Below are 121,896 nucleotides of genomic sequence, written 5' to 3'. Positions count from 1 at the left end.
TTAAAAAAACCACATTCTCAAGCCCTCGGGGTGGCATAATTAAAAATCAGAAGCTGAGCCGTTTGACACTCGGAGACCTTGAATGGTGAATATTTTTAGAGTTTATAGACTTTCCGACTGCTTGAGTTAAAAGATCACAAAAAACACTCGCTTAGGAATGAAAATGACTTTTTATTTCTTTCAAAAAAAAAAAAAATAGAGGGAGAGAGAGAAAACAAGTCCCTAGAATAAACAAATATACTGCTGTAAAATAAAAGCCTGTGATTTTTTTGTGTTTTTGTCAACTGTAACATCTGTTTGCCTTTCCATGCTTGATACAATCCATATATTTCTGCTTTAAATAAATAGAAAACATGTACAAAGAAAGAGATGGGGGGAGACAGAAGAGGAATCAGAGATTAAAAGGTGTACTCTGCTCCGAAAAACATTTGGCATCATTGTGAAACTCATGGCTGATCCTGATGTACGGGGAAGGTCTGCAGCCCTCGAAAGATTTCTGCATCGTCTGTCTGTTCAGCCTGCCCCCACCGAGTAGCAATCATACCTATATACTGCTGTAAGAACGCTAATATCTTTCAAGTTCAGAAAAATAAAGAGTAAATGAAAATAATGCAGATTATGAGTATGTCTTTAAGCTGTGAGTGTGAACGTGTGCATTTCTCTATATACAGTATAGTGAGGCAGCAATCCGAGGGTTCTTACCAAAAAACAGATGTAGAAAAACAGAACGTGCACAAGAGATCATCGACTCGACACACCGACTCACCGACACAAAATGGGGGGATTTACCATCGAACAGCCTCGCTCTCTTTGCTCGTCTTCCTTTTCTTGGGGGGATGGCGGCGGGGGTTGACTCTGCTGCGACCCACAGGGACGCCGCAAACCTGCCGCCAAGCAACTAATGTGAGATCGTTGGGACAAGTTCAACCGGGTGGTTACAGCGGCCAAACATCTGTCAGTCCAGACAAAGCGATGAACCTGCCCTTGCGCTCAGATAATCCATCCGCCCCTTCGCGCTGTCGAGGCCGTTTAAAGCAGCAACAACAACAACAGGAGGGAATTTATCATCAGCACCACCGCCGCGACTGTCATATCATGCTTTCTTAAAAAATTCTTTGCAAGGGTAAGGGGGGGACAAGAAACACCAACAACACAACCATGCACTCCCCGAGAAAAAGAGAGAGATGGCTCGCCAGAGAAGAGTCTGCTCGCTGAACGCCTCAGCAGACGTTTTAATATGACATCAAGGTTTATCCATGTATCCTCCTCCACTTAGATTCATGCTACAACAATGCAGACAGGCGGCAGCAGCTTTTTTTTTTTCTTTTCCATTTTCCTTTTTTTAAAGTTGAAAGAAACTTTGCAACGTGGCCACGAGGTTCCCCGGGACTGATCCCAGCAGGCTAACAGCAGAAAACAGCGGTCGAGCTGGGAAAGCCTCAGCTGTAAATGTGAGAAAGTCTCAATTTGAAGGAAGGTGAAGCACTGAAAAAGAGCCCGCATGCTTGGCCACACCTTATGTGATAAAGCCGTAAAGACTACTGGCAAGTTGCACTGACGCTAAAGGTGGCGAGCCAACAACGGAAAAACCACCGCGGTCATTTTTTCTGAACCCACTCAATCTTTCGACATCTGAACATTTTAAAACCAGCTGAATAACCTGATCGCAACTGGCAGCAGTAGGTTCCACTCAGAAAGTTTCACAAAAGTAACAAAAGAAATGCAAAGACTGCAAAGATTACATTAAAGCAAACAGTTAACCTGATTTCACCTCCACGTCCTGGCTCTCATTTTACCCTTCTTCATTTCAAAGCCTAATGAGACTATTACAAACTTGTTATCAATCATCAGATCTGCAGTTAGACCTCATGTGATTTATTACTTTATCATCCAGGGCTATGATGACCTGATCCTGGATCAGTGCCAAGCAAATAGAGCAGCTTTTATTTGTGAAGTGTCAATTTATCACACAAGATTAGAGACAGTAAGGCAGCTGTCCTAGAATATAAAAACTCATATTGGTGCCAAAAAAGGACACATCCATTAAGAAAATAGTTTTCTTTTTAAAGCCAGGACTCAAAAACACGGGTGGCCCAGAGGAGGGGGAGGTTTTGAAGGTGGAGAAGATCCAAAGAGTCCATATTTAGGACACCGGGAGCATCGGGAACATCCAATCACAGAATTTATCGACTATTTAAGAACTCCAGGTCCGGCTGCTACTGTTCTTGGGCTTAGAGTGCAGCCAAGATATCTGGATGAATCCTGCTGTTGCTCTCTACAGACCTGAGAGGTCTAAGATATGTTCCGCGTAAAACCCCCCAAAACAAAACAGATTAAGTTTCCTGTGTTCTGCTCGAAGATCACTTGTGGCAGTTACTACGTCGTTGCGATCTGAGAGGTGTGCTCGACCACTGGGTACGAATGACATCCTTCTCTGCGTAGGTTGGCAAAGACATTTCGGTGCCTCTCCGCAGAGCTATAATAAGAATCTAACAGGGAAGAGAGCTAACATCTTGATCAACTGTCCCAGTGATCAGTGGACTCACTACTTTCCATAATTTTCCTAAGTGCCCCTGAACAACAGCTGGTTGACTGACAAACCTCCCAGTCACAGCTGAAATCTAAGTTCCAGCACTTCTTGGACTACATACTTCACTAGTTCTAGAAAAGCACCATTTAAGCTCGCCCACTTGTAACAAAACACCTGGATATTCAAGCATCATGTGATTCGCCGTCGAGGTCCAACCGGAGACACTTTGTAGGCTGCTGACATCATGACTGGCAAATATGATTGGAGATGGAGGGGAAAAAAAAGACGAGGACCTCACCTACCAAACACTGCAGAGATGTTAAGGAAAAGCTTGAGAACTACAAAGCCTGAGAGCCGCTGAGAGGTTTAATCTACTGCTAAAAGACTGAGACATCAAGAGAGATAATAGAGCTACAGTTACTGGCGGAGAAGAGGACGGGGTGGGAAAACCTGCTGTGGGAGGTCTTCCACAGGTTTCAGGGCATACTATGAAGAAAGGCTAAGCTAACACAAGACTGCAACAAGAAGCTTCTAGGAGCAGCATCTATCCAACAGCGACAGGGATGAGTGGACAATCTAGACAGAAACTGGTTATTATAGCTATTTTTTTTACTTACACATATCTACACATACCAACAGTGACAAACAGGCTAAAGAAGCATCCTAGAGAAAGACCAACTGGACCAGACAGGCTGAAGCGAGATTGTAGAGACTTCACAGCAGAGTGGGCGATGAGTTTGATACTGGACAACCACTGATGGCTGGGATGGAGATGCTGGACTGAGTTCGGGAATGGTACTAAAAAAGCTTCAAGTTCATTGTTAGAATGGCAGGAGAGTAACCTCGAGTTTCCCGCCAAAGTGGCTGGTAGATTTGACAAACCTATTATGTTGCAAAACCCTAAACTACTTCTACACACTTCAAAGCTTTCTCAACTTTTTCATACCAGAAAACAAACAAAACCCCCCAAAACAACAGCTCTGCTACGGCAGGATAGCCACTTGAGTGCAACATTTTTGCATGTGCATTTTTGCAACAAAATTTGACTTTATAAAAACAAATCAAGCCCATTTTGTGTTAAACTTATCGGATCAAGTCTGGCTTAAAATTTGACCCTCAGAAATAGCCCTCGATGAAGAAAAGAAAATACGTACACATAAATGTGTAAGGATACACGTGGACACACGAGAAGTCGTTATGCATAAATACACCCACAGTCAAACTCACGGGGATGGATGCTTTGGCTGAGCTAAAAAGAGTCGAATTTGATCCCCACAGATTCTTGGAACCACTGAGCGAGGGTGACGCCACAGGTTCAGTGTCGCACTTACAGCCACTCACTTTGATTCAGTGCAATTTAAAGTGAATTCAACTTGATTCAGTAACATTTAACTCACTCGCTCTGTGCCGCCGTCATCAATCACTGGCACATACTGTGGATCTGCCAAGAGGTTGTACCTAATGAAACAAAGCTCAAATCCTTAAAGACTGGTTGATGAGCTGATGAAGGAGACAGGAAAAACAGATACACACAGATAGATCCAACTGAGGCAGAAAGTCAACAAACCACAGGCTAACAATGCTAATTAACACTGAGAGACAGAACAAAAATACACTTTTTACCTATTCCTAAACTGACCACCAAGTTGAACACAATGTACAGGTGGAGGTCTCGTCACACCAACATTTGACACAGCAAATGTCTGGAAAGATATCTGCAAACTTTTTTAAATCAAGTTGAACTCTTGTGATCTTTGATAGAAAACTGTTGCCACCAGGATGTGTTTGGGAGACAACAGTGGTTCTTCTGAAGCCTGTTAGAGCATTTATTCCTGTACTGCTGTCTAACATTTATGGAATAACTGTGAACTTAGCGCTAACCCTTTCAAAAAACTGAAGGAAGTCCGGCCTCCTTTGTTCCTGTGCTCTTAAACTTCTACATTTTGGACTACCCTGTTTTATTGAGCTCAACAACAAGTTTCAGAGTCGACAAATAACTTTGATTCGTTTTTTTGCAGCATCTTTGACTTCAGGGTCTAACTTGAGAAAGACAGTCAAACTCAGGTGTATGCTGCTCCTCTCCATTGGCCCATCACAGCAGCTGCACCTTTATTCCAAAGTCAACAAACAATGGATATAATTTCTTCAAAGTTGTCCTTCAAAATTCAAGGATGTTGCAAACATTGACCATGATTAAAATTTGTCTTAATAACTCAACATTTTGAGTTATGCATCTCGAAACTTCAATATATGCAATTCAAAATTTTGAGATAACCGAGAATTTCGTCTCTTTTGGGCAGTTTTTAAATTTTTTCTGTAGTAGAAACAAGCGTCCAGTCTCCTGATGCCCTGGATGTAGATCTTTTATTTTTGTATTTAGTAATGGGTGTTTTCATTTGAAAGCAGCACTGCTTAGTGACTTAAGGACAATTTGTAATGGTGCAGCTCTGGATAAGTTTAACGTAGGCTGACCTCATGCTGTTGTAGCTTATTAGCTATGTGCACAATTCTTTTTCTTTGCGTTTCTCAGAGTGAAAACTTCAAAATACTACAGCTGTATTTTCAGTAAACCTTTAGTTTACCGTCTAACAGATCTCTTTAATCAATGTATTTAATTTATTAAACTAAATTTCAACAATAATATTTAGAACAAATAAACTACCCACTAGACAAAACAAAGGATAATAACCAAAAAAAACCCCAAACTACCAAATTACTGTCTAACTAGCTAACTGCTGTTAGCTTAGTTTTGCTGTGTCACTTTCTGGTGTGACTAGGCCTTAAAACATAATTTCATACAGTGCTAGCATGTTGTGCCTGCTAGCTCCCATCTTTCTGTGTGTATCTGTAGCATCACATGGAGAAAAACAATGCTGTATGAGTAACAAAGACTTTAGCTCAAAACCCTTAACAACAAACGCTCAATTACTATTAACAAATGCTTCAACAAATCGCTGTACAAGCCCCGATAACATTCAGGAGAAGTTGGCGAAGAAAAACTGACAGGAAAATACAAATATATCCCAACAGAGCGGAAAATTACAGGAAACACACCGGAGAGGATTTGCCACCAAATCTCTTGCTAAGTGGACGGTCGTGGACGCAGACAGCGAGCGAGGGTGGGGATGGAGAGGAGGTCCGTGGCAAAGGTATTGTCTGAAACAACTGCTGAGCACACACACGCGCACGCACACACACACACACACACACACACACACACACAATAAAACAAACACTTGTCCTCTCGTAAGTGCTCCAAAGTTGCCGTTGCAGGCGAACAGTGACCCAGAGAGGACAAAATAGCACCAGTATGAAATAAAGCTAATTCTGCAGCAGAGACTCTCACAGCAGTCAGATACATTTAGCCTGACTGAAAACCAGAGGTAGGATTTCCTCAATCCCCTCTTCCCTCCTCCCCGTCTCTCTCTCTCGTCCTTATTCCCTCTCCTGAAACATCACTCCATCGATAGGAACACAAATCAGACAATAAACAGAGAGAAGCTACACACTCACAGACACACACACACACACAGGTGCAAAGAGTTGTTTCAGACAACGACCAGCCAGGATAACATCTTCCCCATCGAACCCCTGCCATCGCTCAGTCCCTCCTTTTCGTCATCTTCTCTTCCTCTTTCCAACTTGACTTTTGGTGTCAGCCCAGTTATCTTGTGTCAGTCTGTCGTTTCAGCTTGAGCAAATCATCCTTCCGTCCATCTCATCATCGTCCTCTTGTGTTTGTTTGTTTGTTTGTTTGTTTGTATGTCGCTTTTGGCACTCTGCTTCCCCTCCTGACTGGATTACATAAACTGCATCTAAACAAAGAAGAGAGAATACGATAGGAGAAACTGTTTGTTTTGATCACAGAGAAGCCCTCTGACACTCTGCTCTGACAGCAGTAAAGAATTTCTCAATGGGAAATTACACTAAAAAGGGAGGGTGAGAAAAATGGCAAGATAAAACGAGATTAAAAAAATAATACAAACAACCTTCTTCTACGAAAAATATCTGCATTTTTAAAAATTGCTGAATAATTGAACTTCCCCGGCCCTCTTACAAGCTATCAGATGAAAACACAGTTGACCTGGTGATCATTCTTTACCCTGTCCTCTACGCATTTGTTGCTTTTGAGATGACTTTCTACGTGCCAAATGTTATTTATGACTGTACTGCTGGTTTTGTTTTCAACCAGTCTGCCAGTCTCAGGTTTTCTGTGGGTGACTCAAGACAACATCTGTCACAGGTTGGGAGAATTTTCTTTAAGGAATCAGGGGGAAAACAAACCTTTTGGCATTTTTCACAAACTGCCTGTGTTTGTCTTTCTATTTCAGTGTTTCCCTTTTACAGTCGTGTTGCAAATTTCTAGCCATCCAGCATCGGAATCGCCTCTTTAATGTTGACCTTAAATCTGGTGTTCTGCCACGAGGTGCCCATTTTCACAGAAAATATAATGCCTCTCTTCTACTAGTACCTTCTCAGCTCGACTCGACTTTTAGGGTTTTCAATTACGTGGTAGTAGCTGTTACTTTTTAGTACCTGATGGGCCGAGGTTCCAGTCGATCTGAAAATGTGAGGTCAACAGACTGCATGTCATCGATTGGTCACTCAGCGGTGTCACTCGAATAGTGAGAGCGAAAACAAAAACTGTCATTTTTGAAACTCTGAAATGAGTCAAACGGCTACACAGAAACCAGAATCATGGTGCCGAGTCTGACGAAAAGCCATAGACCGAACAGCAGAACAACATCACCTCGACGTCCTCCACTGTTCTGTTATGACTGCGACGCATATAAATGACGTGGAAGCGTTGCTATAACGACTCAACGCACATTGAGCTGGTACTCAATTTTAATGGAAAACAACTGAAACACAGTTGATTCAAGTAAAATAGGTACCAGTGAAAAAGAGGCATAAAATGGATGGAGCCCCTGGTCGTGTAAATTGAGGCCAACGAGGAAGTGCCTTAAATTTTCATTTTAATGTCTTTTTAATGGACACCAGGGGGCGATAACTGGTCCTCGAAAAAAAACAAAAAAACAAAATACAACCAACTCATAAAACCTGTCAACTGATAAAATGTCACTGATCAAAACACAAATCTTGGTAAGAGCATGTTGTTGCATGAACTTCCTGTTTTGCCACCCACAAAGAACGTGATAATTTAAACTGATGTTGTAATCATAATAAGAGCAGCCCTGTTATTAGCAGTTAATCTTCTCTAAGTTGGTTCAAGCTTCAAGTTTGGAAAAATTTGCATGCAAATTCATTCAAAACTTTCTGAGTAATCCTGCTAACACACTGCCAAACAAACACACCGAGACAATCGCATAGCCAGCCTGACCAATTTAATTAATTAATTAAATTATGTCGGGGTGTCTGAGTCCAACATTTAATTTCCTAAAAATAATCAGCTGCAAAGACATTAAAAATGTATAAGAGTTACCTGGGCTCCGGGCATGGGTGCGAAGGGGTTAGTGGGTCTGAGAACAGGCTGGTTGTACATCATTGGCTGAGGAGCCATCACAGGTACCCCACCCATCTGACCCATCTGGGGAGGAACCTGGACAAAGGTAAGACGCAGAGAGATGTTTGCAAAGTAAAAATTAAAGACAGGAAGACATAAGGGTTTAAAGAAAATAGATTTACACGCAGTAATGGAAACCAGACAACCAGCCGCTCAGCGGCAGCTAAGCACAGAGCAATCATTTTCAAAATGATTTCATCACCCAACAAAGTCAGTTTCAAGCTCATTGTGTTTAATCTGAAGGTGAAATGGCTTTTGTTTTACAAGTGGTGTCAGGTGAATTGTGCCACATATTAAACTCTAGGTAGTGGGAGAGTCTTCACCAGCTGAACATACTGGCTGTTCTGAGCGGGCCTTGTAAGGAGATGTAACGGAGGGGAGAGCTAAGTGGATGAAACATTAACCACGACTCCAGCTATCATCATCATCACTCTGGCTGCTGCGGCACAACAATTTCCCAACTTCTGGGATAAATAAAGAGCATCTTAATTTTAAAATCTAAGGAGCTTAAAAAAAAAAAAAAAAAAAAAAAAAGGTGACTGGACTTCTTTAAATTTCGTGTAGATGTTTCACGTCTCATCCAATAAGCTTCTTCGGTTCTAAAACCATAAGGTGGCGAGTCCCAGGCATTTAAACCCTCCTGGGAGTTGACCCACTATTAAACATGCGTCTCATCACATGTGCCAAGGTGTGAAAGAGGGCATGGGTCATTATCAGCAGAGGTTTCAGGTGAAACCACTGTGAGACCTTGCATCATCCTATCATGTGACCCACTGAGGTCACATGACCCAAGGTGTGAGTGGGAAGGGACCTCAAAACTACATGGTAGGTGGCAGACTGTCACAGGCCACCCCCTCGGTTCAATGGTGGTCGTTCACAGCGCACATAGATGGACTCATTCACTCCTCTTTCAAACCATCTGTCTTCTCTGTCCAAAACGTGAACATTAGGTCCCCTTGTTCTCAAACTTGGGTGTTCACGCTAGTTATGCTACATTTGAAAACATACAGTTTAATTGATAGTACAAATACAGACTTGCAGCTCTAGTCTCCATATAAATATACGACAGTGCCCCCCCAGGCACGTGTGGGAATATGTTAATATGTGCATGCTTACCATTCCATACACAGGCACTTGCGGTGTGGTCATGGGGAAAGCCATGGGAGCTGGAGCCTGGCAGAAAAACAGAAAACAGCGTCAACTATCAGAACAAAAGCACCTGAGTCAAACATTTCATGGCTTTTGTCACATACGGCTTCAAACCTTCAAAAATAAATAAAATAAAATAAAAACCTCACAATAAAGCCTACTTTATGTGCAAGGAGAGTACATTTAATGCTCAAGTATGTGCACATTAGGAGCACAATAACGCAGCATGCAGTAGGGGTACTTAGTGGATTCCCACTGAGTGCAATCATTACCACTGCTTTAAAAAGGGGTGGCTCAATAGCACAGTGATTGGCCCTGCTCACTTTGCAAATCAAATCCACTACAGCTGAACAGGCTTCAAATTCGATGTGACGGGCAATTTGTAGCCGTCGTTTACAACCCACGCGTGTCTGCATCGACGCCGCCCCATTTCTGCTTGACAAATTAGTAATTTATGGGCGTGAGCGTCTGCGGTACATTACGGTATCGTGTCGGCGAATGTCCTGGATGGAAATCAGTTTACAAGAGGATCCGGGCAGGTGCAGGGCGGCGTGCCTCTTGCACAACAGCAGTCAATCAACAGAGGAGTATTAATATCAACAGATGAGTTACTGACAGAGCCCATACGACTTTGACGTCTGTCAAACACAACCAGGAAGCACCTCACTGGGTTTTGGGAACACCTTATAGCGTTTTCATCACAGATAACTACAACACAGTGAGAAGCCGTGACTGCCTGCTCTGCTGTAGGTCAGCCCCCGCTCACCCCACTGTTTGCAAAAACCCATTAAAAACAGCTGCCTTCACAGACCTAATCCATCATCGTAAATGAGACAACCACAGCATTTTAACACAATTACAAAGCCTCAAACTGCTGAGAGAAACCGGTACAATATTTCCATTAAACACAGCAATTAGCTGCATGGGTAAGTCATAGCAGGCTTACGTAAAATGATGGGCTACATGAATTAAGTGAGTGCACTTGTGGGTTTAGTTTTGTTTTTGGCAAAAATACAACCACCCCAGCATCATCATTTAATTGTTATTTATGCCGTAAACCATAAAAAGGACCTGCTGTGGTCATTTCAAATGAGGCACGTTTACTCTTGGACTCCAGCGTAGCTTTGCATGATTTATTTTTGTGTCTGTTTTTGCTCCCTCTCCTTTCATGGCCTGTCTAACTTTCTCTTTTGTGATGCGCTGCTCTTTGCAAACAGACAGTTTCATGCGTGAAAAGTTCCCACAGATGTGGAGAATCTCTGGATTAATTTGACACATCCGAAAAAAATGTGAGACATACCAGTCAGGCGTGTTCATGAGTTGATTTATTTGTCTTTTATGACGGATATTAAGATAATGAGCAGTAAGTACAAGTCAGTGTGACACACTGAGCTTAACAGCCCGTGCATAAAATCAGAGAGCTCAGATTTGACTCAGAGAAGGGATATGTTTCAGTTTCTATTATTTCTAATGTGTCTCACGCGCTCTCTTTGCCTGAAGTTAAAGATGTTCTTGCTCATCATTATAAATAAAAAATAAAAAAAGTGGCTCCAGGTAAAATTGAGTTTTTCCCCTACTTGCATTATCTTGATGAAATGAGAACATCTGATGTGACCATTTAATTTTAAGTCAAACTAACGTGACTGCGCCACAGGATGATTTATCACCTCACTCGATCTGATCTGATTGTGCGCGCTATGCGAGCTTTTGACTCCAGCATTTTAAACCTTATGAAAACTGAGCCGAAGTCATTTAAAATACTCTGAAAACTGCATCTGAACACTGAAGATTTAACGTGATTTATAAGAGGAGGAAGATGGGTGGTCCCAGTGAAGAGCACCCCTACCTGACCTTTTGGTTACAGAGCAGTCAGCTCACTAACTTTGAATGATGTGTGTGGCAGTGATGTGTGACATTTAAAATCCCCCTACATCAGTGCCATTTTCTAAATGTTGCCAATATAAACAAAGGCAGCAGGGTTTTAAGCAAAGTTTCAAAGACAAAGCATTTTAAAAAAGCTTGACCTGATTCGACCTTGAAGAGGTCGGAGGTCAAAAGTAACACAATATTTAGAATCCCCATCGTTCCCTGTATGCCAATATGTTGTCGGCACAAACAAATAGCTCTATATACCATCATTATCATTTTCACCTTTCATGCCAATCTATTGAACTTGAAGGAGAGGTCAAAGGTGAGACTATTTTAAATCTTTCTATATGTTAACAAATAAAAACACAATTTCCTTGGTGAAGATAACAAGTAAGCTAGCCAGCCTTAATTGTCTGTCTGTTACTTTTCAGTGTCAAACAGCTTTCTGAGCGATGGCTGCCACTTTCAGAATCAGAGTCTCAGCCCTGCAGTGTCATTGCCAGGACTTAAATGTGGATGTGAGGTAAAAGATCCTTGCAAAAAAACATTTAAGACCTCTCTGTGCTGATTTTCCGAGGCCACGTTCGATGGCAAGACCCTCAAAATGACCAACTTTGAAGTTCTCTCACAAAGCGTAAAGACCTCGCCTCGCTCAGTGTAAACTTTGGTTAAGACGCCCGAAGGAGAAAAGGTTTCAAGCCAGATGAGGTGAACCTGCGAACCGCCCTCAGGAGATAATCAATCTGCTCGCTCAGTATTCAAGTAAGTTCTCGCCTTTGTAGAGCGAGTTGTGACAGTTGCTCAAAAGCATTAATCAAGGTAAACTGCAAGTTGTAAGAAAAGAAGCCAATTCGGCTAAAAAACGCTTTAATTTATCTGTCAGATACATTTATTGTGCGTTCAGCAATTGATCAGTGGGTTTGTGGTTTTAGCATTTGAACCCTGATTAAAGATGAAATTGACTTTACCGTCATCTGCACCCGAATCGCTCATTAATTTGCAAACCATCTGTCTCTGCTTCCTGCCCGTCTTCACGGCTGCTTGTGCAAAAACGACGGCAAGCATAATTTTTATTCCTTATTTCTTTAAAACACGGCAAAAAAACAACAAAAAAAACAAGACAAAGCAGAGAAGGTGAGACGTGTCGATGCACCGCTGCAGATTCTCAACCGGTGTTTTTGTCCATCTGTCTTTACGCCGCTGACGGCTCCTCGGTGCATCGTGCGACACATCTATGAGTTTGTATCCGTCTTTTTATGCTCAATCTCCCGCCTGCTGTTTCCATCCTCCACCAGCGTGTCTCCCTGCCTATCTGCGCATTAAGAAAAAGAAATCTGTCTTTTCTCTGCATCTTTCATCCCAAGTTTCAGCTTTCACAGCTGAACTTCTGCTGCTCCCTCTGCCATCTCCTCGGCACAAGCGGCTTTCTTCTTTCTGTGCTTTCTAATGCAAACTCAGACTTCTGACCTTGAGTGACCTGCAGTCTCAGTCACAGTTAAAACAGAAAAAAGAAATGCAAAGGAAAAATGCTTTTTGATGGCATTTTTGAATATCCAGCCAGCACAGACCGTTACAACCTTGCCCTTCTGTTGAGAATCTCAGACGTGGGAGTTTGAATTATCATGCATGAAGCGTGATGAGCTGCTTACTCGTGTTACCGGTGATGTCTCACACAGTCCTGCTATGATTTATTTATTGTCTCATGGATTATGGGAGGTCATCTTAGCTGCGCTGGAGTCGCAGACTGTGTATTTTCATTCTCGGGGACAGTAATGAGCAGTTTTATTAATATTCTCCTGTCTCTGAGCTTTGTTTGGTTAAAGCTGATGTTTCTGTCGTGCTGACTGAACCACGTAGGATTTTCTGTGTCGTACCGTGTAAGAGGTGAAAAGTTTGTTTTAGTTTGTTCTGCTCAGGGAACCATCACCACTCTTTTTTCCTACTATTGTGCTGCTGAATTAATCCCCATAGGCAATTTCTGTTCTTGCTGGCTTGTCAGTGGGAGTTAAAGGCTGAAATAATATAACACCTTAAGAATTAGCTGGTTTGAGAATTACTTCCACACATTTTTTTCCTGCACATCTCTTAAAAAAAGAAGTTTGGTGCATCAGGGACTCATTTCAGCTGGATTTTGCTGCTCTGTTGCAGGGTGTTTAAACTCTTTACCCCTTGAAAGTCGACTAAGAGGCTCTTTGTTATTTTTCAACTACTCTAATGGTCATTAAACCAAGTCTTAACTGAGATATACTGAGGTGTCAAAGCTATCTTTAAGGGTACAGAGCAGGTCGTCAGATGCCGACTGTATTGGGGGGGGGGGGGGAAGGGGAGGAGCTATTATGAGTATATTTTGTTTTGTGTTTCAGTCTTAACGCTGTATTATGTCAGTGATGTGGGATATACCTTAAGCTTTCTGTTTGCAAGAGCAGCCAATAAGAGGAGGTAAACGACCTGTAAAGTAGCGATGGCAAACACATATCGCTCCCATTTCGATCTCAAAGCTGAACCAAAGAAACTCCTCTTTCTGTCAGTGTAGTTTATTACCGTTTAACTACACACTGAATCCCTGAGATATCTGAATAGAAGAAGTCGTCTAAATGCAACAGCAAATCTATTTCTACATGACAAAGAAACACTGCTGTAATAAATGAAAGAAACACTCTGGGACTAAATTGTAAAAAAAAAAAAAAAATCTAAAATGACAGATAATGTTCAGTAAGCTCATTAAAACAAAATTTTAGGAAAATGTCTTAATTTTCTTAAATTCTGCCTGATGAAAAAAAACTTTTAGAGTAGAAAAAACAGGCACTTTTCTGCCATTTATTAATTATTATTTTGATGCAGTATGAATAACTTATCAGAAAAAGCTTCAACACTTATGAAAATGACAAAAATCTAAAATCTATGTACTATTTCACATTTTTTAAAGCCATCCAATGGACCAGATGGCAGTCTTTGCCGGGCTAATTCTGGCCCCCATGCCTCATGTTTGACACCCCTGCGGTAAAGCCTGAACCATGAAATTATTACCAGAAAATTTACATTTTTTTGAAACTGGAATGTTTAATTTGTATAATTTCTGCTACATCCGGCATTTATGGGCAATTAATTATTTAATTTATTGTGTAATTGAGCCTGATAAGGAAAAGCAAAAGAGAACAGATGGATGTAGAAGTCTCGAAAACTCAAGCATCTGAAAGTTTGTTGCAAAACAGGTTATTTCTTTATATAATGTACAACTCTTTTATAAATGTTCACTGCAGTCTGTTTATAAGCAAAGACGTGAAAAGAAAAGGTTACGCTATAACCTCTACCTCTAGGTCTAAATCAGGCCTGAGGGTCATTAAAAGCAACAAATGAGACCAAATTGATACACAGATCGATGTTAATGACTGAAAAGTGTTGTTTATATTAGAGAAAAAAAAAAAAAACAGTAGAGCTGACTCTCTGTGGCTGTTTGCAACAATTTAGTAACTTGCTTTTAAATCCTTCATTGCAATACTTTGATCCGTGCGTGCTGGACCGGACCTCTGCCGCACATGAAGCTTTTCCTTTCATACCGAGATAACGTCGCCATTTCAGCCACAGAGATAACAGACTTCTGAAGCGCCTCAGAGTGGATCGGTTTGCTGTTTTGTTTCCGTTTCATGGGATTTGTTGATTGAGGGGGGAGAAAAATGTGGATAATAACCCGATGAACGGCTGACAAATAAATTAGACGCTGATCCTTTAAAAGACACCCAGAAGAATGGAGCTCTTAGGTTTTAGTAGGGAGAAGGAGCGCCTTGTTCTAACTTCCTCACATCAATTTGCTTACATAAGCAGCGCAGACTATTACTTTTTATCACAGAGGTGAGAAGGTTATTTATGATAATGGTGCAGGAACAGAATGAAATTCCTTTTTTTCTCTCTCTATTTTTTTAAAATAAGCGTCTCCGGGGAATGCAAGTGAAAGAAGAGGTGACAGGGAAAGAGATGAAGAGAAAGATACCCGGGAGAGGACGTGTCTGAGCAGCTCGTTAAACAGAGATAAGTACTTACATAACTAGTATAGAACATTCCATTCTGCATCAGGACGCAACGAGGAAAAGGGACAAAAAACAGAGAAAGACAAGAGAGGAGGAGGAGGAGGAAGAGGAGGCAAGGTGATGAGACGGGAAAAAGTGGGGGAAAATGAGCGGGAGATGATGAAAGAGGGTGGCAAAACCGGTACAGTGAGGTAAACATGAGGAGAAGTTAGGGAGGAGGAAAAACGAGAGTGAAAGAAAGGTTAGAAGCACAGGAAACAAGCAGAAAAAAAATTAAAGAATGAGGGGTCGCGGTGCAAACGTGCAGATGTCAAAGGCAGGGCGAAGAAAACAGGACGAGAAGATGACAACGCAACAAAAAACAAAAAATAACACGAGCCAAGGAGGGAAGGAAGACGAGTGGATGACGGTGCAAAACGAGCGGACGAGGAGGATGAGCGGGACAGGAAGGAGAGATTAGAGGGAATGACAGCAGAGGTGAAGCGGACAGCGAGGGAAGAAAGGAAGAAAGGGAAAGATCAACAGGAGGAGAAAATGAGAGAAAGAGGGGAAGCGGAGGGTTAGTGACAGTTTGTCCACGTCAGCCAGAAACTGCAGTCAAGAGATCAGGACGACAATCAGGAGCTGCCAGGATCAGCAAACGCACACAAATAACCACACACACATACACACACACAGTGCATGCACAGGCAGCTATAAAATGTACCGAGCTGATACAACAAAGACCACCGCACAGACATGCACAGACATTTTCACAGCGCTCGGTGTGAGAAGTGCCACACTTTTAGATTAGATGCATGTCCTACAAAGTGTTTGCAAGTTCCAGTCAGCTCAGTATCACACTGTATGTTTGTGAGAAGCCAAAATAAATATTTAAACTGATTTTGTCTCCAGCTCTGGCAGAAACATGAAAGGAGGCCAAATTATTACACTGACATTTTGGGAACTTTGCTTTCCGGCACAGTGAGATGAGAAGATGCTACATGCCCTCGCAGTGAGGACGTGGACGTGTTGGATCTGGAAAGAGCCCCTGTGGCTGTATGACCCCACCCTGTTCGTCAGCGCAGATCAAATGTGAACATCTTACTGCACAAGGAGATTACTGATTGGTTCACTTCCAGACTCATCCTGCCTTTCTATGTAACATAAGTTTTGATTGGACCTTGTTTCCAGACTTTGTCAGCACATTTCATCAGTTTTTGTCACCCTGCATTAGATTCAATTTAGCTGTCGTCTCGTTTATGTCAGGAAAAAAAAAAAAACTGGGTGATGAAAACAATGACGGGAATTACTGGTCAACGAAATTAATTAGTTTCTGCTGGTTTGATTTATGAAACTTGGGATGTTGTGCCGCCACAGCCGAGTTGAAGAGTGTACGGTGACATCTGGTGATGATGTCAGTGACGGTGCTCAAAGTCACCAATGCGGTGGATGCAAAGGTGTCCTAAAGCGTGATTTTAACTTTTGCAGGAAATCTACATCCTAACTTAACGAAGTAACCAGAAACAACTCTTATCGCAACCTTCAACGCCAATCAAGTCTTGTGGTATGTGTTGACCCGACGTGTAGTTACATTTATGTAGAAGGATGCGGTGCAGAGGTAAAATGGGTTTCTGGGGGTGTAACTTTGAGGTCTGACAATTTAAGCTTAAACCAGCATTCCTGAGATTGGTCAGCAGGGGGCGACTCATCAGGTTGCCAGAAGTTATTCAGTTCTATGGAAATCTAAATGAAAATTACCGCTGTGTCTAACTGATTTATTACCTCAGTAAACACTTTCTGTCTAGGTTTCTGGTCTCAGCTGTTTGTCTCAAGTCTTCCTGTTAAAAGGGAGTTTTTCCTTCCCACTGTCGCCAAAGTGCTCATAGGGGGTCATTTGATTGTTGGGTTTTTCTCTGTAAGTATTATTGTAGGGTCTACCTTACAATATAAAGCGCCTTGAGGCAACAGTTGTTGTGATATGGTACTGTATAAATAAAATTGAATTGAATTGAATTAACTGAATAAGCCCCTTCATGATTTTCAGTATAGAAATTATACTTAGTGTTGGACTTTAAAAAAAAGGATACTTCTTTTACATTACATTTACATGGGGGCGATCGTGGCTCAAGAGTTGGGAGTTCGCCTTGTAATTGGAAGGTTGCTGGTTCGAGCCCCGGCTCGGACAGTCTCGGTCGTTGTGTCCTTGGGCAAGACACTTCACCCGTTGCCTACTGGTGGTGGTCAGAGGACCCGGTGGCGCCAGTGTCCGGCAGCCTCGCCTCTGTCAGCGCGCCCCAGGGTGGCTGTGGCTACAACGTAGCTTGTCATCACCAGTGTGTGAATGGGTGGATGTCTGGATATGTAAAGCGCTTTGGGGTCCTTAGGGACTAGTAAAGCGCTATATAAATACAGGCCATTTACCATTATTTTAACTAGCTGACCGAAGCAAAGAGAACTGCTAGCAGAGCTTTGAGTGTGGCATCTTCTCATCGACCTCTTAGCACCAAAGCAAACAACCGCATTTCCCAAAATGCTGTGCATCAAACAACAATAAAGAGTCTTTCCCATGAATTTCTTTCTGTAAGATTTTTTCATGACTTGAACAATAACTTTGGTTTATCACAACTCAAGTCTCATTTTCGTAGCTTGGGGCATCATTTATGAAAGCTGGCAGCAATTAAAGTCATTGAGGATAAGAAACATGATGAGACCGGGTATTAAAGCAACAGATTTGTAAGATTATCAAAGACACTTCAGTGATTAATAACTCGCTGTGGGGGATATTTTGTTGGCACACTTTGGGCCCCTTAGGCAGGCTGATGCTCTGATCGTAGTGAGTATTGTTGCTGTCCACGTCCATCCCTTTATGATCACAGTGTACCATCTTCTGATGGCTGCTTCCAGCAGGATAACAAACCATGTCTCAAAGCTCACATCATCTCAAACTGATTCCTTGACTCCACATTCACCAGATCTCGACTCAGTAGAGCCCCTTTGAGACGTGGCAGAACGGGAGACTCACATCATGGATACTTAGATGACATTTTACTGAATTAAGCAACTCTGAAGGGAAAAGTAACTCAGAACTAGCAAGACCTAACAAAGTAACCAGTGAGCTTTAGTTTCATTTTGTCTTTTGCTTTCTTTTCCAAACTTGCAGGTTTGTTTCCCACCAGTCTACCCAACTGGGTCCAGTTTATAGCTGTTGTGGACATCTTGTGATGTTGTTCTCAATATCTGAGCTAGTTAACTTGGTTAATCTAAACTAAAGCACTAAACAGGAATGATGCCAAAAATGCCAAATGAGAAGATAAGATTTCTTTTTGTGATAAACCAAAATTAACCAAGACTTCCAGGACTTACAGACACCTCGATGGACGCCTTTGGGCATAATGTTGAGGTTGCGCAATTCTTTGCAGCAGCTGGGTATTTGTGCATGTGTTGGTCTCCTTACCACATGTGGTACAGGCATGGGCTGTGGGGCCATGGGTGCTGGGCTCCACTGTGTGGTCGACATGGTCTTATTTTGCCAGTTCTGGCCGCCCGTCAGCTTCTTCTCTCCAGGTTGGTTCCACTGCATATCTGGCCTGTGGAGGTCAAGCGGATTCAGCTGTTTAATCTCAGGTTTAGTTATCACATAATTTGCTATTTACAATTTTGTCTACTTCAATAAGACACAGATGTGTGTGTATATTAAGCAGTTTATAATAAATTTGCTTTCTGAGATTTGTGCTGACAGTTTCCTGACCAAGAACAGCTTAAAAGCGTATATTTGCTTTTGCAGAGACTACAGGCACAATTCAGGAAAGGCACCATCACGACTCAGCAAAACTTACTTTTTGGCTGGGGTCCCACCAAACTGCAGATCTGTGGAGGGTTGGAAACAAAGAGAAAGTGAGTGATCGCAGTTAAGAGAGTACAATGAAAAGAGAGGCAGGAAGGAATTTCAGCCTCAGATGCTTTTTTTTCCTCATTAAAAGAGGTTCATATTTCCACAAAGAAATAACAAATTCCAACCAAACAGATGAAGTTAAAGAGGAATATGCAGGTTCACTTCTATGTACAAGCAACAGTAAACTTTAATATGTCCTTAAGAGTCAGAGTACACTGCAGGCACGTATCAAGGCCAGGCATTGCATGTGCCACGTTATGTAACTGAGTTTTTCTCTCATCTTTGCTGGTCTATTCACATGAATCTCGACACTCACTGCCTACGAGGTTGGCCAGAGACGAGTCGAGGTCGTTGGCTAGCAGCTTTCCTCCAGGATGGATGGCCACTTGAGGGGGAGGTGGAGGAGGTGCGGTGTGTGTGGGAACTGTAGGCTTTAACAGGTCTCCGAGAGCATCAAAACCTGAAGAAGAAATCAGGGTAAACAAGCGAGTGAGATGGGTGTACGGAAAAACTGCATTTTTAATAGGAATGGCTGCTAATAACGGCATACGGGCAGGCAGAAAGACTGAGCGAAAAGCAAGATCAAGCGCTTCATATTTAATTTAACTGAGTGGCAGACTTGACCGCTGATAAACCTTTTCCCTCAACAGCAACTGTTCAATTACAGATTAGAAAACTGTAACTAGGCACAGAAGGCCTGTCAAGCTTTGGATTTCTCCATATGCCAAGTCAATAAAGAGACAAGGAGCAAAAGGCTACATATATATCACTCCGTTTGCCTGCTTTAATGTGAGCTGCACAGCTCAGCTACAGTAGCAATCAACATTTTACCAGCCAAATTACATTTCGTGGGGTTACTGTAACAAGAATATGGTGTAGTATTTCTCACCAACAGCTACCTCTGGAGATGTTAGTTATCCTTCACTGTAGCTACAAATCCTTAGTCTTTCTAAACCACGCTACCACACGTTTAATGTTAGCTTAACTGTCCTGGATGCTACTACGCCCAACTGTACATGCTGTTAACCTCTCTATCCCGCTCTTTACTGGATGTGGGAAAGAATACATTTGTTGTAAACAGTGTAGCAATGTTGGCAAAGAGCACTGTGTTTACTGAACACGCTTACTGGTGATACACAGAGAGCCTTTTCGTAATCAAACTAAGTCGTTAATGTTAGCTTACTTGTCCTAAATGCTAATTAGATTGGAGTTACACATGTGAAAAAGAAAGTTTTCCCAGGACTGAATATACCCTGTGATACAGCAGCTTGTAGAGCTGCCTTTATCAGCAATAACATGAAGTAATCATTGTGTGTGTGGCTTTCTGAGTCTCTCACATCAGTGTGGAGGATTTTTAGTCCGCTCTTCTTTACAGCGTTGATTCAGTTCATTGAGGTTTGCAGAAGTTAATTCATGCACAGCTCTCTGAAGGTCCCACCACAGTATTTTAACCTGATTAAAATACTGTGGTAAAAGAATCAACACCTTTATTCTATATTTTTTCAGTTGATTTGCTGCTGTGCTTGGGATCATTGTCCTGTTGCATGACCCAACGAGGGCCGAGCTTTAGCTGCCAGACAGGTGGCCTGACATTTGACTCTGACACTTTGACATACAGAGGAGTTCATGGTCGACTCAGTGACTACAAGGTGCCTGACAGTTGGTATGAGGTGCTTGTGCTGATATGCTGTTGGGTTTTCTTCAGATATGGTGCTGCGCGGCAAAACATCTCCACTTTGGTCTCATCTGTTCAAAGGACATTGTTCCAGAAGTCTTGTGGTTTGTGATTTGCAAACTGTGATTTTTAGAGAGAGTCTTTATTCTGGCCTCCGTTCCAAACAAGCAATACTTGTCAAATGTTAAAGTTCATGAACATGTTAACTGAGGTCAGCAGTGTCTGAGATGTAGTTCCTTTTTTGCAGTTCCTCTGAGCATTGTTTTACTTTGGGTTGCCAAAAATATCATGTTTACCTAACCCAAACAGACAAACTAGCTTCTTTAATATCAGCATAAAACAGCAGATGTCTGCTGAAACTTGTCCACCTATATCAAATCATTTAAGCATTACTTTTAGAAAAAAAATGACTGGATTTCCATTGAAATCTGCAGCTGTTCTCACTGTGAGCTGTATTATGCTCCAACGCAACAACAAACAGCTCGACAGGCAGAATTTACCAACTTACTAAAGGAGACAGGAGACTATCAATGGTAAGGCTGGAAAAAGAAAAATAACATCTAAAAGTTAACGAGTGAAGTTCACGCTGGAGGATAAGACAAAAAAGTTTGGGAACAAACGTTACGAAGTTTCTGGATCAGTGAGAAGACATTTAAATCCTGACTCTAATGAGAGCAGGCTCTTGCTTTCAACTTAATTTTTCCTACTCTTTAAATACATCAACTTATGGCTCGACCACTTTAATGAAGCCGAGCTGGACAGTTTTGATCTGAGAATATTGCTGAGTTGTGCCTCCTTAATATGAACCTCAATCTCATTGCTAGCCTCTCTGTTAATTGAATTCTTTCCGACCTATTTTTAGCATTTACCCACATGGGGGAAAAAGCAGATAGTTTAAAGCAGATATCCTCGACCTAAACTGCTCTTTTTTCTTTGCCATGTAGCAGCTTCAGTAGCGAGCCTTTAATCCCTGACTCGGTAGCTTGCAGCAGTTGTTCCAGATGATTGATTTATCTGTTTGTAGCCGTCATGTACACTCTGACTGTGAACAGTGATTAGTTTGGAACATGTGTGCGTGCTTCTGTGTGGGAAAGTTAACTGTGTTTGTCTCTGATAGGTGGAAATGACAGGGTAATTTCCTGCACTGGTGTGGAAGTGTGTGCGTTTAAGTGGCTGCGTTAACAGCTTCTCATGTCAGCACTCATTCAGCTTATGGCTTAGCACAGGTCTGATGGTGGGAACCTGGAGATGTGACGGTGCATATTCAGAGGAGGAAAGGGTCAGCATGGCTAAAACTATTTAAAAAAAAAAATCTTTCATTGAAAGATTGAGAGATGAAGGCAGGAGAACAGCAAAAATTAAAACAAGAACGAGAACAAATGATCGCTCTGCTGCTAAGGAGAAAGGATAAGAAGAAAGTAAGGCAACTGATGGTGGAGAGGGAAGAAAACAGAGGAATAATATTTAGTTAGGAAGCGATGTGTGGGTCTGACAGTGGTGCTGACACAAGAGATTCAGAAAGCACTCTTCCTGCTAGCTTAGCAGATGAGAGAGAAAAAGGGAGAGGATGGAAAATATACAGAGACAGAAAGGAGACTGGAAGAACGGGAATTGAGACAGAAGGGAAATCGAGAAATGAACCTAGTTTTAAACACTGATTTCCCTCCTGTGATAAAACACTTTGTCAACACAGGTGAGTTTATATTTCTTTGTTTCTGAAATCATCACATCAGTAAAGCAGCACTGAATTAAACTGAACCAAGAAGTGACAGATAAATGGAACAAGCTTCCTCAGTAGATCACACAACACTGCAGGGCAGCAAGAAGAAGAAGAAGAAAGCAGGGATGGAGGGAGATAAGCAAGCAGTGTGTGTCGTATTGAGCTGAGGAGATAATGATATCTGTTTTAGGTGTTTCAGCGATGGATTTGACAGTCAATAGAGTTTAAGATCAAAGGGAAAGAAGAAAGTAAATCCATATCGAGGATTCAAAACAGCGGCGCTGACTGCTCAGAGATCTGAAAAGAAGTTTTAAAAACGTTGCGTTATTCAAAACTCCTTTTCAGAAATGAAGTACCCACCGTCGCTGGCTTCATCATGCCTAAATGTCCCCAAGGGTGGTATTAACATATGATGGGGGATCTTTACAAAACAGAGCTTTAGGAGCTGGTGTGAGAGGCAGGGACGGAGGAAGAAGAGGCTTCAATGGTTTTGAGACAGTGGAGGTTCTAGCTTGTTTCTTATCCACAGACTGATGATTTTTTTGTTGCTATGAGTCCTACCAGCTCTATCTAACTGACTGATGCTAACAGAAACTCTCTTGTTCACTCATAACCCTGCAAGAGTGGCCTTAAGTAGCTGTCGCTTCACTTCATTCCCAGGAGCGGATTCCTAATCAGCCCTTTCCAGCATCTCAGGTTTCTGTTGAGGCTTGGGGTCCATCGGACTCAGGTGGCGATTGTTTTGTCAATAAAAGTGACAGTTTTACAGTTTAGACAGTGTAGGTTCAGTTACAACAATATGGGCTGTGTGTAGCTGTATGTGAGACCAAAACAACAGCAACAGTTGAGGGAAACCTGCTGTTCTTTGTCTTTCTTCTAAGTAAACCAGTCTTCCAAACTGTATTTATCCCAGATTTGGGAAATTCTTTAGTTATAAAAGGTAACTCTGTTCTGAGGTTGAAGTTGATTCTGGGTGGTGCTGGACTGGATCAGGCCCAGTGAGTCTAAAAGCTTAAGAGCCAAGTAAATGGCTGATAGGCTTCAGTCACACGGCTCTAGACTGCTCAGGAACCGCCTGGTAACCACAGGTTGCTAGGGGGAAAAAAATGGGTCAGGAGACCAGTGGGCAGCCCACTGGTCAGGGAAAAATATGTATTCACCCAACTGGTTGATGGGTGGTTGCTGGCAGTGATACCACAAATAGGGTCCTACACCAAAAACCTTGCTGTGCTTGGTTTGGTATCCAGTAGGTTGCCATAGGGTTATGTGACACCATCTTCTGATAGACACCGACTTGCCCGCAAACACTTGCTGACCACCCACCAAACTGGGAAAATGTTCCACGAGTCCTCAAACCCTCATTAGTTACTTGCCGAACGGGGGGCACATTTTCAAAAGCACAACACAAAAGTCAGCACGCAAGTCGGCATCTTCCATGAAAATTACTGTAATTTGCTGGTGATCAAAAGAAGTCACGAGGAGGTTTTTACTGCAGCACCTTTGTGAACAATTTCACCCAGAAACAACCAGCAACCAGCTGGTTAGGGAATACTTTTGTCTCTTGTAAATCAAATCAAGTGATTTTCTTTATTTAATTAAGTTTCGCTTTTGCTCCTTATAAGAGCTGAAAATGTGCTGTTTAGTGGCGCCGAGGCCCAAACACTGGATGGCACACAGCCTCCTTGTCCAAGCACCAGCACAAAGCTCTGCACATTTGAAATGTGAAACAATTACACAACGATTTCACCTGAATTTAATCTACAACACCTATAAATACATCACTTTTGGCCAAAAACATCAAATTTAACCTCATATTTCATATATTCATCTATATTTCAGTGTATACGTAAACACACAGTAAGGATTACTTTTCTCACCCAGTACAGCAACATTAACAAACCCTGCTGCCACACACCACACCGTTCTCCCTGGTGAAGAGCCCTGAATGAGGTCACAAAGTAACAGCGACTTGTTCCTGCACTGAAAAACTGCCTCTTATTAACTTGACAGCTACATATAGTATGTTATATCATGCCAACAGACTGCAGCTAAAGCTAACACATCCCTATTTTAAAACATCTGAATCCAGACTAAACGATCATAAATCAGTTTTACGATCAGGAAACTCAATAATATCAGACCACTCTATTCTGTGTTTCCAACATAACCCTATTAACCCCTCCTTTATGCAGGTAATAACTGAAGATACACAGTCCTCTTAGGAAGTACAAGATGTGCATTTAATCTCCGTCCAAGTGTTTCATCTGGTTCTGCCGCAGCTTCCACGCTAATGTGACAAAACTCAATTCAGACTTGTCCCGTCTGAGAAGGAAGATTATCATCACAAGTTTACATAAAGCGACTAAGAGTGCGACTTCTTCACTGACGACTTGTGTAAGACTTTATTAGCTTGTTAATAACAGAGAAAGCTGCACTGACAAAACCAGATAAGATCATAAACAGAGGCAGAATTAGGGCAGAACTATAACTTTATTTCCTGTCACATATATGCAGCTCATGTTAAACAGAGTTTAGAATGACGAGGTCAGTTCAAACTGTCTTTTTTTTTCTTTATGATATCAGTGAGAGGCTAACGGCCCTCTCCCACCACCTCCCAACTTGCAAGGGACAGCCAATCAGAAGAAAGTCAGCTTAAAGGCAAGGGAGAGCTTCTCATATACAGAGAATGTACTGAGGGGCTGCACCAAGGCCCATTGTAAGATACTGTAAGGATCATTTTGAACTGTGAAGCACAGCAGCAAGCATGCATTATAAGCCTGCTTTAAATAACATGGACACAGACACAGTAGGTAGTAGCATGCAGAGCACTTTCATTAGAATAACCAACAGAAATTGCTTGTTGCCCTTCAGAAAACTCAAACCTTGAAAAGATCCCTACAGGTCAAATACAGCTAAGAGTGGCCAGAATTCAGGCAAAGTATGCAGAAATTGCAGAGGAGACAGGAAAAAAAAGAGAGATGACTTTGATTTGTGAAATTAAGAAGGGAGGAAAAACAGACAGGAAGTGGAGGAGGAGGAGAGCAGATGGAAAGGAGTTGCCTGGGTGATTCTTGCCTTGTGAAGTGTGATGGGGAGACGATGAGGCAAAGACAGAGAGAGGGAGGGAGAGGAAATACAGGGGGGGAGGAGGAAGGTGGGAATGGTGTGAACCACAACAACAAATAACAGACGAGCAGAAGCAGACAGATGGGATGGAGCAAAATGACAGAAGACGTGTGAGCACAGACTCACAAACACATGTGAGGACGCATAGAAACACACAGATAATGCATGAGTACACACATACACACACACAGGGGGATTTTACATGTGATGCTGCCAGTGGCCCAGATGGTGTATTGGTAGTTGTAGTGGCAGCCTTGACACAGGCCCTATTAATAGAAAGAAGTCGCTCCGTCCAGAGCCAGAAACAAGCTGCACGCCTCCAACTGTTAAATCTGAGCGGAGCGGAGGAGACTGACGGGGTTAGACGAGATTAGAGCGAGCAGCTCCCGAGCACAGTCACAACTCAGGTCCTTGGGAGTGAGACGGAAACGGCTTTAAGAGTGTCTGACGAGGCAGCGCTACAGCTGTGCAAATACAGCTAATCCTCCGGATAACAACGATAACGTGACAAAATCACCCGGCTGATTTCAGGATATTCTTTCCTCGAGATTATGACGAGCGATCTGTGTGACACGTGCTCTGATCAAGTCGTCCCGACAACGAGTGTGAACTGCGCGTGGAGCCAATGCTGCTCAGAAACAGCTGGACGATAAATCCCGGTGAGGCTGATTGATGGAAGCCAGCACAGTGAAAATGGGTGGCACCATGAAACACCTTTCACTACCTTTCCTCAGGTGTGAAATAAAAGCACCCAAAAAAACCCCCTTTAATTAATTTTAAACAAATCCAGCAAAGTCACAGCACACTCCCTCCATACTGCTGCAGTTAAACCTGCGCTTCTTTCTGAACTCCCCTCTCCCTTTATGATGAAAATAGCCTTTAGATGACCTCTGCAGGTAGTCGCTCTTATCTGCTGTACCTTCTCCGGAGTTGTCGATAACTCGGCGTGCCTTAAAATTATATGCTTTGCAGGAGTGCCTTGGGACCCGAAAGGGTTGAGAAGCGCTGAAATTGATTGTGTCAGTTGCTGAGAGGTTAAAGGAAAGTAAGCTAATAAGAGGGCTCAGAGCCAAAAGGCTCAGACCTGCAACACTTAAGAGCCATCAGTCCAAAGCTGTTACAGGCAGGACACAACAGCAGCAGAAGGCGAGGAGGCTGAAGGATGGCCTCCTACACATCATGTCTCCTCTATTCAACAATATTCTCTACAGTGTATTCATAGATTCAGCTCTGTTCACTCTGTCAGAATCATCTCACTACTAACAATGACAACAAAAGTTAACTGGGGTATTTAACCGTTTTCTTCCAGCTTGGTAAGATCTGTTTAAATGCTCAAATTTAAAAGATGGCACATGAAAGAAACCCAGTAATGCCTCAATCACACTGGAGGAAAAACAGGACGTCAACCTCTTCTGACTAGGAAAACTATATGGGCTTGCCCGATTGTGGTGACCGACTAATTGAGCGTGCACCACCCTCTCTGGGGGACCACTTTTGATCAGACGACGATAAGCTGGTCGATGGCAACCTGTCTCCAGACTCACACCAGCTGCAGTCACTCTCACATGCATTTGGAAAGGTCTGCAAATATTTACAGTCTAATTTATTAACAGACTGTCAGAACACTGCAATCAATATGAGTCGGTCTGATGAGTGTAACCAGTCTCTCTGAAATAAATGACTTGGCTTAACTGGTTGTATTCTGGCTATATTCCGATTTAGAAGCAATGTTACCCACGTCACATTGCAGCTACATTGCTGTCCTGCAGCAACTATCTGTGGAGGAGTTTCAGATGTATGAGGTTCTGCCTGGACTCTGAGTGCAAGCAGGTAATGTGAACGTCCGTGTATCAAAGTAAATGAGCGATCTTTGCCATTTTATCACAAACAGATTCCATGTAATTACTAACTTAGTCTGCAGTTTAACTAAGTTGGTCGATTCCATCTCACTGAAGCTTTGTCTACATCTTCACCCAACAAAGTCTCTTTGAAGACAGCAGCTGACCGTGAGTGGTCACAGACTTGGTCCCTGCTTTCAGAGAAACCAATTTAGAGTCTGCAAGTTCATAGCACACGTTTGCGCCGTGGTCTGCAACCACTGCTTTCCCTTATGCGACTGTAGCATAACCCTACTGTACAACCAAAAGAAGAATTATTGCAGTATGAGCTCTAAAAATGCCCTGAAAATGTGTTTTACTAAAAAGTAGTTCATGCAGAGCTCGGCTCTGTAGGGGGAAATGCACACACCAATCAGGAAGTAACCTGAAATTAGATGTGAGCTTTTTAAAAATCAGCCTCATAGACACACATTACCAGTCCTAAAAGCTGCTATATGTAGATGAATTTTATTGTGAAAGATTATCAAGTAGCTATGGCTGTGCCTTTTGTTGTTCTGCTACCTACACACTGTCCAGGTCACGCTCAGATCCTGGACCTGATAGTAACAGCCTGCTCTTCACATATGATATGTACCAGTTATAACAATGCACCTTTAAACAATAAAAAATACTGGAAGCTTTTGTTTCTGAAGTCATCTTTGGGTTTGAAGTATCTGTTACAAAAGGTCTATGTGAGAGAGTGAGCAAGCTGCACACACCCACTCAGTCGCAGGAAACAAGTCAGAGGGTTAGTAAAGTGTTAAGCTTTCGTTGCCAGCAAAGCCAAAAGTTATATAATGAAAAAGATGGAAAAGGTTTAGTTCAGTCTGGCTCTGCCCAGACAGTCAGGCAGAGGAGGCTTTACCGGCTGCAGGCTGCGGGCCGTTGTTACTGGGTGTGGTCTTATTCCCAAACACAGCATCGAAATCTACGGTCATGGCAGGGCCGCTCTGCTGCAGAGGTTGGCTGTCCAGTCCTGAGGAATGCAATTAAATATGACTGATTAAAGCCCCGTTTGTGCTATTTAGGCTGCGCGAGATAGCAGCTGGAGACGCTTTATCTGGCACACTTGTACAAAGGAAACAGCTGTACATACATCCATCCATCAGACAGGCCCAGAGTCACGGCTTTGCTTTAAGTAAGGATTCCAGCACCTCCTGCTTAACTAATCCCATTAGATTAGGAGCGCGGACGCTACAGTCCCCAGTGTACTGCCATTGTTGTTGCTCGATGACTCGGGATTCTGCGCAGGCTGTCGGGAACGTCAGCCTTTCACGGGAGAGTTAAGCCAGTGCACGAGGAAATCCACTGACGCACCTTTTTGTCTTTCCGCATCCCCGACTGGGATTAGGAGCTGGAAGCCTCGGGGGAGCGGGTGTCTTTGTGGGATCCACAAAACAAGAATACGCCCCAAAAACGTCACCATAAAGCACAGATATGCAATTATCTGCATGTAAAATGTTGCTCTCACAACATTCAGAAAAAGTGGCGGTCTTAACAACTAGCATGCTGCTATTTGTGCACCTGTAATTGGCAATTCTGTCACGGCACAAGTTTCCCTGACTAAAACTTTGCATGTATGTAAAGGAAGAATCTGACATTTTGGATATAAGCTCATTAATTTCCCAGAGATGCTCCGAGCTGACATCTATACTGTATGAAACACTGGTTTGGTGCTGGCTCAGAAAGCTCATCATTGGGGCCAATCTATTCAGCTAAATTACACCTTGTGCTGTCCTTTGATACCATGTTTCAGCAGCAGCGCACCAGCTTTTAAGTTTGTTTTTGTTGTTGTTTGTTTGGCTTTTCGCTTTACCAAAAACTATGTTGACACCCACTGAAAAGCTCCAACAAAAGCACTTTCTTTCTCTTACTCATTATGTTTGGTTTTACACTTACTGGGAAGCTTTTAGTGCATCTACAGCAGGGAGAAGGAGCCGTCTTCTACCTGATTGCTATCATCTTCACTTCACCTGTCTCTTGTGTGAGGAGGTGTACTCACAGTAAAACACAGAGCAGAGAAAAAACACTAGCACAGTCATGAAAGACTCAAACTGAGCTTGAATGAACCAAATGGTAATAAATGAAGTGAATACCATTTCTTTTTTAGTACGGGAGTAAAAGTGTGAGTGAGAAAAGCCCCTAAAAAGGATAACTCCAGCTGAAAAGGTTGGACAAGTCAGTGCATCCCTTTAACGGGAACGTTACAACTCGTGGTCCCAGCTAGCCACACATTCTCTGTAAAGTTTTCCCAGCACAATGGGAAGCATATTTCCCACAAATATTAAAGTACTCTTTTAAAACACATCCTCCTCCTATTGCCCAACTGAAAACACGATCGGTATCTCGTAATCTTACATCCTCTGACATTTCCTGAAGCAAGCAAGCTTTGTGGTATTTCTGAGGAAAGTACGGGGGACATTTATCTGAGCTTCTGGGTCAGAGTCCCTGATAATGTGAAAGGCTCATATCTGAAGTGAGGAAGTCGCTCTGACTGTAACATGTGGCCAAACTCTGCATAATCCTTTATCATAAAGCCTTTAATACGCCGCACTAGCCCAGCTTACAGACGCGACTTTGCGCTACATTTTGATTCGAAGCGGCCGATTGCAGGCGGCTGAAATGTCGACCCTCTTGTTTTTTTTTTCCCCTCCACACAAATTTGTTGGGGTGCAGTCTGTGCTCAGCTTTTCAGCCTCAGCGACAAACAACAAGGAGAAGCTGTGCGAGTCTCTCACTTCTGTGCTGAGCAGCCGAGATTGCAACACAACACAAGACGCCGACTGGGTCACGCAACATTAGCCCCTGAAGAAAACACGATGACGGTGGAGACGATGATGATGGTGGATGGATGGTTTCCATGACGAATGGTCAGATAGATGGATGGGCACACAGGTGCTCAAGTGGCGGCCAGAGGGGATATTACAGAAATAAATTAACTTGTGTAAGTCTGACTTATACGCATGTCTGCGTCCCTGCTGGTGCATTCATGTATATTTATTTATATATATATGTGCATAAATGAAAGTGTGTATGTGTGCAAGTAACGTACCTCCCCAGGCACTATTGGCGTTGGAGATGGAAGGAGTGCTCTGCACAGCGGGGATGAAGGCCGGCTGAAGATCAAACAGGTCACTGTTCAGATTGGGCACACTGAGGAGAGGAAAGCAGGGAGGAAAGCCACAGAAGAGGTGGAAAGAAAAAAGGTGAAAGAAATGAGGATGAGTCGAGAGGGAGGAGGGGAGGGGGAGGGGGGGAAAAGGGAACAGGAATCGAGTAAGTCAGCGAGAGAACAGAGAGATACGGAAAGACAGATGGAGACGCAGCATTAATATTTAATCAATCGAGCATAAATAGCTAAACCCACCACTAAAAATGTTCGTTTGTCACAGATAAAGATTAATCCTCCTGCTCTGAAGGGCTGTAAAAACTTCCAGAGAGCAATAAAGCAGTTAGGAGCAGTAAATTCAGAGCGTGCACGCTGGGCCTAAATTCTGTTCTGATTATTGAGAATAAATAGTCTTACTTTACCTCCGCTACGGCCGGAGATGAGATACAAGGATGTGTTGGGTTGGATAAGAATTTTTTTTTTTTAATGCACGCTGACAGAAAACAAATATATATTTTTAATCTCCGTTGAACAACAAGAGGAGGTTTGTTACTCTTAATGATAACAGGATCGTTAAATAATGAATTCCAGACTGTTTTGCCTAAATTAAAGCTATTCCTCTCTTGTTACAGAGAACGAGAAACAAAGCAAGTGCAGCATCACGACATGCAGCAACACTCCGTCATATAAAATGAAGGAGCTCCATGAAACACCTGACTGTTCTAAAAAGTTCATTAACATCTTGAAATTTCAGCTGAAAATCTGATTTTACATCTTGCAAATGCTAACGATGGAGCAGACAGAAGAAACATCTAAACAGTAAAATAAAACCGTGCCAGTATAAACACAGTTTGACTGAAGTGGGAGCAAATCTGGAGATGGACAAGTGTAAAAGCTGTTGCAGTGAGAGTACAGACAGGGACGCGACGGAGACTAGCTTCTCTTTATTGGCTCCCTGTTAAATCTAGAATCAAGTTTAAAATCCTTCTCCTCACATACAAGGTCATAAATAATCATTTAATTATTATTATCATTTAATAATAATAATAATAATAATAATAATAATAATAATAATAATAATAATAATAATATTCATCTCCGGCTCTCATCCACAGCATGTATTTTGTCCCGTCTTCCTCCCTCACCCCCAACTGGTCACGGCAGATGGCCCCGCCCCTCCCGAGCCCAATTCTGCTGGAGGTTTCTTCCTGTTAAAGCGGAGTTTCTTCCCCCCACTGTCGCCAAAGTGCTTGCTTATGGGGGAGTCATCTGATTATATTGTAATACAGAGAAAACCCAAAACAAAGTTCAAGTGGCTGGGCACCAGCACCTAAAACCCACTGCAGCCCTAATATTTCCAACATTTCACCCACCAGAGCTGTGAGTAAGAATGTAAATGTCATGTCTCCAGAGCAAAGTCTGCGTGATGTTGAATTTCAGGCATGTGAGAACAGTTTAGCTAATTAAGTCTATCATGTGTCCTGCCTCCTGGCAGCTTCCTTAAGTGTTTCCAGTAGTGAGAACTTGTCTGCAGTGGACTATCTCCTGTAGTAAGAACTTAACAAGGACGCTGTCCCGACCGATTCTCCTCATACTGCCCAAAGTTCACGAGTGACAGCGTAATGTAAGGTTAGATCACAACATTAGATCTTCACAGCATCACCATCATTCAAACGCATCTGTTTAAGTTTTCTATCATCTCCTGTTTAACAGTGTTTATTGTCTGTCTGCACACTGGATTACTGCCGACTTCCTATACTGGCTCTGCACTCATTACAAACTAAAGAACAGATTTAGTAATGCGTTACGCCAGTGCAAACTGGGTTTCAGTGACAAGACTGTATGTAAGAGGCGGGAACGCAACACTGCTCCCACTGATTTTCACCTAGGATGCCAGGACAAAAATCACGTCAGTCACATGATCACCCTTAAATCAAAGCCCATATGTTTCATGGACCTGATAGAAAACGAATCACTAACTCATTTGTTGCTTGTGCATCACATCCTGGTGACAGTCTGAAAAGTAGCTGCCTGCTAACACAGGAGGAAACAACGTAACTGAACAGACCAATTACAAGTGTTGCAGACTGTGCTGATGTAACGTGGAGTTACATTTCTCCAGGTGAACGTCAGGCTGTAGCGTAGGGTTTCAGATGGGTTACAAAGTAACTCCTGTCTACGTCTAACACAGTGCACTGGTGTTAGAGCTACACTGTAGCTGGCTAGCTGTTAATGAGCTACGCACAGTCAGTGGTGCTGTATCAGTTACCATATTACCAAGTGGGTTTCATTTAGAACTCCATGATGTGCTGCTCTTGTCTGAAAACCTGCTGCTTGCAGCATGAAGTCAGATCTCTGCTGCACAGGGGACGGTGGTAAAATGCAAATTCCTCACCGACCTGTTTGTTAACGTACACACCCGCGCTGCATATTTAAGCTAATGGCTCCTTTTCAGTGTGATGAGTATGACTGTGTGAGGGCGGTGTTTGGCTGTGTGGCGTGCTCACCTGTTGGTGGACAGCGTGGAGCTGAAAAACTCCGGGGTCTGTGTGACGTGGTTGTTGTTGTTGGCGCTGCCTATCGACTGGCTGCTGGGGGAGGCCGAGGGTGGAGTCTGCATGCCGATCTCCTTCAGGCGCTGGTCCTAGAAGGAGAACACACAGACGGGAATGAGAAAAACAGCACAATGTGATCAGGAAGGCAACACTTGAACAGCTATTTCCCACCGAAATAAACAAGAGGCTCTTTTCCAACAAGCTCCGATCTGGGGGAAGTGACGCACTGTGACTTGAAGAAAAATACATATTTCCACAGAGGAAAGTACCACCCTAAACCTCCGCAGTCATGTAGCTTTGTGTTGTTGTTTTTGATTCAGGGATCTAATCTCACAAAGGGTGGATGTGACGCAAGGATGAGTAGGAGAAAATCCACAGGAGAAAGTACGCTTTGGTGATCTACAGAGTCACTTCTTGGCTTTAAAAGCCAGGCCAAATGAATTTCCAGCCTCAGATTATTGTGCAGTTTCGCCTGCCAAGGCTGCCATATTGTTTTTGATTCAGCGCACACAACAATACAATGACAGGCTATTAGTGTAAAGTACTTTAAAACTAATTGTTTCCAGCAAATTCTTTTTTGTTGCGATGCTAAAAAGTCCAGCAGCGCTCGACCCCGAGACTCAGGTGCTGCTGAAACGCTGAATGCGGATCTCTCTGGTGACAGAAACACCGACATCAGCAGAGTCCAGCCAAACTGGAGAAAACAATAACAGGTTTAGAATTTTGTGCCTTTTCCGCTGATTCGGGAAGATGAATTCAAACGCATGTGAAGCCTGAGCTGTGCATGCCTTTACATTGAGCTGAAACAGGAGTAAAAAAAGCCTGCCGTCGGGTTACGAAACACATCTGGATGATACAGTTTTAAATAATTTATTCATCAAATCATCATCAAAGCACTCTGAAGGTGTTCCTGCAGCTGTAACTCCTAACTCTTGCATTAATATAAAGATTTTGCATCAGGATCAGCTCGACGGAAGACGTCCAACTGTCAAACAACTCTGTTCTCAGTCATCTGTGTAAAAATTTAAAACACATGATAACAAAAATAACTCATATCTGTTTCTCCATGCGACTCACAGAAGACGTTGAACCTTCGAGTGCCGTTTTCAGCGACCACATCGCTCGCTTTTATCGTTCTTCTCGCTGTTTTTATTGCCTATTTCTCGTCTCACACTCGTGTCCTTCCCCTGATTCGCTGTGGCAGTGAACTCATTTCTCCACAGGGATCGATGCACTTACGTCCAATGCAACTTTATTGATAGTGCGCGTTAAAAAAAAGAAAAAAGAAAAAGAAAGGAAACAACAGTTCTGACCAAAGTGCTCCCAGTTAAAAGAAAGCAATGAACAGAATAGCCCTTTATTGTCATTGTACATGTACAATGAAACAGTGGGTGCTCAACACCAACTGTGCAGGAATAAAATATAAATAGTAGACAGAATGAATGAATAGCAAACAGGAGAAATACATACAAAAATAAGAGAAAGGCACACGTTAGAGAATAAGTGGCAAAAAATAAATCACATCTTAAAACAAGAAGGGAAACTAAAGTGTAAAACTAGAAATAAAATGGACAATAAAAATAATAAGTCAAAAAGAAAAGAAAAGAATGAAAGTGGCCAAAACTGACTTGAACCAACGCTGTACATTATGTCTGTATTTATGTTGTCTTTTTTACACATTGTGAGGGATCACTGCCTTAATGTCGTCGTTATGCTTGCATAATGACGATAAAGCGTCTTGAATGTTTAAGCTTTCACATGCTCGTCCAGGCATTTTCACTTCAGCCTGAACTTTCAATGTATGGAAATGTTCTACTGCACTTTACAACCTCTCCCACCTTTGAGGGATTTTGGACTTTGAGCGGATTAATAAGCAGAAGCTCCCGCTGCTGCGCCGGCCTCAGCCAGGCCGAGTCCTCTTCATCGTTATTCTGACAGTGCAGCGAGGAACAAATGGGAACTGCTGTTATTGTTTGGGCTGAGGCCCCAGCTGGACAGTAGCTGAGTGTGAGTGCATGAGTCCATATGGACACCAGAGAGCGCAGACAGCTGGACTAGAGTATTTGGACGACCCCCGCTAACCCCGGAGCTCGCTCTCTCTCTCTCTTTTCAGCTCCTCTTCTTTACTCCGTTATGCTCTCGCTCTCACTTTATCTCCCCTCTCCTTTCTTACCAAACCCAAAACGTAATCAGTGGACCCTGGCAGAAACGGGGGGCAACCAAGGGCGCGGAGTAAACAGCGTGCTAAAATCCAATCAGGCACGTGCACGCGAGTGCACACCTAGGCGCACTGGCTGGCTGGCAACACACAGCCGAGTGTAATCTGCCAGGATACACACACAAAGCTCACAGAGATCCCAGCAACACTGGGAGACACGTACTGTATCTTTTCTGCCAGGATGTAAGCACGCTTAACATGCACACACACACTGAGTCGCTGTGTTGTAGCTTCACTGCTCCTACTCAATTACAGTTTGCTGTAAGGCAGGACTCCCAGGGCTGGAGCAAGAAATGTCAACACATTTTACACTTGACTTTTCTATTGCTCACCTCGCCACTGAGACTGCTGGCCTTTATCCTCGACTGGGAGTTCAGAACTCGCCAAAGTTACTCGACAATCTTTCAGCAGCAACGCAACAACAACACAGCCGGTCTTCTACCGGTAAAGCAAAGTGGAGCAGTATGGATTTTATTTTTCCTCCCCACTTGTAAGTGCTTAAATGTTGCAGGAGATTTGCAGTAGAGTTTTTCCAGAGACAGGACTGCAGCCACGCTCGTCATGGAGGTGGTTTTTGTGATGCTATTATTCTTTATTTCCATATAGACAGGCTGGATTATAGGATGGGTTTAAAGAGCTTCAAGCACAGACTTATAACGAGCATGCCGACTCCAGCAATAAAAAGCAACATCCACACCTGATTTAGATTTGCATCGCTCCCAACTTCTGTGTCTAAATGACCCGACTTTAATGTTGAGGACCATCACTGGCAACGACGGTGGCGGAGCGTGTGCTGTCTGAGCCCAAGGGTCAGGAATGCTGCCAGAAGCACGCCTGTCCATTTATGAGATTCACTGGGTTTTACACTTGAATTTTGTCCCACTGTATCGAACTGTCAACACAAAGTTCTCGTCGAATGTCCAGAAGCATCCAAGAAAAACATTCAGCGACTTCATGTGGCATGTGCCATCGTTTTCTGGCAACACCAACGTGCCCATCAGATAGATTTGGTTCTCTGTGACTTCTCCCTTGTCTTCAAAGTGGACATCAGGTTGAGGGTGGCTTATAGCACAAGTTTAACATGGGCATGACTTTGAAGGGGGGCGGAGCTAAAATCAGGTATGGTTTTTTGAGCATGTGTAGACGTAATCAGTTTCACGCTCCGTGTCACACAGCTCGACCGCTCTTGGCCTGCATGAGGTCAAAGAGAAAGGATGAGCTCCAACCATCTGCTGTTCAAAGCCTTGGTTTGCCAGGTGCAGCCAATCAGGAGAAAGACAGCTTACAAGGAGAGCAGGAGCTGAAATGGCTTGTTTCATGACAACAGAACAAGCAAAGCTTCACCAAAACTCAGTGTGAGAACGATGAGCATCATTTTAAACTGGGAATGATGCAAAGCTGCTCTAGTAGAGTTCAATAAAAACAGATATGGCGCTTTAAACGAGCATTCAACACAACACTACGACATTATCTGCTGTATATCTGGAGATCCTATCTGAATAATATATATTAAAAAAAAAGAGAAAAAAAAGAAGCCTGCACTGATTTCATTCATCGAAGGCTGCTGAACGACTGAAGCATTACTGAATATGTGGGAAGAAATGGCTCTGTGTCTGGCGGGAGCTGCACGAAATCGAATAAATTGAATCAAGTGATGCCACTTGAAAAGTCTCTTGAAAGGGGAGACAGCAGTAACTACTTGACCTGCTGCTGCTGGCCTCTCTGCCGCTGCAGCTCTGAGTCTGCCCCGCTTTGATCCAGAAACAATTTGGCCAAAAAGAATAAAATGTGTTACCTTGAGTGCCTGCAATCTGGCCTGTTCCTCCTCCAAAGCCTGCTGCTTCTCCTTCTCATCCATGCGGCTGAAGGACATGCCGGTGGAGGAGAGAGACGAGACGGCGTTCGACAGGGTGGATGCTCTGCAAACATAAGAGAAAGGTGAGAAAACAGAGGTGGTGTTCAATTTTTCTTTTTGAGGGAGTACTCTCGAGGAGGAACGGTGAAATTTCATATGTTGGAAATGCAAATGTTTTAAAAAGGGGTTCAAACTAGAGAACAGCTGATGCGCCTGATCGATTATAACGTGTCTACCTGGTGTCTGCATTCAGCTCCTTGGTCTTCTTGCCCTCCAGAGAGGCAAGGTGCTGCTCCAAAGCCTCCAGCAGGCTGCTGGGAGCCTGAGAGAGTCGAGTATGAGGGGAGAAAAGGAGGAAATTCAGTCATCCGCTCAACTTGTTTCTCTCACATGCAAATAACAAACCCCCCACCTACACATACAGTAACAGACACAAACAGCACCCAGAGTTAGTTGGTCTCACAGGAAGGTAACAGAGTACATCAGGCTCCAGGAATAACCAAGGCAACATGCAGAAAACACTCACACTGTTAGCAGGAGACTCAAAGGAGAGACACAACAAAGGAGGAGGTTGAAAAAGAGTGAGGAAGAAGTTGAAGAGGAGAGGCTGCGCCTTCTTCTCTCGACTTCACGAGTACAGGGCGATCATTTCGACGCCGGGCCTTCCCTTTGCTACGTTTGCCTCTTTGTCTTACTCATCTTGCGGTGCCCTCACACTGCGACGTCCTGTTAAACTTGCGCGAGTGCCAGGATGTACTCTTTACCTCTGACTTGTCAGTGTGCTCTGCTGTAGCTTTCCTAAATCTGCATTTATTGCACTTGCAGACTGAGATCATCTCTTATCCTTTTTTAGGAAAAACAAGCGAGGCCAGGAGTGTTTAAAGAGCCTTTTGTTGTACGATGACATCAGGCAGCAGCGCTAAATTTGAGCTGTTGTGTACCAGTTAGCGAGTGGGTTACTTGGGGACTGTTGCTATGCTACTACAGATAAAACAGTTCGGCTGCAGCTTCGAGTTCAACTCCAATTGTTTGACACTGCACAACAGGATGTCTTCTGCACTCGTTAGGTGCCTCATTAATGCCAAAAAAGACCACAGCAAAACAGCAAGGCGACAGCGAGCCAGGCAGTCGCATTATCGCTGCATAATCAATGTTTTTTAAGAGCTACGGAGGACCACGAGTGCCAAAATTAGAAATAATTACATTATAATAAAAGGGACATAAAAATTAAACAAAATCAATTAAATGACATTAAGCTTTCAACTTAGCTTTGCATTATTTTCCTTATTTACTTCATTTCCTATTTTAAAGTATTTCCCTTAATAAATGATGTATTTGTTATTGATCTGATGCTTCTTTAGGTATTTCTGATTTACGCAAATAAGTAGACTGTAATTCAAAGTGTGTTTCTTGTGATCGAAACACAAATTGCTCCAGTCTGCTAAAACAGCGGTCCCCAATCCCCGGGCCTCGGACCGGTACGTGAGTCGTTTGGTACCGGGCCGCGAGAGTTGAGGCTCAGGTGTGAAATGTATGGTTTTCAGGGTTTTTATCGGTTTTCAGCGTTATTTTGTTATCGTTTTTATCGTTAACTTGGTTTTCCTGGGTCTTTTCACGTGTGTTATGAATAAATCTTTTTTTCGGTACCGGTACTAGTTTTATTTTGTTGTATTTATCTGCGACACCTAAAGGCCGGTCCGTGAAAATATTGTCAGGCATAAACCGGTCCCTGGCGCAAAAAAGGTTGGGGACCGCTGTGCTAAAACATTGAGGCCGACAGCTAAACGAGATAAAGACGATAGATTTCTGGAAAAAGAAATTATCTCTATTGAAATAAATGAATTTCTATCACATCAAAGTAAACTGTGATGAAAATACAACCAGAACTGCATAAAAATATTTCAAATGTAAACCTTACTTTTTTATTAAATAAATCAATTTGTCACATTTCATTAATAAAATTAATGCCTACAGTATTTTCCTGATGCAAGTAAGACTTATTTACAGCGATGCCCATAACTTGTTGGAAAAAGGCAACATTTTCAGAGTTTTGCCTGTGTACAGCACCACGGGGAGACTTTCAGCTTTAATTCAACAAGCAGTTTTGCATAAACTGTTTAGGAATTAGAGGTCAAACTCATGGACATCAACAGATGTTGTGTTTCCTTCACTGAGATGCTCCAACAGGCCCTTACTACAGCTCTCTTTCGCTGCTGTTTGTCTGTAGATCTCCATCTTCAGTTCTGTATCTTGTAACTAAAAAGCCTCTGTGTTGGTTTGAGATCAGGTGACTGACTTGGCCATTTTGTCCAACTTTGTCTTGGGTTGCTTTGGCAGTTTTGGCTTTTGCTCTTTTTGCAGAACTGTTCAGGCCAAGTCTAATCTGGTCTTCTTGTACTTGAGTGTAACCAGTGGATTGCACTTTGTTGTAAACAGTCTGTATTTTCATGAAGGCGTCTCTTGATTTTACACTCTGACAATAATACTCATACCTCCTTGAGATTGCTCTTGAGTTGGTTAGATGTTGTGAATTTATTTTTCTTAACCATGGAAATAATTCTGTCATCATCTTTAGTCACATTCTGTGGGGTTTTGGTGGGATGTTTTGGTGTTGCTGAGCTGGCCGTCCCCTTTTTAAAAAATGAACCAAACTGTTGATTTTGCCACACTGAAAGTTCTTGCTGTTCATCTCTGGTAGGTTTATTTTAGTATTAGAGCCTAATGACGGCCTCCCTCACTCACACTGTCACTCTTTGGGTCTTACATTTTAAATTAGTTAAAAGCCTAAAAATTAAAAATTCAACACTTTGAATCAACTTTGGATATTAAGTCTGCTTTATTTTTAGAGAATAACAAGGAACTGTAACTGAAAGTGCCTGTCAGTCAGTTTTAAACCTCTGAAATACGGTAATATGTATAAAAATGGCTGCAGATTTTAAACAGTTAATGCAAAATGTTTGTTAGACCTCTGAAAGCCTTCAGTCAATCACAGACTCAGTGATTTAAAATCTACTGTGGTGGTGTACAGAAGCAAGACTGCAAACAAAATGTGTCACTGTCCAATAAATTAGAGACCCAAACTCATAAGTTCTATAGTGGGAGTTTCAGTCGTCCATACTTAGCATGCAGGAATTAAAAGAATAGTTCATTTCTTTTTCAGCTTTGGAGAGAGGAGGGGAAATTCTTTCACTGTGAAAATATCACAACGTCATGTCTGCCTCTCTGTCCGCAAGAATGCAAAGTTTGCTGTCAGTAGGCCTACACACACACACACGCACACACACACACACACAGGAGAGGCGTTTGGAGGCCGGACTAGACGGTGGGTTCTTGCCAAACTGTTGCCTGGTTGTTAAAGAAACAGCGACTTGCACAAAGAAAGATCTTTAACTGCCGCAGAGTCTGAATAGGTGAAAAGAAGACTCTGTGTGTGTGCTTAGTCAATATTAGCTCTGACAGACACACACACACACACACACACACACACACACACACACACGCACACTCTCAGAGGGGGGGTCATATCACGAGCATGCCATGCTCTTAACATAAGATGCTTAGCAGTAATAACTCTGACTTTAGAAGGCACTGAGAAAGAAGTGCCACTATAAAAAAAGGAGAGAGAGAGAATCCCTGCTTTCTTCTCTCTGATGTTTCCTTTATTTTTTGACAGTGATTACACAGTAATGCTCGGGTCATTCACTATTAAAGCACCTCCACCATGCGTGTTGAAGAAATGATGTCGTGCATGACAAGTATGAAATAAACAACATCTAAAAAGGAGGAGGACGGAATTTAAATGAGCCGAGCCGAAAGCTGTTGCAGAGATTCTTTTCATGCAGATGAAGACGGAGGGGTGAAGCTTCATTTTCTATTCATGAGGTTTCATGGCCTTTTGCTTGTCGTGCCAAGGCTGCGTGTGTGTGTGCGTTTGAGAGCGGCTGCCACCTGAGGCCGACACACACATATTGCACTGAGTTGACACCAGATCATTCTACGCTCGAAAAACAGGGGAAGAGCATGCCTTTGAGGGCTTGAGGTGCAAGTGTGTATGGTTGCACACACACATGCTATGAAGACGTTCATGCAGGAGGAGGAGGTTAAGCAGGATTGGGGGGGCGTAGAGTATGCAACCCACCACCTACAATGTATGATCCTTTTGTTTTCTGCGAGAGGAGGGGGAAGAAGAAAAACGTCTGTTTAATGACTACAGTAAACTGTGCAGTTTTACTATGAGTTCAACACCCACACTGTCAGCTCGCATGCTGTTGACTTCCAGCTTCACACTCTAATGATTTTTTTAGTAATGCATAACCAAGGTCGCGATCCAGCAAGCTGTAAAGTTTTACTGTTGTGTGCCAGTGTGTGGGAGACTCCCCCCCCCCTCCCTTTACGCAAAAAAAAAAAAAAAAAAAAAAAAAAAAAAAAAAAAATCACCCAAGTTTTTTTCAACTATGAGCCAAAGTATGCTCAATTTAATAAACTGTCAATCCAATCAGGGTTGCAGCTTATGATTATTTCGTTATGGATAAATCTGTCAGCCAAGGACACACCAATTGATAACTCGCTTCTAATATACGGTGCTGATATTTGAACAGTACCAAACTGAGCTGGCTGAGGCATAGCAGACACTGTGACAGCGACAAAGGAACTAGATGACACTGAGATCAGTCACATATTGTGGCTGTGTGCTATGAAAGAAGTCGCGGGTGGGTGAAATAGATCTGTCAGCAGCAACTGCTCTATGCCAAGTAAATTTTTGACTCATTGTTATATAAAATACCAAAAAAAAAAAATCCCCAAAACCCAAGACTAAGACAGTGTCTGATTACATGCATCCATACTTAGCCTACACTTGCTACTTTAAAGATGCATTCAGCAGAAAAGATGACACTGTACTCATAAATATGCATAGAACAGGATGTAATTACTTATTGTAATTTTCCAGCAAACTGATGCCTTCTCATAAACGTATAATTCATCTATTAAAAGGCTGGTTTGCAGAAGCCAGCTTGTTCACCAACCATATTTGAATAGAGTGGCCGGGAAGGACAAGTCATTGCAGACTATTGGCGTTTTACGTAAGCAGCTTGAGATCAGCCATGGGACCCTCCTGTCCCCGCTGACAAGTTGGCTAAAAAACAACAACAGTTGGTTATAAAGTAACTTTATGCCAGCTAATGTTAGGGTCAAGTGTTAAAAACACAAACAAGTTTGCTTTGATAAACAGTTTCATTTGATGTGAGAATGTAATCAGAGTTCAGTAAGTGTCTGAGTTCAACAATGTTACATCCACTTCAAAAAAAACCTTCACTAACCCTGGCTAACAGCAGCTAACAAACACCAAGAGCAGCTAACAGCAGCTAACATTTGTGGCGTTTTCAAACTAAATATCATGAAACAGCGCTGAGTGTAACCTAAAATGAGTGCCTGAGCCCAGAAAGTCATCAGGAAAATTATTACAGATGACAAGTCAGAAAGCTGTTTTCCCACAGACTTCTATATGACCGGAAGTAGCTTTTGCAATCACACCTATCACCCCCTGGTGGACATTAAAAACAATGCCAGATTAAGGCACTTCATTTTTCAGACCCTGAAGCTACATCCGTCATTTATATTCTCCACAGTTGCAACAGATGGCTGCACCTGCTGGAGGTGTCTTCCTGTTCAAAGTACAAGTTCTTCCTCGCCACTGTTGCCAACAGAGAAATGTCTGATTGTTGGGGTTTTACCCCTTTACAGCAGATCTCAGTCAACTAGCAACTAAAATTAATTGACTGACAGACCAACTGTACAGCAGGACTGTTAATTCTGCTGCAAATGCCTTTTGTAGAAAAAATATATACTTTAATAATGCTCTATCACACAGACCAGCAGCAAATCATCACCATTTAGAATCTGAAACAAGCAGATAATCGTACTTTGCTATCATTTTGAAAAACAATTAATAGCTTCATTATTTCTCAAAAACAATGTTCTATAGTACACAGCCTAACAGTTTCCGCTTCTCTAATGTGGGGATTTGTGCCTTTTTCCTGTTAAATATTATTGCAAGAAACCCAATATTCTCCATTTTTTCGTTTAGTTTTTGCTGTTTGACCAACTAAATGAAGCAATTAACGATGCCACTTACTGCAGTATTTTACACAGATTAATTAAGACAACCAACAGATGGATTGGTAAAGCAATCATTAGCTGCAGCCCTCTTGGTGATCAATTTCACTCCACTGAATCCAAGGACGGGCTTTCTATTTTTAACACATTTATAACTACAAAGAAGGCAAACAGACACACAAACAAACAGAAACAGGTCATTAACGGCATTGAAGTGAATTATAATGTGTGTTTATGGGTGGCAGTCTAACAAAGAAAACAATGTCCTTGATGTTCGACCATAAACCACGGGGAGGATAAAAACGACGCTTCAAGCGATTCCACTGAACTCACAAACAAAAAGGAAAATTTATTCTTGACAATTAGAAAGTGCTGTTGCTGTCCTGTTTTTTTAAGCCCTTCATTTTTGCAATTAACTTTAATTTTATTGATTCAAGGTCTAAAGCTCATTGTTCGGGGTTTTTAAATCGGCGTCAGGCATGCCGATGGCGCGGAGCGCTTAAGCAGGCCAACTTTAACACAGCTCAGCCTGTTTTTTTTTGGACCTGTAACGAGCATTTTGAAGTGAAAGGGAAAGCAGGAAAGCAAAATCAATTATACCAGAAGGGAGTTGCCTGGATTCGAACAGTAAATTCAGGTTAGAAGTTTGGTTTTTTTTAACTTTCTTTTAAAGAAACAAAAAAGGAGTAGGGTGGAGAGTGAAAAGGAAGTAAACAACTGGTCAGGAGGGAGAAACAGGCATAGGCAGGGGTGAAATAAAGTGTGAGTCAGTGGATGAAAGCACAGAGAGAGCAGTGAGATAACAAGTAGTGCTGCAGGAGAGACTCTGTGGAAGGAAAAAAGGTGAGAAGGTTGGAATTAGAGAGGTGGACGGTGAGATGTACACTGACCTGTGAGAGATCTGGGATGTCACCCTGATCTATTCCAACTTGCTGTCGTCAAAAACAAAATATTAAAAAAAAAAGAAAAGGAAAAAAAGGAGGGGGTCGGGGGGGTGGGATAAAATGGAGAAGGAAGCATAAAGAGGAGGGTGGGGTCCATTTGGTGAAAATAAATAAAAGGATGAGAAAAGAAAAACAAAACAAAACAGGGGAATCATTACTTCATGCAGCGGCAGTGTCAACAAAAACAGAAATAAACATGAAAAAGTTTGACATCTCAACAGTGAATGACAACAATGACTGCACAGTGATAAACATGTCTGACCGATGAGGGAGAGCAGGCATGAAGGATGGCGTGATAACTCTGAAAACACTCATAAAGGACGCCATAACCTGCACCAAAACCATCTCAAAAACACTAGGACACGACATAAACAAGCTTATTTTCCCCCTCTCTTTCAAACCTGCTGTCAAACTCACCTTCAGGCGTTACCAGCAGGAAATATGAGTAACGTTTAATCCTGTTACTTGAAGATACTTTTATACAGTGAAGAAAAATGTACAGCCTCTTTCAATTATTAGACCAGGATAGCATTTAAATAAATAAATGATCTGGTCTGAAGCAGGGTTTAAAAGATTAAAATACACCCTCAGATGAACAGCAACAATATTGTGTAGTTAATTAAAAAAAACCTACTTACAGTGCACAAGCTGTGTATGTAAGAGCACTGAGGACAAAAGACATCAGGAATGATCTTAGAGAAACAACTGCTGACAAAGTCCATCATTCTACACTGAGAAAGATGATTAACAACTTTCCCAGCAAACTCACCCCTAGGTCAAAGAAAGTGCAAAAAACCCAAGAGTTACATCTCAGACTCTACAGGCCTCAGTTAGCATGTTAAATGTTAAAGTTAATGACAGCACAGTTAGAAAAAGACTGAATAAGTAAGGCTTGTTTGGCTGGACTCTCAGGAGAACATGTCTTCCTTCTAAAGAGAAGACGGCAGCATGATTTAGGTTTCCATAACTGCATCTAAACAGACCACAAGATCTGTTGAACAATGTCCTTTAGACAGACGAGATAAAAGTTCAGATGTGTGGTTGTAATTCACAGCTCTACATTTGGAGACAGCCAAACTCGGCATATCAGCACAAACACCTCACACCAACTGTCAGGCACAGCGGAGGAGGGGTGATGAATCTGGGCTTGTTTTGCAGCCACAGGATCTGGACACGTTGTCATTGGGCTGAACATGAATTCCTCTGAATACCAAAGTATTCTAGAGACAAACATCTGTCTGACAGATAAGGACAAGGAGTTTGATTCCTTTTCAGCCATTCTGTTTTAGATGCGCTCCTGTGTTTGGGGTCCTGAATGAAATGCTGTGGTGGTACCTTAAGCAAACTGTGCATGAATAAATACCCACAAGTCTCAATGAACTGACTACACATGGTAAAGAAGAGTGGGCCAAAATTTCACCAAGATGATGTGAAAAACTCATGAAGTCACACAGAAAACAGTTCCTTCAAGGTGGTTCTACAAGCTGCTCAATCACGGGGTGCATTAATTTTCTATAAACCGTTTGTGTGCTTTAGCTTCATTTTCTTAATTAAATAAGGACATCGTGCAATTTGTCATATGTTGCTGTTCATCTGAGGTTGTTTTTACCTGCTGAGGACTGGATTATTTTTAAAATTATGTCCTGATACGTAAAACATTAGAACTGAAAGACGGCATATTTTCTCCCCCCCCCTTTTTTTTTTTACTTCAACCAGTGGGCTTGAATGAGAGAACACAAATATCCTAAAGTAAAATTTAAAAAAAAAGAGTCAGATTGGATGTTAAACAGTCTTTACCCTGCTAGCTCCCAGTCTAAAGTCAATATAATGTCTGATTCAGGCACTGTAAGAATTAAACATGTGCCTTCCAAAGACGGTATTTTAATTAGTCCGAACACAACTGTGGCCTCCTACTTTTGATTATTTATCCTGTTGTCATTTATCCCAAAACAACCAAACATAAATATCAAGGGCAGATTTCAAGTCAATCCAGGTGCTTTCAGTTAAACTCCAGCTTAAGAGTTTAGAAAAATGGGACAGTCCCATTTTAACAGGAGGCCTTTTACACTGCAGACATTTTTCACTAAATCACACAACAACAGGGGTAAATCTCAGATTTAATGAAGACTAATGTCCAGTCACCCGAGTCTTCTCACTGTTCATGTTGCTCCCTTTGATTAGATCTGAGCCACTGGTAATGTTTCTAACAGCAGGGCCTGAGCAAAAATGTCTGCTGTAGAAAAGCTGCTTTCTTAAAATGATATTCAACCCTCATGTGCAAATCTGCTTCAACAATCCGTTGAATTAAAAAGGTAACGCCTCAAGATCTCAGTTGTTTTTAGTACACTTACTACACTGATTACTCATCGTTTAGATGTAGAGTTAATGGTTAATGGCCACATGGCGCAGACTCATCTGCACCAGCTCGCTACTGAGAAACATGTCATTTAATTTATGGATATGTCATAAACTATACAGATGGCTTATGTGCGAGCTTTTAGTTGATTTTGGAGCCTTGCCCAGGAAATCACTGAAATCTACATGTTTGAATCATGTCATGTAAAACATGGAAGCGAAAAAAATATACGAATAGCTCAGAGCGCTACTCAAAAGCCAATTATAAAAGACAAAAGGAAAGCGACTGGGAACATTTATTTTTTTATGTACATTAATGGAGAGAACATAAAACCCACTAATGTGGAAGTTACAGCAGCTGATCTCACTGTTTCAAGTCTGCTGAAACACCGGGAGGGATGGAAGAGAGAGGGCACCAGAGGGAAGACAGAAAGAGGGATGATCTGTGGGCGCTGGGCGAAGGAGAGCCACACGAGTATCCATCTCTGTCAGGGGCGGAGGGAAGAGCGAGGGAGGAGAAAGGATGAGATGGAGGAGTGTGGGGAGCAGAGGGAGAGCGAGCTAACGGAGCGCCTAACCACATGCTCCATCTTCGGGGTTATTTTGGGTGCATATATATGTAAGTGTGTGCAGCAAATGTGGGGCTGGGAGGGCAAGTTAGGAATTCTGGTTTGAAGAGCGTACAGTAGCTGTGTGAGCAAAAATGTGGCCCTCTTTATATGCAGTTCTGTTTCACCATATGTGTAGGTTTTATGCATATTTAAACTTGAAAAAACCTTTAAGGAAAATGGTCAAAACTGCCTTCAAAATAAGGTGTCTGCGTGGAAAAATATACCTCTGCCACTTTGAGGAACTCTGACAGCTTCGTCATCCTGTAAAGAAACTTCTTGTAGATGTCCAGGGCATCTTTACACTGGTTCTTCTTCATGTCAAAGTATTTCTCTACAGAGAGGGAGAGACATATAAATTTAAAAGGAAAAAGGAAGACAGAAGTGTGAAGTACAGTACAAAAGTCTTGAGCCACCCCTCATTTCTACCCATTTGTCTTCCAAGCAGCCAGACTTTGGAAAGTTTTCTTGAGTAATTGTTCTCCAGGTTTTCTACAAGTCTTTCACAGTTCTTTCTTTGGACATTGGCTGCTTTTTCACTCACTTCCAGTGCAGTCCTTATACCCGACCATTATCAGAGTCATTCTGTTTTCTTGTTTAAGCCACTTAACAAATGCACCTAACTCAAGGGATGGGCTAGTTTTGTGTCTTTACAAAAGAGACCGCTTAGAGAGAACCAATTTTAAATTGTATCTTTAGGCACTTTATTACTTGCCTGTCACCAAAACACATCATTTGTTTGCCTTTGTTTAGTTGAATCTATGAAAAAAGGCCAGTGATAACACAGTTTGACAGGCATGAAATAACATTTTTGCACCAACGAGGTGAAGAGCTGTTAGCCGACAACTTGTCATATGCCAGCAAATCTGAGAAAACTGGACGAATGAAGGACAAAAGAAGAAGTGACAGGCCTGAAAAACTATTTGCAGCAGTTGAACAGCATCTGAAAGTCACGTCCTTAAGAAAAAAAAAAATCCAGCAAAGACCTGACATAGTTCTACTAGAGACCTGCTGTTCACTGAAGCCTCGTCAGGAATGGTCTCAGTGGAAGGGTGGCTGTCAAGAAGTCATTCTTAAGGAAGGGAAACAGGGAGGAAAGGCTGAGGTATGTCAGATTACAAGACTGGCCTAGACTGAAAATCAGTGACAACAGATGTGATCGGGCAATAAATCTGGATTTGACATTTTTGGTTCAAATCGGTATATAAGGAGCAGGTCAGGAGAGAGGTGGAGGCTCTGTCATGGTTCGAAGATGCATTTTACCCAGTGGTGTTGGGACTGAGAACGGAACAAGGCAGAAACGTCCAAAGAAGAGCTTTGAATGTCCTTTAAAAGCCTGGAAATATTCCTGAAGACTACTTAAAGAAATTACAAGAACCCTTGCCCAAAGCCCCTTTTCCATTAGTACCTGTTCGGATCGATTCAGCACAGTTTCACCACGGTTTGCAGTGTTTTCCATGAGGTTATAGTACCTGGTATCAGGTACCTGCTTGGCCGGTGTTCCAAACGATCCAAGCAGGTACTAAAATGTAATGTCGTCACAATGCATGCCACCGATTAGCTGGTCAGTATTGTCACTCGAGAAGTCATGAGAGCGTCTCGTTCACGAATATCAAAACCGACAAATTTGAAACTCGGCAACGAGGGAAATGGCTACAAAAAACTATGTGGTGATAACCCCCCTACATGCATGTTTCAAGAAATCAATTATTGAAACATTTTTTTCCCAACGAAATATAGAAAATGACGGTTAGCTCAAGACTTTTACACAGTACTGTAAGGAAAGGAGGGAGTAAAGAAGACAGGAACATTCATCGGCTGTACAAAAAGAAGCGTTTGGCAGCTACAAGACAGCTTGTCAAAACCTACTGTGCGCACACGTGTGTGTATGTGCTGGCGAGAGGGTTTTTATACATCTGCTTGACAAGAGCGTGAGTGTGAGGACACACACACAAAAACAAACTGCAGATATACCTCATCATTCCTGACACATGTAGAAGAGAAAGCTTGCTGTTTATCCTGCGTGTTCATGTATATGTGTGTGTGTACCCAATAGGTTGATGACCCCTTCATTGTAAGCAGCAAACAGCCTTATGGAGTCCTTGAAGAGCAGCATGAAGGCTGAGTTGATCACACCGTTGGTCAGCTCATTAGGGTTGGCCTACAGAGAAGAGAGATAGAGAGTGAGAGGGTAAAGGAGGCATCGCTCTCACATCTTTCCAAAGCTTTTCATAAAAATAAAGCATCTCTTTCAAATACCGACACCTCTCCCCCTTCGGCGTGAAGCGAACACATCACCACACACCGAGCAAATGTCAATTTAGTTTAGGTGGAGGGGATAAAAATAAAAAAACCCCATCACATCCATACACACACTCACACTCCCTCGGTTCACATTCAGTATGCATTTCAATGAGAAACCATCCATTTTTATGACTCTTTGAAGCTCGCTGGCACAAACCACAGCACCCTCACCAATGCACCGAGTCCCCACCCAGTCCTCCTGCGCCCTTCCTACAGGCTCGCACTTAGATGTGCAATCTGTCCCCATAGTGTGATTTTTTTTCTTTAATACTCCCATCAATGCATTTCAAAACTTTACAAACTGTTGTTTCAATTTACATTTTGATGAGAAAGTGAACGAAGCATGGCTGACACAGGACGCGCACGTATGTAGCACACAAAGACACTCAGTACCTGGAAATCCAGCAGAGCGTCCAGCTGGTTCTGGATGATGGGCAGCGTCTTGATCAGCTTCTCTGTGTTCATGGTGCGCATCACGCCGTCAATACTGACAAAACAGGAAACAAAAACGCACACAAGCACACAATTACAGCGGGCACCTTGTGGACAAAATTTAAATTCTGATGCAAATTAAGAGGATTCAAAAAAACAGGAATGAAGTGATGATGCAAAACTATGTGAAGCATGTACTAAGTGAACCGATATTTTGCATACTGAAGCATCCTCAGTAGTGCTTTTTTGAGGTGCAACAAATGGGAGACTGAAAACACTCTCTGATAAATAATGAGACTCTGCTCAGCAGGATCAGCGTGACACAGATTCAGTGTCATTCTACCGCGGCTGGACTTTCTGAAATTGAAATGATTGTGTACACACACAAAACCTTCAGAAAGGATGCACCCACTTTCACTTGAAAACACAGGGCTCCAGGGAGGCTGTAAAGCTTTAGCTGAGGGATTAAAATACCACAAATGAAGTGTCATAATCTGCATACGACGGCTGCAATTAAAGGTTTAGTTGAGAGAGAGGAAAAAAGAACAAAAAAAACCGAATACCCCAGAAATCTACTTCCTCTAATGGCTGTTCGAGTGGGCCCAAAAGTGAGACTCTCACGTTAAAATATTCAACTTTAAAGCAGACACAAACATGTTTACAGCCAGATACAAAAACATTTTTGGGCCCATTGTTATTCTCCATTCACATGCTTCCTACATAATTTCATTCTCTTGGTAAAGTATTGCGATTCCAATTCATTCAGTATTTTTCAAGAATTTATTATCATCAATCACTCAGCTCCAGGTTTCCGGAGCGGAAGTCCTTTTTTTTAATGTGCAGTCTATGGAAACAACAAATGTATTCAAGCTGACTGAAAACTATCTGCAACTTGTGTTTCATCTGCTTGTTTTTTTCCCCGTCCTAATTCTAATTGCTTATTTCTTTATTTCAGCAAGCTGGATGCAACATTTTTGCTTTTCCCTTTCTGCAATATTTCACATGCACACAACAGAAAAATGTTCAGTTTTGTCTGAAATGTCTCGCGGGATAAACTGTAAAGAAAACAAAAAAAACCCCAAAAACTTTGTTTGCTGTCCAAGTTTGAGGTTTTGCAGAGAAACTGCTAGTTCTGTCTTTGTCTACTGCCTTTCTCTAAGTGCATTGCCAAAAGATAAACACCGTCTCCGGCTGTGTGACAAGATAAGTGTGAAATGAAGAGTAAAGATGACAGTGTGTGTGTGCGTGTTTACCCTCTCTTCATCTTGGTGAAATCCACAGCCACCAGTCTGTAGGACATGGCCTTCTCATTCAGGTAGCGACTGTATCGCCTGATGAAGGTTGACATGTCATAACCTGGTGGAGCAAAAAAAACAAACTGTCAGAGGGAAAGAAATATACTCAGTGTGAGTAATAAATAATATTTTGAGACTACTTTTGACTTTTAAGTACTTTCTTTTTAATTATCAGAAACATTATGGCGTTCAGAGTGATGTACCTCGAGGCAAATCAACCCCATCTGCTTCTCTGAAAGGAAATTGTGCTGTGAATGATCTTCACAGGGGTTTGTGTGTGCTTTACCTTGCAGAGCTCCCTTATCCAGGAAGTTGTTCAGGTTAAACAGAGTGTTTCTGGAGGCCAGGTACTGGATGAAACGCTGCAATAAGAAATATAACAAAAGTTAACATTTGATTGATTTAAGGCAAAGTGCATACTTAAAAATAAAACAAATGAACCCAGACAAAAGGGCTGGATTTACTGGAGTTTTGACAGATAATTTCCCACTGCTTAATCCTCCGATGGATGTGTTTTTCTTGGGAATCATCTTGGAATTATTTCAGTTACACCGCATTTGTTAATGTGGTTGCTTGTATGAATCCCAGATGGTTGAAAGGATGTGTGCAAATGAACCAAAACACTCACAGTAAGGGTCTGGAAATGCCTGGACAGTGACATAAGTTTGGTTCTGTAAAATAGATTTGAACTGAAACAATCCAACATAACCAAAGTGTTGATTCTCCGCATCAGGTTTAAGTGGCGGAATAAAAATACAGCTTCAACCATTTAGGGATTCCAGCCTGTCTTTTATACACAGTCCCCACTATTTCCAGAGACTGAAATCTAATTGGACAAATGAATAATTTCCCACCACCAGTTAATGCAATATTGAAGCTTAGTCCCTTGAATCAAAGCTGAAAGTCAGGACTTTAATTGCATCTTCATTGTTTCTTTACAAATCAAACGTGCTGGCATACAAAGCCAGAATTATGAAAAACAAACAGACCAAAGTCTTTACCTCAAATCTCTACAAAATAAACACTGAGTATATGTACAGCTGGATTGCACTGCATATCAGTAAAGCATAATGCTGATGCAAGATCTGTGAGGCTATAGTTGGACAAAGCGGAGCATGGTGACATGCTCAGAGTGTCATCTATGCTAAAAAAGCACCCATACAGCTACAGGCTGATGGGGATGTCACAGTATTTAAAGACAGTTGGTCCTAAACCAAGTCAACAAATTGAAATTATGACCTTGTCAAACTGTAAGGGGGAGCCCTCTGTCAGAACAGAGAGCCGAATAAGAAAGATGGGGGAAAGCCCACAGACGACACAAAAGACGCACAGAGCTACTGAAGTCCTGTTTTAAAACCCCAAGATGAGTTTCTGTCATCGCGATCTTGGTCACGAAAAACAGATGTGACGAGGAGGGACGGGTCTGACCGTGAAACCACTTGAGAAAAATAAAACTACCGCAAATAATCGATTAATCATGGCATGAGCAAGATTTACAAAATAGATTTCAGTAGGTCCTAAAATTAACGATCCCATAAATTCAGCAGCTGAGTGTTTACAAAGGTCAGGTCAATAAAACATTTTCTCACAGATTTCTATAGGACCAGAAGTCTCTTTCCAACCCCAGCTATCACCACCTGGTGACCTCCACAGGGCACTTGTGCATTGGCTTCATTTTGACACCTCAGTTTGAAAAGCTTGGGGTGTTGTTGTCACCCTGCTGGGCAAGGGGGCAGGCAGGCAACTTTGGGAACATAACTGGAGAACTAGCTGACATAGGATTTGGTAGCAGGAACTGACACCATAGATGTACCTACTAAAAATCTGTGACTTAAAGGTCAAAATCAGAGGTCATGTTTACTGAAAACCTTGTGAATGCATTAGCTTGAAAAGCAGGCTAAACAGGATTTTTTCAAACCGTGCCACAGATGCATTTACTCAGGAATAATAGTACGAAGTCCTTTAATGGAGCTTACCTTTATCTACTGACAATTTCAAATTTGGCACCACTGATGGAATTCATATAATATATGAGGCACCTAGAGGAGACTGTTGCTTTGATTTGGCGATCTATAAATAAAATATATTACATGAAGCTATACAAAAGCTACTATTTCAGTATTTTTATAACACTTTTTCCCCAATTTCCATTTGATGTATTTTTATAATGATAGAAACACTTCTGCTGCCCAACTATTGTAGCTGTATGGATTTGCAGGCCAGGCTTATAGTTTCAATATTAAACAGTAAGGGTGGAACATGCTATAACCTGGTATAAGATGACATGGTAACTATGTGTTCTATAACATGTGCCTCCAGGGGTTTTTGTGTCACCTAAACATTCTACCGCCAGAAGCTGAGGAAGCTACTTGCATGTTTTATTGCCTATGGGTAAAACTAAGTTAAATTAATATGCTTACAAAAATCCGTAGAAAAGGTTTATTGTTCACGTGTGGTGTATGAACCTTTTACAGGTTCTGAAGCAAGCGCAGCAGGAGATGTCCCCAAAGTCTCAAGGACTCATCCTCTCAGTGTCATAAATGTGGAATCTGACCACCAAATCAACCAACTACACAGTCCCCAAGTTGAGATTTTTATCTGGATATAAAGTATTACTGGAGTCATTAGGCTTCCTCCTCTGGGAACTTGAATATCTGCACATAATCTCTTCAAAAACGGGACAGAAAAACACTTAGCGCCATATTTGCAGCATGAATTCTCCTATTATAAAGGTCTATTTAAATAACTGGAGACATAAAACAGTATCTACCTAAACACACACACTAACTTCAGACAGATAACAGTTTAAACCCACTAAAAAAGGCTTATATGGAAGTCTCCTTTAATATCAAGTACACAGTGGTATCTGCTTTGACTCAAACACTTCACTGCGATGACCAAATACTCGTGTTTTATTTGCCTCCAGCGCATGCATTACCTCAGACTGTGTAGTCTGTGTCTAAAAATTAACTTCTCTATTCTCGTTTCTTAGGATTCCTTTAGAGTAGCTCACACAGAACTGGCAAGAGGAAGCAAATCATTAACCTTTGGGAAGCAGGAGAGGATTGGCAGCACAATATAATAAACGATTATGCAAACAGCCCTTTGCAAATGAGATCAAATCTTGAGCTAAAAGTCCTGTCATGACAGTGACAAATCATGTCACCGCTGTCATTTAGACTTTCTCGACAGCCTTGTTTATATTTGAACCTTTTTCCACTGCAGCGTGACGTAAAGAAACCTGATCCTGCCAACTCTTAAATACTAGTCGCTTGTTCTTTTTGACAAATTTGATGTCACCAAGCAGGTGTGGGAAGCCTTGTGCTTTCCATTTTCCAGAAAGAGGTTTTTGCACAGCATGACTGCTTTTTCTCTCACACCTGGGAGCTGCTACTGTTATTAGCTGACCAGCAGCGGACATTTCTTTTGTTTGTTTTTTTGCTTTTTCCCTCTCCCTATGTGAGAGTTTCTGAATGTTGAAATATTAATAATGTGGAGAACTTTATTTATTCACTTTCTGAATCTCTGATTTTTCTGGCTAGAGCTGGATGAGCCAGACTTTTGGGAGGACCACAGTCTCCGAGTAGGTCCTGGCAGCTCATGCATATTTACTTTAGGAAAAAAAAATCGTCTCAATCAAGCTGGCAGAGAGCAACAAACCAGTGTTACTGACTTCCATTGCAAACAATCCCACTTTAACCATTATGTACAAACTGTCCTCGACTTCAGACTTGACTTAAGAATTAGTAAGGTGCTGTCCAGCTAAGCCCTGTGCAGCTGTAAACCACAGGTATTTGCATTCAAACCAAGGTGTGGTAGTTTCTGCACTATTTACCCGAACACTGCGTTATATGTTGTACCCATTAAATTTGAAGGACTTTCAAGGCCCTGGGCCATGTAGAAGAACTATTATGTACAGAAACAGACCATTTGCTTGGGCATGCACTTAAAAACCACACAGTGTGAAGCAGTGCTAATGCTGCATAACATTTGAAGTCAGACACTGGAAATCCAGAGTTTTGAGTCGTAATTTTCAACTGAAAGACCCCACAGTTGTCACATTTCCCAATCAGAAAGTCGGCAAAGCCCCACCAACCCTCCGACTGCATGTAACATGTAGTAACACTGAAGCTTTTACACTGCACCACCACATTTGTGACACTAAATCAGCTGCACATAAAACACTAACCAGGCTCCATCTGTGAAGTTGCTGCAGATATCATTTTAAGGGGCGAAAAACAGGCATTGTATTGCATTCCTAATTGTGAATGAATGGCTTTACCTTGCTAAGGAGAAAAACAACCATAGCCACATTCTAACATGTTGTTAGCATAAAATTACTTTAAAGTGAAGACAAAGTTCCAAGATGTGCGGAGGAAATGTTCATGACAACAGATTAAATAAGATGCTGAAATCACCCTCGCCCAGCTGAACATGGCCATTTTAAAGAAGCTAACAAAGTTGGTAAAGCTAAAGCTATTTGGATGTTATAGCCAGCGACAAGCCAGCAGCCTCGGTATGAGCAAAGGATCAAAGCAGTTAGAAGGTGAATTATGGAAGAAAGTAAAAAAAAAAAGTACAGGTGCACCTTATTTTGCACGGTTAGGTACATTAATAGTTAATAATTGTTTTAATGAGAGAAGATCCTGTAACTTTCTGAGGTTTGGGGTAAATTCTAAAGTTTAATAAGTTGTTTTGCTATCAAAATAGTGTTTTGCGTTGGAGAAAGTCTATTTTTTTGTGTAAGCTGTCAAAAATCTGTATTGGCAAGTCATACTTGGAGAAAAATCGGAATCAGCTGAGACAACTGCAACGTTTTTCCTCCTCCAATTACTACTACAGACCTCAGCCAGTGACATCAGACACATCTGGTTTGTTTCTTAGCCTTATGTAAAGCATGCTTTGCTTTATTATTCCAAGCATCTTAATTGCATAAGTTCTGAAATGCCATTTTCAAAGATGTGAGAAAGGTTATAAAACATGAGCTCCCATCATTAGTCAAGGATCCTACTGATGTTCAGTTCACATGAGAACAAATCAGTTCTTCAATTGGAACCAATTACTTTCATAAACTGCAGGTAATATTTTTAGTATCCTCTGCATGTGTGGCTCCTGACCCTCATTTTAGAGAGAAAGAGTTGAAATTAAATACATCTGTGGCTCCTTTATCCCAAAAATTCTATTCTGTTCATCTTGACGTAGTGTTTTCAGTGGGAGAAACGTTTCGTTACTCATCCAAGTGACTTCTTCATCTGTGGCTACTTCATGTTTTTGGCGAGTTTTGAGAACACTATAGACCAGCAGGGAGACCTGAATCCAATTTTTGACTGGAAAAACTTGAGCGCTAACCTGGCCTCCGTCTTTACATTTGAGACATAAACTTACATTTTGTCTCTCATGAACAGTTCTGCTACCTCGTCTTCCTCACTTCGTTGTAGTGGAAGAAGTCTTGGCTATTATCCACAGTTCTGGGAACTCGGGCCTCGGGCTTCCTGAAAGCATCTTAACGTTTAAGGCCGTCTCTGTCCAACTGACTTAAAATGATCTGAGATTTGCCAGTTTGCCAATTCCTTATCTGGCAAATAACCAGCCCTGACTTGCTGGTCGGAGGATCTAAGAGAGGGTGTGTGTGCATGTGCGGTTGTGAGCACAAACACGCTCGCGGGCATGTGTTGGATTCAGCTGCACGGACGTTTCCAAGGCCTCTGGGACTGTTTAAAAAGGCATAAAGAATGTGATTTGGTTCTTGTCCTTTTTTTTGCCTGTGTGCACACACAAACCCCTATTCACGCTGTAGGGATTCAACTTCCATAAAGAAGGACAGAAATTCAGTCCCCAACAACTTAACCATTGATTTGGAGATTTTCAGTCTGGTATTGGAGGGATGTTAGGGTCACAATTAAAGTTTAAGTTGAGGTCAAGGCCAGGAAGCTGCAGGGTAGTTAATGTAAGAACAGCTTAGACTAGCATCAAAATAAGTCTGAGAACATTATTGGGTTATTCCTGACAAAGTCTGACATGTTTAATTAAAAAATTAATTAACTAAGAAAAACTTTAATTAATCTGCCAGCTATTGTTTCAACCAGTTAAGACTTTGCCTATAAAAATCTAGGTAAAAACTAAAACTATGCTGATAAAATTTTGGCCCTTTGTGGACTTCACTACATCCAAACATGGCTGCTGCTCGATTGCTTCCGGGAAGTGCTATGACACTGCCATCCACTACTGAAAATAGACTGTGAGCGACGCAGAGACCAATTTTCAGAGATTTATTTCTTTCAAATAGATCTTGTTAACCAAAGTCTTTCTCTCGAACTCAGTTACATGGACCTAGAGACTGGTCTGCAACCATCTGGAAACCTCTCGAAGGAAGTGAAAAATGTGAACTTCCCAACCAGCTGGCAAGAGGCTGCTGTAAAATTAGCTGGAAGTCAAAATTGCAACGGATTAAAATCTAAATAGCCGCCCTACAACAATGCAACTTCAAGGACAGAACAGCAACCCTCTGTAACGTTTAATGGAGAGCAGATTTCTGTTGCATAGTGAGTCGTTTTCGACAGCTATGAGGTCTACTATCAACATTCATGTTGCTCACATGATGAATTTCTTTGTGGCGCCGCTATCAGACCATAATTTGTCTTTTTCAGTAGCAGGCTGAATGGCTGCAATGTCATTTCACTTCCCATGAGCATCTCTGGCACATGCCAAGCATTATACCTGCTTAAATTCAGGATGCTGCCATGGTGATATTACCACTTGGCTCAAAGCACAGCTGTGCTTAAATAGAGTCTCACAGAACCACTTGCATGACTGCAGACTCGCTCTTGCTGCTTGCTGAATGGCTTTCAAATTGTTGTTTTCTTGTTTTTGTTTTTCCTGGTGATCCACAAACAGATTGAGCCTTTCAGCTGAATGCGTGTCCCTACATTGTCCACGAAAGTACTCAGAAAATAACAGAAAGGACAGGATACCGTCCTTGGCTTTGTTTGTGTGACGGCGTTTAGTATTCTGGTCGAGTTGCAACGAACCGAGGATAAAAATGAAACTTAGACAAGACGGTCACAGAGATAAAGAGAGGAAACAAAGGAGAGATGGCAAGAAAAAGAGCTCATAAACTTCATAAGCTCCCTTTCTCTGCCTCTTCTTGTGCGCCAACTGCTTTCTTCCTCATCAAAAGTCCATTTGACGACAGCCTGCCTTTCTCCCTCGGTCTCACATACAGAGGCGGAGGCAGAGAGAACCCACACAAAATACATGGATATGGTTAAAAGGAGGGGGGAGAAAAAAAAAAATCTATAAAAGGGGAAGAAACACTTGGTGCAGAGAGAGACAGAGTAGAGATTCGGAAACCAGCCGAGCCCCAGATTATTCAGCAAAGACAGTTCCAAGAAAAAGACGCAGAGATTCAGATTTAGAGAAACGGTCTAAGAATAGAGGAGGAGACAGTGAGAAGATGCATAGATACTAGGATGGTGGAGAAGCAGGTCGGCACTGCTTGTCAAATAATTCATGTTAGCATATCGGAGAACAACCTCATACATTATTGATGCATTCAGATCACGGCTGTACTCCCTGCTTCCCCTCCACCTCTACAGTGCAACATACAGAGCTACCACACATCTTCCTCTCTTTAATCCATTTCTCCACATCCGACCCTCACGAGTACACAAGTTGCTGGTTTCCGTAGAAACACCATGGCGTCTATGCTGACCTAAAGCATGCTTTTTGTGTGCATGTGTTCTTTTCCCTCCATTAGTCAGGTTATGTGTGGAGGAGATGCCAAGGCTGGAGCTTCGTAGATAACAGGAGCAAACTGCGGAAAATTTAAACTGACGTATTGAGCTCTGTAATATTTTACTGATTTTTGTGTGTCTGCCACAGAAGCAATACTCAACATATAGACACACATGGTTGTAACCTACAGAGTTTCAGTGTTTCTGAGTATATTAATGAGAAAAAGTATGTTTAGGGTCTTTGATTTTTTTGTATTCATGTGAGAACACGCCGCTGCACACGATTTGCTAGTGGACAATCCTCTCACTCTTACATTAAAAGGACAGTCAATGCTAACCACGTGACCCTGGCCTTTCCCTTCTTGTTGCAGTCAGTAGAGGTGTTATGAGACTTATCAGTGGGATATCAGAATCTCATCCCACTGGTAGGAAATACTCCAACTCCATCATCTTGGACTGCAGCTGGTGGCAGCGCTCCACGTTTCGCTCCGGAGATCCATTGCGAGCTGAAGGCCAGAGGGTCACTAACCATACCCGTAAGCAGATGGGGTGCCGATTCACGTGCTGCTACACCAAGCTCGCTGAAGCTGCAGAGCAGAACAAGAGCTAGCGTAACCAGCTGCAGTCCCAGATGGTGGAGTTGGAGTTCACCCAATCTATCACTCAATTATCCATTCGTCACCAAGTATTTGCAAATAAAATATTTGCAGAGAAGAAACGTAAGAGCACAATTACATATATATACCACCCATCTACTACAAATGTGACTGAAACAACTGGCAAACACAGCAAAGCATTACTGAAATTACGTCCTTGCCTGTAAAATGAAGCTTATAAGCATCTTCAACCTGCATTCTTTTGAACGGCCAGTAGTATACATAAAGTAGTATATTCTTGGTTTAGGGTCTCAATTGCTAGTTTAAATTCATAGTGAATACAGAATGATGTTCATCTTATAAATAAAGGTCCGATTTACCCTGTAGACCCCGAAAGAATTCTGTTTTCCACTTTCCCTTCAAATTGGGCTAAGTTGAAAATTTGAAATTTGAAAAATATATTTATAGATTCATTTTAGAGTGGAATTTCCATTTTAATGCATTTGCAATCCGTTTCTGGGAAGCATTCTGTAACGCTGATTTTGATAAGTGCCAGACGGATCAACTTTCTATTAATAATATCATCATCATCATCATCATCATCGTCATCGTTGCAGTCATTTTTGTACGACCAGGTGATGTGAACAATTAAAAGAACAATTAACTGAAATTTTTACCTTAATTACGATTAATAAATGACAGTATACACATACACACCTCCTGTTCTTGCCCTCATAGTTCATTAGGTTCATTCTGTAAAACTGTTCAGCTACTAAATCTGGAATTTCTTTCAATAATAATTCTTTCAATAATATGAATGAACTGAAAGTATTGTGACAGATTGGTGGTATTAGATTTGGTCGCTGAAGTTTTCAGTTTGATGTTGTCTAGTAAATCCAAAAAAATGTGTCCAAATAACGGACATGCCATTTTTTATCTGGCAGAGTTGCACAGTCGGCTCGGTGTTTCCCTGTTACAGACCTGACAGGGTGTCATGTGACAAAATACTCCGTGCTATGTTTTAAAGAGTAAAGGAAATACTGCAGGGAGTATTAACAGAACTTGAAAACACTTCAATTTTAATCTCCAAGTCCGATGTTAAAGGCAGTTGAGAGAAAAGTAAAATCCAGTTCAATTTCTCACCTCAAGAAATTTAGACAACCAGTGTAGGTTTGGAAAACCTCAAAAATCTACCAAAATTTATACCAATTCCAGAGGGCAGTGCTGTCAAAACGTCTGATTTTCAGATTAGAGTTCAAGTAAAGTTCAACTTTCACTTTTCTGTATCTAAATAAAATAAATAATGGTGAATTGAGGCTCAAATCCAGAAGCACTGTAATCTGCCAACAGACCCTTTCATCTCTTCTCCCTTTGGCATCACAAAAAAAAAAAAGAAGTAAAAATTAAAAAATAAACCGGCCTCGTTGGTAGACACGAGCGTGCTCTGTGCAGCTTACTGACGTCACCTTATATGATATCAGTGAAGTTGAAAGAGTTGCTGCTCATCTCTTTGTGAAGCTGCCAATGTGTATACAGAGTCAATGAACAACCACGTCAACCAGCACAGGAGTCATTGATCCTTGTAGTGAAATCTTCTCTACAGCTTTCAGGCCCAGTACAAACAGCTTTGGGTTATTTTGGATTTACTTTCTGGCTTTAGGGCTACTTCAGCCGATAAGGCAGTCTGGAGTGTCTGACTGAAATAAAGTAAAAAAAAAAAAATATATATTTTAACACCTGTTTGTAGAGAATAAAAAAGAGGCAGTTAGGCGTACTTATCGCCAGACTGAGTTCAGGGAGTCCACGGGGGAATTATTTTTGGCTGCTGTGCTCAACTTGACTTTCTGTGAAAAACACACATGCACAAAATCGTCAGAACTGACTGCGAGCCCAGTTCCATGAAAGGTGGTGACTCACACACGAAGAATGAGTCGTGATCGGGCTGTGTTGAATGAAAGCTGCTCTTATGCAAGCACAGAAATGCACGGGGGGGAAACAGACGCGTGGACAGGAGCGCGCACGCGCACGCACGCGCACGCACACGCACGCACACGCACGCACACGCGCACACACACACACACACACACACACACACACACAGGCCTGCTACTAGTCCAGATCTTTCCCAGGATTCTGCTCCCTTCTTCAATTTCCTCCTCCTCCCTTTTTCTCCAACCCTATATTTCTCCTTCTCTTACGCAATCAACCATTTAGCCTCCAAATCCAATCAAAGCATGAAAGGAACTGAGTCACAAAGAGACGTCGAGTGGGTGATTAAGGGATACGATTAAATACATACATCTGTATATATTTATTTCCCCACACTTAAACTTTTGTGACTGCACATCTGTTCGTGTCTGTGTGTGAGAGCATTGCCTACAAGGTGACAAGGCTAATCGTGTGTGGGCTCCTCGCCTCACGGGAACAGTCGGGTCTTGGTGGTGGATGAGTATGTCTGGAGGTCAGTGAGGCACCCAAGCAACATGAGTCACCGTTTGAAACACCGACCTGAATACAGTTTTCAGGAGCAACGTAGTGTTCCTGACGTTTATCTGTCGGGAACTACGAGTGCAAAGAGTGTGGTAGCTGGGATAGTGTCACACTTCCTCCAGCCGGTCTATCCAGAGCTGTATTTTTACTCAAACTGAGGGGTGGAAACATCATTCAAGCTAAAGTTTGTTTTCTCAGCAGACATTGTTAGGTAACGGGGCTCTTCTGAAGCTCAGAACTGCACAAAAGTTTGAAGAAAAAAAGCAACAGAGTTTGTTTTATTAACACGATAACTTTAGAAAGAAGTACTCGTGAATCTCAGGAGTGCGTCAGCAAGAAGAAACACCCAATCGTTAAACTGAAAGCTGTGCCGATGTGTGCAGATCAACTAAGACTCTACTTTGTAGGAACCTGATCAGTTCATCTCCAGATACTGTTCAGGGTTAATCTGATGCACAGCAAGAGACCAGATTAACTCTTTGCCTCATAAAGGCAACATCTGACAGCATACCCTTAATGAGGAGTTTTGAAACCTCAGTATATATCGATAAAGACGTGGTTTCAGAGTTTTTCCAAAGGGTAGCTGCATAGACAGAGACAACTCTCATGAACTTGTTGAGGGAATCCAGCTACATGTCAGCCAGGCTCTACTAGCCATCCCACATTCTCTTGGTTTGAGGACTAAAGATGATGGGGAGCCTTTTCTGTTAGGATGGCCACTCTCTGGTACAATCTCCCTGAGAAGATCAGATCAACGCAGACCCTATCGCCTTTTAAATCACTTCTAAATATGTTTCTATAAGCACAGTTTCTCAATGCTTCCAGTTTGAGCTACTTTTATATTGTAATGCTATTTTGTGTCACCATCTCTTCCTAATGACTACCTTGCGTTATTTCATATTATTTTTAACTAGTTTATGTTTTTTCCTTTAATTTTCTTGTATTGCTACTTTTCCTTTCTTAATGCTGTACAATTGTTAAGCGTGTCTCAGTTGCGTGCCATTTCATCAGTTCCATCTCGTCTTGTGAAGCGCTTAACTTTGTTTTGAAAGGTGCTATATTAAATAAAGTTTATTATTATTTAAACTCTTACTTTGGGGCAAAGTCAGCAGAGGTTTGAAGCCGATTTCATCAGATTTGACTGCTGAATTTTTTATGTCACAGTGGGACTTTTTTTAACCCCCTTTGTTCTCCCCAGTCTTGGCAATTGAGACAAAGAAATTAATAATTCTGACACTCACATTGTTTCCAAACGATCCAGTTTATCAACCTCCATAATACATGGCTATGATAGGGTTATGACATATTATGACTCAGAGGGTTAATGTGAATTAAAGGCAACACTTGCCACGACTTTAAATTATTTCAGACGTCTGAGATGGTATGGACACCTGAGAACAAACGGACAAACTTACGACCCATTTCAAAAGCTTGAAATCTTCTGTTACTCAACTCTGATGTAGTATTGCCTCCACTGCACCTTTAGATGATTTTGGTCTTCTGATGATTTGCTTGCCGAGGCTGTTTTTTCATGGACTGCTTGACTTCTGGATCCCTGATAACCACTACTCTCTTAGTTCAAGATCTAAAATGCATGTGAAGCTACCTTCCTACCCTCACCTATGGTCACAAGCTCTCGGAAGTACCTAAAAGAACAAGATTGCAGATGCAAGCGATGGAAATGAGTTTTCTCTGAAGGGTGGCAGGCCTCATCCGTTAGAGATCCGTTAGGGTGAGGAGTTCAGCCACTCGGAAGCCACATCAAAAGGAGGCAGTTGAGTTGGTTGGATATCTGGCAAGGATGCCTCCTAGGCACCTCCTGGCCGGATAGTTCGGGCATGTCTCATTGGGAGGAGGCCTTAAGGGCAGATCCAGGACACGCTGGAGAGATTATCTCTCTCGACTGGTCTAGGAACAACTCTGCGTTGCCCCAGTAAAGCTGGAAGAGGTGGCTAGTGAGAGTGAGGTTCAGGCTTCTCTGCTTACGCTGTTCCTGCCCCTGTACCTTCCATTTAGCCCTCATAAAAAATATAAATGCATCAATTTGTTAAGAGATGTATGTGTAGCTAATAAGTATCAACTCATTTTACATATCCGTGCCAGGTGTTACCAAATGCATTCAGTTTGTCAGAAATGTGTTCAAACCTAACAGAAAAGTATGGAGGTTCTTCTCTTTTCGCAAAACCAGGTTTTATAACAATAAATAAATAATATACCAAAGACAAATAAAAAAATTGTTACATCTCTTAAGAACTCTGCTGCTTTTTTGCTACAAGAGCACATTTAATCAGAGATCAAAAACAGCGATAGAGTTAAATGTAATGTCTTAAGTGCAGTAACAGTATAGAGTGGTGGCACCAGCAGGGCTAATTACAGTCCAACTAATTAAACCTGGCACTTGAAGGGAAACTAGTGGAGAAAGAAAAAGCAAAAATCACATCTCACAGGCAGTGCCTTTTAGAGTAAGGGTGCAACAATTAGTAGAGATGCTGTAAAAACAAGATTACCTTAAAAAAAAAAAAGAAGCAGCTAAATAAGACAGGTAGTATTCAGTGTGCACGCTGCATGACTGGAAACGTGGGCTTTTGCCATTTCATGGAAGATTAGGAGCTTCACGACCAATTCACAAGCAACTGTACCCACACACACACGTAAACGAGGATGCACTGTGGGCGTGTTGATGATCAGTGAAGAAGAAACAGCGGTGATCTTTAATGGCGGTGTAGAGCTCATCAGGCCTTGTGTTAAGAGGGGTTTTGAGGATATAACTTACTGCTAATGATGTTTTTTGTAACAGCTTATGTTTGTGTGACTGTTTGTCTTCATTTAAGATTTTTTTTTTTTTTTTTAAAGGAGCTCTGGTAATATAAGAAGTGCTACACTCCCTTTCTGTCACAGCAACCCTCTACATGTCCTTCACTACATCCATTAATCTTCTCTGTGGTCTTCCTCCCGCCTGGAGTCCATACATCCCACCTTACCTTTCCTCTCACTGCCTCCTAAAATGCCTTCTCCGCCCTCTTCCTCTTCCTTTGTTTTTGCCCAACAGTAGCACATTTTCCATCGGCAACCTGCTTGCTTGTCAACAGCACTGGAGACTGTCTGTGTTAACCCAGGCCTTGATTCATCTGATTTGGAAATCTCATTCTTGATTACGCATATGTTTGATTTGAAAACATTCTAAGCCGGATGCTCTTCTTGAAGGAACACTCCCTATTCATCCAAGCTTGAGACTGGTACTGATAAACTGGCTTGTGACCCTCCCCAAAGCTGCCAACCAACAACTGTTCATTCATATCTGCAGATCACTCATCAAATATGGTTTCAAAACGCCGAAAAGAAAATGGTGAAAACACTCATCTCAAGCTTCATAACAGGACTTCAGGAAACAACCGCCACAGACTGTTACAGCATCCACATCACTGCCCCACTATTAAATTGTGAACAAGACCCTAAGGTCCTCATATGGTAAATGGACTGGTTCTTATATAGTGCTTTTCTACTCTGAGTACTCAAATCCTCCGCATTTGGGGCAGCAACTACTCCCAGAGGTGCTAATCTCACTCTTGCTATTTCCTACTGTTAGCTTTGATAGCAGTAATTTTACAATGAATCACCCTCTTAAATAGGAATGTCAAACCAGTGAAACCAGTTAAGTTTAACCACACATGGAATCCTTCCGATATCTCAATAAAAAAAAAAAAAGTGGTACAATAATAAAGTACAATAGTACATCTCAGTTTTTCCACATGATAAAGAAACACTGCTGTAGTAAATGGAAGAAGTCTGTTAGTGTGACTCGCTGGGCTTAAATTGTAAGAAAAATATATGTAAAATTACAAAAGTAAGTTCTGCTAGCTCAGTGTTTGCCAATTTTGGGGGTTATTTTTGTATAGACGCACTATACATCATAGAAATTTCTGTTGTTGATAGTTAAGAATATGGGAAACTTATTTAAATGCCCCTCCGCGAATTGCTACCTTATCGTGGTGGAGGGGTTTGTGTTGCCCCCTGGTAGGGTCTCCCATGGCAAATTGGTCCTGGGTGAGGGAACAGACAAAGAGTGATTCAGAAGACCCCTATGAAAAGGCCATCGAGGGAACAGTTCACCCTGCCCAGGATAGGGTTACCGTGGCCCCGCCCTGGAGTCACGCCAGGGGAGGGTGCCTGAGGGCCAGCGTCTGGTGGCTGGGCCTTAGTCCATGGGGCCACACAGGGCACAGCCCGAATAAGGGACATGGGCCAATCTTCCTGCAGGGGTAGGGGTCGGGTGGCGGCCAGGAGCGGATCCTGCTGGACCGATCCTCGGCTACCAAAACCAGGAGGAGGCCCCGGGGCAGACCCAGCACACGCTGGAGAGATTATATCTCTCGGCTGGCCTGGGAACGCCTTGGTGTTCCCCCGGATAAGCTGGAGGAGGTGGCTGGGGAGAGGGAGGTCTGGGCTTCTCTGCTTGGGCTGCTGCCCACGCGACCCAGCCCCGGATAAGAGGAAGAAAATGGATGGATGGATGGTATTTAAATGTTTATGTAATACTTGGTTACTTAGGTGTAATATGAAGGCCACAGAGGAGCTCTTTGTCACTAGGAAAAGCTGTAAAATGTACAAAGTTTCCAAAGCCCTCCAGCAGGCCAGATTGGAGTTGGGCCGATTCTGGCTCAGAGGCCATGTTTGACACCCCTAAAGCTGTCTCTTACTTCACCTCCATGCACATCTTTTTAGCATACATGGACACACCTGCTATGCCTAAGGCTACAGTTGGAAGTGGAATTAAAAAGAAAAAAAAAAAATCAGCTCAGCATTATGTTAAATCAATAACCTGAGCCACTATTGAACAGGAAAAAAAGTGACAAAAAAATAGATGCAGACACCCCTGGCTGGGAGAATCTCTATTGAGCTCGTTGTAGCCTCCAAGTTTCTGGATGGCTGAATCTGCTGAGCCCAGTAGGAGGGCGGCACACAAACAAAACAACACACACACACGCCCATTGCTTTCTTCTATTGATCACATAGATGCAGCCAATTTTCTTGAGTTGGAAAAACTTGTTTATCTGCCTGAAGGAGCATAAAGAAGTTTGCAAACTCCATTGGGTCACCCTGGAGTTTTCACCTTTTTTTTTTAAAAGACAGAATGTTTGTGTATAAGAGATAAGCGTGCACACGCTATAGTCGTGCACTGCAATCTCTGTCTCTCCACTAATCATCTTTACTGCCGTGCAGCAGGAGCTGATAGGAAGCACATGTGCGGTGACATTGTGCATGTGTGCATTCAAGCTTTTCAGATTATCACTAGTGACCCCTATTAAGAGTCACGGCGACCTCTCAAAACGTAACACAAATAACATCCTCCCTCCCCCATGATCTCTTCGACACAGTGCTTGAGTCAGCAGATTTCCACACCTCTCTTTCTGTCGTTTATTTTCCTCCCGCTCCGCCTCGCCTCGCTCGGTCAAACGCCCGGCTTTCGTAAGAACTCACAACGCCTCACCCTTTTGCTTAAATCTCTGCCACCGTCTGCGTCCTCGCCATCCCAAAGGTTGCTGAGGCACTGTAGTGCTCTAGTGACGTCACTAAAACAAATGGGCCGTTCACTATCTAGGACACCAGCGGCGGCGACTTGTAGTGTAACTTTGCACACAAACAGTGTTTTCTCACTCCCCCCAGATCTCTTTCCATCTCTCACACACACACACACACACACACAGGAAAGGGAAAGCGGCATGTCCTGCAACCATCAGCACTTTCACCGGTGTCCTCGCCAGACCGTCCCCGTCTCCTCTCATGTCCTTAATGACTCTCCCACTTGGCGTCCTCTCTCCCTCACCTCCCTACCGCCTTTCCTCCTGCACCGTCAATGCCCTCCATCCTACTCCAGCACCCAGTTTTAAAGCACAGAGCCACGGCCCTCCATCCTGATTCCTGATGCACTGAGGTGTAATCAATCAGACTGTAATTTTCCTAGCTGACACTTACAAGTATCCTGCCCTGAAGAAGAAATGATGATGGTAGTATTTTCTGAGTGTGTTGTCCTTGAAAACAATCTTTAAAAAAAAAAAAAAAAAAAAAAAAGGTTTTCACAGCGGCGTGTTATACAGCACCTTGTGGTCTTGCAAATCTTTGTGCTGTGACATCTCTTGAAGTTGCAAAGAAAAACTATGTGGGCTTTCAGAAAGGCTGTTCCTCGCGGAAAATATTTAGTGTGACAGGTTTGGGTTGCTGGGGGTTTTGATATTGTACCGTGTTTAAGAGAAAAACAAAATGTGGAAAAAGAAAATGCTGCAAAAACCCAGTAAAGCTACCCGTTTTTTTTTTTTTTTTTTTACCTGCACTGTTAGCAAATACCAATAATTCCCAAAGTGCAATAAACAGTGGTTTCCCCTTTGCCTTAAAAGCAAAAAGATCCATAGTTGGAGATCGGGAGGTCACACAAACCCAGCCTCAGGGAGGTCACAAGCTAGTGTATGCCTCGTGCCAAGAGGATACACCAACGACTGTGTACACAGTCATTTTTCTCAGGCAGTTAATAAGAACTTAGGTGCTCCTTTGACGTTTCTTGTGGTTTTAATTAAAACCTCTCAACAACCGAAGTACAGACACCCCCCCTCGCCTTAGGGCAAACAAAATGGAAAAGCCCGCTCTCATTCCAACAAATCAAATACCTGGCGTTTTATCAAAGCCGCTGACTTCTCAGAGGAAAGTCCTGAGGGCCCTTTGGGGTCCTATGCTGTGACGCACCAGGTTAGGCAATACTGAGATGGGTCTCTCTTCCAATCTGTCATATATGGCTTTTGGCCTTTTTAACCCAAGCTGCAATCTATTCCCAAACCTGACAAAGTACTTTTAGAGCCTAAACCTAAATGGCAAGTGAAAGACAGTAAAAGACAAGTGGATATTACACGAATCAGCAAAAACAAAAGTATGCAGAGTACCAAACACCCCCTCAGGAAACAAACTGCTGTATGCTTGTTCTACCGCCCAGCCTCCTAAAGCATCATGACTCTTTTAAAGAGGACCATCTCACTACCTCTACTTGTTCAATACTGCTGTGGACAGTGCAAGGCCGCAACTAAAGCAGACTTCACACATGCATCTGTCAAGCATCAGTATCTGACAGCCTCAGATGGGAACAAGTTGGTAGTACGATGCCTTTCTGCCTAACCTGGCAAAGTCTTCCTTTTACATAAGTTTGTTATTACCACGAAATTTTAGAAAAACACTGCTATGATTTGGAGAACCATGGAGTATCATATGTAAGCATAATACAATATTCATGTGTGACGAAGCACATGTAAAAGTGCTAGAAGAAGCAGACCAGGAATCACTCCCACGCACAACAACCACCAAGCACGAAGGAAACAACAACCAGACTTTCCAACGTTTTCAGTTTTTGTTATCTTAACTTTACTGTGTGTAAAACTATGTAGAAAAAAAAGGTAGTTTATTGAACTGTTCCTCATATTGAACTGCACAGTACTATAATGTCCCAAATCCTCACACACGAAACCTTTTTTATCCGCAGGCCTGCCTATTTTTTGTGACCACACAGTTTTGCATTACATTGCACAACTATATATACACTCCACTGCAGGCAGCTGGAGACCCAATGGCTAAGTAGCCATTCCTTACGTGGCCACTCGGACCAAGCGGACCATAGCAGGCTCATGGTCTGATCAAGCCTAAATTGATGCTGATGTCAATGATTTATTTAGTTTGTTGTGATACCGGGGTGTGGTTTGTGATCAATCGACTGTTTATAGAGGAGTTTTCACAAACTGAGTATTTACCCATTTGCATAATCACTAAAACACAAAGGCTCAAAGAACTAACACAGTTTTGACTTCTTGAAATTAAAAATCAATAGAAAATAAACAAAGATCAATAAACATAATCTAATCTGGTTTTGCAAGTTAATCTAGAAGTTTGTAAATTTTAAGAAAAAAAAGACGTTCACAAAAATAAAAATAAAAAAATAAAAAATTGGGCTCTACTTACCCTAGCTTACATGCTATGTCATGTACAAGTTGGATAATGGGTGCATTTGAGTTGTTTTTGGTCATTTCATGTATACCCAAGAAATTTACTGTCTTAATTAAAAATCTTAAAATGAAGTAAGGATTATCAGCAATAACTAGATCACATCTAGATCGATAAATGTGGGAAAAATGTTGTTTTTGGACAATCAATCAAATGCTGGGAAAGATAAGAAATTCTGGTGGATTATGTGTCAGATACCCATTTGAAGAAGTGCTTTTAGCCTTTAAAAAGAAAAAAAAAATCAATTTTAAAACACTGACTTCTATATGACCCTTGACTTGCCATCTCTCATGAGCACTTCATTCTTCTCGTTCATCTTTCTAACTATTCTCGTAATTACATGAACATAATTCTCTCGTCTTTATTTTCTCCTATGTCCTTCCTTTCTCTCCATTGAGTTTTATCCTTGATTAGGTGGTCAAAGCATTAAACGCTCCCAGGAGAGACTAACAGCCTCCCTGGAGGGAAGAGAGAGGAGGACCGACTGGGAGAGAAGCGATGGAAATTGGCTGTCTCAGCCATTGTTTGGGGTTTCCTGCTGGTTGTTTTTAGAACATATTGGCCCATCATACAAAGGCTTGGAAAGCAGAGGCACAACAACTGAGACCAAAGTCAGACAGGCCTAGGCACACATCAAATCTCTGTCTGTGGCTAATGCTGAATCTAATCTATGTATTTATTAATTAGGAAAGTTCAGACTTTATCTGGCGCTGTGTGAGTGCCTGTCACGAACACCCAGAAGTAGAAACAATGAGGTGGGAGGGAGAAACTCCAAATCCCACAGCTGTGTTTCTGCAAGACGTACTCGCAAATTGGCTTTGTAGAGGCACAGAAGTGAAATCGTGATCAAAGATATTGACTGACTCTTGATCGCCTGCAAGATTCAGTGTCACCAGGGAGCGAGTCAGCACAGCTTCTGAGCAAGGCGGAAAAAACTGGAGGTGAATTGAATTGAATGAATATCAATACCCACCACACACACACACACACACACACACACACACACAGAAAATGCACTATTACTCTCATCATGATCCAAAAGCCCCCTTAACAAATATGGCAGCTGAGGCAAAGACGAGAAATTAAAAGTTAATTCACCTGCTATTTGCTCCGAATGGTAAATTCCCACATTCGATTTGAAAGCAAGGGCTGAATATATTACCACAGTAAAATGGGCAGCATTTAAAATGGCTGCACCCTACAATGAATGCAACAGCAGACCAAATTTAAATATGCTCAGATATTACTGTCTGCTGATTTACAGTCAGTAGTTGAGCACAGATGCAGAGGAAGGCAAGAAAAACACTTGTAGTATCGATGTACCTCCGAGTTAAACCAGAAACTACACGTTTTAAATGGTTTATAAATACAAACAAGGTTACAGTTCTTATATAGAGATTTTCTAATGTAGTTGAGCACTCAACACCACTGTTTCCCCCCCTACAAGCCTCATTCATGCAACACATTCATAATTCCTTACATAAAACTGCTCTCTGAGATAACATGAGATGGCAGCTAAAGGATGCTTAATGGCAAGTTCAGCAACATTAATGTTGTTCTCTACCACCACCTTTATTTATCTTTGCTTCATTCCAGTGTTCCTGCTTCTGTACTCATGAAACATGTCCAATATATCGTGTTTTATTCATTTATTTATTTATTTTTTTGATGATTTCTGATGTTTAATCTGTCCAATTCATTGAACTGTAACATCTTCAGGTTAGTATGCAGGTAGTTTTAGGTAGTTGCTGCCAACAGTGGGTATATTTCCCGTGTTGTTCTGGCATCATCACAATAAAGTTGGCCCAGGATCAATATTGCAACTGACCAATTGCAATTTAAGTAAAATATTTGTTATATTTCAAAAGTTAATAATCAAGTTAGGTTTGCTGTTTCTCAAATTTAGGTTACTCATGTTGGTTTGCTTGTGATCATTTTCAATAGCTTTAGCCAACTTCTTAGATGATGCTAACTAAATACTCAGACACGTGATTGGTCAGTTCCGATGTTGGCCTAATGTTGCTCCTACACTGTCCGAGTAGAGGAATAGTTCCGGTCTACCACGAATTACTATCTTTGTTACTGTTGCGTGAACATTTTCATTGGCATAAGCTTGAATTTTTTATTTTTTTAAATTCCCACCACTCACTCCATTGAGTCCTGCACAACCAGCATCACTTCAGCATCCTGCTGCTGGTCTTTATTTAACTTCAATTTAATTTATCCAGTATTACTCCAAATCACAACAGTCGCTTTAAGGCGCTTTACATTGTTAGGTTACAATAATAAAAAGAAAACCGAACCCCCATCCTATGACCCCCTATGAGCAAGCATTTTGGCGACTATAGGAAGCAAAAACTCCCTTCTAACAGGAAGAAACCTCCAACAGAACCAGGTAGAGTATGTGGTGAGCAGATGAAGCGTGAAAATAGACTATTAATAGCAAGAAAAACACAAGCTATTAGTAACTGTTTGCTTCAGCTACACTTGAAATTCTGCTTGGCAACAGCACATTCATTGGCCTGAGCTGCCCAATTATTTTGCTGAAACATACTTTTTCTTCCCTTTACCTGTCATCGGGCTACCGGTTATGTCACACCTTGCAGTAAAATTACGCAAAATTGTAACTGACTAATAAAAACAATGGAAAGCATAAAAATGTGACATCAACAATTGATTTGCAAAATCCACTGATGACTGTGCTGTTGTGAAAGCGGATGTGAGGAGTGAGGTGTGGATCAGACTGTGAAACCACACGCTCATTGTTAATGACTTGTCAGCCACAAGTCGTTTTATTCAACATGGACTTGAATGAGCATATCGGACGTGACCTCCGTAAGCACTTTCCTGATGAGATAAAGGTCTCAGTCAGAGGTCATGTCCTATAGACAATCTTTTTGCAACTGCCGGTATCGCACCGTGAATGTAGTGTGCTTTGAGCTGAATGGTGAGTTGTACATGAGCAATGACTGATCACTGTGTTTGAAAAACTAATGAAGTCCCACAAGTAAGGAAGTAGTGCTAGTAGCTAGTTTTTCACAAAAAGATCTCTCCTACAAGAAAAGTTTTAATCTCAGTGGAGACCTTATGTGAAGGATTGTAGTACATGTTACTGCAGTGGTTCTCAAAACCACTAATGGACGACGGGGGGAAAAAATATAGAGTAAAACTAATCGAATTAAATCCTCAGTCACACAGGCTTAGCACCTGCAGGGGAACTTATTTATTTATTTTAACTCTCCAACCAGCCAGAGGTGATTGCTAGTTGTCACTTTGGTTGCTAGCAGATTGCTAGCGTTGTCTGTCGTTTTCATGAAATATGCCAGTTTTAAGGATTTCAATAGTGATGCTTCTTGGGTAGTTTGGTGTTGTTTGCAGCTAAGTCGGCGTCTTGCATCCAAAGCCACCGTGTTGACCTAGGCAACGTGCTACCAACCAAAGCAATCTAAAGGAGGGTTTTGGTGCAGCAAAGTATACCTCTTTGCAACCAATTTCACTCAAGCAACTACTTATCAGGGAAAACACATTTTTCCCATAGTGACCAGACCAGTGGTTGCAAGATGATTGCAGACTGGTCTGTGCGCTTGTCCGTGTGTGAATTGCTGGACTGGGTGTGGTCCAAATGGAAAAATGTTATCTCATCTTATCAGAAATCACTGTTATGCTGGCACCATTTAAAAAATAAAAAAAGCCTCCAAAGAATATTGTTTTCTATGTATTTTTTAAACTTCCAATTATTTTATTTAGCAAAAGTATTAATAAGCACAGCACAGAGTACCTGGGAGACTAAAATAATGCCCCAAAAACCCAGACAGATGCAATTATTTTGGGATTAGCAGTTCTTTAAAGCCAAGTAAATTACTTTTCAGGGGGAAACCTACATGATGTCAGAAGTGAGGCATAATGAAAGGCCAATGTCTAATATGTAAAGTGACACAGATCAGTCTGCGGGCGCGTACAGAAAAGAAATTCTCTTGGTGATCTTAAAAATCCAATTCTGTGATCATTTTACATCAAGACTCGCACAACTCGTCACGATCTTTACTACGAGATCGTTCGTCAGAAGCCGAACGCGGCCATCTTTAGTGTGCCAGACGAGCTGCGAGTGGTCAGCAGTGTTGATCTGAAGGGGAATGTACAGTCTATTGACCCCAATTCTGCGGGTCTGTGGTTTCTAATTTTACGGCCAGATTTCTCTCAGCTCTGACTGTAATGGATGGGACGACCGTGAGGGAGCAGGGACACCTGGCCGCTGAGCCCCAGTCAGCACCAGTGTCCTGACAGGCCTGATGAATGCAGGCTGATGAGTACACAGTCTTGTCTCTACTACAGCCGGAAGCCTCGCTCCACGGGGCTAAAGCAGGAGTGAATCTCCCTACTATTAGTGATTCTGTACATCACCCTTATTTTACACATTTAATAACCTCTCAACAAGATCGTAAGGGCTAAGCTAATCTAAAAAAACATAATGCATTAACTAGTCTTTACATGCAAACACAAAAAGATGACGTCTATTACTTCAGTGTTATGGCTCCATGATGGATTGGGGACAATGAAAAGGTGGGAAGACAGTAATATAAAGCTATATCAGAAAAATTCATTCGATTTTTTAAGTATGCCACAGCAGAAATAAACACAGTACGACACACTGACTGCAAGCTCTTCGTTAGGAACACAGAAATTAGAAACTAGTGTGGTGCTGCTATCACTGTAGGTGAGACGTCGACATCAAACGGGTTCCTTCTGACAGCGACAGCTCCAAGATAAATCAGCCTACAGTTCGGGAATACCTCTAAACCGCTTCCTGCTGCTCTGCAGTGACCTACTTAGCATGATTTGATTTATCAGAAATGTTGCAGGAATTTCCACAGCTTGAGCAATCAAACAGGATGGAGGTACCTGCTGATGTGATGTCTTTCTTAACTGAGGTCTTGAATTATTCTTACTTTTTTTAGTGTGTCAGTTTGTCTCTGCTGCACTGGTGCTGTCAACGCAACAGCTAATTCTGGAGTATTGTGACTAACGCGCTGAACCTAAAATACTGCCAGTCAGGAAGAGGTTTCTAGCAAAACACCAAAAATTCAATTGCCTCACTCCCAAGTCTTCCTCATTTTTCAGAGGAACTTTAGATTGGCGCAATCAAACAATGCAACTCCAACAGGAAATGTTATGTAATGTGGACAAAACTGATCTTGGCAAAACAAGGAAGCGATGCTTCCCCATACTGACTGATATTGAAAGGAATGCGGTGCAGGGAGTGTTGGCGTTTGGGAGTGTTTGTGTACAAGAGCATGTTTTTTTTTTTTTTTTTTATCCTACAGTACACAGCGTATTTGCAAACAAGCTTAACTACCCACCATTTCATAGCTGACTGTTATCTACTTATATCTGATGGATGAAGAATGACAACAATCCACAGAGCGGCTTGCTCTTTTAGAGGAATCATTCAACATTTTAAAGAATTTCCTCATTTTCTTATTCTTAGCAAGAGTTAGTGGAGATTTATGTCACTTTGGCGTTTGCACAATAAATATGAGTAAGCGGCATGCTAGCTTAGCTTTCACAAAAAACAGGAAAAAAGGGGGAACCAACTATTCCGCCTCCGTCCAAAGTTAATCTACCAAAGCTCCCAAATTATCGCTACGCAAAAACATTATTGCATAACAGCAACAGACTGAGAGCTAAGCTAACGGCTCGGAAGCAAAACGTTTACATTACCTAAACCAGGAGCGTGCAACATAAGGTCCGAGGCCAGAATTGGTCCAGCAAACACTCCAGTCTCACCCACTGGATAAGGAAGGATATAGATTTTTTATTTTTAACTGTATGTTCATAGGTTTTAAAGCTGTTCTCATGGAAAAGACCCCTCACCCCTACACCAAAATAATAAAGTGATAGACCACTAAATGATAGAAAGGTTCCTTTTTTCCACCATCTACTACTCAATTCAGAAAAGTTGCATTCAGCATTATGAAACTAGCAGGAAGCATCAGGCAGCAGTTAGGGCCAGCTTTTGGTGCAGCACTGGTGTCTAAATAGCTCTCCACCAACGCAGAGGGAAGGATTATGAGTATTTAACCATAGAAGAGGCAGAGTCGCTTTTGTGTGCAGCCCTTCTACAAGCCAACAACATTATCACCTCTGGGCATAGACGCAATCTGTAGGTCAAAGACCGACAGTTTTAAAGGTTGGCGTGAAATGGAAAGGTAAAAACCACAACAGTTCACCACAAAGAAGTAGAAACTGCACTGGGTGTGACTTCCAGAGAACCACTGTCATTAATGATAACCACAACCGCCAAATGAACTTCATGCAGCGCTCCACTGCTATTTACTGCAAATGTGCAAGCTACCTGCAGCAAAAACAGTGATGAGACAAACACACAGTGTCATGAACTATTATGCAGCACTGTATGCAATAGTGTATGTAATCTGTGTAATGCATTTTATGCAACAACCAGCATATGCACTGCATGCATCAACAACAAAGGTGACTTGCATGCTTTTACCTGCCTCTGTTTTACACATTTGCTTTGTGCCCTTACAGGATTTAATGATTGCTTAATTCAATAACATAACATTTCACAGAAGCAAGTATCTTGGATTATGTCAGCTGGTGAAGAAGTTTGTCAAGCAAACCAACATTTCCGCTCGCATAATGTTGCTAGAGATAAACAAGATCTGGTTAGGTAGCCGGCTGTGACTTTAGTACAATGCATGAATTTGAAAGTGGTTGCATAGTTCTATTACCATCTATAAGAGGAATATATTTACTACATAAGTAAATAAGTGACCTCTTTTACCTGGACAGAGGATTGTAGTACATGTTATGGCAGCGCTTCTCAAAACCCTTACTGGATGTCCAGGGAAAAAAATATAAGTAAAGTTAAGGCCTCAATCACACAGCCCTGGAGACTGACCCCTTAGCAACTGCAGGTTACTAGGGGGGGAAAAGTGCATTCCCTGACCAGCTGGTGAGGTAAAAAGCTGCACTGAAAACCTTGCTTTTGTTGCTATGAGATCGCCCGTCTCTGCTGTAGTTTGCATGACACGTATCAACTTGCAGGGCTTTGCTACCGCTTGTCAGGTAGTTTAGTGGTGTTTGCAGCCAAGTTGGCGTCTGGTATGCAAAGCTACCATGGTGACCGAGGCAATGTGCTAGCAACCAAAGCAACCTCAGGGAGGGTTTTGGTGCAGGAAAGTAAACCACTTTGCGAGTAATTTCACTCCAGAGACAGCAGCAATCAGTCACAGTCAGTCAGAGAACACAGATGTTTTCCCCCCTGCAGTGATCAGCGGTTGCCAGATGGTTGACAACTGGTCTCATACACATAGATCAACACCTTCAGCAACTGGACTGAGAGTGATCTATTGGAAAAATTACAAACTTAACACAAGAAGTAAGGATTCTGTCACCGTAACAAGCCTTCTTGGCAAAAATCCTATACCGTTGGGTAGCCAGTTTATTTCCCTAGCTCCTTAGCAAGGTAGAGCCATTCGTGCATCACTAGCAGTAAAGCATAATGCTTTTTCTTTTCTTTTTTTTTAAATCCTTAAAAACATTGCCACAGCACATTCAAGGACAGAGCCTGGTCAGCACTCTCTGTGGGGCTTTTTCAGTAAGTAACAAACACACAACACTAGCAGTCGGGATTACAAGTTCTACAGGTTTACTAATGTTTATGTTTACTAATGTTTATGTTAACCGCCGGCTGCTCCAACTTTCCACGTTCAAAGTCTGACGGGGTTCAGTTGAAAATTCCGGCTTTCAGGTTTTGAACTGAACATACCATTGAGGTTAGGGTTAGTCAATCAATATTGATGACTTAGACTACAGAGGGGGTGAATGAAGTATAACTGCTTAGTAAAATAAATACATAAGAGCGGAGAACATGGCCCACAAAAGCAAAAATGGGTAAATAAATAAACGTGAGGATATTTAAGCAGAAAAAAACAGGAGAAGCTCAGTAAATAAGCTCTAAATAAAATAATACCAAGTTAAAAGCTCAGTATTGTACATTAAGTGGTTCACTAAGTAAAAAGCTTAATAAAATAAATACAGATCTCACTATTAAAATCTGTACTGCTGCATATAAACTGACATTTTGTGTACACGGGTCCTTATCAGACCTCATCATAATTAATGAAGAAAAAAAAAAGTTCTCATGAACAAAGAAAGGTTTGCTTGGGCTTTAATTTCAGATTTATCTTTGAATGCCAGCAAACCCATGGAGAGACCCAGCCGAGTTATTCTTCCTGCTTCCAAGCATGTTTTTTATGAAGTTAAATTATTTGATTATTCTTTTGCTTCCATCCTCGTCCCCCATCTAGCCTCTGGCTGAGCTAATTAATTTCTCAGCGCTCCACAGCTACTGCAATCACTCACGCCTCGTGTCCAATATATGTATCCTCAGTAACTGTGCATGCTGTTTACGTCCCATATGCTTTGGCCATCCTCCCACTCCGCTGATGTTGATCACAATGCACAGACATGAATAAAAGATTTTTTAAAATCTGTGTATGTTCGGATTTATGAGTGTGTGGGTTGAGACAGGGTTGAGTAATAATATCACTTATTGATGTAGCTTGCTCTGACTGCCCCGGAGGGCTTTTGTTTGTGTCAGTATGTGCGTGTGTGATGTCTCCTACCTCGTTGCCGTACATCATGAGGTGGTGGGTGGTGATAAGAGCTTTGAAGACCACCACCCAGCTGGAGTTGGCTGTGCGCTCAAACAGCGTGTCCGCCAGCTGGGGAATGTTCACGTTCATCTCATTGGTGCAGTGGATCAGATCTGGCCAGGACACAAAAAAACAACAAAATGAGAGAAGAAGAGAGGCTTACAGAAGAGAACAGAACAAAGAGCAGTGATGAGAAGCTTTTAAAGATAACCCTGACCGACACCAACGGCAAATTACTTTTCACACAGAGAGAAAAAAAAAAAATGCAGACGCACACACAGCAAGGACCAACAAACACCAAGCACAAATTTCATCTCAATTCTTAAGCGAAAGAAGTCTGAAGGACAGGTGCTACCCACAGAACTATTTCTTGTCTTCTTTTACTCTTACTCTGCTGCACCTTTACCCTCTTTTCTGCTCTCTCCCTCTCTCTCTCTCTCTCTCTCTCTCTCGAGACATATTAGCAGAAGTTCATGTGTCATTCATTCACCCAACCTGGAGGAAAACTGAACCTTCGAGTGTATGACTGTCAAAATATAATTTAAAAAACAAAACAAAAAAAAAAAACTGGCAAATCTCAGAAATAATCTCAAAATAGGTCTTTTACAGTATATACTGTTACATCACTGCTTTAACTTTCCACCAAAGTCTGGCATTAGATTTTTATAATGAGGCAATTTTCCGTTAGAGTTTAATGTTAATTAAATGTTAACTTTCAGCAAACACTCCAGTAATGTGAACATTGTTCATGGAGGTGTGGGATTATCTTTGCAGGTTAAGTCTGGTTTAAAACGTGTGGTCAGTGCAATACTGGTATGATCAGGGTTCAACATAACAAACATATGTTGGGCAAGTTGACCAACCAGCTGCTGTTTTTTTCCTAAAAAACAAACAATATTTAAACACAGATCGGTTCACCTTTAACGGGTACTGGGTGAAATGAACCATCACGAATTAGTGCATTTTTCTTACACCACAGGGTAGTAGTAAGGGTAGTAATATACTACAGTATTTCACATTAAAACAAAACAGCATGTTCAGAAAGTTTAAGTGTCAAGAAAAGTGATCTTTTTAGCTGTTTTCATCCTCCACACAGACACAGCACAAGGAAATGAAGAAGCAGCTAAAATGAAAGCTGTCTGTGTACAGGTTAACTTCTTAGGTCTCAATTTGGCATATCTCTCATAACCTTTGCTGCAAGCTGCTGGCAGGCATGTCTCTTTCTAGCAGCAAGACATGCGGCGGGTGAGGGGCACAGCATTCACTCTTCCTTTAGCTACACATTTCTTTCTGAAAGCCCTCCCAAGAAAATGATGGTATATTTTACAGATTAAGTTAGTTTACTATATAAAGTAATTCAAAAGGGTTTTTTGGGCCAGTGAAAGTCTGATCTACTGGCCCAGTGAGGAAAAACAATTTCTATGTTGAACAGCTAAGAGGCAGGAGACTATAAGATTGCCTTAAAGGACCCAGGAAAAAACAGGAGTGTTGGCAGGTATGACTAAATTAGCAAAATCCAAACTGTACAGGGATGATTAAGGATGGTTGTGATTTGTGAATATTTAAATAGCTGTTAAATTAATAACTCAAGTTTCAGCGAGTGTTACATACATATTTGTACTTGATTTTTGGAAGGTGATAATAATACGTCTATTAAAACTACAAAAACAGAAGAAAGGCTTTCTATGTAACAGGTGTCTGACCTGTGAGGCATGTGTGCCATGAGGAAACTAGATGCTTTTATATAAACAGGAGAAACATCCACACTGATTTAAAAAGCCCTTCAAAAAATAAAATCAAACAAACAAATGAGTCCCAGAGCAAGCTCTGCCAGGGAAAGCGCCCACATCAAATGTAGTTTATGTTAATTTATGCCGTTTTAATTTACATTGTTGCCATCCGGAAGTGATTTCTTGTTGTGCACCTCTTAATTTTTGTAACCTCGCATGCTCAGTGTGCACGGACGGGTTGAAGACATGCGTGTATGATTGTGTTGGTCTTTACCAACATTTCAATGATACCTCAGTACAGGTGCTGAGCGTGCCGTTTCTTAAATTTGCAAATTCTGTAACATATTGTATTATTTAATTAGTTTAGTCTTACTGTTACTGTCTTGGAGCAACTGTAACCCACGTAATTTTCCTTAGGGATTAATAAAGTATTCTGATTCTGATTAAAAGAGGCAACAGCCTACGCAACCACTAATGTGTTGAACATAAACTAGTTTATAATTTTTATAGACACACAAAAAGAATTACTCGAGGAAGAGAAGAGCACCAACTTTTTCCTGTTTAGCTGCTTCAAACCCTCAAATATGCACATTTTTTACCACTTTAGAGAAAACAGGAAACTGACAGACGCCCTAGATTTATTTTTTTGTAAACAAAGAATAAACAAAAAGTGCTTATTGAGCTAGGGATGTTTCCCCCATTGCATAAAATCCTCTTTAGCTTTTACTTCATCCCAAAAGATGCCTAATATGATCTGACCAGAACCTAACAGCTTGGCCCCACCTTGCTGTTCCTACCACTTTAAATGGAGATCGATTTGAAGGTCTCCTAGCTTATTACACAGATTCAGTGTCTCCGCTCGCCGCGTGCAACGCCCTCAGCGAGCCTCTCGAGCACAAACATCAATACAGACACACACGGTTAAATTGATCATTCACACCAGATATCAGGGTGTTTTCTGTTTCATTTCTCTGGCGTCCTCAACCGCTTTCATTCCTTCGCCTCTCTCTCGCCATCCTTTATTCTTCACCGCAGGACGTTATGAGCTGCCGGCTCGCACACCTGGTAACTACGGAAACAGCTTCTCATTAAACTACTCGAGGACTGTAGCGGGAGAGACTCCCGACGGGGAACTTCATCACCATAATCAGGTGTGCATGCGCACGTGCACGAGTGTGTGCCTTCATTCAATAAAGAATCATACCTTCACTCACTTAACGCATCATCTCCCTCAAGTACTCACACACACACACTTACAGTAACAATCCACAGCAGACTCCCAGTCCCGTATCATTCATTCACTCAACATGCTACCTCTCCCAGTCACCCCCTAACACACACGCACACGCACACGCACACGCACACACACAAAGCAGTCTGCTATGTGGTCAATACAAATAAGAGTAGAATAATGTAACAGCACAGCTGCATTTAGCCAAACAGAACACCATTTAGTGGCTAACAGAGTGCAGCTGGACTGAAAACGCTCTCACAGCCAGTCCCACCTTGCCTTTCTGTCTCTCTGCAGCCCCCCACCCCACCTCCCACTGCACCGCTGCATGACAGTATGACTGGAAACAATATCTCTGAACTGGCAGCGGGCACCGAAAGCGACTGGTGTCTTTGTTAACGAATTAGTCTCCTTGCTGCTCTGTCTTTTTTCATTATTGCTGCTGCTACCTTGTGTTTCTCTTTTTTCCCCCCCCATCTGTCCATCTCGCCTTCTTTTTTAGCAGAGCTCATGTTTTTTCATTAGGTCTGGAGTGGTGTGAGAGAAACGGAGAGAACTAAGAGAAGGACTGATTAGGTCTGTGGGGACGCTTGTGCATGAGTGTGTACGTGTGCGAGTGATAATTTAAAAGAGGGTACATGTGCTGACTTAATCAGCCAGACTGGAAAGCATCAGATGCCACTGATCCCAGACCGGCGAGAGAAAGAGAGAAAAGGGATGGCGAGGCAATTGAGACAAACATATGGCTGAGAAATAAAGATTAAAAAAAAAAAAAGAGGAAGACGAGGTAAAGAGAAGGAGATACGAGCAGATGTGACGAGAGTCCTACAGAGAGGTATAAAGAGGAAACGGATGAAAGGTGATGAAGAATAGGGGGACGAGAAGAAGAGATCGATAAATGAGATGAGATTATGAGACGCGAGACATGAGCGTCTCTTCATCCAGACAATTTAGAAGAATCCACACACAGCTCAACAAGCCCGCGCGCCTCGCTTTATCTCTGCAGCAGAAACGCGGCTGGGGATGCAATTTTTTCTTCTCCCCCGCAAGCACACCCCGGAGCAATTATTCTGACCACAAATGGAAAAATACATAAGTTTGAGTCCGACATCCCTCAACGGCAAGGCTCAGACCAACATGTCAGCGTCCTACAAGCAATTACCTGCACAACAGTTTCATAACAAACGTGGCCTGGCTAATTGGCGCCCACACATTACAAGATGAGGACAGGGGACTGAAGCAGTCTGTGTACGAGAGTGCATTATACAATGTCAGAAGTCTCATTACAAGTGTACTTTAAAAGCTGAGTCTGTAGAGACTGAAGTGGCCAGTTCTGTGCTAGGTTAGCCAAGTATTGGTTATTCATTATGCTGAGTACTTCAGCGTTCCTTACTCATTTAGACTCATCACAAACGGCATGGAAGATTGACGTAGCCACCCTAAAGTCACCTACTTGCTTAAAAAATGGCCTTTTGGTTGCCATGACATTAGTTCTGTATTGGTTTTTTTGTTTGTTTATTTTTTTGAATGGGAGGCTAAAGATCTGCTTTTATCTGACACTAGAGACAAGAAACAGACTTAAGCCACTTTCACTCATTGTGCATCACTCAGAAACCAACCGTTAGTTACTAGCAGAAATGTCACAGTCCTGTTGCCTAATATAACTATTATCAGGCCATATTTTAATCAACCGTATCATGGGCACTGATCACTATCATTGTGTGCCTTTTGTACCATCTTCCTCCCCTCATCCCAAACTGGTCACAGCAGATGGCTGTCTGGTTCTGCTGAAGGTTTCTTAATGTTAAAAGGGAGTTTCTGGTTCCCGCTGTTACCTCGTTCTTGCTCATAGGGGGTTGTGTGATTGTCTTCTCTAGATTATTGTAGGATTTTTACCTTAAAATGTCGAGCACGTTGAGGTGGCTGTTGTTGTGATTTGGTGCTATATAAATACAATTAAATTGAAAATTGAATTTGGATTGGTAGTTGCTTCAATCATTCACTTCAAAGTTAAGAAAAGTTTATTTCATCGCAGACTTTGAGGTCTCTCGTCACTGTGATGCATCTATGATTACACTCCCCAAATCTGAAAGGCAAGCAAAGAGGCTTTGGTTTTAGGCAGGGGTGGGCAACTCCAGGCCTCGAGGGCCGGCGTCCTGCAGGTTTTAGATGTGTCCTTGATCCAACACAGCTGATTTAAATGGCTAAATGACCTCCTCAACATGTCTTGAAGTTCTCCAGAGGCCTGGTAATGAACTAATCATCTGATTCAGGTATGTTGACCCAGGGTGAGATCTAAAACCTGCAGGGCACCGACACTTGAAGCCTGGAGTTCAATACCCCAGGTCTTAGGTCGTTACCATTGGGTAACATCAGAGTGGTCTCTTGAATCTTTAAAAAATTTTTTAAATTGTTTGTATCAAAAACATAAAAATAAAGCTTTAATCTTTTACTTAAATCATTTAGTCTTATATTTTAGTATAGAGGCCGAGTTTGACGCATACTTGACCTCTGTTTGCCTACAACTCACATCCCAACAGGCGAGTTTAGCTCCTCAAGAGTCAGACCAGAAACATCAGTGATGTAGTAGCTCAAGATCTGTCACAATCCACAGGTTATTTCTCATAAAATGGCAAATGTGTCCTTGACCTTGGTCACAGTTTGGGTGAAGGCTCAAATCTACCATTTATAACTGATTAAATTCTGGCACGAGCTCGTCAGTCCTTAAGCAGGTTAAGCAAAACATCACAAGAACTGGGATTTTTTTTTTAAGTTTCACTAAGGCTTAAAATAGAGCTTTGCTCATCAAAAGGCCAAAACAGTTATCTGCCTTAAGTACATGGATATGAATCATACTAGTAAGCCCCCAAAGGCTCCTTCTGAACCTTTCAAGCAAGCTATAATATCTCTCAAATAATTCTGTTAAAAAAAAAATAAATTAAAAAATTAAAAAAATCCCCAAAAAGACGCAAACAGCCCAAACACAGTGAAAAGGTCCACTTGAGCAGTGGTGAGGCCTGTGAGGACACTTGTCAATCAACGCGGCCACGCCCCCAACTACAATAATAAATTATTACCCTGCTTTGCGTTAATATAAAAAGGGGAACTTAATCATAAGGCATTTTTTGTACCAGGCTGTAAACATGCTTTTCAGTGCTGTAAAAGTTCCCATTTTATTACATTAATGGAGAAGGCAGTCATCTGTTGCAGCCCTAATTAACTGACAGGAAGAGGAAGCGACTCTCAGCTCCAAACAATTTGTGCGAGGAAGAAAGTCCCAGCCTATTTTTGAAGCTGACATACAGAAAAAGAAGGAAGACATCTGTGATAACCTAACGGTAGCTGCACCTCAGACACAAAGTAATAAACATATATATATATACATATATAAATATATATATACATATATAAATATATATATACATATATAAATATATATATACATATATACATATATATATATATACATATATAATATATATAAATATATATATACATATATAAATATATATATACATATATAAATATATATATACATATATAAATATATATATACATATATACATATATATATATACATATACATATATAAATATATATATACATATATACATATATATATATATACATATATACATATATACATATATACATATATATATATACATATACATATACATATATACATATACATATACATATATACATATACATATACATACATACATATACATATACATACATATACATATACATACACATACATACACATACATACACATACATACATACATACATACATATATATTTTTATCTGACTAAAACTATCTTCATTCTGATAATACAGGATTATAAGCTAAAAATTAAAAAAAGACAGACTCATTTTAAGTTGTCGTCTGATACGCTGCCATCCCCAGAGGACTTTTGTAGCTTTATACTAATTAGTGTGACTAACAAACTCGCACATTTACACATGTGGGAGGAATGAGTGCTAAGTAGATGTGATCTCATCACCAACAGTGACCTTCTGTGTTCCTCCCTGATCTCACTGAGATCCATTGTTGCCAGTTGCCTGTTGACCTCTGAAGCCTTTGATTAAACCACACCCGACCAGAGACTTCCTGGTACCGAGGGACCGGCGCGAGGAGCCAGGCTCGACATCTGATAAGGGATGGAGCGTGCTTGTGAGCGATAAACCAACAGAAAGTTATCAATATTCTGTGAGGCACTTGTGTTACATTTTTTTTTTCCAGTGAACAGCTTCTTCTGCCTATGTGAGTGTTAAATCAAGCAGGAGGTAGAAGAAGGGCAAGGGAGGGGGAGGAGATAAAGTCTACATCTGGCCCAGCTGGCTACCTTCTCCATTCACTCTCCTCTCATCACTTCATCCACCTTTAAGTCCCCACACCATCCAGCTGCTGCACATGGGGGAGAGGCACGCACACAGGCACACAAACTCACATTTCATCTCCCCCTTCATATCGTCTGATCTGCACACAAACTATTACAACAGGTTCACTAATTAACCACCCGTGCCTGCCTCTCTGGGTGTCACTTTAAGCCTCCTCTTTCACTCCCTCTGCTCTTCATCTTCTTTATTTAATCCATTGCAGCCGCTCCGGGACCAGCTGCCGCTCTATAAGATGACACAATGGTGGCAGAAAATGGCTAAAGAATCCCAATAATCGACAAGCATCAACTTCAGCCGCTTCTGCAGTTCAAACCACAAAAAAGTCATTATTACTATTGATAGAAACTACCATTGCTATTGATTATATAGTGGATCTTGTCCCAAAGGGAAAGCACACTCTCTCAGATTTTTATGTTGCGCTAATGCTTTTTTGCGAGATAAAAATAAAGCGAAAGAAAGGTGGGGAGGAGCAGGTTTAGCAATATTTTGCTCCGTTTAGGATTTAAATCCGCAATTCGGCCACAAAATACCACAACTCAATCACGCAACTTAGAGATTCAGACCTCGAGGGCCCAGTTTGAAGCGGCATCAACAGCTAGATTTTTTCCCAACTATTAACAAGTCATAAGAACCTTTTTAATGTTAATTTTAACCATTTACTTTACACCCAGTATTGTTGTTTTACAAGGTTCTTTTATTCCCCAATTCTAAATACAAAGAATATCAGAAAGTGCTTTAATTCCACAGTAGCTCACAAGTTCACAGTTTTGCATGGTTGCCAGACCTGCTCACAAGAGCATGGGACAAACTTGACTATGGTATAGACATACGCGGTGAGGACACAGTGAGCACTTGTGAGCAGTGTAAGTTCTGTATGTATATTCATCCAGGTATTTTAAAATTCACATTCAGAGTCCTGACAGAACCTCATCTCATCGATTTGAAAATTTGATGAAATTCAGAAACTGACGTTGGCAATTTAGCTGCAAAATGACAAGTACTCAGCAACATTGCCTCATATAGTAATATAACTAAAATACAACCAGCAGGCAATGAGCTGCGTCGAGTTTACTAAGCCAAAGATGCAGACTGATCGCTGCTGTCTGGGTTTATAAATTTGACGGCAGGGGTTTTTGCAAAGCTTCACCAATCTGTCACAGTTCATCTGTGATTTTTTGGAGATAGGTCACCTGGTGGGATGCAACCTATGCCTTCCAACCAAAAGCAATCACACCTCTGGGCAATCAGTTTGTTGCCGCAACTACTCGCAATTGGTTGAAGAATGTGAAAATATTTGTTGTAATCATCGACTTTTCCCTAGTTGGACACAAAGTCCTTGAGTGAGTCAGAGTCGTGTCAGCGGGGGTTCCGAATTCAGTCACATGGGTCTCGTAGGCTTCAAATAACTCCCGCAAGTGCTTAGCGAGCAGTTGAAACACGTACTGATAACATCTGACTTGGTTTTTTTTTACCTTCTTACCTTTTAAAAATGCATCTCAAACAACAGCTCTCGTTGTAAGAAGGTTGGTGCTCCAGTTTTAATTTAGTGTACCTGATCTGTAACGTGTTATTTGTACAACAAGTTATACATTTAAAAAAAAAAAAGACTAGTTTAAAAATTATCAAAATTATATTGTTTCTGCATAAATAACTAAATCCTGAGAGTGGTGCTGGTATGTTACCATCACTAGCACAGCATGAGAACCCCAGGATGATATCTGGTATTTTGCCATTTCCTGGCCTTTTTAAAGCAAATGCGTCAAACACATTCTACATCCGGCTTCTCGACCCTGTTCTGACATTTTATACGCTTCTGTCGGACACGATGGGACATCAGCGCCTTGCTCTGTATGCCTGACACACTCGGTCTCTCCACATTCAAGTCCCTTCGGAGACCCCAGAGGGCAGGTCAGGTTCACATAGCTGGAATTCCTGAGGAGGATCTATCTGGACAAATCCACAGAGGAGATTTTAAGCGTTTGGCTCCGATTGTTATGAAGAAAAGGCGAGTAAGTTCACACATAGCTGTATTAAATTACTTAGATGTAGGGATGGGTATCGTTTAGGTTTTATCCGATACCGGTGCCAAACCAGTACTTTTGAAACGGTGCCGGTGCTTAAACGGTGCTCAAACCGGTGCTTAAAGAATGGAGAACACAAAATTGGTCACAAAACCTCTCATGTTCAGCTGTTTTTTTGTAGAAAGATAACAATGTTAGCCTTTTCTGCAGCTATAGGGCATATATGGTCTCACTCTTGGCTGGAAGCAGTGCTTAAACAATGGAAAAAAAACACAAACTTTGTCCAAAAACCTCTCATGTTTAACTGTTTTCCACTTTTTCTTTGGTCATTTTAGCCTTTTTGGCCAGGGTGAAGGGAGTATCTGCCATCAAACAAGAAGACAGCCGCATGTAACTACGACAGTGTTTGCTAGTTCACCTTACATGCATTAATGTAATAACGTGGTTAGCCTACTCAACGTAAATTACACACGAACAACATGAAGCTACTCACGCAGAGAAGAACGGCTGCTGCTGCCATCATCATCTGTCATCATTTCTGCTACGCTGACAGGGCTAGGGGCCAGGACTCTACTCTTTGGGTTCTTGGGGGATGTTGCCAACTCCGGGTCCGATAACAGGCACCACACCCGCAGTAGATGTGCACGGTGTGGGGTCTCGCAGCAAGCTATCAAATACGGCGCATTTCTCAGCTTTAAAAAAAACGCTATGCGTCGCCAGGTGTTTCATCAGATTTGAGGTGTTACCTCCTTTGACAGTATCACAGTATCACCTTAAAGCACTTGTTGCAGGCTGCTGAGTTTGCATCTTTTGCTGCGAAGTACAGCCAGACTTTTGACCGCTTCGCCTTGGGCATTTTTAATCTGTAGCTCTGCTCTAAAAGAACGTACGTACCTGGCCCCGCCTACTATCCTCGGAAACGTAAAATGATTGGCTAGAATTGGCTCAGGAAAAATAAAGCACCGAAATGTGCGCTGCTTTTCGGTCTGGTTACTACCATTTATGTCAGAACCCGGTACCCATCCCTACTTAGATGGGACACATGACTGCCTGTGTAACCAGAAAAAACAATGCCGTGCTACCAGTCTTAATTCCCGGAAGTTGCTACAGCAACTGTTATTTGCTTTACTTAGTTTCTCAGTGCCAAAGTATTCTGTAAGCAGAATATCACTCCTAAGTGAACACTTATTTTTCCATAGTATAAATAGAAACACCCACAGTTATAGTGGTGGATGGTCACAACAAACATGGGCATAATTTAAAATAATAAAAAGGTCACTGTATGTCCAATTAAGTCCAAAGCTACAGCTTCACGCTGCTCCATATGCAGCTTTCCGTCTCCTGGCTCTAGCTGTGCACATGCACCCAGCTTCTTTCATCACAAACTTTAATCCACTTCTCTGCCTACGAGTGCTTTTAAAAATGCTTTTTCGTCATTAAGGCTCGGCTTTCTGAGCAGTCCAAAAATAAAAATAATGAATTGGAGATGAGTTTAATAGTCCACTTCAACGATCCGCTGTTATAGACACTAGTTCTAATCAGGCTGCAGATGGTCTCTCTGTGAATAGCCAAATTAAAACTCAGAAATGATAAAACGGCTTGCTTTTTTTGTGTGGAACAGTGGTGCAGAGTTTGGTAACACTGCCTCAGGGCATGAAGTTCCTGGGTTCAAATCCACCAGCCAGCTTTATGCAGAAATATAGGTTAGGCTACAGCACCCCTGCTGAACAGTATAAGTGGTAATGAAATGGATGGATGGATGGATGGACCTTTATTTTTCTGTCCTGTCATAAGACTTAACATTTTGAATTCCTTTATGATGACAACCTCAAGGATCAACGATTGTCGCCAGTAGCTTCCCAATCAAGGTAAAAAACATTTTTCCTTGCTTTTGATGATCTTGTGGGATAATAGGACATGTGCACTATGGAGAAACCTGCCCAACTCTGTCAACTACATGACAGAGCATCACCTCTTCTGCCATCAGTACAAATTCACTATTTTCTCAAGGACCAGTGTATAAGCTGAACCTGAAGGCCCAAGAATTAGCCATGAGGTTCAAGAACAATCCTCCCAACCCCTCAGTTCTAGTCAATCCACAGGGAACTGAGATTACTGAGGTTTAATACCACTGCTAACTAAAAACAGGAGCACTGCCAAAGAGCCGAATGACCTTGCCGGACCTGCGCGGGTACCGAGTAAGAGAAGGACATGCACATTAGCAGAAACCATGCACATGAAAAGCCCGACACTGAAGGCACCGGGAGGAGTGCAGCCCCCAATCTGTTAAAGATTAACACTCAGCAGAATCAGCACCTTGTCTGGCATGTACTTGTAATCTCCTTCTCCCCTCTCTGTCTGTCTTTGTGTTAGGGACTGTCGAGAGGTGTTGCCTCAAAAGAAGATTCCCCGAACACCCCTCCCTCCACCTTTCTTCCCCCTCAAATCCCCCCTGATAGGAGGAGGAAAAGGAAAAAAGAGAGGTGTGAAGAATTGAAAGCCTGCTAAATTTGAAAACGCATCTCTTTCCTTTCCAGATTTACAGTCATACTAAGACAGCACTTTTTAAAACCTCTAAGAAGGCTTTTTGGAAACGCTCTGAAGAGTGGTTCAGTGTGAAAATGGCAATGTTGTTTTGTACTGTCGACGGAGGAAACAAAGCTTCTCCTTTATCACCAGAGGCTCTCTGTCGCTTTCAATTCTTTCTATGATTGATCACTTTACGGGCAATGTAGCCAATCAAGCAGCAGATGTTACACCATTGATCTGCATTTATGTTTTCGCCGTAAGAGAATAAAACAGTGATGTGACTCAGTGTGCGCGTACAGCAGCACAAAAATGACTGTTCATGGTAGTTATCGGCTTCTGTTTACGAGCAACACGTCCCTTTTTATTCTCGCACCGCTGCGTTAGAGATGCAGAAAATGTCAGGAGACTTCAGTTCAGTTTACACCATGTTAAAATGATACGACGTCTTAAAAATTACTTTAAAAATTTGGACAAAAGAGTAATTCTGCCTGATGTTGAAACATATAATACATTTAATATCACCAAGATTAAAGAGGACAGGAGCTAAAAACAACCCGACTCCATCAATAAATCCTCTTTAGAAATGCAGTACAAGGGACTTGATGCACTTGTGGGATCGACTGCTGTCGGTATCAACTCTTGTGAAGTCTTTTGAATGTTTAGCTTTCCTCTGTTATCATTAAGAGCAGAGTCCGTGGTGTGCTGCAGCATGTGAGAGAGCCGCCCCCGCCCCTCTCCTCTGTGTAATGTCTAATGCAAATCAGAAACAGAGGCAGCAAGACTAAAGCTCATCAGGTGCTGTACGTCTTATTACTGTTTAAACAACATTTTTTAGTGAGCTAAGCAACTCATGAAGACACAATGGACTTGTGACGTCCTAATCCTGCACCTCTATCTACTGGTACAACACGTATTGCGATGAGTGTGCAACTGTTTGACCGAACAAGAAAACAGTTTGGAATTTTACACCTAAGAAAAAACAAACATTTAGACAACGCATCAGACCTCAGTGCTGGATATCTGTGTGTCTGTGGACTGAGTACTGTGTTAGATGTGTTAGGAATGAACTGCCATATTGTTCGATGGAAATGAAAAGGATCAAACTGCATACAGCTGAATTTAAAAACACTTTGAAAATCAAAGTAAAAAATTGATATTACAGGCTAGTCCATTTATCCAAAATTTAACTTGTTCTATGGCAAATCAGTGCTGGGCAGTGAGCATGGGGCCCAGTAGAGGACATCGGGCTCCCTGTCCACTCACATGAAGTATATTTTTGATTGTTTGGCCAGAGACATTCACACCAGTTTCCTGCTGGTGCGCAACCTGTTCCTCCTTGCACATAGGAGCAGATACTGGTCCTGCTGATGGTTTAAGGACCAGTATCTGCTCTCCTAGACTCTCCTGGAATCTCCTCCATGCATTTGAGACTGTGCTGGGAGACACCGCAAACCCACTTGCAATGGCATGTATTGATGTGCCATCCTGGAAGAGTTGGGACTACCTGTGCAATCTCTGTAGGGTCCAAATATCGCCTCACGCTACCAGTAGTAACACTGACCCCAGCCAAACACAGAACTAGTGAACAAAGAGTCAGAAAGTTTTAAAAATGTTCCTTTTGAAAAAACATTACCTGACAGCACGTTTTACTGAATACAGGAAAATCAGGATCAGGCTGGGATTTGTGAAGATTTAACCAATTCCAGTCATTATTTTTCCTATTCACAGACATATTTGAAGCTACATGCCAAATAGTTTCTTTCTCCAGCTTCTCAAGAGTAAATATTTGCTGCTGTCTATGTGGCTGTGAAGTGAACAATCCAGTGTCTTGAACTGAAGAATTTTTCACTACCGTCTGAGATTTCTGGCCAGATTTTTAAGAGCTGTGTGTTAAATCTCACACCACGGATGTCAAACTCATTTCAGTTAATGGGCCACGTGGGAGCCCAGTTTGATCTAAAGTGTGTTGAGCCCATAAAACGATTTCAAAAAATACCCAATAAATAATCACCTCCAAATTCTTTTCCTTTGCTTTCAGTGTAAAGAAGTAAATTCTGGATGGCTAAGGGTTCCCAGCCTGAGACTTCCCAGGAATATTAAGTGCAGTTTTAACAGTGGATCTCAGTTTTCTTACGATCGGCAGTGAATCAAAGAAAGACTCAGACTCACTGGCGATATCTTTGCCAGAAAGGAGGACTGACTAGGATTAAAACCCATTTGGACATCCACTCTCATTAAATGATCTAGTAAATGATCTTACACCGTTCGTGATGCACTCTGGATCAGTTTGGACCCCTCTGGCCTGGAGACCATACGTTTGACACATTGACATTAAAACATGATTCTACGTTTTAACCGAGATAGTTTCTGAATTGAAAAATCAAAAAGATTCACATCAATACAGGACAAGGTAAAATGGACAAGCTGAGGCAGAGGTAGCATGGCAGAAGAGGAGTAGCGAATTAAGTGAAGGGTAGAAACTAAGACAGAGTGCCACCAGAAGTCTGTCTATTAATAGACTAGCTGTGGTTCTGGAGCTTTAATTCTCCCCTTGAGGTCTTAAATAAGAGCAGTTTCCCCCTCTCCTTTGTGCCCCTGTCACACAGGCACACAGAGAAAGATAGATAGACTGAAAAAGCAACTGAGACAAACTCCCTGCTTTTCTCCAGCTGCACTGTTTTCATGGGGGGGATTCGGGAAATCTTGTCAAGTGAATAGGTTTGAAGTCTCTGTGCGTGCACGTCTCTGAGAGAACGTCTGCGCACAATCGTCTGGGGAGGAGGGGGTGTCTGCCGGTTTGTGTCAGGAATAAAGGAGCGATGCCGACGGAGTGAACGGCGGCGGGCATGCGGATAGATGTACATGCACACAGGTAGAGCAGGGAAGGCAAACTAAGCAGTTGAACCCAGCCAAAGGCTCCTGAGAGAACACGGCTAAAAATAACCTGACATCAGAACGGGACGGGAACAGAAGCACTGAATGTTCCCAAACAACACGCACAGGCAGACAAAGCCCGTTTCAAACCATGTGCTACCATTACCTAACACACTAAACCTGTCAGCGTTCAACATGAATGCTACAGTGCATTGGATTTGTGCAGGCAAAGGTTTCCCTTGAGCAGGACGCTCAACTCCAACTCATGCATTTAATGCTCCCTGAAAAACAAAGGCTAAACCAAACGATTGTGTCTTTTCTTTGCATTGCGAGAACTTCCAGAGGAGTATCGACAGGTACCAGATAATGAGCAATGTGAGGGTAATACCTTTGTATTCTGCCATTTAGTTGACCTAACAGAAATACATGTCATATTTAAGGCTGTTGCACACTGAACGAATTGCGAAAAATCAAACTTGCTGTGCAACCTATATACACACAGCAAAGGCGTTCAGTTTTGCAGAAAATTCATCCTCAAAAAAAATCGCATTGTTTAAAAAAACCCCAAAACATAACATGAAGTTGACATTAAGCCATGATAAGCTGGTCCTGATGTTTCTAAATAAAGAAAAGGAAGAAGCTGAGGCTCTTTGTTCATTCAATTCTCACAAATGGCAGCAGCAGGTAGAATGCCATGGTTTGATCGAGGAGTTTAAGCTGCATCACGGCCACTTTAGTACATATTTCAGGGTGTCAGTACAGCAGTTTGAGCTCTTGTTGGTAGAGTTGGGACCACAACTGAGGAGGTGGAGAAATAATTTCAGAGAGCCGATTGACCCGGAGCAGCTTCTAGCTGTGTGTCTGAGGTAAAACAACACTGACATTATTTAACTCCCAGACGCGTGATAGTGTTCATGTGGATGTAGAGTTTTCAGCTGGAGAAACGTTTCGTGATTTAGTTGAGTTTTTAGAGATGTTTGAAACCACCCAACTACTTTAAGCAAAAGCACAGCTAAATATGGATGTTTTCATACGTCCAGTGTAAAAGTAATTTATCTCCTCCACTTTTAGCCAATTTGGAGTTCACAGTTTCCTGAAAGATATTTGGGCCCGGTCAGTTGGGTCCATTTTCCACCTTGTATTGGCTTAATAAATAAAGAATTGAATAAAAACATTGATGTTTTACGGCAGGAAACTATGAGAATGTCCCACAGAGCAGTTTGTCACTACTCAATATCATACGGAGTTATTTGGTCCATTGTTAATATAAATGTATTGTTTAATCCTTTTGGGTACAGGACATCTACTTGTCCATGTGCTCAGGGAACTTGTTTCCTTTTTTTTTTTTGTTCGTTAAGGGACCAAAAAAAAGGTGCAACTGAATAGTCAAAAAGCTGAAGATGAGGCTAATCTGGTTAGTTTCACACCAAGAAAATGAGATGAGGGAGAAAACTAAAAGAAAATGAACTCCATGGGGATTTTCCTGCAATAACATGAGTATGGTCATGAAATATAGCCTGCTAATTTAAAGCCAATTAAGGCTTTAAGTCATATGGCAAATATTTAATCAATCCTGAATTAAATATTACTCTTTATAATATTTTAAAAAAGGCTTCTCCTCTGAGCACAATCGGTAATGCAAGCTCCTGTTGACTGTGCTTCAGTATCACTACCTGATTGTGCGAGTTCACTGACTGTGCAGCATGTCTCCTGCACACACTCGGCGCTTCATATCACGTGCACTCCCCTGTGCTTGGCTCGAAATGGACGTATCCAGACAGCAGTCAGCAGTAAGCCGGTTTTCCTGGCTGCTAGTCTAAACTGAGCCTATCTCCGCTCTGCAGCCAGGGAGGGGTTTTCCCGCTCTGTTTAGATAGCATTAGACTCACCTCGCAATCACTTAAGAAGCAGGCCCCCCTCCCTACTTACCCACCACCAGCTACACCCAGCAGCGGGTCTAATCAGGGCTGGAATCAATGAAAAGCAAATAGCAGGAAATAAACTGGCCTTTCTGTGTCCTTTAATGTCCCCAGACTTTCTTTTTTTCAACTCTGAATACTTTCTTTGATGGGGTTCAGTGGATGGAAACGAGTTGCTCCGTGTGTGTACTCTGTGTAATGAGAACGCAGAAGAGTAAAGACCAGACGGGGACGGAGTGACAGGGCGACAAAGAAGGGCACGCCACGCGAGGAATTAAAATTAAACAGCAAATATACTGATCGCTAAACTCAAACTGATTTTTTTCTCCCTCCCGCATGAGGAAAAATAAAGTGCAAGAATCCTCCAGCCGACGTATTTAGAAACAGTTTCAAAGCTTCACGCCAGACGTGCTCACAACCTCTGCCTGCACTGCAGTCTGTCGTCTTTTCTTCTACAGCAAGCACACATTGCACTGGCTCTCCACAATAAGTCACTTAAGACTGGCTGTTCCTTTACACTGATTAGCACTCATTGCCTTTCATATTATTTCAACACCTGCTGAGTCACCAGCAGCTCCTGTGCACCCTGGGATGCAGCAATATAGAAAAGAGGGAGTGTTGCAGGCATTTAAAGTCTCTCTTTCATGCAGTCCATAGCTGACCAGGCTGTCAAAAAACAGTAGACTACCATTTTGGTTTTTTGAAGCTGACATGACATCAAACCCTCTCTGATGCGTATCCTCTGACGGAGGGTCCCACTCAGCCCACTGGATTCTCTACAAAGTCCAAAACTGCAGTGAAGTCCTTAACCGCTGAGAGTTTTTAAACAAGATCCCAGTTTTACCACACAGGTTTGAAACTCTATGAATCAAACAACATATTGAACAACCCAACTCTGTTACAGTTGGAGCAATTTAGGCTCCACCTCCTGTTTGGCAAGAGTAGGTTTTGGCAAGATCCTTTGGGTTTTGAGCAGAAAGCAGCAATGCTGCGCTGTTTTGAAGACGCCTTATGAATTGGCTAATGATAAAAGCCTCATTTTCTGCAGGTACCTGATGATTTGATTATTTCCCATTTCTTGAAGAGAAGAAGGTAATAGCTCTACGTTTACAGCAGAGCTCCCCCAACTCCGTTTTGTACAACTTTTCATAATTATTTTATTTAATTGTTTAGTTATTTCCAAGTTAAAAGGCCTGTTTATGCTGAAATACATTAATATATATTAGGAAATTATATGTGTATACAGCTAGACCCATAGGTTTTTGGACAATGGTAAGATTCTCAGCCTCTGTAAACCACGGTGCATTGGAAATCAATTATGACTTAAAGCTAACTTAAAGTCTAAAAATTAAGTTAAGCGGTTTATCAAAAGTACTGTATTATTAGTTTGTGGAATACAGACATTTTTATACATTAAACACACATTTTTATAGGCTTTTAATTTAAAATAGAGGATTACACCTTAAAATTACACCTGTAAACATATTCCAGCACACATGAGAGAGCACTCAAGGTGACCTGCGAGCTGCTGTCTGATGTGGAGTCATAAAGTTTGAATGAGCACCAACTCGCTGGAGGCGGAAACACAAACCACATAAACCGGAGCTTAATAACTCAGCGCCCACAAGACCTTTGTTTGCCTCCTAAACAAACCTGGAGAAACAACACTGTTGCCCAGACAAAGCGAGTCAAAGCACTGGTGTGCAGGACTGCTCTAGCGCCACATCAATTTGTCATGTAAGCGTAACCCAGTTTTAAGGTTTGGCTAAAAATGGCCCGACGCAACATGATGTAAAAGGACATGTGGGCCGGCAGCTCAGCCAGCCGGCTAAAAAAATAAAATAAAAAATATGATGTGGCATGTTGTATTAAGCTACCATAAACTTGGCTGCTACTGAGCAGAAAGGTCTGAAAATGGACTCAATAACAGGATATGCTGACCAAGAATCTAAAAAGGCATGTGGGATGGTACAAATGCAGGCAGGGCAGGAGGCAAGGACGACACGAGCATACAGGCCAAATGGTCATTTTCTGGCGACCATGTACCTGCCACTCTGGCAAGCCAGGGGCAACCTTTGGAACTGCTATCATAGGATAAAAGGGAGAAACTTCCAGTAAATGCTCAGGTCAGCTGCCTACGACGGCACAGACTGCACAAGCCTCCAAACATGAGTCAACACATCCATGTGGGCAGACACCCAATAAGGCGCTATGCTGTCAATCTCTGCATCCGTGTGTGGCCACAGAGCAGCTTTAGATTAGCACTGCCGCACTGTTAGACACAGAATTAAACTCTTCTCTCCAATAAAAAGACTCAAGAAAATAAGCAAAAAGAGCTATAAAAAATCTAAGTAAATAAATAAAAGTCTTACATGTGCTGGAACAAAATGTTTCAGTGTAATGACGCAACTCCAGCAGCAGCGCTGACCATCAGAGACTCAGCAAACATTACTGGCACTGTTTGGAGAAACCCCACAGGCTATACCCAAAAATGACTCTTAGACCCAGAGGAATGTGTGTGTGTGTGTGTGTGTGTTGGGGGGGAGGTTTGTCCAGCAAAATTCATCCTTTAATTTAATTATTAACACAAGCTTAAAGTGGTCAGATGAAAATCTGAAGCAAAATGATTTTAATGCACCACTTAAAGGCCTTGTCTTGAAGGCCCCAGTATATCACACAGCCACTTCTATTTATGCTTGCCATTAAGGCGCTGGAAGCGGCTCCAGTATTCTCCTGAATGATAGGTGTCACCACGCAGACAATACCGCCACGTCAGCGCCGATGTAGAAGGAGACAAAGTCAAAAATAGAAGAAAAGACATTGCACAGTGGTTTTTCTTTCCCTTTCCATAAGGTCTCATGTTTTCAAATTATTGTTTAATCTGAATCTCTGAGCTTCTATACTAACATATCATTACAAACTATAGAAAGACAGGGTATTAGATGTTGCTGGAAAGTAATTCATCCAAAAAAGCATGGCAATTTTAAGGTGCATCATGAGGTCTTCTTGACACCTCTTCTTGTCTAGGACAGGTCTTCATCACGTTTGCACTGAACCTGTAGTCAGACATAATATTTTTATCTCCTTACTTTTATTTCCACCAACATCTGCTAATAAGACTTCTGTAGACCTCGAGGTCTCTGAATCACCCTACCATGGTTCAATCACCTTTTCCTGTCAACCTTCAAAAACAACAACAGAGCAACAACATAGAAAACAGGCAGATGGTCCAGAGGTGGTTCACTGTCTGGGCATGAGATAAGAGCTAGAGCAGGCAGGCACTGCTATGTCATGCACACCTTCACTTATGTGACTGTGACGTCAGGGTGTGAGAGTTCTGGAGGCCCACACCACCAACATCCATTAAAGTAAATAAATCACAAACACACAAAGTAGTTCCCCCACTCTGTTTTTTTTTAATTTATTTACAGTAGTTGGATGATCCATCACCTTAACCGGGGACTTAAGAAAACAAACACCCAAACACTCAACTGCATAAACAAAGGTCGTAAAAACAGCAGAGCTACTGAGTCGACGGTCAATTTCGCCATCCAACTTCCCCTGTCAACTAAAGTCCATTTAACACATGCCAGTTGGCTGGTTTGCTGCCATGACAACAGAACAGTAGTGAACGGGAAACTAGACTTCAGTTTAAATGTCACAACTTCTTCCTGACAGCTATAAGATTGCAAAACAATCTCAATGATGAGAAAAAGAGGCGGTGAAAAAAAACAACCTCCCGAGTGTGGCAGTCTGCTTAGAGAGGCCGGAGTCAACAAACAGCATCTCTCAACTTGACAACATGCAAACTGCAAGCAGGTGTGCCAGGGGAAACAGACACTTTCCCAACATGCTCTGACCCTCCCTCACTGATTTTTATGACAATAATCTCCATAAATAGAAGAGCTTTTTCAGCCCTGATGGGGACGAGCTCGTCATTTTTGCCGCTGACTCACACGCCGGGGTTAATTGAGGTGGACAGTCCCAATCATGACACTAAATGGCTTTAAAACGGCACTTATTTTTGCCAGTGGCGCGTGAATGTCACGGCTTCGCGGCAGCCCTCATGAACCCCTTACGCGCCCGCCGCTGGCAGCTCTGAAAGGCATCTGCCAGGGTTATTCGGTTATTGGGTCTAGATGCAAATATGCCTGTGAGATCATTCACAGCTTGCTGTCAGACAGTCACAGCTGCTTGCGGTGAATTTGTGCCAAGAGGAGAGCAATAGAAAATGATGGTGGTGTGTTTGTGTGCATGCAGAAGTAAGGGGCCCTGACTGTGTCAGAAATAGAGATGCTGAAAGAAAAAAAACAAACTAAAACTCAGCAGCAGCACAGTCTAACCTGTGCTTTGGTGTCCAGGTTGTCCTCTGACCACAGATAAGCGGCTCTGTAGGCAAACAATTCCCTAATTTATGGAAATGTTAGCTGCTGGACCAGTTCAGACTGGTAGCAACTGTCTCTAGATTCTGACATAACCTGCATTTTACCTCTGCCTCCTGAATGCATCATTAATGTGCCAGCTTAAGTGACAAACTGACATTATATTAGCACCCTGCTGCAGAAAATGTCAGTTATTTAATAACTCTCCAAGGCCCAAGATCTTCAGACTTTGTAAATGTAGCAGGGTCATACCATATTAAAAATAAATAAATAAACAAATATTGGTTTCTACCAGTGCTACCCCTCAGCCTCATCAATTTAAAAATTCTAGGTAGCTTCTTCAGTTATTGCATTTACAAGATATTCAGGAAACATGACCTCTGACACTGACCTTGAGGTCAAGAGCACAGATATTCGAACGTATCCAAGATTTTTACTAGATTTAACTATCAAATCATTGGTGACATCATCTTCAAGCTATCGCGTTATTTTCAGAAAACCTGACCTCTGATACCACAGATATTTGATATAGGAAGCAGTCCATTTACCACTTCCTCATATTAGATAAGGTTGGGTTAAACCTTGGAAAACGCATTTAAGCTCTGCATCCAGTTCTACCCACTCAAAGTGTCCCAGTCTGCAAACGACCCCAATTTGATATTTAGAAACAAGCAGTGGTCCCCTGGATTTTTATCGGTTTACTTACTACTGTTTACTACTTGTTCCACCAACTAGGGGTGGCTGATCTTTTTGGTTGCAGTTTTTAAAACAAAGCTTAAATGTATCTTTCATTGCTAAGATATCATGCGTCATGTATTAAAGTAGATACAAGAGATTAAAAACAGGCATCTTAAAAAATTTCAACCCAAATCCATGTACTTTATTTTACCAGTTTACAGGTAAAATATTTACATTAATTATAATACTATACCAAAACCTAAGCCACTTCTGAGGGGTTCAGGTAAGAAGGGACCTGTTGATTTTTTTTTTTTTTTCACAGAATGAGCCAGCAGTCTTTAGACAAGTAAACTCCACTACAGATTCTCATTAGCTTTAAAGACCTGCATGAAACCTCAGTACCCAAACGGCTATGGCACTGGAGTGCAACCATAAACTAAAGCCCCAGTAATAAACAGAGACTGCATCAGTGAGGCCTGGCTAAGCATCATGGAGCCTGGGTTATTTGTGTAACCACCACAGACAACAAAAGCAGATTAAAACTTCCAGTTGAGATTATGACACAAATTTCATTTCAAGCTTGTTTGATCTCAGCGTGAATCCAAATGTCCGGATCATAGTTACACTCCTAAGCCAATACATAATCATGCAATGTAAGACTTGTCGGGTATTATCCTCACAAATTATACTGTTTAGGAGGTTTGTTTGGTGATATTTCAATTCAGCGTACCCAGGAGTCCCATTACCGACACATTTTGTTGGCAGTGTGGGGAGAATCTATTCAGGACTAAAAATAATGTAAAGTTTCTAACAGTGTTTCTGTCTGTTTTAGACACGTTACTTCAGTCTCCTGCCACCAGGCCTTCAGCTGACAGTGAAGCACTGCTCAACACAGCCGACGTGTTATCTATCGCTGCTGCTGCTGACATTTCCCAGTACAGCGGAAACCAAAAATAGTGCATCTATATTACTGTATTATAAAGACTTAGTAAGTCATAAACATCCATCAATCTATCCATCAATCTTCCGTCTGTCTCTAACAGACTTTCCAACATGCCCCAACCTCCAGCCCTATGGCAGCTGAGAGAGGCTCCAGGCACACCAGCTCACTTCTTGGACTCTAGAGTAGCTTTGAATAATCCTTATGTGTTATACCAAGGCTGTTTTAGCTTGCCTTTTAAAAAAGCCATCTTCCCTTTCCTCCATACAGACGACCTCCCCAAAACTCTTAATAATGACCTTTGACACCTCAGCACATACCAATAACATAGACCACCAAGACGTGGCTTGACAACCATTAGAATAGTTTCAAGGTTTTTCCAAGGGTAGCTGCATAGGCAGAGACCACCCTCACTAACTTCTCATGCAAACCCAGTCTTTTCTATAAAAGGGCCTGCCTTCTCGGTCATCATACAGAGCTATACAGAGGGTCTGAAATCGAGCATTTAACACAGGTTTTTGGCTCACAGTCATTACCTTCATATAAGCTGACCTCTGTATTTAAATCTCTGGTTATGTTTGATAGGAGCCTCCCTTGTTGTAACAGTATAACAAGGGAAAGCATAACAGCATGAATGGGGCTCACCTACAGGCAGACAATCCAGTATTTACTGCTTTACTGGATAGTTGAATAAGCTGGCTGACTAGTTGACTGAGTAGTGATCGAATACACTCCCTGCCAGCCTCACATTCTTGCTAACCGACTCACAAATTGACTACCTGCCAGACTGAATGACAAACAGATAGCCTGCCTTTTATTCCTGCCTGCTGGCTGCCCTTCCTTCATACCAGCAACACAATGAAGTTAACAGCCTGACAACACTGCATGTTACCTTCGTGTTAAAAATCATCAGAAGGACAAATACCATGCAATGCACTGCTCACTGATTGCCCCTTCCCCCAACGGCACCGAGGTTGTTGCTCTCACAAAGAAATCAATATCTACAATGATTAAGCTTGACGTGGCTTATTGGCTATTAAAGTCCAGCCAGGTTCACAAAGGAACAGAGACAATGCACGTCTTTTTCCTCAAACGTCAGCAGCTGAGTCTTGTGAGCGAGGAGGAGGCGGAGTTGACGGATGTGAGGCAGCTGAGCTGAAACATCAATCAAACATGTGCATCCCACAGCCGACAAAGGCAGTTCCCAGAAACAAACCTTCAGCACATTTAGTCTCAGTAATGTCTAACACGGCGCTGCACATATGCCCACGTGTGACTCAGTCTTATTTTCATTCCATCTATTCCTTTTTTCGCTCTTTTATGATGGCACATTTGCATCACAGCCACCTTCGACATGACTCAGGTTTAATTTGAGGGATGCCACTGGCAATGAAACATGGTCATTCAGTCTTTATGACCAAGTTAGGACATAAGTGACAGTCAGGAATCAATTACTAACCTAAAAGGCGATGGGAGTACAATGTGCTCTGCGCTGCTGCACCTGAAAGTGTCTGTGAGGGGATTTCCCAACAAATAAAGGCCATCAAAGCTACCATATGAAGAAATGTCATGTTTCTCCCATGATCTGTGAGGCATTTGAGTGATTTAGGCTCTCCTTGAAAACAAGATAACCACAATGCATCCTTCTGGGACCTCGGGACTTCTATCACTTGCTGTGTTATCTCTGTCTGCGACTCTTCTTGAAGTCCGTACTAAAGGAACTGGCTACAAGAGCTGCGTATCGGCGCCAGACCCCAAAACACCAGATGCCTTTGATTGAAGTAATGTATTGGCTGATTAGAGCTTCACAAATAAGAACAGGTGCTGGCATGATTAGTCAGCTGACAAAAATGTTCGCACTAACCATTTAGACGATTACTGTTTAAATTTTGACAAGCACAAAAGCCAAATGGCATCTCAATTTAACCCTATGATGTCTAAGCACTGAATTGGACTCTTGTGAGCAATCTTTGTATAACATACAGACGTATTCCCTATGTTACGCCCCCCTAGTTTTTCCACTTTCTTGTACATTCCCTCACTTCCCTCCAAACAGTTTCAGCAATCTCCCTCCAAGAATTTGGCGACATTTATGCATCATACTGATGCTATGATCATTACCTTTGTATTGATTGTTATTCTCTCACTGATACATTTAAAAACTACAAAAAAAGTAGCCAGAAATGCACATGAGGAATCGACTGTGCTGAACAGGCCACTCACAATAGCGGTGAGCTGCATAGAGCAGACCTGTAGTTACATTTCTAGGGAGGTGCACATCAGATTATCATAATTATAAACGTCTGAGGTGAGAAACTGCAAAACAAATGGAAATGTACTGAGGATTGTGCACTCACACCAAGCTATGTTAGAGTGTAATGGGTTCATTGATCCACCTTTGCACCTACAGAGAAAATGTGTCCTGTTTTTCTACTGCTTTTTCTCTACAATCTAACAGATAAAGTTGTATTTATATAACACCAAATCACAAAGACACTAAAATAAAACAGAGTAAACGCCAACAATTTGGTGACCAAAGGAAGGTAAAACTCCCTTTTAACAGGAAGAACCTTACTCCAGAAGCAGGCTCAAGGACGGGCAACCATCTGCCCTGACTGGTTGGAGCTTTTATCATTTTGGGTGGCTACGTTTCTCTATGAGTATATATTTAGTGTATATGGCTGTTTTTGGTTGGAACAGCAAAGAGGTTTAAGTCAAACACTCTCCTGTTTAAAGTTGGTTGCCCCTCCAGTTTAAATGGTCTGCTGCCGACTCTGAACCTAAGCCCAACCACCTTGGGTTTTGTATCCAAACCTAGCTTATGAAACTCAATTACATGTGACCCAACAGTTTAACCTGACCTTCAACACATTGGGTGTGGTGTCCAACCCTAACCAACAATGGCATTTAAAGCCAACCCAACAGCTTGACCTAACCCCAACTTCTTGTTTTAAGTGTCTATCCATAACCAATGTTGGGTGCAGTGCCCAACTCAAACACCACCTCTTTTCAAACTGACCTTGCCCTGACCCTGACAGATCTGTGGTTTTAAGCTCTTAAATGCGGTTTAGGGAGCTCAAGAAGCCTGAAATATTCTAACATGATAAAAACAAAAACAAAAAAACAAACAAACTAACAAAGCTTTTCATAAAAAAGGCATTTGGTGGTTCTCCAGAACAGACGGGAAGTGATTATAGTTAAGATAGCTAAGGAATTCTTGCTATCATAGGGAAACAGTTAACTTTTTTTTTTTGCGCTTTTATTTCTCATTCGATCATTCTCACCCATTTTCAAGCAACAAAACTCAAACATCCAGGTCTAAGGTCCTGAAATGTGACAATTCTATGGTTTGTTTGGCATTTTAGGTTCGGGACACACCAACTGTGAAAATCTTGGCCAACATCAACATGGACCTTATTTTTATGAGTTTTCTTATTTTTTACCCTCTCTGGAAACAAAAGCTATTCTTCATGAAAGTACATAGTGTGTTTGAAATTCTTCCAGCAGTTTTCCACACAGAACATTTAACTAATAGAGAAACAGACCCCGATATCAGTCTACAATTGAATGGGGTCAAGTTGGTATTCATATACTCTGCCAAGCAAAATGTGTTTGATGCCTTGGCTGAACTTATTTCAGGAGGGAAGTGCGATGGGTCTTGTTAGTAGAGTAGAGTAGTATTCCCAGAATATTTTAATTTATTTATTTGGATTTATTTAATAAAATATTGATATTTGGTGTTCCTGTATCAATACAATATTGAAACACTGTGCTGAATCGATTTTCCACCCATGCCTAAAGTTATGCCCACAATTTATGCGACAAAGAAAGCCATCACCCGCTGACATCAGTAAACTGTGCTTGATGATGAGCTGAAATCAGTTAACAGTTATCTGATGTATCAGTGTATCCCCATTTTTGATAGTAAAACTTAGCATCTCTGAGTTTTAAGAACTCATTTTACACAGAACTGTAGACGAGAGTCTACTTGTCCAATCTTTCAGGACTGATCTATTATTTTTGGCGACAGGAAGATGAGACAAGCTGTGAATTTTTTTTCTTCACAGCTTTGTACTCGCCTAACCTAACAGAGTGCCAGGTCTAATCTATTTAAGGTTTCAGTCAGAGTCGACTCCAAACTAAGCAGCATAGTGTCTCAGAAGTCAGCGGCGTGGGTGAATTTTATGAAAAAGGTTGGCCAAAAAGTCGAGAGTAAACTTTTCAACACCTTCCAGAGTGACACATCATCTAAAACAGTGAGCTGACTTGATGTTCAGATGTTCTCCCAACTTTAGTTTGAATCCCTGAGAGACTGACTGAACAAATCAAGAATGACACATTTCAAAAAACAGCAGGGACATCTAGAGACCGTTTCATCTGCTGGCTGTGATGCCTCCTCTCTATTCCTGAGGACATGAACCCAATTAAATCTACACCTCAGTCACTCCTTTGCTGCAGTCACCAGGTAACATATACGCACAGTTCTGTGCTTTGGAAATCACATGAATATAGGGCAGCTTTGCATAACTGACCATTCAAAATCATGCTAAATCAAGCCGTTTTACCTCCTCTCTCTTTAACCGCCAACTTTACTCTGATTGGCTGCTTCTCACAAACTGAAGGTTTGATCCACAGTCAGTAAAAAAGACCAATGTAGCCGCTTTGAAGTCACCCAATGGTGTTCAACTTGCAAGTTTCAAGCCTCAATGTTGGCGTTTTGGTTACTGCCATCACAATTATAAAGGCACCAACAGCACAAATGGGTTCAAACAATCTGATTCGGTGATTTTAATTAGTGGCACTGCGGCTGAGCATACAGCTTTGAGGGGGACGACTTAAGGGGTCCATTATAGTCGACAATCTCGCTCTTGCGACCAGCAGCTCGGCTCCAGCGGATGTGATGTCCCGCTATGACACAAGCCGCATTTTGGTGTCGTTTTAGCCAGTTGTGCACCTCTCAGTTTTTCTAACCTTGAAAGTTTTGCTGTACAGAAGAGCTATATGGCGAGCATAAGTGCACTGTCACCGTGTGATGTAAGCAGTGACCTTTAAGAGCGTGAAAGCTCTCCATGGTCCCTGGCAAATATGTAAACTACAACACTTATTTATTTTTACTGTAAAGTTGGGCATTTTAACATGGGGGTCTATGGAGCCAGCATCAAGTGCCCACTGAAGGAAATGCAGCTTGTAGGGCTTCAGGTTTCATTGGTGGAGGGTGGGGCAGGAGGTGCTCATTCCAGAGAAGCCCATATTAGGAATATTATCTCTCAGTGATGTCATAGAGAGCCAAGAGTAGAAAAAAATGAGGGTTTCGACCACTGTGAAGCCTGGGATTTTGACTTGAAACTTTCTGGATCTTTAATAGGAGCACCAGCAATTACAGTCATACACATATGTGACAGAAAAACACGATTTGCTGTCTAATTTAGCTGATTGGACTGGACTGTCCAACCACAGCCAGGTTACAGTGAAGAAGAGGACAGATACAAGGGGAGGGAATGATGTGTGGAGCGGGGTGTACTCACAGTCAAGGTGCTTCTTCTTCGGTCCGCTCACTTCATGCGTGGTGGCTTTGCACACAGCCTTGCTGATAGCCGACCCGGTCATGCTGTGCTGAGCTGCTGTGATCCGATCCGTGATAGATTGGCCCGACATCGCTCCGACTTTTTTCTTTCCCCCCCTTCAATCAGCGAAAATAGTACAATAACGATCCGATCAATGGATCAACTCAACGTGACTTCACTGTCAAGTGGAGGTAACAGAGAGCAGGGATCGCACACACACGCACACACTCAGACACACACTGTCTTCCACACAACCTGTGCAGCAATGTCAGCTCACTACAGGTACAAGAACAATCCGTTTAACTACAATCTGAATTTAAAAATAAAACAAAAAAAATGTTTGGCAACTGTTTGTTCCGTCTATCTATCTAAGCAGTAAACACAACACGAGCCAGTCTGTGTTAGCTAATGTTTCCGTTGCAGTACTCGAACCAAGAGAGAGTCCCACTGTGGAATCCGCAAACACTTGAAATTACTTTCTGGCCACAAATAAACATAGCTATCTGGCTGCTTTGTAACCCGGAGTCACCAAAAAGTCAAGTCCAACTCGGGCTGGGCAGAGAGGGAAAGTAATCCTGGTGAAATCACAGCTTGGAAAACAGTTTAAAAAAATAGAGTTGCTCTTCCACGTCAACTTGTTAGCTTGGACCACAGCTCAGCTATCACTGGTCGCTTGGCGAAGTGTGCGTTAAATCGTCCCTTGGGCGTAAAAAGTCTCTCGGACAGGAGCAGCGCATTGTTTGAAGTTCAGAGGAGGACGGTGTGACACTGACAGCCGGGACAGTTGCAGCTTCCCACGGTGAGAGGAGACGCGAGGAGCGGCGGTGGGTGTTAGCCGAGATGCTAGCAGGGTTAGCTAAAGCCAGCCAGCCAGCCAGGCGGCGGGTAGAGAGAGAGCGGGTTCCTGTGGTCTGTGACCGGGGAGCCGAGCCGGCGGAGCCGCTGAGTTAAAAAAAAATAAAAGAAAGAAAGAAAAACTCCCTGACAGCTCCCTTAGCTCGCCTGTTTCCCTTCACGGTCCTCCGGCTCAGTTTGGTGCTTCCCTCCGTCTGCCGTCACCACATTACTGGCTCCCGTTGTTCTTTTTTATTTTTTAATTTTTCTTACCGACAGTTCCGCCCGGTGCCGCCGTGTGGAAAGTCTCGCCAGTGGTTTCTCTTTGCGCACTCACTGACTGACTGACTGCTCGCTCCTGTGCTGGACAAAATGGCAGCGTAAAAAATCAGCTGATCTCACAACTGTGCCGCGTTCACGCATCCCCTGCCTTGGCTGGGAATCTGCAAACTTACAATCCCACCTCGTTCACGAGAAGTGACTATGTAATTATGTCTGTTTATACATCGCAAGGCTATCAGCCGCAAAAAATATCCTTCCTCAATGTGTTTTATATTCTAAGCTAACGACACTACAGTATTTTGGAGAAAACCCAGACAGTCAAGTGACACCCCCCCCAAGCAAGCATTTGGTGACAGTGGGAACGAAAAACTCCCTTTTAACAGGAATACCCTCTGGCAGAACAGGCTCGGGGAGGGGGAGCCATCTGCTGCAGTTGTGTGTAAACACATGGGCTCCCACTGCAGTGTTTTCGATTAACTGGATATTTTTTAGAGAACTATCAGTACAATGTGATGTTTAATATGTACATTGAAGAACATCTCCTGGTCAAAAATGATTTCCAGGTTCTTCGTACAGATGTCATTTAAAGTGTTCAAGTTAAAACGCATGTTTACATGTAGCATGTTAGTGCAGTAAACAGTTTCCATGGATTCTTTCTCCCTTGATAACAGATGTGTGGTTGTAAATAAAGGAGGGTTTTTTTTGGTCTTAAATACCTCATTTATTTATGGGAAAGGTGTCCCAAAAATAGGCAGCTGTAGAAAATACTTAGCCTAGAAGCACATTACATAAAGCAACTGCATTTGGTCATAATTTGATAAGTTTGCAACACCAATGTTGTGACAGCATTGCTGTGTGTTCACTTAGTGCTTGTGTGGTTCACTAATTAACCACACAAGCACTAATGTCACGGTGAGACTTTATGAAATGTAACTTTTTTTTACAACATAAATGTAACAAATTCACTAAATTGTTTTTGTAACATTGCTGCGACTGATATTATAGTGGCTAGTTCCATCTTTTATATACAGTCTGTGGTCATTCTGTACATTTACATTACAATTACTCTAAGCCAAAACTAAATCTAAAAATAATAATAATAAAAAATAATGAAAGTCTACGGTGACTACGTCTATTAATATCCATAAGTAATTTTTTTTTAAAAAAACACGTTATTATCTCAAAATGTTGATTTAGGTAGTTCTAAAATATTGATTTACAAGCTGAACCTACTGAGAAAAAACCCTTTAAAATAAATTAAAATTTAGAGTTATTATTGAGAATATAACTGTAAGTTCTTTAAAAAGTAACTAAAAGAATGAGAAAACGACTTGAAATGTTGACTGATTAAGTTAAAACTGAAAGAAAATGATTTGTAACTAATAAGTCGAAAAATAACTGGAACTTGAGATTTTGCGATATCAAGTCTAGTTTCTTTGTTTGTTTGTTTTGTTCGGCGAATGCAAGCCTCCATAAAAAAAGGAGTTTAGTAACTTTTTTTTCCCCTTGCTCATCAATGAAGGCTCACTGAAGAGTTGCTATATTCCCCACAGTTCCTGAACGCCTCCGAAACCTATTGGCCAGGAACCAAAGGAGTGTGTGAAACCTTTAAGGTGTCACGCTTTTAATTGTAGCGGAATGTGTGAGAGAAAAACACGAAGCGTGACGTGTTTTTGCACTGTGACTTTTTGCACTTTACTGCTGCACAGCAACAACAAATTGGCCCGGCGTGTATCTGTTAAAACACTATTATCCAAATTGAATCCAAATTTAAGGTGGTATTAAGTGATTCCTCAGACGCCGTGTCCTTGTTTGACTCCGCGTTATACGGAACACGGTGTACTGAAAGATCAGTGGGAACCGCGCTTGCTGCACAGCGCAACGCCCGGTGGGTATCACACGGATCTGAGAGCTAAATAAATCAAATATCCGGCGGCAGCTGACTGCGTTTCTCTCGGAGCAGCTCGGAGGATGCAATCAGATGCAATGCTGCTGTTTCCTCTCAGCTTTAAGTGGTTCACGTTCATTACAGCTGCTTGCATGTAAGCAGCCTGTCACAATGCAATAATCCCCGGCTGAGGAGAGCGCATAAGGACGGGAGATGTGAGACATGCAGTGGGCCTCTGTTTCTTTTGAGCTTCACAGAACCAGTAGTACTTTGCAGTATTTGTCACTCAGGTGCACTGCAAACTGACCCCAGCAGCAGCAGCAGAGGGTGACTCCATGGGAACAGTGGTAGGTTTCACCTCAACTTGCTTCCTTTCTCCTCTCCTGCCCATTACAGGTGTGTGTGTGTGTGAGAGAGAGAGGGAGAAAGAAAGAAACCCTCCAAGCTGTTGATGACTCCTGTCCACACAGAGCCGGAGGAAGTAAATGTGAAACAGAAGCTGAAACTGTGTGCGCATGTCTGCATCCACGTACGAGTAGCTGTCAGCCTCACTTTGCTCATCTGGATGGGAAAAATATGCATGCTGTGGAGGAAATCAGATATGAAGCCACTGTAGATGGAAGTGGTTAGAGCTGCGTGCACACACCCCTTCCAAATATGGTTCAGTTCACAGGTTCACATGGCCTGTGTCAGACAGCAGAAGGGAGCCGGGGAAAAACAGCCTGTTTCATGTGGCCTAACAGCTGCTGTTTGTGATTTTTAATAGATGGTTTGTTTTTTATGCTCTTGCAGCAGTTGCAGCGTTGAGCGATAAAAAAGATCAGATAAGGTACAGGAGAGGGGAAAAATGGAGGATTGATGTGCAGCAGCGCAGAGACTGGCAGCAGACATTTCCACCGATGCCTATGAGGAGTGTAAATGTGCAGATTCTCCACCTGATGTGCGTGTAATTGAAAGCAGCAGCTGGGGGGGTTCTGAGGTGAAGCCGGGGTGAACTGTGCAAACTGCAAAATCGAACCCACGCTCTCCTCTTTGAGAGACAGCCGCCGATTCGCCGTGCCGCCCTCGTACCCCGGTCTCACACCTCCCTCCTGACTCGGAGTGCAGCGTTGCCATCTGCAGGCAGAAGGCCTGAACTCCCTATTTCCATGGCAACTGCATGTGTGGATGCAGGGTGTCCCCCTGTAGCCCCTGGCAACAAGCTCTCAACCCGCTATCAGCAGCTGTCAATCAGGGGACGAGCCAATGCTTTGCCCCAAGGCCAACGCGCTCGGAGAGATGGGAGTAAATCCATTACAGGGCAGCAGGGAGGCGATCGCCCTGTCAGAGACAAAGACGGACAGCAGAGCACCCCGAGGTGCTCGCGCTTCATGTGCGATGTGTAAATGGGCTACGGTGTGTCAGGTGGTATGGTTTTCAGTGTGATTACCATGCCTGGGATCGATGGCGTGCCTCGGCATCAGGCGGGGTGTGATGTATAACAGCTCTTAGGTGACTTGACCTTTACGCTTCAGTAACTAAGGCATGTGCACGAGCAAATAGCTTCCTCTGAGGTAGATGATGAGACCAGACAGACAAGACGAGGTACCTCGCAGCACTGAAAGCATTTTAAATGCATGATTTTGTAAATTTTATTATAAAATACAGTTTCTTAAATGAATATAAAATCTTACAGGAATGTAAACGGTTGCAAAATGCAAAAAGTGCAAATCATTACTTTAAAAGCGATGATGGTTATTTCAGTTATTTTAAGGAGGTCATACATGAAATGGAGGCTGATGAGCTGCTGAGATGACCCCTGAACGGAGCCGCTCAAAGAACAAGAAGAAAAGAAGATGATGATGTTTGTTGTGTGGTGGTCTCTGGTGTTTTGTGTGGAAGAAGGTTCGGGCAGGAATGGGCCACCATGTCCCAGGACCTCTGTAGCAACTGTCGCATCCAATCAGAGTTCAGCTTTAGGTTGGCTGTTAAATTCTTGGCTCCTGAAAAGAACCACAAGGGAAAAAATCCCCAATCCAGATATTTATTTACGAACAGGCAGTGGTCCTTTTGAGGTTTCTTACCTTACATGCACACATTACTATATTTGGGGTGGGTGGAGCTCAGAGGTAGAGCAGTTCATCTATTAATCGAACCATTTGAGGTTCAATCCCTGCATGCCAAAGTATCCTTGGGCAAGATATTGAACCCCAAGTGGTACTCTGACGCGTTCATTGGATTGTGACTGTTATACAGAAAGTGATTAAGCATTGAGCAAAGTGCTTGTTTGAATGTACAAAGGTCTCTGAGTGCTCGAGTAGAAAAGTGCCATATAAAAACCATTCCATTTACCATATTGGTTGCCGTAGTTTGTCACGGTTGTCTGCAAAAACTCGCTAACTGCTACCTGAGCCATAATAAAACTGTGATGCAACCTGGAAAATGGAGAAACTTCACCTTCAAAGTAAAAGTTATGCCTCAGCGCTGCTGCCAACATGTTTCAAAGGGTGCTAGTGTCTAGGTCTGTGTGGCTCGGTCCTTATTCACTATTTCCTGCAATGCCACCATAATTGTCACACGTTCAAAGTGGTGGACAAGTTAACATCTCGTGGTTAGTGGGGACTTTACTCTAAACCCTGAATACAGCAATGCAGGTGTTGTTTGAAGTTGGTTAGCTGATTAGACACAGGTTGGGAACAAGTATGGTTAACAGGTGAGACTAAGGAGAGAATTACAAAGGATGGAAAACAGTTGGTCATATCTTAAAGATACCCTAACAGAACATTTCTGTCTCCATATGCTCTCCTTTTCACTCCTTCAAACCAAAATAAGCAGCTGGTTGGCCCTCGCTAATAAGTATGGTTCTGCTGCATATCTCTTCCTGTTAAAATGGAGTTCTTCTGTTTTTGTCCAAGATAACGCTCTCCAAAGTGGATAAATTTGAAAACACCGCTTTCAAATAGTACAGAAGCCTGCCCATAATTTTTCACTGCAAGGAACCGAGGAATTCTGACAAAGCTGATAATTTGTCATAGTTCAAGAAAGACAATAAACTGGTTTCAGGTTACAGAGGTGATGACCTGGGTTCTGTTTCATAGTAGTAAACTGCTTATGAGGAAAAAACACTAAAATAAACATGCAATGGCATCCAAACAGCAGACAGTTGCTTCCTGTAAGGTTTATGTTCTGTGCAGCATCGTTCTTTTCCCATGATGGAGCTCTCTGACCTCCTAAAGAGGAGTTTTTATACCAGAAACTACAAACATGGCTGCGACTCAGGGGTCTCTAAGACTCCCCGGGTCTGTGCTCAGCACGCCCATTTGTTAATCCATCCTTAATTATAATGCACGCCCTCGACTTTGGCTCCAAGGGCTACATCTCCTTCTTGTGGTTTCTCCGTAATCATCATTTTTTTTCCCTCTGGATTTTTTTTCCATCCACAATCATTTTCCCTACAATGGGCTGCTATAATAAATGATAATCAATTTTGCATTTTCTAGTAGGGCACAAGCCTTCCATCTGTTCCCTTGTCTCAATTCACTGTGGGCAGGGTGGGTATCAAATCAATCACACTTTATTTATGTTGCACCTTTTTTTTCAGATTTAGAAGCCCTCCGGTGACCAAACAATGTTATTGCACGTCTACGAGTTAATAGTGTGTGAGTATTAGATAATGAAGTTGGGGCCACGAGTTAGTAAGGTGTGAGAATTTTAGTTTAAAATATCAAATTTCTGTCTGTCTGTTTGCCTGCAAACTCCTACATTGACAGGAACCAAACCTGCTACACAGGTACGCCTTTTGCCTCTGAAGGTTATTATTCACGTCATGCATTATGATGTCATCATATTTTCAACAACCACATAGCAACCGGCTAAAAAGACCACTTTTTATTATTTACGCATCTGTAAGTCCTTATAAAGGCACCACATGATTTTAATTTCCTGCCACAGTTTCCACATGAAATAAAGCATTCTGAAGTTTAGACACTCAGCTTTAATTGGAGGGGTTGAGCAAATAGATATCATTAACCTTTGAGTAATTACAGCCAGTTTTATACACAGTGCTCCTTTTTCAGATGCAAGGAAACAAATTAGCATAATCATAAATTAGCTGTTTATTTTTAATACTCTGTTGAGAATTCTTTGCAGGCAGCGACTGAGACGTCACCAGAGAAAGGGTTTCGTGTTTTGTGATGCTTTGCCGCGCTTCGGCCGTTTCCCTCTTCAGCTGTTTGTTTATGGATCATTCTGCCGTAGTTTCATCATGAATGAAATGCAGCTCCATTCGGTCCAATATTCCACTCCTTTGCTTTGAGTCGCAATATGTTCGGGGTCATTGTCCATCTTTGCCGCGAAGCGCAGTTCAGTCAATTCTCCTGCTGTGCTGCTCATATTTCATTACAGTGTGCAGCCTGTCAGTCACGTCTAGCTTGCATTGAGGAGAACAGCCTGAGCTATAAATGTTGAAAACCAAAAGCTGTCAACACAAACCCTCAAAACTGTCCTTCATTCGCTCCACAGCTTTCAGATAATGTTCTTCACTGAACACGTTCATGTGTGTAAGACGCCGTGGATTTGTGCGTGTGTGCTTAATTCTAGGGTAAAATGTGAAATGATGCCGCCTGGTTGAAATTCTCTCGGATAACTTATTCATTACCACAGCTTTTACTAGATACGAAGCTGATGAATTATGAGACTGATCAAATTTAATTGGATCCATTAAGATGCAAACTCAATAGCCTCCATCTTGCAGAGACACTTGGGTCCATTATTCAGGTGGACTGCAAGGTGATTCATCGTTCATGCGAAATGTTGTTTTGCTGTCTATTCAAGAGTAGAGTCAGACGAGGCTGAGATTCAGGTGGAGTGGTGGAAAGAGTTTAGAGGACTTACTTAAAATAAATTGAAATGAAGCTTATTTTCAACAAGGAAGATCTGCATTTACTCATCTAGAATTAGAATTAGAAGACTTTTATTTCATTACATGTGAACCTAACTGGCCATCCGTGAACAAGTAATTCCTACCTGTTAATTCATAAATGAGCACTGATTAATCACCTTATTTTGGAAAGCTAAGCTCAATTTCACAAACCACACACAGGCCTGATTACTGGCCTGAAGCTGCTTGAAACAGGTTAAAAAGATCTCACAAATCAACATTTTAGATCACGCCATGATCTGAAGAAACAGCTGAAAATCAAAGTCATTGACATCTATCAGTCTGGAAAGATTTAAAAAGGATTTTTTCTAAGGTAAAAGACCCCAGAACAGCATGTAGAGACCTGCAGGCCTCACTTGCCTAAAATAAGGTCAGAGTTCATGATTCAACAATAAGAAAGAGACTGGATGAAAACCACTGCTGACCAAGAAGAACACAAAGGCTCATCTCACATTTACCAAATAACATCTTGGTGATCCCCAAAGGTTTTGGGGAAATATTCTGTGGACTGACGAGATATAAAGCTGAATTTTTTTTAGAAGGATTAAGTCCTGTTCAATTTGGTGTAAAAATCACATAATTTCAAAAACAGACTATCACACCATCAGTCAGACGTGGTGGTGGTCGCAGGCTGCTCTGCTGCTTCAGGGCGACTTGCTGCACTTGATGGAATCGTTAATTTTGCTCTCCCATCAGTAAATCCTGAAGGATTATCAGTCTGAAGTCTGAAGCTCAAAGAAATGATCTGAAACACACCAGCGAGTCCACCTCTGAACGACTCAAAGACAGAAACAAAAAACCAAAATGAAGGTTTTGGAGTGGCCCAGTCAAAGTGTGGACTTAAATCTGATGCTTTGGCATGACCTTAAACAGAGTTTAACCAGGGTTGTTCTTGCTGAGCTCTCTTAGGAAGTGAAGTCACTAACCGTAACACCCATGCAGCAGCTTGCGGTGCTGTGGATGTCAGACCTTATGGTCCATTACTCATGTGGATCATTGGACCCATGCATGAGTAAGCAGCTCGGCTTTTTAAATTGTTTCATTTTCAGGCACATATTTGTCACTTGTGCTCACCAATTTGTGTCAAGTTGTACCAGTGGGAGTTAATTAGGCCAGGGGCCGTTACAATGAGTGTGTTAGCACTAAGCTAGCAGCTCTGGTTTGGGGTCTTTGATCCTGATAGATACTGAATCCATGTCTTGTGATTTACACACTGTTCAGTTACATTCAGTGCGCTTAATCTGTGTCCTCTCAGTTTGAGACCATGAGTTAATAATGAACACATGAATTATTAAACATGCTCTGATAAATATTCGCATTGATCAAATGATGTAAGTAATGTCAAAAGTGTGTCTGGTTGTAACAAACTTACGTAGATCCAACACATGGGGCCAGGCTGAACAGATATCCATCTTTTTATCCGTCGTCTTCAATACCACATATTGAGACAATGTCCTACATTTTGACTAGCTCTGCACTGCAGGACATGCACTTCTCTAAAATCTGTAATATACGAAGCGAAGGCTTTTTATTAAAGAAAAATGAAGGTTAATGAAGCCCAAAGGCTGTTACCAGGCAGAACAGCAGCTGAAACAACAGTGAACAAAAGCAGTCACCCAACAGACAATGACTTTTACAACAACTTTGGTGTTTTATGATGTTTTTATTACAATATGATGATTGTATGATGTCATTTAGAATAAAAGAAGAAAGTTTTCTGTACTGCCCTCTCCATGGCTTTTCATATGACAGATTACTTGATATGGTTTCTTCAAATTTGGGCACTAAAAATGAAGGTCAAAGTCAAATGTTTAGCCAGCCAAGGTATTAATGTCCACCAAGGTCTAGCATATTGTTGTGAAGTTAGAAGATTCATCCATTAAAAAATCTGAGTAATATGAAGTTTTTTCAGATTTTCACATTTATTGTGACCTAGATCCGATTGCATGCTAGACTGTTAACAAACAGAACTGATTAAATACTCCTCGGAGGAGGAGGAGGAAGAATTAACAGATAATATAGACAATAAGAACAAACTTCAGCTTCTCTTTATTTTTGTTATATTTACTTTTAGACTGTGATCTGGTCACCCTACACAGGACCCAATCACACAAGGCAAGATTGAAGAAGAAAAGGAGATTTATTTGTGTCATTCAGCTGAGCAGAAATGCCAAGAGCAGAGAAATCAACAGGCTGTACTTTCACAAAAACTTCAACTGGTAATTTTTTTCCCCATAAAGTGTGTAAATGCTCAAAAATAACCAGTTGAGTGAAATATATGGAGAAAAAATAATAGAAAATGTCTTTGTTTTAAAACAAAACACTGTAGTATGTTTTTATGGATTGTTTTTAACATAATGCTGAAGCTGAGACAGATACCCAGGAACAAAACAAATAAAACTAGACACAAACTAACTTGACAGCAGAAAAGGGGGACGCCATTATAAATACACTAAATGGCTAATTGTTACACACAAAACCCACTTGTGAAGGAGAAAGGCAGGAAGTAAGAAAAGAAACCATGAAAAAAGGGTTTCGAAATAAAACAGTCAATAAACTACAAAGAAAACCCTAAAGCAAACATACAAAGCATTTTATCAGCTTATTAGCTGAACTTTTTCTTAAATTTCTGCCACCCAGCTTTACAGTTGTGTCTCACGTTCACTGCTCAGTAGCTTTTTAGCGATTTTTCAGGCAGTGTCCAACAGATGTTTGCCAGATATCGGGTAAGCAGGGTGTAGAAGTAAGAGCAAAAGAGCTACTTTTCTCCTACTTTCTTATTTTCCAGCATTGACACTGTCACTGAGCACTCTGGAACCGCACTTGAAAAAAAAAAAAAACTTATATGGGAGCACAAATAACTACACACTTAGTTATTTTCCCTGACACCTACTTTCTTTTGCAAAATTGATGACAAGTCGGATAGGCCAAGTCTTTTACCTGTAAAACCGAGGTACATGTCCTGTGTGACTTGGTAACAGCCCAACTCAATCAGACAGGGGCTGATGACTTCACACCATCCCTGCCAGGGCTTCTGATTCAACGCCCACTGTGATGGGCTGGCAGCAGCCGATGCAGACGTATCTGAGGATCCAGAGATAGACGCCGCCGAACACGACGACGGTCAGGCCCAGCAGAAGGAAGCTGATGTAGGATTGGGGGCTGACGCTGAACAGCACAGGAGGGTGGGGGGTGTTGATGGAGTCATCACTGATTTTCTGGGCTGGAAAAACACGCAGGAGAGACAAGAAAAAAGACAGAAACTAGTCACAGAAAAGATGATTTCTGTGGGGTGAAACAGGGAACAGTGTCTCGCAATGATGCCAGAAACAATGATGTTAACAGGACTGAGAGTCCACAGCAGGGCTGGTAATCTGAAAGGCAACCAATCACCAATTAACTAACCCCACTTACTGCAGGTCTCTGGGACTGTGGGAGGAAACCACAGTACCCAGAGACAACAAACTGCAAACTCCACACAGAAAAGTGGAACCCAGGACCTTCTTGCTGTGAGTCAACAGTGGTAACCTCCCATGATTTGGCACTATATAAATAAAATTAAACTGAAAGGGTCAGATGCTGATAGTCAGACTGATAAACCATGAGTTAGCTTAGAGTTGATAGTTTTGTGTGACCGCTCCTTATTCCAGATGTTAGGCTAAGTGAGTCCTGATAACAGAAGGGTAACCTGGGTGTGTTGAAGTCATTTTGTGGGTCCTGAAAACGATGCCATGTGATCATGAAAGCTAATAAAATCATCCTGAGTGGAACATGAACGCTTTCATCAAAGCTCATGGCCACCTATAGAGACCAGCCATTGTAGCACTGACTGTCAGAGCTTCAGGAAGCAGCCGACACATCTATTAAAATTTTTCACCAATTTATCTTGTGTGAACTTTGATATTCAGGGGAAAACACGCCTGGTGACAGAACATAATGCTGTTAAAGGCACTGGGTATTTAGGGGAATTTCATCCCTGTGGAACATCAATAAATCAAGAAGTTGTGCAGATTTTACAACCGCTACCATCTCTTGAGCCACGCTGCGACATCAGTTTACCGAGGTGTTGCAAGAAAGACGGCGAGGAGGAGGAAACAGAACAAAGGAAAACAGTGATGAGGGAAGAAAAACTGATTGTTTTTTTGTTTTTTTAATGCAGCAAGCGTGATGTATGCTTCTGTCTAATCAGGACTAATTAAAATTCCTGGTGTTCTAGCATGGAGGAACTCGATCACTGCACCTCCAGGGTAACTGAAGATGACAGGGTGAAGAGGGTTGGATTTTCCCCGACAGGTACTCTCCAGAAGTTCAGCCTCCTTTAATTTGAAATTGAATCTATTTAGCTTGACGTCATAATTTAAAGGTTAAACCTGAAAACACCAAAAAATTTGTTGCATTTTTGCAATTTATATATAGATCTCAACATAAATATTAAATCTTGATTAAAAGTAGAAAAGTAATTGTAATGTGATGGCGTACTGTGGGCAATTTCCAGGTCACAGGCAGGAGGAGGAGACGAGGAGGCACAGATTAGGCTGCCAGCTAGACTCCCTCCCACAGGTGTAACAGCTCTGTGATAAGCCCCGGTGCAGGGGCCAATAGCTGAACAGTCCCATGGTGTCAGCTGGTGGTCTACTCAACAACGTTCTCGCCGTCGGTCCCACTCTAGCTCTTTGTCAGAAAGTAATCTGCTGGGCAAATCTTACTCACCAAGCCTTGTGGATTTTTGTGTCACAAGGAGAATTAATGCACTTTCCACTCATGTGGTACCTGCAAAGTGTTATTAAGCATATGAGCCTCTCAAAAGCACACACGCAGGAATAAAAACTATTCAGAGCTCATGATTATCAGCAGGGCTTTCAGATCACCTGATGGGCAACTCTCTAGACAACAAACCGCTCACTCACCTCTGCTAAAGTGTGTGATTAGCAGCAGACTAAAGAAGCTCCTAACGCCAGCGTCCATTTCCACAGTGGAGCAGAGTTACTGTGAAGACAAGAAACACTTGGCATTTTTGCATCCACACATCTAAATGCGGTCTTAGAGGAGCTCATGCAGCAGGAACCGCCACAGAGGTGGACTTCAAAGACAGAGGAAATGAAATTCATACTGTAAGCACACTTTTTCCTGCACATTGAGTTTAGCTGAACACAGAAAAACTGACATACAGTGTAATCTAAACATAGAGCACTGACACAGGGAAGAGATTCAACACAGATGTACTGTCGATTGGATTTGTGGAGCAGACAGGCAGCTTATTTATAATTCATAAGAAGCTTTTACATGAGAAAAGCAGAGTTATGAATAAATATAAGTAAACAAGGCCAGACTCTCAGGTACTAACCTGGAAAACATCTTGCTTACTTTACATGTGGAAGGGAAACAGCTGCATCGGGGATGTGATTAGAACTAAAAGCCAGAAATGTGCAAATGAGGGGGAGGAAATGCATTTTTTAAGGGAAGAAAAAGCAAGACTTGCCCACCTTTTCTTCCAAATATTTTACATAACAGAGAACACTCCATATGCAGGGCTACAAATGGACTAAAGATGCCAAAAGCCTGTGTGACAGGGGCGTATAGCAGAACGGGGTCATGAGCCCTCGGCCCCTTTCTTGTGGCTCCTTTCATTCAGTTTCTAACACATCAGATTCATTTAGATCCCAACTATGAACCTGTAAAGTTTCTGTCTGTGTCTTGGCTCAGTTTTAACACAGTCATGTCGACTAAATCTTCCCGCAAAGAGCCCAGCCATGCAAACACCTGCCGAAGAACTCACAGCAGCTGTCTGCAGGGGCGCTCTGTGCCGTGACAGACGGACTCACACACAGAAACAATAATCTCGCTTGTAAACAATAATGCATTTCTGCTCTGCAAGGACTGAAGGAAAAACAACTTCGCTTCAGCCAAGGAGATTTTCCCGCCCCCACACGCTCAGGCGAATAAGCAGATACCTCTGTTACTGATGCAGCGCGGAGATCTGAGGAGACCCCTGCCTCGCCTCCTTCACTCACCGTCGATGCTTCCTTGCTTCTTCCTTGCACCGATTCTGGCTGGTTTTGCTTTGCAGCGGAGCGAGAATGTGAATCAATAACAGTGACAAAACAGCAAGAGAGCGACAGCGAGTGAGAGGAGAGGACAGAGGACATAGATCCAAATATAGAAGCCAGTGGGGCAATTATAGAGAAAGGAACAGATTTCCCTCCTACGCCGGCAGGAGGTGGGGACTGAAAGAACAGACAGTCCTGGAGAATGAACAAAAAATTATAGCAAAAATGAAAAACTGCTCTACAGATTTTGGCTGGAAATTATTCTGTACAAACAACACAATAAAATAACTGAAAAAATAGAACAGCTTGCTGCCCCCTCTAGTGGCACTTTTAAGGCACAGCTCAATAACATGCACATGACTTCAAGTACACCCCCTTTCATTTAGAAGGTTTAATGGAAATACTTGGGAAAAAAATCTGGTCATTAAAATGGAATAAATAAATCCTCAGATAAACAAACGACATATACACAGAGTCATTATTTGCAGAACTGCAGAAACAGTGATGTGTTAAAATCTGCACCACTCTAACAAAACGGAAAAATAGCTGGCTCACAAATGCCTGAGCATTAAAACCAGAAATATATAAATCATGCAAAAGAATGTTTAATATCAGTGATCTGCAAAAAAAAAAGTTCTTTTATTTTTAAAATCTGAATAAAAAAGTCATTGTTACATGGTTCCACATACTGACCTGTCACTTATTCTGTCTGATATCAGGCTAAAGAATGATAATTACAAATACAACAACAACAACAGTGCTTTCCTGTGCTATCTATCTATCTATCGATCTATCTATCTATCTATCTGAGTAAGGGAGCATAAGTAAGGGAAGCCCATTTCACCCTCTCACCATAGATGCAGCAGAGCTTCTTCTCCCTCAGGCGTGTTCAACCCTGCTACTTGTAACAGTTGCTATTGTTGTAATATAGTGTATCACCACATGGTGGCGCCTCTCGT

The 121,896-nt window shown here is 42.0% G+C and overlaps 1 protein-coding gene and 1 long non-coding RNA gene across 8 annotated transcripts; both read right to left on the bottom strand.

The window, feature by feature from the left end:
- Positions 1–512: 512 nt before the first annotated feature.
- On the bottom strand, positions 513–108,229 carry si:ch211-200p22.4 (phosphatidylinositol-binding clathrin assembly protein). Of its 6 annotated transcripts, XM_025905617.1 has the most exons (21): positions 108,076–108,229; positions 106,930–107,084; positions 78,660–78,802; positions 51,445–51,520; positions 51,117–51,219; positions 49,825–49,918; positions 49,177–49,288; positions 47,355–47,461; positions 44,111–44,152; positions 37,343–37,428; positions 37,047–37,170; positions 32,986–33,122; positions 30,422–30,522; positions 28,235–28,345; positions 19,288–19,431; positions 18,916–18,946; positions 18,534–18,666; positions 15,111–15,134; positions 9,171–9,227; positions 7,974–8,090; positions 513–6,345 (listed from the first exon to the last, which is right to left on the bottom strand). In XM_025905617.1, exons 2-21 carry the CDS (start codon positions 107,057–107,059, stop codon positions 6,331–6,333), a joined length of 1,887 nt encoding a protein of 628 aa, XP_025761402.1. In that variant the 5' UTR covers positions 107,060–107,084; positions 108,076–108,229; the 3' UTR covers positions 513–6,330. The 6 variants fall into 6 exon arrangements, with proteins under 6 accessions (XP_025761402.1, XP_025761403.1, XP_025761401.1 ...); XM_025905618.1 differs by lacking the exon at positions 44,111–44,152 and adding an exon at positions 41,252–41,272 and having other exon boundaries at positions 106,930–108,189; XM_025905616.1 differs by having other exon boundaries at positions 106,930–108,188.
- An 8,693-nt stretch (positions 108,230–116,922) lies between these two features.
- LOC102077739 (uncharacterized) lies at positions 116,923–121,871 on the bottom strand. Of its 2 annotated transcripts, XR_001225191.2 has the most exons (4): positions 121,790–121,871; positions 120,842–121,132; positions 119,798–119,876; positions 116,923–118,113 (listed from the first exon to the last, which is right to left on the bottom strand). It is a non-coding gene; the product is annotated as an uncharacterized LOC102077739 (long non-coding RNA). The 2 variants fall into 2 exon arrangements; XR_003219566.1 differs by lacking the exon at positions 121,790–121,871 and having other exon boundaries at positions 120,842–121,254.
- Between the last annotated feature and the right edge of the window lie 25 nt (positions 121,872–121,896).

Source organism: Oreochromis niloticus, linkage group LG3 (assembly GCF_001858045.2).
Source record: "Oreochromis niloticus isolate F11D_XX linkage group LG3, O_niloticus_UMD_NMBU, whole genome shotgun sequence".
NCBI lineage: Eukaryota > Metazoa > Chordata > Actinopteri > Cichliformes > Cichlidae > Oreochromis > Oreochromis niloticus.
Note: the sequence above shows the minus strand (reverse complement) of the source record. Positions and strands in the feature narration are given on the sequence as shown.

Coding starts and splice junctions, on each gene's coding strand:
- si:ch211-200p22.4 (XM_025905617.1), bottom strand. CDS start 107,059: ATGTCGGGCCAATCTATCACGGATCGGATCACAGCAGCTCAGCACAGC. Junction 44,153..47,354: donor AGTTCCTCAAAGTGGCAGAG/GTATATTTTTCC, acceptor TTTTGACGACAG/CAAGTTGGAATAGATCAGGG. Junction 8,091..9,170: donor AAGTGCCTGTGTATGGAATG/GTAAGCATGCAC, acceptor ACCTTTGTCCAG/GTTCCTCCCCAGATGGGTCA.